The 114,982-nt window shown below is 43.9% G+C and overlaps 3 protein-coding genes across 3 annotated transcripts; 1 reads left to right on the top strand and 2 right to left on the bottom strand.

The window, feature by feature from the left end:
- The first annotated feature begins 2,268 nt into the window (after positions 1-2,268).
- Positions 2,269-21,228, top strand: LAMP1 (lysosomal associated membrane protein 1). Its single transcript, XM_035565563.1, has 9 exons — positions 2,269-2,430; positions 10,646-10,761; positions 12,086-12,299; positions 12,397-12,558; positions 16,160-16,377; positions 18,117-18,239; positions 19,107-19,176; positions 19,347-19,517; positions 20,198-21,228. Exons 1-9 carry the CDS (start codon positions 2,394-2,396, stop codon positions 20,335-20,337), a joined length of 1,251 nt encoding a protein of 416 aa, XP_035421456.1. The 5' UTR covers positions 2,269-2,393; the 3' UTR covers positions 20,338-21,228.
- Positions 21,229-22,713: 1,485 nt separating this feature from the next.
- Positions 22,714-58,866, bottom strand: GRTP1 (growth hormone regulated TBC protein 1). The gene is made up of 8 exons (XM_035565585.2): positions 58,722-58,866; positions 57,171-57,322; positions 51,305-51,463; positions 43,754-43,878; positions 41,330-41,426; positions 25,714-25,886; positions 25,406-25,591; positions 22,714-23,193 (listed from the first exon to the last, which is right to left on the bottom strand). The coding sequence occupies exons 1-8, from the start codon at positions 58,757-58,759 to the stop codon at positions 23,104-23,106; spliced, it is 1,020 nt and encodes a 339-aa protein (XP_035421478.1). The 5' UTR covers positions 58,760-58,866; the 3' UTR covers positions 22,714-23,103.
- A 29,219-nt stretch (positions 58,867-88,085) lies between these two features.
- Positions 88,086-111,164, bottom strand: ADPRHL1 (ADP-ribosylhydrolase like 1). The gene is made up of 7 exons (XM_035565564.1): positions 110,951-111,164; positions 107,758-107,922; positions 100,819-100,944; positions 98,417-98,557; positions 93,889-94,016; positions 90,132-90,264; positions 88,086-88,243 (listed from the first exon to the last, which is right to left on the bottom strand). Exons 1-7 carry the CDS (start codon positions 111,162-111,164, stop codon positions 88,086-88,088), a joined length of 1,065 nt encoding a protein of 354 aa, XP_035421457.1.
- Positions 111,165-114,982: the final 3,818 nt, after the last annotated feature.

Genomic DNA, 114,982 nt, shown 5'->3' with positions numbered 1-114,982 from the left:
TCTGCCTGAACTGTGCAGAGTAGGCTGTACTGTACTCACCAGTCTCCCAGATCCTGTCAGCATTTCCCCATGCTCTTCCCTGTAGGCAGCCACCCCACATCCGTGGCTCGTCAGCGCCCGAAACACACCATGCTTGATGCAGAACTGCACGCACGTTGGTCAGCAGCTCAAACACAACGCGTGACCGCTGTTCCTGCAGTGACAGCGCTAACTGGGATCTCTGGGCTCTGTCTGTATACCGGCTTTCACAGAAGCCCTAATTTTATGTTTGCTTGTACCCTACCCTGCTACCAAGTTTGCCTGATGCTGGCCAACAAGTAATTGAGCAGTGAGGCTGATGGCAGCGTTTGCGTAAGATGCGTTTCATCAGGAAATCTCTCAATTTATCAATGCCTACCATTTTTTCAGTAGAGAGGAAGGCTACTGAATAGCGAGCTTAAGCGTGCCGTTGGGCCTCCCTCTTTGTTGTTTTCTGGCAGGCTTTGAGTAGCCCACAGGCTTTCCTCCACTCCCAGTGCAGGTTCCAAAAGCAGCGATCAAAAAACTGGAACAAGCCATGTCCCACCTCCACTCCTCTGCAAATGACTCACTGAAGCACTTGACCAGAGCTGTTCCTTGCGTCGCTTTTAAAGCTAACTTCTGCTTTTGGTAACGTGTGGTGAGGATAAACGTTGCTCCAAGTGCTGCAGGAAAAAGCAAGTGAAAAATGAAGTGTTTCTGTCTTTAAAAAGGCACAGAGAAAAAATGCGGTATAAAGAAAGGTCTGTTTATAGTAGCATCGTTGAAAGAGAAAGGCAGATCTCTAAGGCACACTTAAGAGCTGATAATCCTCTCTAGGATGTTTTGTGGAAATAGGAAGTGTAAGTGAAACGAGACAAACACTGGGGAAAGGTCATCTGGTTTAGAACAACTGCACTTGACTTCAGCAGCTGGTGGTAGCTACGTTGCATTTCCAGTCGGTCCTAAGTAAAAATGCACAAAGGCATCTTGGGAGCATAAAGTTCCATCTCTGAGCTGACTAACCTGGAGTACATTGTAATGAGGAGAAAGCAGCAGCGCGCAGCTATTGGCACTTTCTAATAGCACAAGAAATAGTAAAATAAATACTTCTAAGGTTTCAGGTGGAGAAACTATATCCTTAACAGCTTAGATAAGAGAGAGCATTGGATTGCATTGAATTACAAAGTGATCGAATGGCTGGGCTCTGTATCTCTATACTACACTAACATCTGACAATATCAATAGAAAAACCACCACCTTTTTTTTCTTTCCAAAAAATAAGGCATGGGATTTCTTAAGATTCCTGTTTATAAAGATATTGGGCAATGTCAGAAGCTATGTGAAACTACAGATAATTTTACCTGCATGACAAGTCATACAGAGACAACTCATTAGTGGTCCCTGTATTGGACTGGAACAGATACTCGGGTTGTCTGTCTACACAGGCATCGATGCATCACTTCAGAGATAACAGATCATTAACTTCCACTGAGTTTGTACAGCTGGGACTGGATTTATTCTATACAAGATGGTTGTACCCACCTTAGATTGCCTTTAAACTCAGTGGCAAGAAACACTCTGGAGGCCACACAGACCTTAGGTGTGTTTTGTTGCAGGCCAAAGGTGTTTCTCACCCAGCTCTACCACTTTCCCTTTAACACAGTGATCCCAGGGCTGCACACCTCATCCGAGAACCACGGTTAACACCTGGAGCTGGCAAGGCTGGTTGGGCCTCATGTAACTCACATTCTGTGAGGGCTGTGAGGAAAGAGATAAGACATATGGCAGCTTGCAAAAAGTCCCCAGATAGGATCACGGAATAGCTGAGGTTGGCAGGACCCCCTGGAGGTCACTTGGTCCAACCCCAAGGCCTGCCCCAGCAGGGCCACCCAGCGCAGGCTGCCCAGGCCCATCTCCAGGCGGCTTTGGAAGGCCTCCAAGGAGGAGACCCCACAGCCTCTCTGGGCAGCCTGTGCCGGGGCTCCTCACCCGCACAACACTGAAGTGCTCCTGGTGCTCAGAGGGAGCCTCCTGGGGGCCAGTTTGTGCCCAGGGCCTCTGACAAGAGCCCGGCTCTGTCCTCTCTGCAGCCTCCCCTCGGGTATTTACAGACATGGATGAGACCCCCCCGAGCCTCCTCTTCTCCAGGCCGGGCAGTCCCAGCTCGCAGCCCCTCCTCGGGGGGGGGGGGGGGGGGAGGTCGGCCGTTGGGGCCGTTACGACCGTTACAGCCCCACCCCCCTCTCGCGAGACCCCCCCCCGTCACGTGAGGCCCCCTGGGCGGGGCGCGTGACGCCGCAGGTCATATGACCCCGCGGGACTAGCGCCGTGCGCAGCTGCCTCCCGCTCCTCCTCCTCCTCCTGCTGCTGCTCCTCGCCCCCCGCTCCCGGCCATGGCGCGGGGGCTGCTGGCGGCGGCCGCCCTGCTGGGTAGGGCTGGGGGGGGGGATCCGGGGCTCGGGGGGATCCGGGGCTCGGGGGAGGGAGCGGCGCCGGGCCTGGGGTGGGGGGGGTGGTGGGTTTCAGGCCGCGGAGTCCGCGTCACGCGACGCTATCGGGTTATTGGCGAGGGCGGCAGGGACGCTTCAGCGGCCAGCACGGGGGGTCCTGGGTTAGGCAGCAGCTGGGGGCCGTGGCTTCGGGGTTGCGGCAGCCCTTAAAGCGCCTGGCAGCTCCTCGGTGGCAAACATCGGCGTCCCCGTTGGCTCCCTCGGTTTCTCTGCTGCACCGAGCCCGAAAGGCGTCGCTGCGAGCTGGTCTGGCGAGCACAGCGGCTGGCGGTGCCGTCGGACTTGTTTTTAGGGTTGGGATCTGCAGCCCGAGTGGCACCGAGCTGGCGTCCCAGTGGGAATCCTTTGTGTGGCTTATGGGGACGGCTTAAATGGAGAATTGCGGCTGTTGGCATCGAAGTCGGTCTGCAGGTTTAAAGTGACACTGCAAATGGCGTTTGCTGGGACTGTGACAGGCTCCCTCTGCTTAAATAGCGCTTATAAATGTGGTTCTGTCCATTTAGCTTTGTCACTTCTCGGTATATGAAACGTATTGTTTCTGCTGTTGAAGAAACAGACAAATTCATTCTACTACAGAGTAACCAACTATGCTTACCAACAGGCCTTTGTGCCAGTGTCTAGTAGTTAGGTCCTTCCACACTGCTTTATCCTAAAATCTCAGGGGAATGCTTTTGTGGTGCAAATAGAGACGCTGTCCTTCGAGTCACAGGTAACCTCCCAGGCTGAGAGGCTTGGGTGGTAGTGATGAGAAGAATGGCCTTACCTGAGCTGGCCTCATTTGCAGCCCTTTAGTCATCTCGGTGAACGCTGATTAGGTTAACGCAAGATCACAGGAGGCTTAAGGATTATTGGGGTGGGTCAAATGTGAAAGCATTGTTCGGCAGTGCTTTGAGTTTGGGACAGTAGACTGATATCTGCCCAATTTTTCTCCCCTCCTTGTGCCTTAGTTACTGCTTCAGTTTCCCTTCATGTTGAGTAGCAAGCGTTGAGCTGAATATTTCTTCATGTGTCAGCATTAAGTATTTCCTGATGAGTTTCCCGGCTAATATAAAACGTGTATATGGAATGAGCAAAAGACTTGAGTAATAGTGATAAATACCGGGAAGGGAGTCTAAAGGAAATGAAGTACTTTCCCTCAAATTAGCTGTTGACTTTTGTAATACGGAGATTGTGCTTGTCTGCTGTTGAGCACGACATGCCAGTTGTGCTGAGTATCATGCCCAACAGAGTCACTTGTGCTCTTCTAGTGCTGGAGCACCAGTAGTTCTCCTCCTCACTGAAACATGAGCACAGCAGAGAAGACATTTCCAAAATTTAAGTGTAGTCAGACATTGCTACATACTCTCTGATTCAGTATCAGCAAGCGGATAACGAAATATCTGAGATCTGGCGGGGGGGGGGGGGGGGGGGGAGTTAAAGGTACCACGATGCCATTTCAGGGTTATTGACGCGTAATCCACGTGTTTCTATTGCACAACTTCAGTCTGAAGGGGAATTTCAAACTTTGCTACCAACATGTTTTGCTGTCTGTACTTGCATTGGATGTACTGATTAGAAGCACCCTGATAACAGGCCAGGATGCTGCTTGGAAACAGCAACTTAAAAGGGTATTTGAGAGAAACTTGACTAATGAATTCCAGCCACTAAATAATGTGGTGTTTTACTGTTTTCCGAAGTCTTAGGATTACTAGCTATGTGGAACTGAGACTATGAAGTAGTTTTCATAAAGTATAACCACTGCTGTGTTGTGCAACTTACGGAATGTTGCTTTATCAAACGATGCACTTACCACTGTGCTTGCTTGATAGCTTCCTTAAGTGTATTGACACAGTCTCAAAGGACCTGAATTCGTGTGCTAGTGCCAATCTGTCATCATGTGACAGGTTACTCAGCCTTGGGTTGTGCAGCTCTTCTGACTGGCAGGGTAAAAACTCCACTGGTTTCCAATCACGCTGCTTGAGATATGCACCTTAGGTCCTTGTCCAGACCGACTTCCAAGTTCCACTTCTTGTGTAACCCCTTTCCAGATTGTTCTGTAGTGAATAGGATGATTGCCAATCAGTAGTAGACGATAACCTGAAGAGTTTACTCTAGGTACGGGGGAGCCCTGCTGAAAGGAGAGGATGGATTTTTCATTGAGAAGCTAACTATTTTTACTTCAGTGTAGCCTTTTCCATGTCTTAGAGAACTTGTTTCTCTCACTAAAAAGACATGCCTTCCTTTGCTTGTTTCAGCTGAACTGCAATGGTTTCTTTTCTCTCAAATGAGGCGTGATTTGGAAATTCTTTGAGAAAGATTAGTGAGATCCTGGATTTCCTGGTATTTATTCTTTTAATCTTGGCAGGAGACCCTTTTGGGTGTGAGCGGCAGTAGTTACAACAGCTATTTGAATGCTTCATTGCATTACCTGAAGTCTAAGTTACATGCCTACTTTTTTAAAATGCATCTTATGCTTTGGTAAATCAGGCCTTCATGTTTCTGGTGCATCTGACATTAAGATAAAGTGGTATCTTGTTCAATCCAAGCGTGACAGTTTCTCAGCCTTCCCTGTCACTTGGCAGCATGCCGTCTGCCAGTACTCTTTTCTCTACATCCAAGGGCGAGAGTGTAAGTAGCACCCTGCCAGTGCAGCATGGACAGTAGTCCTTGCTTTTAATGCAGTTTGTTTTCTTTGATTAACCTTTAGTGGTTTCTCATTTCTTAAATAGGCAGAATTCAGTCTGTGTAATATTACATATGTTAATAAGGCTTTACTTTCCCTGACAAGTGAGATCTATTCCCTTGCCTCAGTAAGAATAGGAGAGTGGTTTACTGAGGCAAGATTGTTCTTTTTTCCAATTTCCTCTCCTCTGAGGGGACTTTTTAAGTGGTGCTTCTTCCTCCAAAAAGCTGTTTGGGGCTGTCAGCTACCTTAAAGGGTGTGTTAGTTGTGTGGTGTGAGACAGCAGTGTTAACCAGAGCAAGTGCAAAATTAACTTGTGCGAATGCTGGGAAGAGTCCAGCCATGGTGTATCAGCCCTCCCGGTGGACTCGTGTAATCAGCTGCCGTAGAGCTATCCCAAGACTTCCTTCCTCTAGATTGTAAACCGTAAAGAAGCTTCATGTGACTAAACTTGATGCAATTGTGCAATTGTCTGGCCAAATGGCAAGTGTACAGCTGCAAAATATCCTTTCCTTTATAATGCTTTGTGCTTTTGTGTTTATAAAGAGAGAGGTCATTCACCTGCACATTTGAATTGAGAAACAAAATGCTTACTGCCCTAATGTAAATCAACAGTACTCAAAATATAACCTAAGATTGTGTGAATTCATCCCTGTAAGTTGGCAAGGATGCATCTTCTGGGGTTGGATCTGGAATTCGATAGCTCATTTTCTCTACCAAGGCACCCACCAACCTTGAATTAAGCTCTGCTCCTGCTTTTTGCCCTTGTGCTTGTATTCAAGCATGTCCCAACAGCAGCTGAGGTGAGCCCAGCCTTATCTCTTCTTGATATGCTTTTGATATCCTGTCCTCAGGCTTCTGAGTCCACTGGTGACAGGTAAATTCTAACTCAGTTTTATGAAGAACATCTTGTCTGAGGCAGAGTGGTTCATGCATCAGATCTGTCAAAGGATTTCTTGCTTTCATTTGTTCCTCGGAAACATAAGGGTTAGTAAGTAGTATGATCTTTAAATATATATATTTAAAGTTTTTGGTTTTTGTACTGTCCCAAGGTAGCGTAGATCCTGGATCCTAAGCAAGTGATCTTGCCTTCTCTTCCAAGGAAGGACTTGTACAAGGTGTCCATCTGGGAGTGGTGCTTAAATTGGAAGCCATGATTAGAGGAGAGAAGCAAAACTCCTCGGGGTTTTTCCCATTCCCCGGCGCAGACATTAGGAGTCTGAAGCACCAGAGTCACTATTTTGCTCACAAAATGGCACTGAGGTGACAGGATCCTTCCGAACCAGCCAAGTGAGTAAATTACTGGGGCACTTCCACTCATGTGTACAGTGAGAAATAAACCTTTAGATAAGACCCAGCATGGCTTTGCTCCTTGGATCACAGCCCTGTGGATAGCGGTGCTCCCTGCTCTGAGGGCCTGGCAATGTGGATACAAAATGGCCGCCTGGTGCTGGCACCTGCTGCCCAGACACCCCTGGCATTGGGGTCTGGCTGCTTGCTGTCCTCTCCTCACGGAGGGAGGCAGACAATATTTATGCAGGAAACATGAATACAGTAACAAAAAATATATAAATAGCTTTCATGCTTGAGATCCTTGTTGTCCAATGGCTTTAGAAAAAAAACTTGGAGATGGTAAATGATTAACTATTGCAACCGAAGTCCTCTTTGCAAGCAGCTAGCGTAAACAATTGCCATTAATACATGCTTGCTTTTTTTAGAGCAAAATAAAGCATTTGTCTTTTTCCCTTGATAGGTTTCCATTATAAGGGAGAGTAGCCTAAGGGTAGCTGTGCTTGACTAACAGGATGTAAATCATAAAAAGCTTGAAACCTGAAAGCATCTTGGTCTGGTCGAGAAAGGGGGAATCCCAGCTTTCCATGAACAATATTCAAAAGGGCTCAGATTTAGATTGTTCAAATGTGCCAAATTGTTTTGCTAGCTTCATAGTTCTCAGTTTAAAACAAACTTAACTTTTTTTGTGGTAGATGAGTTTAAGATAGTTGTTGTATAACCAAGGAAGTTTTTTTTTCTTTGACTTGTTGATTCTTGGAGTGTTAATAAGCTCTGTTTGGTGGTGTTTTGTTTTTTTTTTTTTTTGATGTAGTTGTGTTAGATGAAATGGATGCTAGATTTTAAGCAATGTATCTATCTAGTTGTTTCTTAAACAGTTTTTCCTTCAGTTTTGCATGCATGACAATATAACTTCAGAAATGAGGTATAAAGGGATCAGATACCTTATGATTTTCAGGTGAAAATGTGCAGCTGGAATAAATGTGTAAGGAGCCCTTTTTTTTAGGAACCTGTTGGAATCCAAAGGAAGCATCTGAACAAAGTGAGACTTCTTTGCTGCTGCTACGTTTTCGGTGATTCTTCTGCTAGATATTATAACATACTATTTCCAGCTGAATGAATAATGAATGTTACAAAACTTCTTGCTATTGAAAAGTCTGAGATCTATTCAGCTGTATAAATCTGAAATACTGCCATGGCTCTGGCACAGTAAGATGCTGTAGTTTATTAAGAAGAGCATTTAAAGCTTGAAGACACTGGAGGCTGTATCAGTTTTTGTGGTAAACAGCAAAGAATGGTACCATTATGAGAAGTACAAGCAATGTTCTCAACTTGTAGTTATGCTGTGATAACGTTGACCATTACTTTATGTAACTTAATTAGAAATATTCCCAGGGCAGATTGATTCAACATCAGTTTGCTTTCTGTATTCTTGACATTTTGACTGCAGGCTCTTATTGTTTGTGGGCTGGAGATGATTCACGCGTTAATCACTGGTCGGCACTGAAGCAGCCTTCTCAAACTCAACAGCTGCTTTCCTCCCAAACCCGGCAAGCTGTTCTTCTGCTTTAAACTGGCTGGCTGGAGCGAAGAGTAGGCAGGAACGTCTTCGGTACCTTGCTTTGCTCTGCTATGGTTTTGCTAGTTTTTCAGTGCCCCTCTATTCTTGATGTTTCACGCAGTTTGTTCTGTATGCTTCTCCACCCCCGCCCCCAAGACGATGGCAGTGGATTACACTGCTTGCTCTGATCGCCATCCTCGTGAATGCCAATTTACTTGCAGGGAAACGGCCCTGTTTTGCCACTTCATTGAGGATAGCTTGATGTCTCATGCCTGACGCATGTCTCATCACTGACACTGCAAATCCAGCAGCTGCCTAACATTTCTGGAGGGGGAATGGGGTTTTATAGTGTTTATTCCACGCTAGCCAGACTGGGTTTCGTATCATGGTGTGAACTTAACCTTGCAAAATTCTAGTAGCTGTGTAGGTGGTATTCTTAATATTTGTTCAGACCACTTGTTCTCTATTACTTAAACTTGCCGAGGGTAATTTGTCAGCTGTTCGTTCCCAGACTCTGTGTTCCATTCAGTGATTTCTGTGGTACCTCTGCATTGTCTTTTGTTGTTCTCTGAATCATCTGTAATGGGCAGGACTCTCATATTTTCCTTTAGGACAGCAATTTTTTCTTAATGCTGTTTTTCAGTCTTCTCTTTCCCCTGTAATTCTCTTCTAAACTTTTTTCATTCTGTAGTGCCTATTACTCACTTATTTTTAGTTCTAAAATCACCAAAAATTTTTAGTAGCTATAAAACAACGGAATCAGCATGCATACTGAAGACTTTCATTCTGTCACAGTTTCTATTTGTAGTATTAGCTCAAGCAGCCATGGACTGTTGTTTTCTGCCTCCACAGTGCTTCCTATGCAGTGCTAGAAATCTTCAAGAAAGTGTAAGCCGCTCCGTTCTTGAGAAAGCAAGTGCTCGGGTACAATGTAAATGATTTCCAAACATAAACTTAATGCGAAGGAAACTTGTGTGGAGGAGCATCAATTATTTTATTATTGCAATAAGTAACATTTTCTTTGTGAAGATGTGCCTTCAGGAGCATTATAAGATGGACATAAAGTCAAAGGTAGGGCAGTTTTGGAGTATCAGTTTTCTACATTATCCATTAAGCATTTTCTTTCTTTGATCTGTCTTTGGTTTTCGGTCTGTGCTCTTTGAACAGCTGGGTGAAGTGTGTGAGTTCTGACTGAAGTTTTGGTCGCCTTTGCTGGGGGAGATGTATGTCCCTTGTTGGAGATGAAGGAAATTGTTGCTGAGGGGAAGCAACCAGGGCAAATACTTGCTGGAATTGTTTCCAGTGTGTTCCTACAACTCAAGTGCCTTCTGCCTGACTAAAACTGTGACAAAAGTCCAGTTTTTCCTAATAATTGTCATAATGCAATTGTATACATGATACTTCTGTGGCAAAAACTTCTGAAGTTGGGCTTTGCTTTTTAAAAACCTCTTGAGGGTTGGAAAGCTAGCTAATGGATAATCCCTCAGCTGGATCTTTTTGCTGTGTCAGCAGTCGAGTGGATTAGCATGTTTGACTCTTTAAAGCTTATTTGCTTGTGATAAATGGAGTGGTTTGTGCCTTGTAACTGCTTTTTTTTCAGGTTTTGAGGTGACAAATGTGCTAGCAGGAAAATGGTGCAGGCTTTTTGCGGTGAGGTTTGTTTCAGATGTGTGGGGACAAAATAAGAATCAGAAACAACGCAAATACTCTGCAATAAAGAATGTGAACACCTTGGTGTGAGTACAGATGCAAGAGCACTGTCTGGTTGGCACTCGCTGCAGACAAAGTAGGGATAACCAGTGCTCTGGCTGAATCCAGCCTGCCAGCAGCCATCCCCTAGGTGAAGCTTCATTGCAGGTGGAGGCTGGTGTAAGTCCACGCTGCCATGCTCCTCGATTCACATGGCTTTATCCTGCTCTGTCTGCAGTAACAGGTCAGTTGTGCTGTGCTCTAAGCAGGGAAGAAGCCCCACTTTTGTCAGCGCTTGGTCTGAGATGAGCTTAAACCAGGCAGGAAAACAACCTCTGTCTGAGCCAAGGTCATGGCCCCCGTCCCCCTCTCAAGTGCGGGGAGCGTGAGGACAGTCAAGAGAAGCTCTCCTGGCAAGGGTGGCATGCTCCGTCACGCTATTTTTGGCAGTAACTCCAAAACATCTGCAGTCAGTCCAAGCCTTCTAAATGCTGCATTCAGCGCGTGTGCGGCTGAGTGTCCTGGTACAGCGGGAGTGGAGGCAGCGTGGCGTGCTGCGGGGGGAGGCTGAGCGCCTTAGGCGTGCGGGGTCCGACCTGTTAAGTCAGCTCTGGCTGCAGCTTGCAAAATAGTTGCTGTGTAGGGTGAATGTGGAGCTGCTGCCTTGAGCAGCAGGACTGGTACGGTTGTTAAAAGTTTTTCTTACGCTCTGAGGACCTCTCATGTCAACAGTTTGGGTGGCTTTGTCTTTTTCTAAATGGGCTGTTAAATATATCCTGTGTTAGTGATGTTAAGGCTAGCAAATGTTTCTAAACTCAACTGCTGTTCAGGATATTCTCCCAAAACATACAGTTGTATATATTTGTCTCTTTGCTTGGGTTCAAAAACTAAATTTTATGTGACACCAAGTTAACTCCTTGTCGCTCTCACCAGGCTTTTTACAGGTTTCCTCTTCGTTTGATGTGAGAGATTCATCTGGCAAAGTCTGCATAATTGCTAATCTGACAGCAGCCTTCTCAGTGGAATACAAAAGCAATGGGCAAAAACAGGTAATGGGAGTAGCTCGCTGCTTGTCTCTAACATGCATTTATAAAATGTGGGGTATTTTTGCACGTGTGCGGTACTGAAACAAATGTTGAACAAATAGTCAAGCCTGAAAAACTGCTGCTGTAAACATTCCATCCTTCCAGTCACGTTGCATCAACTTTTCCTTTATTACTGACGCTTCCTGTAATTATACAGCAGGACTGAAGCTGCCTGAAACCACCACAAGTGATACATGTGAAATTTTGTCTGGAATTCTACACGCGTCCTGTTGGTAGCTATAATGGCTTTCATTGTGACCGTAAAGGATAAAACACTGCCCGTCTCTTTTTGGTGAACTTGGTCACTGCAGCTTACTTACACGGGCTACACCTGAACTGAAATGGCCATTGGCATCTAGCTTTGAAGCTTCCATGTGACCTGCTTAGCATCTCTCTGTAGATCTCGGTGTATCTTCAGACCAGTGCAGTGCTTACAGGTTTTTATCAGCAAGTCCATTACTGGAAAGTTAAGGATCTTTATTTACAAATACTCTGCCTTTCAATTTATTGTTTTTCGCATCTTTACTACTAGACAGAACTGCGAATTATTTATAATCTTATTGCAGTTGCATGTTTTAAGGCACCCTTGTTAAAATTACCTTTTTCTAGTTGTCATAGTGTGAGATTAAAACATCCAGTTGCTTTGCCAGTGTTTACACTTGCTGTGTGTGATTTGAGCAGAATTGTATTGTGTAGTTGACTTTTTCAGTGCTGGTGGTCTGAAATCCTGCTGATACTGCTATACAGGTTTGCATTCAGAGGTAACTGCTTTCATCACATGCTTTTGTCAGTTTCTTCTTGTTGAGCAGTCAGCTCACGCTTTCCAGTAAGCGTTCTATTTGTCCTCAGGTACCAAGTTCCTTGTCAATATATAATATATTCAAAAGAATTATAGCCAAACTATGTACACTGTACCATTCACTTTTGTTCTTACTCAATTGTACTGCAAGAAGCAAAGCGTAAATTCTCCTGTCTTTCACATGTCTGGAGTTTACCAGATTGCAGGCGAATCTGTACTCGGCAAATCCAAATTCATAGCCATAGCTTAAAGGGAAAGTCTAAGGTGCTGTGAGGACGTACCGTTTTGTCCTCAAATTTCTGAGGAATATTCTTAGAAATCTGAGTGCCAATAACATGCTACTTGTTATATACAGGTATGTAAATAGACATAGCATATGAGTGTCAGCTGTACGCTTTGTAGCGGGTTCATAGGATATTTAAAAAGCGGTAAGGCGAAGTTATTACATTATCCCGTTTATACGTTATATTATGTATTCGTTTTTTACAGTTTGCACACTTCTTTCTTCCACAAAATGCCACAACAGAGCCACACAGCTCATGTGGTGAAGGTAACACATCTCAGCCAACTCTAGCATTGAGTTTTGGAGCAGGACACTTGTTAAGACTGAATTTCTCGAAAACTGTGGATAAGTACCAAGTTGAAAAGCTAATTTTCACCTACAACTTGTCAGATGCAACTTTATTCCATAATTCAACTGAAGGTAAACTTCCTGCTCTCATTGTGTCACCCTTCCGGATGTAATACTGATTTTTTCTGTAAAAACTGTTAGCTACTGATGCAATATGATCTTTTCACAGGAAAAGTGATGGAAGCGTCCCAAAAATCTGTTATTCAGGCACGTATGGACACAGAATACAGATGCATCAACTCCAAGCACATCCTTATGAAGCATGTGAACATTACTTTTAGCAACGTGACTTTGGAAGCCTTTCCCACAAATGGCACTTTCAGCAGAAACAGTAAGTATCTTGTAGCAGAAAATGTACTTGGGGAACTAATCTTCCTAATAATTTTTTTTGAAGTCCCGATTTATCATATTCAGGCAGCTGTAGACTGGATCTGAAGCTCTGATAGCTCTGTAGCAGAATCTTCTGCAATGAACGGACCTCAGGTTTTCTCTGAGGGTGTCAGCGTCCACGACTGGAAGGTGGTGCATGATGTTCCCATGGATATTGTACAGGCTTTAGGGAACATTCCTTCTGCTCACAATTGCTTAGGGGTGTAAAGACCTGTTGCAGTAGGTCAGCTGGGTGCATGGCCAAAATCTTGCTTTGAGAAGTATCTGATCACTTTATAGTTACTCTACCAAAGTAATTTGAAACAGTTACTGTGCTCTGGGGAAAAGCAGTTATAGAGCAGAGGACAGTAGTGAACTGGTCTGTAGGGAACAGATACATAACTCTTCTTACAGGAGGTTTTATATAAGCTGTAAAAACGATGTTTACTCAGCCTCAATCACAGAATGACTTTTTGGCCTGGTTGCTTGCATTGAAAGGCATTTCAGAGTTTCACTTCTGTAATGATTAGAAGTCAGACTACTTCATGGTGTTTTCGTGGTGCTCTGTTTCTGTGGCAATGTTCTTCGGTTCGTGTTTCTTCATGTTTGTCTGTGGTATTTTAGGAAGCGGTAAGTCTCTTGCTGGGGCAAGTAAGAAGTCTTCTCAGGGTCATGTGAAACTCTTCTTTCTTAGGCTATTAATCCCATTTATACACTCGTTTTGAGATTAATTTCAACTTAACTAGGGTAGTCAGTGGTGGCATATTATGGATTCATTGAAAAGCTGCGTTCTACAGGAGTATCCGTGTCCCCTCTCTTTGAGAAATACTTTGCTTGATACATGATAATGCAGTTCTTTTACGGCTGCCTCACATTAGCCTCACATTACTGCCTCAGGTTTCAGTGTATATCATTGTCTTGATCAGTCTTTTCCCTTCGATGAACTAGTTTGCAGCAAAAAAAAAAAAGACCCATATTTGTAATTTAAGAAATAAGTTTCTATTACTCCAGTCTTCAGAGCAATCTCACTTTTTTTGTCTTGATCCAGTTGTCTGGGTGTACTGGATAAATATGAGAGGTGATCAGTTATGAGCAGGCTTTAGCATGAGCCGTGATATTGGGGAAAAACTGATTTCTTAATCTCTGTGAAACTTCAACAAAATCTTCTTACTGCCTAATACTTTTCAGCACCGCTTATCTGTTCTTACAGTCCTTTGGTTAAGCTGTAAGACAATACTACAGTATTTGGGGCGGATGTTCCTTCTGGAACACAAGTTTATCAACATCTGTTTTACTTTCTATTCCTAATTGATTCCTTTTCCGTTTTTAGATTCTTCTAATGTCTGTTTGCCGGACTCACTTCCTCAAGGTTGCTTTCCTCCATCCTGTGGTATCACTGTCTTGATGAAGCTATCCTTAGAAAAGACACCTGATTCTGTGATCTGGGGATAGACATTTCAGTTTGAGTTCAAGCTGTTTTGTTTTTCTATTTCCACGTTACTGTTACTCATGCTGCCATGCTCGGTTTTTTCTTTTAGTTATATTGTTCCCTTCTTTTTTATTACTTTCTTGAGGCTTTATCCAGATTTTTGTATTTTTTTCAATTCTTACTGCATAATGGGCTATCTCCTCATTTTATTTTTAATTCAGATGGTTAAAGAATCCTTACTTTATCATTTGTTTAAATCTTGGTCCTGAAAATACCTTGTTCTTTCCAGATAAGTTCGTTCTTTCCACCCTTTTGAGCTTAAGGCTTCACCCTATCCTTTTGGCAGCTAGTTATTGATAAACTTTAGATCTGGAATTCTCCCTTAACTTTTTTTTTACCTGCAGCTCTTTCATTAGAGGATATTTCTGCTGGTGATCTGGGCAAGGTTCTCTGAAGGGGAGAAAAGTCAGTATTCAATGCATCTGTGCGTCGCTAGTAATGGTAACTTCTGGCAGTGACTAAGGTTACTGCCATGATTATCTGCAGCTCTGAAGAAAAGAGGAGACTAATTTTATCTGGTAGTACTGTTGTCAGCTGCTTTTTTGTAACGGTCAGAAAAAGACAAGGATATCTTAGCTCCTACTAACAAGACAGATGTGGAGACATGCTGTAAGTGAGTTCAGTAAAAACACTGTATCAAAACTCCACCCAGGGCAAACTTTCACTTGAAGTGAGATAGGTGTGTCCATCTCTGCCAGCTGCAGTAAGAGGTGGTATATGTTGAGGCCTTGCAGATGGAGGGAAATTCTCCATTGAAGTATCAATCAAAGTGGCTGTCTGTTTTTATTTGCTAGGAAATTATCACGTTCTGGGACCTGAGCAGTATCTGTTAAGCCTACAGAAGATAGGGTCACGCCTCCATTCATCCACATTCTCTTTGCACTTCCACCTTCCAGAAATGGAGTTGAAATAGGAAAGTGTGCTGTGCTGGAGTCTGATTTCAGAAGGTGTGATTAGAGTTCCTCTTTCTGAGCTATAATCAAAAGCTAAGCTGCTGTTTAAGTACAGAGGCTATTCACTAGTTATCTGGTATCTGCAAGATATGGATGGTATTTTAGAACTAGGCCTTTTGAGACATTGTTTCAGAATTGAGATGATTTATAGCCCAGTTGCTGTCATCCTTATAAAGTTACAAGTTATCACTGAAATAGGGAGATGACCTTGGCTTGGGACATGGAAGCCTATGCCGCAGCAATGTCTTTGCTGCGACCTTTGGATTTGGCATAGGTCTTCAGCACAGGAGCCTTCTTGGCTCTCACAACGTGTTGAGATCTTGCTGCCAGGTATTTGTGAATACTCTGGCAAACGAGGCCACTGTTCCTTTTGCCTTGGAAGCTGGTGCTGAAACTGGATGAAAAGGCAGGCAGACATCTTCACTCCGCCTCCTACCTCAGGTGGTAGGTAGCTAGTAATGCAGACCTAGAGAGGGTGGACATAAAACCCAGATGGAAAGGGTATACCAGAATGCTTGCCATCAGAAACAGGGTCTTAAGTCATCTTGTTAAGGATAAAAGAGCCACAGCACTGCTATGATGACAGGCCCAGTATTATTTTAATGCTACTGTGGGTATCGCCAAAATAATGAAGTAGGGCCCTCGTGACCTGGTAGTGTACTGGGGGGGAGAGGAGGGAATGAGAACTACGTGTTTCCTGGGAGACTGCTTAATACTGAGCACAAGAACTGTTCCTCTGCTGCTAGCACGAGTGCCCAGAATGTCCAAAAGGGGGAGTCACTTGAGCCTTGCTGTGACTATACAGCAGGAAGGCTGGCTTTGTCGACATACGAATCTTACTTATCCGGAGTTGATTGTGAAGTAAAATGACAAATGAATAAAAGCAGATGCAGGTACCATGAACTTCGACAAATAACAGCAGAGGTGGCATTTTCATATGCGACGTTTTAAGTGTCTTAAACTCCACGCCAATAGTTCCAGTAATGCTTTGCTATTGTTTCTCAGCTTTTATTATCTTCCCTTAGGAAACACTACTTGAAATTGTCTTCCTTTCCCTCGAGGATTAAAAAGGTAGATCATCCAGTGCCTTTGTTTGACTGTCTGTTTTCCTTTCTCTCCAGAGACTGAATGCTCTGAAGATATGGTTTCTACTACTACTGTAGTACCAACAACTCCTAAACAGACTACTAGCCAGGTTCCAACAGCTAGCCCAGCACCAACTGCATCGCCTCCAAATCCTGCAGTTGGTAAATATAATGTGACTGGTACAAATGGAACCTGTGTGCTTGCCTCCATGGGGCTACAGCTTAATATCACCTATCCAAAAAAAGATGAAAAGGTACATTCTTCTTCAAGATCTTAAGATTCCTTCTTTGGCGAAGACTTGCTAAATTATTACAGGCTATTTTCTGTAAAAATCCTGATTCTTCGCAGTGTTCATCCATGATTGTCCTCTATTTGAATTGCTTAGCTTGGTTTAGACTAGTGACTACTCAGTTGTATTCTACTGAAAGTGGCCATTAAAGATTTTTTTTTCTCTTCAGTTAAGAGTACTAAACTTGCCTGTCAAATCCAGTTAGTGTAAATGGCCATGCCACAAAAGCAGTTAAAAATTATAAAAAATGTGATGAGAGGGAGTTCTATACCAAAGATGCCATCTAAACAACACGTGCAAACTGTTAATTACAGGAATCTGGCCTGGGGTACCCAAATGAAAACAGGGAATGACTGTTAGAGTGGGAAATTATTCCTACTGTAAAAATGGACGGAGTTGACAAATTCTTAGGGGACTTGCACACTTGCAAAAGACTTAGTTAACTTCCAGCCAGTATCAAAGAGTACTGGGATTAACTGCAGTGCTTAAGAGCTACTTAAATAATGGTTATTTTCAGTGACAAAAGTGCTGCATGGTTTAGGTAAGATCTAGCCTTGGTATAGGCTCTTTCCCTCTGACGTCGCTACGAAGCCCGGCTTGCCAGCCTCGTGGGCAAACCTCTTACCCACTAGCCAGTAAGGCAAAGCTACGAGCTGTAATCCTAAAGGCACTGCTGAAGGCCCTCAACAGGAAACAATGACCAAGGGTTCAGTAAACCTACCAGCTTAATGCGTGGACCTTCTGGTTGCAAGCTTTTTTCCTATCCTGTGGCTTAATCTGAGGTAACGTGGATGACCGTGGGCAAACAAATTGTGGCTGCTTTTGTGTAGTCTAAGTTGGATCCCAGTGATAAAGGACCTGCTGTGTGGAGGGTGGTGTCTGTATAGGATTTAGGGGCTTAATGCTGTATGTAGCAGTGCAAAAGAATGTATTGCTTTTATTTATGACTGAGGGGTAAAATCATGAGCACTGATTGCTGATGTGCTGCTGCACAGTAAGTAGATGGTTGATGGCAACTGTGTTTAAGCCACCTTAATTGTATGAAATTCCCAAAGCTGCTTCCTGTAGCATGGCATTCCAGCACGGCTGGACTGCCTAACTTCTCATTTGTTGACCAGTGAGGAGGTGCTAAATAAGGTGTCCGAAGTCACGTGAGGCTTAACATCTAAGAGCTGCTGATGGTTTCTATTTGATTGGCAAGCGCATTTAACCCACAGCCCTCTACAGATATAGGACAGTGTAAAATCAGGTACCGGGGGCAATGCCAAAACATTTTGAACCGAAATAGCTTACAAGATGACCATCCTTGCAGACATTTTCCTTGATTGCTTCTACATCTTGTTGAAGCAGTATTTTATAGCTTGTTGCTCCTTCTGTAGTGGTGGTTACTGATGTTTTCCTTGTGCTGCTAGGAGCAAAGAAGGTTAGTGTGGAGAAAGCAGCAGGTTATTGGCAGTCAGGGCTGCAGGGAGCTTCTTTAGGGATGCAAAGATGTGCTTTGCTCTCAGTGCCAGCATGGTAGCTCTGGTGCATCTATACCAGGTCTAGCTTGCATACGTGTCTGCCCTTTTGCCTGTAAAATAGGCAGGCAAATACAGCATTGCATACATGTGAGTACAAGCAAATTAGGATTTGCCTGATCGCGTGCTGGTGTGTTAGTTGCTTGAAGGACAGATGTCGTAATCGATCCTCTTCTCTCCTAGATGGGGTTAGACTTGCTGAATTTCATACCACATAATACAACTGCTTCTGGAAAATGTGACAACGCGTCTGCCTTCCTAAATTTGACTTTTGAGAAAACAAAGATTATCTTCCACTTCGTATTGGTAAGGATCCATAGACAAAGCATTTAAGGTCTGCAGTTTTTTTGATGCGGGAAAATTAATCTGAGCAAGTACTAGAGCAAAAAAAAAATCCATTTGTGGGAAGGGGAATGAGTAATGCCTTTGGTTTTAATCCTTTGGTTTTAATACTAGGATTTAGAGGGTTTAATTCTTGGTAACTGTTGTATGCATTCTTTTCTCACCTGTACACACATCTCGTTTGGAACGGGAATTCCTTCCCAGTGCTCTGCCCACTCTTTTTACACAAGTTCAGAACAATTCTGCTGAAGCACAGGAGGAGCCTGTGACAAATACACATCTCATCTCATGGTGATAGTCTGGAGCTGGATTTAAGTCCTCACTAATATTCTGTGCACAGTCCAAAGGGCACGTGTGGTCTCCCACGATGGCTGGGAACCCTGTTTCCAACAGCCCAGTCCCAATGCTGTATTAGAGCCGTGTGCCCTTGAGAACTGAATCCAGGGCTTGTCAGAGCTTTGGGCTCCATTCGATGATCTCTGGATTGATCAAATTTGATTGCTTTGACCTGTTACTTCCCTGTAGCACAGGTGGGATTACTGCTCTAGCCTGGCTCAGCCAGAGCTGGGACTTTTTTGCCTTTGGGGTGGATGTGAGGTCAGTCTGAGGAGCAACAGCCTGCATTTCTCTGCCTCCCTCCCCACCAGCAGCCTTCCCTAAGGTGCATACCCTCTGTAGCTTCTCTCTCTAGAAGTAAGCCCTTTGGATGCTAGCATCCCACTTGTGGACTGTCATTTGAATGCATGCACAAATGAACCCTAACCATAACAGCTTGTTGTACGTCATTATTTTAAATTAAAACTAATGGTCTCCCTCTTTCTTTTTTTAAAGAATGCAAGTAATGACAAATTCTTCCTGCGAGGTGTGAGTGTCAGCACGACTCTGCCTTCTGAAGCAAAAGGTAGGGACTTTCAACAAGCTTACATTCAGTGACTACTTCTATAAACATTACAGGATGCCAGCATTAGAGAACCCATTAGAATCGTTGGGGTAAATGCCTTGAAGTTTAAGCTCAATGACCTTGCAGCTCCTGCTTTTCGGGGTTCTGTAATAACACTTTCTCTTATGCAGCTCCAATATTTGAAGCGTCAAACAACAGCATGAGCGAACTGAGAGCTACAGTAGGGAACTCCTACAAGTGCAGTGCGGAGGAGAATCTCCAGGTCACAGACAAAGTCCTTGTCAACGTGTTTAATGTTCAGGTCCAGGTTTTCAAGGTCGATGGAGACAAATTTGGGGCAGGTAAGTGGTTTACATTACGGGAGGGCGGATGGAGGGAATGACGCTAAGGTTTGTGAACTGCAATTTGATATAAATTTATTAGTCTGTGGTCAAAAGACAATTTGTAGGTGCTATGCTTAGTCTCTGCATGCCCTATTACAGGTGTTGTAGAGGTTGATAAGATGTCTGAATTGAGGCTAGTGCAAAAAGTGTTGTAAGAAGCAGCCTCGAAATAACTAGGACTTGTTACCTATGGTCTAGAGAAGAGTTAAGGAAGAGCACTACTTCCTAACTGTCTTCAGACAGTTGTGTGAAAGGGGTAAAGGTCTAGTTAATGCTGTCAGGTCTAGTTAATGCTGTCCTTTGTGACTGGCTAAAGCAAAACAGCTAGGGGAGGAGTCTGCCTGGACAGATTTACCATGGCTAAGCTGTGTGCCTAACAGTAACAGCCCTTGAGAGGGAAGCAGCTCTTACAAACCTCTACAGCGTGCATACAACTACTAGAAAGGCTTCATTGTGAATGATCGTAGTTACTGCACTTGGCTTCCTTCTAGCTGTTGCCAAACTAAGCTAGAAGTTAACTCAGGTCAATTTTTATCTGTGTGCTTGAGAGCAGGAGTCGGGGTTCTGGAAATACCTGTCTGTCAGTGGACTAGTGCCTGGTGGACTAGTGCCTAACACTACCCTCTTTTTCTCTTCAGTGGAAGAATGTCAGCTGGATGAAAACAACATGCTGATCCCTATAATAGTTGGTGCAGCCCTTGCTGGTCTTGTTCTAATTGTCTTGATTGCTTATTTGATTGGCAGAAAGAGGAGCCATGCTGGATATCAAACAATTTAATGACTTGCACTAAAATCCAGTGTAGATGAAAAGCAATTGCAAGAAGCTAGATGAAAAAATACCTATCTCCCCTGAGCTAAGATTGATATTGTAAGGGAACACCTTTTCTTGCAAATTGCTTCTTAAAGTCTGCTTTATTAAATGTGAAATCATCTTGCAGCATTTAACTATGCACAGAAATAACTTCTGAAAATTCTGGTGTTTAATTTTGCTAACTAGTTTAAATATTTACCCACTTAGAAACCAGCTAAAAGTTGTTTTGTTTTTTTTAAGGGTGCTTTTTTTGGAATTGGCGTAAGGTAATGTCAGTGTAAAGATTCCAGAGAGGGATGTTGCTAATTTACTTTGACTCAATTGCAGAACTCTTTAACAAAGGGAAAAATGTTCATTTTTGGTACTGCTGCCACCCAGTGATGATGTTAATTATACTGATGATGCATTTAAAGAAATTCAGTAACAACTGACAAAATGGAAACTTACCTAAACTCCACCTTGTCTATTAGGTGTGTATTTTTTATTACTAAGCTTTAAACACGATGCCTGGCATATGCAGGGTGTGAACGCAATACGCAAACCTTACAGGAACTCTTTATGATTGGACAGCTCCCCTGTTTGATATTTTTGATGCTATGCCAGTTTGTTAGGAGCTGGCCCTTTTTTAAAAAAAAAAAAATGGGTGTTATTTTTATTTACATTTTTTTGTAAAGTGATTTCAGTCTCTTCTGTTGGAAGGTCCAGAGAGATCCTGTTACTGCACATGTGTACAATATAGGTCTCAATCTGCTGATTCTCTTGCTTTAAACTTGGCTGGGGGGTTGTACACTTTAAGGATCAGTTCTTATGTATGCATTGCCTGTAACAATGCTAATAAAGACACTTTTTTTCTGTAAATCCTTGTGTTGCTGATCACTTTTAAAAACGTTTGCTTGATAAGTGCTATAGTCTTGGCTTGGCTTTATTTCTGAAGCTCTAAGCTATCCTTAGTGTGGGATTGTTAAAACTTGTTTTTTTTTCCTGCCAGAGGGGGAAAAAAAACCCTCTGGTGCGAGGTTTAACTGTACCCCTCTCTCTTCCAAAGCACTGCTTTTTGTTATTTTGGACTTTGAGCTTGGCAAGAAGGAAAGCTGCTGCATGTCAGTGAGCTGAGACCTGGAGAAGATAATGCTTACATTAAATTGCGGCTTGCTGAGAAATGTCAGTATAAAGTCCTGTCTGCTAAGCATCACTTTCTGAAAGTGGTGATAAGATACTTGGTGTAAGGATATTGTAAATGACTTTTGTCTTTCTGTGAAGTCAGATGCTTACCACAGAATAGGAAGTGCAGGCCTGCTGAGGTCTACGTGTGAGTTTGGAGCTGAACCTTTGTTTTTAAAGCTTCCCAGCCCCCCTCCTGCAGTAATGTTTAAGTATTAACAATAATGGCTACAGAGGGCAGGAGCCAAGCTACAGTGGGACTTTGCACAGAGCAGCTGCCTTCTGATGGTGAAGGCTGGCATGCTCTGGACATCTGCCCAGCTACCCTGAAGGGACTGGAAAATGATGGATTTCACCCATGGTGAAACAAACTAGTACTTCCTGATAGCTGCTGCCATACTGAAGGTATGCTACTGTCCTTATAATTGAGTATTCAAGATTAAAAAGTACTGTCTGGTAGCGCAAAGGATGGGATAGCACAGTATCATATTGTTGGATAAAGCCTTTTATAGTAGTTTTACCTTTTTTTCTGTAGGGAATGAACCAAATCTTATGTAAATTCACAACCCTGCGTACTTTCCTGGGGCTTATCTCTGTATCACTGAATCTTGCCTCCTTCTTGAGCACAATACAGCTGTTTGTCTAGAACCACTTATGTAGTTTTATACCCTTAGGGGGTGCGCTTTCTTACTCTAAAGTAACATGTGAAGATAGCAAATGGCACCTGGGAAGTGCCATTCTTTTCTCCATACAGCTTTCCGTACTCATAAGTTAAGCTGTCTTTACTGGCCTACAAGAATATTCACCTATTTCCTCTGAAAGTTTTTTTCCTTTGTGAGAAACGAAATAAGCTCAATGTGCAGCAAAACAAAACCACACCACTAACTTCGTTATCAAAGACCAATCTTGCAGTAGAATCTGAAAAGGTGGTGTTAAGAAGTGAGGCTTTCCACAGTACCTCTGTAACAGTGAGGAAGGTGAGGGAAACGATGTGGCCACGAGAGGGCTCTGTAAGGACAAGAAAGCAATTAATTCAGCAGGGCGGGAGGTGGCATATTGCCAGCTTTGCTTGTTTCTGTTCCTTTGTTTCTGTCAGGAAAGATCAGTTATATGCTGTATTCAGTCCACTGCTGCTACCACTACTGAGGTATTTTACTCTCTTAACACCAAACAACAGGTTCTGACAAATTAAATTAGATTTATTTTGTACAAATGATAAGAGGTGTCACAGTTAACAGTAAGGAAGGATATGGAATTCTATACACCTGTTTTTAACATTACAAAATGCCCTGAAAAGATAAGGACAGTGATTTTTTTTAAAAGGAGTGTCTTGACTTTGATCACATTCTAATCAGACAACGCTTTAAAAACAAAAAACAACACAACCACCACTTCCAGTAGTTCCAGTTATCAAGTCTGACATACAGTACAAAGTGTTAACAACACTTACTTGAAAGGCAGGAAAAAAATTGGTCAGCTGTCAGTTAACTCATGGAAAGCTTAAAGTGTGCTTTAGTCAGTGCAAGTAGAGGAATGTGTCGATTTCTGGACCCCCTGCTGAGGCCTGGTGAGTTATCCCTGAGAAAGCAACTTCTCTCTGCAAGTCTCTCGGAGTTTGTCGATTGTTGTCATGGACAAGGTTCCGGGTTCTGTGAATATTTTCTGGGGGCAAAATGAGAAAATCCTTAGTTAAAAGGCTGGCTTTAGACAAGATGCCAGGATTTTCTGTGTGATCCCACCTTTTACAGCCATGATGTGAGAACACTTACTGCTGTTCGGCCTCCTTAGAACAGGGAAGCATCTTTACCTACTCCATTTTAAAGACACTGTAAATCTGCAGCTCATAACAAGTGCTCCAAATTATACAAAAGTAACATTACAAAAATGCTATTGAATAGAAGTATCCAGTTAAAATTTTAGAACGCACTTGTGTTGTTGGATTGTGTACATAGTCAGAGAATCACAGAACTGCCAGAGTTGGAAGTGACCCAGCAACGATCCTGGCTCCACAGAGGACCACCCAAAAATTAAACCATACATCATATTCAGAACATACTAAGCCATCCTGGGTAATTCTACAACTATCAATTTATTTTTCCTATGGTGCTAGCATAGGTCATTCAGGCTGGGGCGCACAAAATACAACAGTCTGCTGAAGGAATAAAATCAGCATAGTCCATTGCTCCACTATCTTTGCTCTATTCCATGAGGCTTCCCAGGGTAGTAGCGTACATGGATGCAAGAATTTGAGACATTTCAAATGCTACCAAATGCTTCTGTAATTTTTCTGGCTCTCACTTGTTGCTTTTGCGATCACAAGAACAATACAGTTGTTTTCACTACTGCATTTAGAATTTCTGACAACAAAACTGTGAAGCAAGCTTAAGCACAAACTTGCTTTGTGCCGAAGTCTGCAGCTAAGCTGCGTGGGCCCCTCTGTTCTCTCTACTTGTAGCCGACAGCTCTGGAGATGAGGTTATAAATGAGCCAGCTTTGAAAGCACTCTGATAAAGAAATCCCCACTGCATTAAACTGAAAACTAAGTTTTTGTTCAAGAGGGGAACATAAAACCTTCAGCTGTCATCACCTCCAGTGGTAGCGGTATCGGCATTTCTGCAAAACAAAACTGGAGCAGGCCTTCCACCGTTCCATACAAACCTAACCTAAATTGTTTATGTTACTGCCTTGGAAGCCCCCTCACTACAGTAACCACCCCAGTTAAAATAAACACTTCTGGAAAATAAGTAACCCAGATATTTTTATTGGGGAAAACTGCACGAAAAAGCTAGCGGTCTTTCTAAAAAGTCATAGTAATGTCATTAAAGGGAGGAGCAGAAAAAAAAAAATGTCCTTCAAGGACAAGTATTTGTATCAGTCTCTGAACTGGTATTCTCGTGTCAGTTAACATTTAACAAAACTCTTACTCTAAACTGTTTATGGAAGGGAAAATCCCTGCAAACATCTTCCTTTCAAGCTAAGCTACGCTTGTGATTTATCTTTCCCCTCTCTCTTTTACCTAAAAGACTGACACGCACTAATAAGTTAAACCTCTTTTCCTCATATGAGCAAAAATGAAACACGGAACAACATCCTAACATTACAGACCTATGCGCAGAGCTCTGCCATGAGCACAGAACTTCTGGGGGTAAGAAGTCACCTACAGGGATGTCCTTTTGGGCATGCTCGGTAACAAGGGTAGTGGAGCTGGCTAAGTGATTTGTGACAGACCTGCTCCTGTTATTTTTGCAGCTAATGTATTTCACATTTCCATCAACTGAGTTAAGCTCTGAATCTAGTGTTCTGTATGCATTTAGCATCCGCTCTGTTCATAATTTACAAGAATAATTCTTAGGCTGCAGGTTGTCGTAAAACTTGGGTACTCGACTTAAGGTTTCAGACTGGAGGTTAAAAGCTGGGTACTTTTCGTTCTCTGACTAACCAAGGCTTTACATTGAAGATTTATCAATGCAAGTCGTATCCTATAATAATCTATTACAATTCCTCTGAGAAAGCGCACAGGAACACAATCAATGCACAGTTCACTGAAAGCATTCGGTAAAGTTATTTTCTTGCCAGACTTCCTGCCTTAAAAAAAAAAGTTTAAAAGGGCAGGAGGGATTTTTTCCCCCCGGTAGGATAGAGAATACAAATGGATTGCTATATATGGATTTGGATAATAATTTTAAAATAAATAACAACAGTTTGAGTTTATATATATATATATATGTATATATATACACACACATATGAAAACATTCTTCATCCTTTCAGCAATTCCCACAGACACATTTCTGTGAACTGTCTCCATCTTTTTGATGGAGACAAGTCAGTCTTGTTTTTAATTCCTAACAGCTAAAAGCCGTGAAGAATTTACCTGCATGAAGGTGTGACACTCTGTTACAAATGTTCCTTTGGTGATCTGCTTGAATTTATCACAAATGTCAGGGAAATTCGTGGCTTCCAGAATAAAAGCTTGGTGTTGCTTAATTAACGTTAAGGCCACGCGGAAGATGATCTTTGACCCTTCGTAGAACAGACAGTCCCATATTCGGAGCACGGTCTGCAGGAAAGGAGAGAATTCAGATTACTGCCCGTTTTCCAATAGGAAATTATTGCTAAAGCACCACAAATGAAATAATGATTACGGATGTACGTTAAAAAGAACTGAATGTCACCGCTTACCTCTACTGGAAGAATGTCAATAAACAAGCAGATGAACCAGCGTGACACCACCAGGGTCCACATGACCCCGTGTCTTTCCATCAGCTCTGCCACGGCAGGAACTTTCAGTTTCACCAGCTCTCCCAGGACCTCCTGGTCGGTTTTCAGGCCCATCATTGCCGGGCTGTAATAATCTTGGAGAGAAGAAACCAAAATTCAGTAGTCGGTAGACATGGTTTTCCACAGAACTGAGGGGAACGTCCTGTGTGGCTGAGTATGTAAATGTGTGCTAAGCCCATGAACCCGAAGTTTAATTAAACCGTGCAACAAAGATGCCTGCGTTGTCAGCCCTTCTCTGTCAGCCAAGGCTCATCTCTACAAAATACTACTTCATTCATGCCTACCAAACCATCTTCTCTCTGATATTCTCTGGATATTAATTCTTGGCAATTCATTCTTCCTTCTCAAGCGTGGGTAATCTAGGGAGCGTTCAAAGATACAATTCTAAAAACCTCACTATTATTTAAGGTTCAATAAATTCAGGTTCTTAATAAATAAGGTTCAACCCCCCCTTCCATGCAGGGGGGCGCAAACCTCCCAGACCACACTATACCCAGACAGTTGGAAACAAAGCCTGTAGACTGGGTCCGGTCACAAACTGGAAATATGAATTTCTGCGTGTCAGCTGTCCAGGGGAGCTGGAGACCAGGTAACGCTTCCCTTTGGGTATGACCCAACCACTATGTTAAGTTTTTCACTTATTTCTCCGATCAAAGGAAATTCCCCTTTTTCCAAGGAATAATTTCAAAAGGAAGTGAATGATGTGTCCCCATGGTAACACCTCTTCCCACTTAAAGATTTATCTGAGGGACAGGGATTGAAATTAGACCTACATCACTGCTCACCGCACTGAATTGTTGTAGCAGCCTCCAGTTTTCTTAATTTTGGATATAACTGTTAGTCCAGAGCCTGTCTGACAGGGGAAGCATTTATGTTATCGAGGTGCACGCTGAATAACGAGCACCTCAGTTCCACAAACAAGTAGTTCTGGGCATGCTTAGAGAAGAAAACTATTATTTTAGTATTTAAGAGCTCGTCAGATGTCCCGGCAAAGGACAAGATTTACAGAGATGTTCAAGGAATCCACGTTACGATTAAACATCCACTGAAACATTTAGGGTGGACTTGGTGGCAAACCTTGAGGGTTCACTGGTGCTGCGCTGACAAAATTTGCATTAACTGAAAGAAATAACGGGTACCGCAAGCACCTTCCTGCGTGTTCCCTTCCTTTGCTAATTCTGAAAAGCTGAAGTTCAGGTTCCTCTAACTTAAGCTGGTGTCTGCCAAGGTTTCCAGACATGCACACAGCGTAGACCAACTTTGTTTCCTTTGTTCCCATGAAGAATGACAGGTAAAACTCCTCTACCAGCATAAGAGTTGCTGCTGCTGGATACATTCCTTTAACCAGTTGTCTTTGACTTGCTTGTGGGGAAAGCTTTGAGAGTTAAAGCACACGCAGTGCCAAGAGGAAGTATGCTGAAAACAAACAGAAAACTACACCATGACCTCAAAGCCAAAACAAAAACCGTTCTTTCTGCATGTTTTAGTCCTGTGCACATTTGTGAACTGACAAGCTGGCAAAGTAATGTTAACTGGCCAAGTAAACTTTGCCTAAAGTGCTGCTTTAATACAAGAAAAAAATAACAAGGAATCACATTTCAGGTAAAAGAACAAGTTCTCTTCTCTTTCCTACCCTCCTTCCTCCTCTCATACACCCCCAAACCATTCTTTTTGGTGCTCCTGAGACACACAAGCACAAACTTCAAGTCACCACCAGCGACTGTCCTTGGGAGGAATGAGGACCCACGTGCTCTGTGCAATCACCCGATACGCTGAACCCAACTGCGGCTGCTATTTTTAATTTGCACAACAACGTAAGTGCCAGGGTCCCAGCGAGGGCGCAACCAGACACCTGCCCAGCAGTCTGAGGGCTGGCGAGGAAAAAACGAACAGGCAGACAAGTTGGATACGTCGCTCCTGGAATGAGCGAAGCTGCGAGCAGCCAGGAAGCCTCAGCGTAAACTCAAATTGCATTCAGCTTCTCAGAAGGTGCTGCTGGATGGAAAGGGGAAAGGAAGGATTCCCTTACCTGGGGCATTTACCTCCTGCTGTTCCTTGTGGAGTGGGAACAGCCCCCATGCACCTGATGTGCATTGCAGCAGGAGGAGCGACTGGGACTGTGTGGCCGTGCCGGTAACTGAGCCATGGCGTTCTTCCCTGATGCCAGGTCATAACGGAGAGGAGCTGCATCCGAAGGATCAGCATCTGAGATGCTTTTGTGTGTCGTTATTATACATTCATTATAGCCACCAGGGATATTACAGGTATTTGAGCAACCTGGTCTGGTGGGAGGTGTCCCTGCCCATGGCAGGGGGTTGGAACTGGGTGGGCTTTGAGGTCCCTTCCAACCCAAACCCTTCTGTGGTTCTATTAGTTATTAGCTATAATTTTTAATTATTCAATATATATTATTACTTCGTGATACATATACGTTGTTATATGTTAACGTAAATGCATATCTAAAAATAGCTGCCCAAATTAGGAAGCAGCATTTCCAGTCCTCCAGCTGCATTGCTGCGGGACCCCGTGCAAACCTTACCCTCAGATCTTGGAGCGCAGCTACTGCACAAGGCACACGAGGGAAGGCACGACGGCGCAGCTCTGCCGCTGCGGCTCTGGTTCTGGCCTTCCAGGAGAGGCGACGCACCCAGCGTCATTAGTCAGAACGATTTTGTAACCTGGCTCGGTGCCCAAACGCGTGGTAAGACCAAACCTACTTCGCTCTTCTGCTTTGCTCCTACTTGCGAGCGATGCCCAACCCCTAAAGCCTCTGCAAACATCCCCTCAGCAAAAATTCTGCAGTTCTGCCTCTGCTCCCTGACTGCAAACACTTCACCGCGCGCTTTAGTTTCCTCATCTTTTGTAATTGGCTGCTCTGCCAGAACCTCTCCCCGAAGCCAAGACACCCTTGTTTATAAACAAGTCTACACAAGCTTAACCCCACACACACACCACAGAAACTTTCACAAGATACTGTGCAGCAAATTGGCTTTACTCACCTACCACCAAAATACATCAGCTTTATGATCCTTCCATATCTTATGCCACAAACTATTTGAAGTTTCTAGATATACAACATCTAGATTCAATGAACATACTCATTATTATTCCTTCTCTGGCAAAATATTGAGCAGTTTATGACCTAGAATGGATCTGGCTCAGAATCTGCTCCCAAGCTGCCACTCGCTAATTAAAAATAAACAAATAACTAACAAGTGTAGGCTAATTGTGCATCTATTGCTCTGGGTTGGTTTACAGGAATGTCCTCTGACAAGATGTTATCCCCTGAAAAAAACCACACAGTCAGATTGCTTCCTTTTATTTCTCAATTGTCAGATGGAAGTGACGAAGATTTAGGTGATCACACGCTACATTACTTTACATCCCGTGTTCTGGAAAGCAACAAATGAAATACAGGATTGGAAATTATTACTCTGTACTACAATTAAACCATTATCAAATTCCAGAGGTCTGCCTGGATGAAAACTAAGTTCCCCAGTACCAAACTCCCCGTTCTCCAAGCTCTTTTGCAAGCTGCTCGCAGGCTCCATGTGCAGAGTGTGTGGGCAACCGGGGGGATGCTGGCAGCTCCACACGCGGGCTTCACCCCAGTGGTTCACCTGGTGCTGCTCCTCTCGCACCAAAAGGAAGAGCCAGCTCCGTCCGCTGCCAGGCGATGCATTGCTACTGTGTGAGAAACAGGGCTAGAGGAAGGGACTTTTTTCCTTGTTTGTAGGGTTTCTTTATGACTGCGCTGCCTGTCGCACGCGGACGCTGAGCCTGAAACCTGTGCGAGTGCGGAGCCTGGTGAAGAGATGCTCCTCAATCTGCTTTTCGCTGCCTCCCAACACAGGGAAGCACCTGCCCAAACCTTCCCAGTGGCGTGTCCAGCACCCGGACTGTGCTCCCCAGCGGTAATGAGATTTGCAGGAAATAAGGATCAGGCTTGTAAGGACCGCGTGACCTTGTTCTGTGTTACGGATAGATTAAGCGGCTCCAAAAATAAAAGTTTAAGCAGCAGCACTCTTATAGCCTCGAATTACCTCTGCAAGTCAGAGCTGCAGAAGTTAAAAAAGACTCCTCCGAGTCCGTTGTGCGTATGTCAGGTTAAATATAAATACTCCTACTGGAAGTAGCAGCAGGCTAGGAATTATTCTTAGTATTACAGAAATACCCACGGCAAGACCCAGGCTCTGCTGCACGTCTTCCAGCATTTCTAACCATTATTTCAAAAGCCTGCATAACCCGGCCTGGGACACGCGGTGATTTATCTCGCAGGTCCAATTTATTTAACCAAAGGGAGACATTAAGAATTGGCTATTTTAACTTTTCTCACAGTCATGAGCCACATAAAGTACTTTATCTGTAGCAATGTACTCGTAATGTCCCTGGGAGCCAAGGGAGGGGAAAAAAAAAAACACTCCACCATTTTTGAAGACTAAGTTCTTTCCAAAGTGACCTCTCAGGTGCGAATTGCAGACCCTCAGCCATCTCCATTGACTACAGGTAACAAGTACAGAGGAGAAGAACTACGCATTTGGGATGCATTCACAACTGACAGTGTACCTAGCCACCTAATGTTGCCCCTCCCTCACTTTTAAAGTTGTCCTTCTCCCCCCAAATGTTCATTTTCACACCGTTACACAACACCCAAAATGTCTCCTTGCTGTAGGAGCAGGTTAGTGTTTGCAATGAGACTTCCCTCAACGCACCAAGAGAAAAAGAGACCCTCAGGCAAAAGCAGGCTGCCATAAACAGCAACTGGCCAACTCCACGGAAAGCTTCAGTTCTGCACTTCTAGTCAAAAGAGAGACAGATCCTACCGCATGTTTTTGGGGAAGGGGGCGGAAGGTGAAGGGTGACACCTTTTCAGCAATCCTTCACTTACTGTAAGAACTTGCCGTTTGAATCTTACTGAACGTGGAGGTTATTTTAAATAACCTTACAGAACAAAGCTTTTCTTTCCAAAAAGATACGCTACCACAATCGAATTTATGAACTTCATGCACAATGCACGCAATGAATTTTATCACTTCAGTTGCACAGAAGTCAAACCAGACCACAACAGCAGCCCCACCCCACCTTTGGAGCATCTCAGTGCCACGTACACTACTCCTGCGCAATGACCTACACGTTCTCCCCGTTGGCCACTCTCAGCCTTTTTTGCCCAGGAAGGAAGGGCAATGCTCTGCTCTTTTATTTCTACCAGGGGACAGTTCAAAAAGGTGCAACGGGGCTCGTAAGAATCTGTATCACAAGATTTGCATAAAGAGTTGGACAACACATGTTTGGGAGGAAATAAGAAAAGTCACAACAGGAAAAGGAGGAAAACCACGAGTACTGCCAATTCTTTTTGCAACATCAGGCCACAGTGACCCCCTGCAGATGTCCTGGCCAAAGTGATATCCTGCAGATACGTGGCTCAATGGCAAGCTGAACTCTTAACTATGGCATTTTAAAAACACGTTCCCTGTCCTCCAGGGGGAGGATGAGCAACACCCCAAAATAGGCCCAAGCTGGAGCTTTTACTTCATTGAACCAAAGTGAACCAAAACTTCCGTTCTGAGGTACTGACCTCACACCAGAACCAAGAGCAGCCAGCTCATTCACAATTGAACACTAGCTTTAAATATATATTATATAAATATAAATTATATATTATATATATATACACACATATATATATATATACGTATATATGTAAACCCAATTCATTTTGGATGGCAGAACTACCTTACAAAAGAGAGAACCCAATCCTTATAAGGGTGCTTACGGCTTGTGATATTGAGATTACACAAACTTTTAAATTACAATATTTTGAGAAATTATTTAACATTATCGCCTTTTCAGCAAGCACAAAAAGGCAGTGTTCTACATAATCCTGTGTGGCTGTGTTCACCCATCGCTTCTGATCCTAAACTTGGAAGATGGATGCTGTGGGACAGAAATGGCCTTTTGCTTTCTTATTTGCATTTCCTGCAGCACAATGGAAATCTGAGCAGGTGTAGTAACTACCATTTGGAAACAGAAGAGGGATGCTGGTTAAATATAAAGACAATGGAAATAAATGCAAAAGACAACGGAAATAAAGGCAAAAGACAATATTCTTCCAACATTACAGACGACAAAGATGAAATATGAAGGAGCAAAGACTCCCTATGTAATCTCTTGGACACACAAAGTGAAGTTGGCAGTGTGCTAGAAAGCACAAATACAACTTTCAGACACTCTCGTTATGGGAAAAGAAGCAGGCAAGATTTGTTTTAAATACCAACTCACTGTCTTGCATTCAGTAATGACATGGGCATCATTAGAAATGAGCACAGTTTAAAGTTACAGCTACCAAAGCAAGCTCGTACAGACTGCACACAACACAGAGCAAAACGCTGTTGGCAGTTTTCCTGTCTCCCCTCTGCCCCTCTTTGTTGTGTTCACGGACGCTGGGATTGCTCCTTTCGTAAATAGTGGGTTTTTTCCATAATACCCGTGAGCTGACAGACGCTAACGGACACGGGTTATTCACCACTCAGCTGTTTCCAACCAGCCTGGCCCGACTCCAGCCACCACGCTCAATGAATTTCACCAGTCCGCAGGGCTGCCTGCTTTGGAGAAGCCTCCAGCTCACCGGGTGGGGGTGATGGTCCCAGGAGTCAAGGTTTCGGACAGACTTTTAACTCAATTTCCTCCAATGGAGGGGAATTCGTGAGCGAACACTGCAGGTTGCCACAACTGCTTACCGTGCTTGTAGAGGGGACGAATACTCTGTTATGAGTTTGCAACCCTACCACGAGTCTTACATGACCGGCGACTGCAGCTCAGCGAGGATTCTGGTCTCTGGCTTTTGTGATTCCTGGATGGGATTAGGGAGAGGAACTACTTTATCAGTTCACTGCACCGACAAGATTATTCTTGACACCTCAGCACAAAACACAGCACTTTTATTATCTCACACTCAAAAATAACCCACGCTTTCTTCAGCTCTTTACAACAATGCTACAGTCATGCCACGGGAACTCCCTCACTTAAAAGACTTGGGCAGAAGCAGGAGGCTTAAATAGAAAGCTGAACAGGCACACGTGGCTCTAGCCTGATAATTGGAGAAGGAAACCAATCCAACACTTCAGTCTGAACAGAATGAAATCCACAATCCTCTTACTTCAAGCCTGAAGAAGCTAACGAGTATTAATTTTAATCTTGAAGCAACAGGTTTTAAAGCTGTAAGGGGTACAAATGGGAGAAGAGACATACCTCTCCACCAGCCATAAACTGAAAACTTAGTAAGGCATTCAAGTCTTCTGAACGTAAAACACATGAAAAAAACAAGGCAATATTTCCCAAGCATCTCTGAAACTAAACAGACCATCACTTCTTGAACGTTTAGGTAGACAACAGGTACTGCTGGGCACTGCACATGATTTTCTTCCTATCATTTCTCCTTTACTTCCAAAGCACATACCCCTCCATAAACACATTCTCAATGTAGCTCCCTACACTGCAGACGCATTACACTATGTTTTGAAATAATATCAAAGCTTGCAGTAGCTGAGCAATTGAAAATATTTTTTTTTCCAACATCTTAAGTTACAAATACATAAATCCTGAATAAGCAGGTCTTAGTTCAGGAAAAGCTAAAGTAATCCTTGGATATATTCACTGCTGAAGAAGAGAGTGTGTTATCTCTGTATATGACATTAACCAAAACGAAGTCAGAAAACTGCACCAGCTCTGATATTCCCATTTAAGGCAGGAAGCTGATGGACTGGAAAGGATGTGAAGCAAAGGGTTATAAACACTACTTACAGAAATTGAGCTCTGTAAGGAACTTCTCTGTTTACAGAGTTTATCCAAGGAATATGAAAAGCAAACTTGACTGCTTCACAGAGGAAACACCCCAGACATTATGGGCTTTTCGACAGAGGAAAACGAAGTCTTAAGAAGTAGCAGTAGCTACCGGTTAGAATGAGGCACATTCAAATAAAAAGCACGGCAAGCATTTTTAATAAGAGTGATTTGCCCAGAGAAGCTGTGGCTGCCCCATCCCTGGAGGTGCTCAAGGCCAGGCTGGATGGGGCTTTGGGCAGCCTGGTCTGGTGGGAGGTGTCCCTGCCCAGGGCAGGGGGGTGGAGCTGGGTGGGCTTTAAAGTCCCTTCCAGCCCAAACCTTTCTGTGATTCCGTGATATACAGCTCGAATACACTGCTAGGAGTGGTGGTAGAGTCTCTTCCAACCAAGTCCAGGGCCTTTCACAACAACAAGCTCCAGCCAAATGTGCCTGCAGTAGAGGGAATGGGAAGCAATGCTGCTGTTTGCTCGGCTGGCTTCTTGTCCAGCAAGCCCAGTTACAAATCTCACTCCATGAGCCTCGGTATCTAACACATGGATTAGCTGCAGTAGACAAATACATTTTCTAGGAGTTTACAAGTTCAAATACAAAACTGTATATGAGGATCTACAACAAGCACCTACAACCCCATTTTACATTTGTCAGCAATTATATTATGCTTTTTGCTGTCCAAGTAAGATGTCCAGGAAGGCTGCATTATTGTAAATGAACACGCAGAGCCCCTGCTGACCATTAGAAGGACAAAAATATATGCTATGAGGAATGAAATAAGCTATTTACTTTGGCTTTGCTTCTGCTGCTTTAATTACGGAGTTAAAACAGCACAATCCCTTTAATCAATACGTAGACAGCTCTGGCAAAACAATAGTGTTTCAACACTACACGTGCACATTAATGCTTCCACAACTAAAACCACTAGCTGAAAGCAAGCAAACAAAATGCCCCACCAACACGACTACTTCAATAAAACATAAGGCACCAAATTTAAGTAAGTGCTGTGCGCTAAGACTTGGCTTTTACACATCCGGAAAAAAAAAAAAAAAAAAAAAAAACGGATCTCCTTCCCCCAAACCCATGCTTCTGTATTTCCACTGCTACCTACCTTCCTGCTTTATGAGCAGCCAGGCAGTTCTGCCTTTAATCGGACCTAACCAAATTAAGCGTTCATTTGAAAACTTTATTTTGCTGGTGGCTTTTGAAAGGGATTTGAAACTTTGATCGACTGGGGAGACAAAGAGGCAAACATCACTGCTGGCACAGATAGCCGAAGGCTGCAGTCCCCTCTCAGAGTGGGACCATGGAAGGACTATTAAAGATAACTCAAGGTTTAACATAATTAAATTCTATTAATACAGGGCTTGCCTGCCAGCAGGAAAGAGATGGGCCTGACTTTTTGGATGGAATAAATCTTTTAGGTCCCGCTTCCACAGTGTAAACACAGCCACATCAAGGAATAATACAATACTCTTGAGCATTTTAAAACACTAAGGGTTCTTCTGGTGTGTAGCCAAAATTTAGCACATCCCCACACAAAAGTAAGGCTGAGAACATGTACATGTTGTCATACCCTAGAAACCCGTGGTTTAGACAAAACTGTTGTACTTCTACCCAGCTACCTAAAGCCCATACACTGAATATTGAGCTCACTTTTTACCGATGAGGCTTGTGATTTGCAAGGAATAAGATACATATAGGAAATAAAATTATTCCAAAAGTATAAGCATACTTATCACGTAAAAGCAGAAAAACCTTAGTTACTTGTTTCCTGCTTGCTCAAGTCTCCCAAGTGGCACTGCAGTTCAGATTTGTAAGTAATAAGCATTTCAGGCTTATCAAGGTTTCTAAATATACACACACGATGACCCCTACATTCCACCTTCAGCTTATCAGGACGCTGCATGCTTAATTCCTGGATAAATACAACTGACCTCTAATGTTCAAAGATGAATCCTTTCGTCGTGGCTGCTCACTAACAGTAGAAGGTGTCAGTCTTCAGAGCCCCTATTTATCCAGCCTATCAGTCAAGCGTTCCTCTCTCCTCATGGTGGACGTGATCACAGAATCATTAGGGTTGGAAGAGCCCTCCAGGATCACCTGGTCCAACCATCCCCCTACCACCAATGTCACCCACTAAACCATGTCCCTAAGCACCACGTCCAACCTTTCCTTGAACACCCCCAGGGACGGTGACTCCACCACCTCCCTGGGCAACCCGTCCCAGTGCCTGACTGCTCTTTCTGAGAAGAAATGGCTCCTCATTTCTGACCTGAACCTCCCCTAGTGCAACTTGAGGCCATTCCCTCTCGTCCTACCAATAGTTACCTATGAGAAGAGGCCGACCCCCAGCTCCCCACACCTTCCTTTCAGGTCATTGTAGAGAGCAATAAGGTCTCCCCTGAGCCTCCTCTTCTCCAAACTGAACAACCCCAGTGCCCTCAGCCGCTCAGTTCCTTCAACCAGAGGACGGAAAGAAATACGTGCTTACTTGCAACCAAAAGCAAGCAGTCTGAATAGAAATACTTCATAGGTAGTACAGCATTCTGTATTTCTCAAGTGACTCTTCCCTCAAAACCTGAAGCCTGTATGATGGGACTTGAAAGAATGTCATAACATTGATAACATTGAGCAAGGGAAAGACAAGGATGCACAAGAGTTGGATGAGCAATTAGGTTATTATTCAGTTCAAATATTCATGCCTCTTACTGTGCCTAGTCTCTTCTGCAAAAATACCTGCAAGTCTATGGCTGATACAACTGAGAACCACAGCCAGCTCAAGACAGAAATGTGTTAGACCTTACTTATCTGAACACGCAGACATTTGCCTTAACCAGCAGTTGCTAAGCTACACACCGAGTTAGTATCTTGCACTGCACCTTTTGTTCTTGCAGATAATGCCCGCTAGTTCGCTGCAGTCTACCAGTTTTGTGCCTATTTCATTATTCAAAAATCCTTATTTTTAGTAACTGATAAACAACCATGCAGTACGCAAGTTTAAAGAAAAGAAAAAAAATCCCAAAAAAGTCACCTAAAAAAAATAGCAGGCTGAAGGCACATTGCTAGACTTCCTTGAGGAAGACTTGTAGGCTAATTTAAGATTTCCATTAACAACACTGGAGAAGAAGAGCAAGCTGGTATTTGTTAACAATACTAACCTGGAAGGTGTTGTCCCATGTCAACACACACGGCACAATGGAGTAACGTAGTGAAAGAATTGGATTACGTGAGGATGGAGTCAGGGAGACATGATGATATTTAACAAAATACAGAGACAAGAGCGTGCAAACAGTTCACCAAAAGGTGCTATAAATTCCTATAAGCTGCGGGAAAACACCTGTCAGCAACGAAAGAGGACAGTAGTACATACATCATTACCAAGATCACAGATCAAAATGACCCAGAAAAAAAGGCAAAGGAGATCCTACAGTTTTCCTCTCTCAAATAAAACACTTTCAGCTGTGAAGAGAGAGAAATAATGCCACTGCACAAGGCACTAGCAATATACCCACTAGGGAGGGGGAAAAAGTGTCATTGTGAGCATGTCAAAAAAAAAAAAAAAAAGATCTAACAAACAAGCACATAACATTTTTAGGCTAAGAAGGGAACAGAGACCAAAATACAAGAGAAGAGTTTGACTGAAGCAGCTTAGTAATACAAACCAAGTGAAACAAGTGAAAAAAAAAATGTTCTGATATATATATATACTTATATATATAATGCCTGCCATGCTAAAGTGAGTTCAAACTGTCTTTTCCTCTCTTAAAACTCACCATTTAATCATAAATGTAAAAAAAAAAAAAAAAAGGCAAATATGCTCCTTAAATTACATACCAAAGTACCACAGTCATACGTTACCTCCTACCTGCTACTTTCTAAAGCCACCCCCCCAGAATTTCCTCAACAGAAGGAAAAATTTTCTCAGCAAGAAGTAAAGCTATGAGCAGAACAGAAACAGCAGAGCTATACTGCACAAAAATTGCAAAGCCACATTTTCTCTGAGTTTGAACTGAATCCATACTGGTTCTTCTGGGCAATGCTGTCTGCTCCAGCTCAGTCTATTTTGACTGAACCCGGGAATAAAAGAATCTTGGTAGCACCCAAAACTTCAGTTAAACAAACAGCTGCATTCTCCCATGGCGTGTTTAAATGAGATATGCCCCTAATCCCTCCAAACCCACAGCTGAGCAGCTGACAGCCACAACAGGCATGGGGCTGGCCTTCAGCAGAAGCACAAATCCTTCTGGCTCCGCTCAGCTGCACTGACCAGCGCTGAGCTCAGCCAGATGCGCGGCGTACACACAGCCCTACACACCAGCAAACCTGTTTAACTTCTGCTGGCTCCCTCTTACAGCTGCACCAACTCCATCTGGATGTAGTGGGATGATTCAGACAGAAAAACTTCTACTTACGAGGTCCCATCGCCAGTTGTCCCCTTCTGCCAGCTGGTGGAGGAGTCGCACCTCCATCGTACTCTATGGCACATCTCTCTCCCTGGTATAAAGACCACTAAGACTGGGGAGGAGAGCTGTGGACTGGGGAAGTCCTCCTCTGTCATTTCCCCCAGGAGCTGCCTCTAATCCTTTATCTGTCACACGCCACATTTTTCAATAGATGACACGATCTGTGGCTGGTTTGGTTCACCTGGTGACCAAAACAACCCCTGCCAGTACCCAGGTGTTGAGTGCAATTATATGCTTGCGGGCAGGGGCAAGGAAGCTTTCACAGCAGCACCTCAGAGGGCAGAGGAGGAATTTCCAAACTGTCCTGAATCGCCCCCGATTTAACTGCAGTGACACGGGGATGCTTGGAAAATGAGGACATGACCTGGAGGCATATCTGTCGCAGTGAAAGGGGAAAACGTGTAGCTCATAATGGAAACAGATCAAGAAAAGAGCCACAGTAGTAAAACTGAAGGAAAAAGACTGGCTTAACAAACTGTCAGCACCCAACGAAACTGACTGCTACTTTTCCCTCTGAAGACCTGGAGAGTACACAGTACTTCTCTGCTTTCCCAAGGAGTAATTGAAGGGCTTTAAACTGAAATGTGCTGTACCCTGCACTATTAACACAATGGTAGTACTTATCTGAGACAGTTTCTTTATGGATACAGTCTGTCCGCCTCTCTTTCACACATACATAATGTTTCTGAAATTATGATGATTATCCATCATGCTTTGAATTTCATAAATGTACAATTCAAGCGTGACCTGAGACGGTAGTGGGGATAAAAGGAAAAAATATAAATATATATATGTATGTATAAAAATCACCACCATTATGACAAAGAACTGTCATGCAAATTTTTTGGCAGAAGAATAGCAGCATCAAGTTTTCTGACAATGAAGCCTCGTATTCCTTCAATGCAAATATTTGCACTAGATAGAAGATTCACCCTACTAACTCGGGCTCTTGTTGAGGCACCCGAGCTGGAAGAGGTACCTCAAACTCTCTTAAAGCTGCCTGTGGAGGAGAAAGGGGCACAGGCAGGTTAGCGATTCTGATCAGATATCCCTTTCACCACTACTGCCAGCATGCACGTTTCTAACGTCAGTACCTCAGTTGGATGCCTCTGGACTGGACGTGCTGAACCCAGGCCAAAGCCTGTAGTAAGACTCTCATTACAGGGTAGTAAATATGTATCTATAAACAGGGTAGTAAAAAATATACCTATGGATATAAGTAAATGCACATCTCCTTTATACACAGTAATTGCCTTTCACATTATCAGTTTCTTCTCAACACCAATGCTACCAGCATAACATAAATGCAACAACTAAGAGGGCAAAATAGGAGCAACTTTTGTCATTTAGATATCAGCGATGTGTAGAAGGATATTAAGGGCTTCACGACAAACTAATTGAGGTAAATTCCTTGCCAAAAGCAATGATAAATTTATGAATATATCCTGAGCTGGAAGGGACCCACAAGATGAATAAAAAAAAAATCTGAATCTACTCCTTTGTCCCAAATAAAAACATGCAGGACTATCAAAAAGATTATCAGCAGAAGTTGCCACACATCAGTTTGCCATCAAATGTGCCTTTTACTGAGGGCCCTATGCCCCAAAAAGCGATGCCAATGGAAAGACATCCTCCGATTTCAGCCAGTGACAGGTCACATGGCAGACAGGAGCCTGCTGTCTCCTACCTGTTTGCACAGCTTATAGTTCTCAAGGCTGAACAAACCAACAGACAGTTGGTTTCTTCAGGCTATTGTCATAGCTTGAAAGTAAGCTTCAAGGCTGCAAAATCTCAAATATTTGCAGACTGACTCAACACGTCACAGTGCTCCCAGCCAGTTCCTACTCCTGCAATTTGCAAACTCTGTCCAACCATTCTGCTTAACGTGCAAGGGAAAAACTCAGCTCCTACATGATGTATTCGGTGTAAAAGGTAATTCTTGCAGTTGGTCAAAAGCATTAAAAAAACTCCCTCAGCTCTTTATCTTTCTTAGAGTCTTTCCCGTCTCTTCAAAAGGGAAGAAAAATGTTTTTTTAAAATCTTAAACTAGACCAGAAAGAAACAGAAATACAAGTATCAACCTTGATGCCTTTGACCAGCACTTAGCTGACGCTGTAATATTGTAGTCAGCCTCCAGACATTTGGGATAAACATCTGTTCAAAACCAAAACTTGGCCAACAGCAAATTTCACAGCCTCCTTATAGAAAAATGAGTCTCTTCTGTTCTGAATATGACACACATGGAGCGTGTAGCTGTAAGTCAGTCCCATGCACAATGCTCATGGGAATTCACGATGAAGCCATTCTTCCTCTAGAATTAAATCCCAAGAAAGAACATTCCCAAATATATTTCACAGGATTATAAATCATAGCTGTGCCTGATGTTTGCTTCTGGCTTTGAACTACTCCACATGTGGTGAGATTCAGTTTAACATGAGGCAAAATTCTGTGTGAAAGCTCCTGCTGCAAGCCCAGGCAAGGAAAGTTAGGGAGCTACTGAGCCGACCAGATGTAAATGCTATCTGCACTGTAGGGTGCACTGAATTTCCTTAAAGGCTACTGACCAACCTGGCTAGATCACAATCGATTATAAGAGCTGTGAAGGGAACTTCGCATACAGCCACAGGCAGGAACTTTGACGTTTGCCTGCTCTGCTGCACTATCAGTGTGTGGAAATGCCCAAGGCATGCCCACTCAGAGGGTCCCCACGCCTAGCAGAAGCCCACTCCACCTTGCCAGCTGTCTCTGAAGAAAGCTCATGCTGCCTCTTGCCAAGCCACTGGGAAGTGCTGCTGCAGGCTCAGTGCTCACTCTGTGTGCATCTCCCACCTTTGCTCTGTGATTACTGCTTCATCTGTGCCTCATACCACATTCCTGCAAACAGAAACGCCAAATCCCAGACACCCTCAGTTCTGTTCCCCAGCTTCACACTGGCGCAGGAAGACACCTACCTAACAGGTACAAGTAGGGAGTGAGAAATAAGACTGCAAATTACCATACAAGTAAACCACTCCATCAAGACTAAATTGTAACTACAGAAAAGACAAGTTTTGCCTGTGTGTGGTGTCTTTGTCCTGTGCTTCCAGGACCCTAAAAAGTCTTCAGTCCATGCAAACCCATTTTAACACGTGAACACTCTAAAAATGGACAAAAACACAAAGATAAAATAAAAGCCAAGCTCCAGCATACAAAACAAACTCTTCAAGTTTTTACCATACCGGGCAATATTCTTCCAATAAGAGCATCTAGCAACCAAAAGGACTCCTCTTCATTCTTTGTAATAAGAATCAGGTATCCAGCTATGAAATTCATGCCCTGAAAAAGAAAGAAGAATTTTAAGATGCGTACACTTACCTCAAGAGTTTCTAGTTCATTTATTTTGACTAAAGGCTAAGTTACCGCAGTTTACAAAGGGGACGTATCAAGTAAAGTCCAGTAATAAAGGCCACTGTTTGAGTAAGCTGTTAAACCGCCAAGATGACAGCTAGTGAGAATTATTAACAAAGCTCAAGGAGAGAAAATTAAAAGAAAAAGCTTAGTAGTCTGTAATTTACTTTAAATTTTCCCTTTTTAAAAAATCACAAAGCAACGTCCTAGTGTAACTATTGACTGTTCTGACCAGAACCAAAGCATAGCTGATTTGGATGTGCAATGCAAACAGAACACACCTGCAGGTGGACCACGCAGCTGCAGAAGGAGAAAGCCTGATCCAAACACTCCTTCGTAAAAAGTTGCAGCTTTTATGAGCTGTTGCTGCTTAGCTCATCAAACAACTGTATACAAATCATTTGTTTCCGTTAGTACCTCCAGTACTGCCCCTGGTAGGCAATGACTCTGGCCACAGCAGCTCCTGCCTTTCAATGTAAAAAGGAAGGGGAACAACAGGAAGGAGCGAGGGGGAGCTACCAAAAAATTATGAAAACTAGTCAGCCCATAACTGGCCTATTCTGACTGCATAGAGAACACACAGGTTGTGAACTGGTATTCCCCATAAACATACTGCCTCAGCCTCAGGCACTTTTTTTGTATCCACCATAATATCACTAAGTTATGGCAGTATTACTAATTTACATGCATGGTAGTTCACCTTCTTTGGATTCCTCATCTTGAAAACAAACAAACAAAAAACATTTAAGCGTATCTTTTCTATTGTAAACAAGACGACAACTGCAATATCACAGCAAGCACACCAGCATGACAATTTACAAAAGGTGTCTCTGAAAATGTTCCTAAGCTGACAGGAAATTATCTTTAAATATTTACAGGCTATGAAAGCTGGTGTTGGTTACATTGCCTTCTTCAGTTTCATCCCTTTATTTGGCCTTCTCCCTGTTCTCTCCCCTTCCACGTTTGACTTCTCCAGCACTGTCTATGGGCACAGGCAGCAGCGCTGTCTCTCGGTCTCCTGAGTGCTGCCAGTCACAGCTCTGAAAAGATGACGGCCACCAAGAGGGCCCTTCACAGCCTCTGGAAGCCAGAAGTTCCTATCTCAGCTGAAATCTCATTTCTTGCATTCAGCAGATTTGACTCGCCTGTCCCACCACACAAGGCCTTGCAACGCTCCCATAACACGGAAATATTAGGACATGGCATCTTCCCCAGGGCTTCATTTTCAAGCTTTGAGTCACTCAGCGCTTGTTACTCAGACGGCTTGGACAGACCTTGCGTGGCCTTACACGGCGCTCGCCCTTCTAGCCAGGGAGGCAACGATTTGTTTCGAGGCTGACGGCTCAGTAACTGCTTCTATCTATGGTGACAAGAGACTGCTTGGCATTTAACACGGCATACACAGGAAAATACTCTTAAGCATAAATTCACAGGACTCTTGATTTTAGGTAATGTCATGCCCTTGTCACGGCATGACCATGCAAAGCCCAATACGCTCCCAAATGGGGGGGCTAAATGCCAGCAAATACTACAAATGCAGTAGGATTATGAAAATGCCCCTGAAGAGCCTTCAGATGCTAAAAGGAATTCCGCAAAATAAAGTACTTTTTTTTTTTTTTTTTTTTTTTAAACTCTGAATTTTCTAATGTTTACAGGGTCTCTCCTATTGTGCAGCAGGCACCACAATATCTATCTGGATGAAGTCTGCTGCTTCACTAGTAGAAAACATCCATTCCTGAAACATTCCCTGATTTACAACGTGCCTACCCAATTATCCAAAATCCTAGATGATATATCACATGAGCACTGGTTTTCCTGTATTTTGAAAAACGTTCCAGTGAAAACAAAGACAACTGAGATCTCATGATGACTCCTACACACCAAGGACTATTCCAGGAAAGACGGCAGGAGGGAGGAAGAGGGAAAGACAAGTTCTCTTTTTCCTCCTGTCCAAAGCGGCTAATCTTGATGCAACTATGTGTAATGAAACGCTTGTTTTGCACTTAATGAATCAAACCAAATACAGTCAAAGTAGCTACCAAAAGACCCTGGGGAAACTCACAAGGATACCTGAACTTGCTTGAAGTGATTAATTTTTTTCTCTCCCAGGGCCATTTTAAAAACAGAAATTGTTTGTGGATCTGCTTCTGAAAGCGCACATTCAAATGGACAAAACCAATTACCATTGGTGAAATGCAGCATTGCTTAGAAACAAACAAACGGGGGAAAAAAAACACAACACAATGACTACATACCTGACAATATCCTACTGCTTTATTGTGGTGCCCGTATGCTACCAATACATTGTAGAGCGTGTGCTGCAGGCAGGGATCAGCCGTTTTGCGGAATTTTATGTTATCTGGAAATGTTCTATTCATGTCTAGACAAAAGGGAGAAAAATGATCAAAATTAAGAGCTGTTCCCTCCTTGGCTTTCAAAGCAGACTTTTACAGCTTTCCTGAACCACAACTGAAACCTCATTAAACTGTAGTTTTGGTGGATGAATTTTAACAAGAACCAGCTTTACCTCTGTTTTGGCTAAAAGAGCATCTACACTTGAGGATAATCCATTCCTAGACAGACTAATCCTGTTAGGGTACAGAAAACAATTTAAAGCAGGACTAAAGAAATTCTCCTGCAGAATGGACTCTAGGTCTGACTGCAAAAGCTTAAATGAAAGCAAACCACCCATTTAGACCAACAAAGAGAACTCATACCAAATTTATCTAGCAGAGCGGCCTGAAATGAGCTGCACCTCTAGGAAAACATTCTCATAACAAATCCAATGATCTTTCGGTTGACTTATCATTCAGGGAGCTTCAACCAAACAGTCCCAAACAACTAAAAATATAATCTTGGTCCTGCAACTGAGCACGTCTACCTGAAATCACTGTAATTTTTTTTTCCCTGTGATGGGACCATTGGACAACCTTTTCCTTCCTTTGCGCAAGATCCCCAAGAAGGAGATTGATTTGTCAACAGTGCACATGGCACATCCTTAGCTCAGTGCTAAACCAAGGAAGGACTGTGCAGTTACTGACACTTCAAAACTTTCATTTCTTCTGGACCAAATGCGAATAACAGGCCTCATCTCTCTCTACAAAGGCCTAAAAACTAGGCATGCAGGTTTGAGCTAGTCACCCAAAACTCCCTTTGGTTGTTGGAAAGAAAGAGGCAGAGTTAATTTTTAGCTTGCTTCACTCTATAAAGAAGGAAGCCAAGGTTACTAGTCCACTTGCATGTCTGACTTTCAGAAGTCCAAGTCAGGGAAAAAAAAATGTTTTAAAAGTAACATTACTTTGAAGATTTTCAAACCTTGAGACATTAATAAAACAACAGTTATTTTGGTTGGCTTTAACAAAAACAAAGAAAAAATGAATTACAGTAAACAAAACAAAAAAAAATCAGTAACAGTATTACTGTACAGATATTTATGTCCTAGAGTTATCAGATCCTATCAGCTTTTCCTGCATACTGGAAGAAGTCTACTACAGCTTTGACACAAACTTGAGTTGTAAGCAACCAAAGGAAGAAAGTCGCCCAAAATCATGATTAGTTTCATGGAAATCACAAGCATTAAAAAAACTTTACACTAATCAGTATTTCTTCCTTTTAAAGTCAATAAATCATTTACAGAAACAGGAGGGTTGGAAAATATTTCACCTCACCACTCATGTGACTTAAAAGAAAAGCTCAAGGAAAAAGATAATTTTTAAAAGGACTTGAATAACAGCCAGGCTAACTAAGGATACAGTTGCAGGAACAAGGGGATAACTAAGTGCTGTCTTTCCTCTTGGTACGAAGAGCAGCATTGTATTTGCATAATCGGAATAATTTCTTGTTTATTGAAGTATAGGCTGGGCTTCACAAAAAAAAAAAAAAAAAAAAAGAGGAATGCTGACATTTCAGCAGTGGCTCTTCCCCCCAAGCTGTGCAGAATAAGGGCAAGAGGGGAAGAGGAAAAGTCCCCTACACACAGAGCAGAAGCAGACCAAACTGAACTGACCTTTAATTTCACAAGCTGGGGAAGGCCTAAGGCTAGAGCATCAGCTCCTACTTGCTTTCTCATTACAGACCATGATTTTCCATTAAGGTTGGGAGAAACCACGAGCCGTCTTTTGTCAGATCATTACCGTGAGCACAGAGCAGCAAGAGCAGGCAGTCCTCCTTCCTCCCCTCTCCACTCTCCCCTTCTGCTCCCACCTGCATGTTTTTCCCCCTCCTACAGCTCTGAGGCTCCTCCAAGCACAAGCCGAGCAGCGCCAGCCCACTCGCCAAGCTTGCACAAGCCAATGTGTTTTGCTGTTTTATCGGACTTGTGCCAGAGATGCCTGAAGGCAAATGGCAGAGGCAGATGAAGAGAGTTGTACCTGACTTGAGCACTGACCCCACTTTACTACAGCGGTCCCAACAGGGATGGCTGAATACCTCCTTCTCCCCATGCACACTTCAGAGCTGACCTGCTCTCCACTCACCTACGTCCTTCTGTTAGGACAGATGTTAGCGGCCAAAGGAACACAACCACAAGCTACTCCAGTTTGGGGGAAAGAAAATCACCAGAATGGACTGAGCAGGGAAATCAAAGTGAGTGCTTTTTACTGCTAGATAAACCCCAAAACCACGACAATCTTGTGTGCAGACCTGCTGACTAGATCCAAGCTATGCACAGGAGCACGGGGCCAGGAGGAAGGCCACAGAGAAAAGACTAGCTATTTCTTTGCAGTACACTCAGATTAAATCCCAAAAGCTTTTTATTTCAGATGATCCTTCAGTACTGGGAGGTGGCGGTGTTATGCTGCTGCGAAACAAAACCAACAGCTTTCCTCTCCTGTTGATTTATCTCTGTGCAGCAAGCATGAGAAGACCGTTGGCTTGCTTCTTTCCTTCCAGAGGACTGCAGCATTTTCACCTCTCATTCAGCAACACGAACATAGGCAGAAAACCACATTAGACTCAGTTGTAGAAAGAGATATCTATTTTAAAACCCTAAATTAGAAATGTAGATGCTATTTCTGGAGCAAAGAGATTTAAATGTGCGCTCCATTAATGTTTTTTGCATCAGTCTTGTGCTTTTCACATTTAGGTTCCTTCAAAAGCCAGGCATGCCTACAAGCCAGACTTCTTCAACTTGCTACCCCACCCTTTCTGTACTTATCTTCGTATCGATGTGCTTCCCACTCCCAGACAAAACGGCCGATAAATTACACAAGCATTTATTTATTTATTTGTTTATTAACATCCTATACTCCATGTGGGTAATGGCCACAAAATGGAGCACAGGAAGTTCGGCACCAACATGCGAAAGAACTTCTTCACGGTGAGGGTGACGGAGCACAGGAACAGGCTGCCCAGGGAGGTTGTGGAGTCTCCTTCTCTGGAGATATTCAAGGCCCGTCTGGACGCCTACCTGGGCAGCCTGCTCTAAGGAACCTGCTTTGGCAGGGGGGTTGGACCCAATGACCTCTCTGAGGTCCCTTCCAACCCCTACACTTCTGTGATTTTGATCACACTTCTTCACTACTGTTAGCCTGTAACTTGCTTCTGTTCTGAATACATTCCAGGCAAGTAATTTTTTTATTTTATTATTTTTTTTGCCAAGTACAAGCATTCAAAAACTCCAGTGAAAACCTAATCTCATTATTCTGGAGGTCATCAATTACAATTTGAAAAAATAAAATACGTAAAGGGTATTTTAAATTTGTTATAATTGGATATTCAGGACTTATCTTCAAGCTTTACTTCGTAACAATGAGAACTAGAAATTGTTCTGGATATTTGGTTTTTTGGTTTGTTTTAAAAAGTTATGTTGAAGTTTGCTATCAACTAAGACTAGAGAAATCAAGCCTGAATCACCCGGCTTCAAGTAATAGTTCAATAGCTTAAAGCAATCAAGAAAGCAAACTGGGATAGGATTTTCTACAAAAGGAGATGATAATACCACTGCATGGAATTGAGAAGCATCCTGTATCTTGGTTATTGCATAAACCCCAGTCCCTTTCACATCCAAAAGGTGATACCAGAATTGGAGAGAACACGGAAGAGAACGACAACAATCACAGGAATGAAATGGCTACCATACACAGAAAGGCAAAAAGGATTAAAGCTCTTTAGTCTGGAGGGATATGCTTATGAGTGAGGCAGCACAATGATCTGCAAAATCATGAGCAAGTTGAAGCAGATGAAAAAGGAGCAACACCATGTTTTTGGTGATTTTTTTTCCCCCTATCCAGTGCTATTAACTACAAACATGACATGACTCAGGAAGTCCCCCAATTCACAGATAACTGGACACTAGGTAAAATATTCTGAGGAAGTATCACCATGCACTCTCCTTCTCCAGTTCTTCCTTTAACTGTTTCGGCAGACAGACAAGGAGACGAGGTAGCAGTTGGGCACCACCTGATTTAACTTCTCTAACACAGAGCCCAAAGAGCTGATACTGCTCTTCCGCATGGCTAAATGCCATGAAAAACTCATGAGAACGTTCCCAACCTCCACGAATAGTTCAACGCCCCTTCAGAGAAACTTATTCGTGCTTTGCGAGTAAAATATTCACTGTCTGAAGCGTAGAGTCGATTTTATAGTTGGCTATTGTCTGAATTACAGTTCTGAACCTATTACGAATGATCCCACAGCCGCTACCCGACCCACACAGCTAGGTCCTCAAGGCAGCAGTCATGAGGTGCTGTACAGGCCGTGGGGACTCTCAGATATCAGACCCCAAGTTTGTCACCAATACAGCTCCCCCTCATGAAATGCTGTAGTGGGTTTATATGGCAAGGTTTTGGTAGCAGGGGGCCATAGGGGTGGCTTCTGTGAGAAGGATCTAGAAGCTGCCCCATGTTAGGTAAGGGCCCCGCTGCTGACCAGAGCCGAGCCAATAAGCGATGTTGTTTGCGCCTCTGTGAGAGCAGATTTAAAAAAGGGAAAAAAATAAAAAAGTGAAAACATGGATATTAGCTGCATGTGTACATGGGAAGACTTGCACACACTACATACTTACCTGAAAATGGCCTGGTTGAAGGGGGACTTACTGCAAAGAAGCTACATTAACTTAACGCCCAGGCCTTTTTGTAGCCTGCAGGTAGACTGTGTCAGGAGGACACAAAGGACAACACCACTTGTCCAACTGAACTTTACTACATCAGTGCATGAACAACAAAGCTCAGTAGAAACATATTCCCTTCTAAATATGTACGTAAACTAAACTATGAAAATTGCCATCAACTTTCAGAGACCTGCATTCCTTAAGTTCTTATTTTTACGTTTAAAGAAGTCTTCTCTCCCACATTTCTCTTCAAAAATAAAACCCAAAAGTGTTCCAAAAGCAGGCGTCATAAAACAAAATCATCAATAAAGCCCATCAGTTAAGAAACAAGATGAAGAAGAAATCGTTCAAAGGATAGTTCAGATTTATTGTTATTACTAATCAGATTCTTCTTTAAAATTAGACCATTTCTCTGTACAGTCCACCTGCACTTTTTAATTTAGTTACATCCCATTTAAGACATTTCCATATTGAAAATAAGTTCTAAATGGAAATGAAAATTGTTTGGAGCTTCTGGGCGTGTAAAAGAAACAGGTAACTGGCTCTTAAATATTTTACAAGGGATTTTGAAGTCTTAAGTTGGCCTTGCCCTCCTGTCCCTCCCACTGAAAAAAAAAAAAGCACAGTTGCTATTCTCTTGTTTTTAAGTGCAGCATTGTGTTGGGCTATTACTCTACAGCCGGGATATATGACTAAATACAGCACAATTGTCTGAAAATGTTGGAAACTGCAGACCTGAGAAGTGCATGGCAGCAAGATTCCACATCCTAATTTAGTTTACTGTTAAAAACAACTGCTGTGATGGGAAAACAACACAAGCAGAAATGAACTCAGACAACAATTTACACTGAAACAGTCCTCAGCTGAAGCTCATGATAAAGTTTGTACAGTCAAGAGGGGCATTAAGTTCATTAACATAAAATTTCCATTCACCTTAAATACTTTTCTCCTAACTCTCATATGTTTACATCATTGCTTCCTTTCTGAAGGGAAATCTATCACTCTGAAAGTCTGAGGTCCTTTTCGTATTTTTTTCCCATCCAACTTATTTTTCTTGCATCCCTTTCCCTCACTTGCTCCTTTTTAGTTTCCTCTTCTGCAGTTTACCTATCGATGCAGTCGCTCTTCCAAAAGTTTAGATCCTCAGTAATTCAAAAGTAGATCTTTAGCTTCTGACATTATTCTTCCTCCCCCGCGGAAATATTTTAATTCATTGTATAACCAGTGTGAAAAGCTTCCTGCTGTCACGCTATGACCACTTGTGCTATGGTCTAGTTTCAGAAAAGAAATTGCTTGCATCTCCCACTTGCAGCAACTATACACTTTGCTCTGAATTTTGCACTGAATATGCTTTGCTCCTTCTCCAGGCCCTTAGCAAGGCTGGCTACAAAAACTCAACTTAGTTCCCTCCGTATAGATAAAGTTAGAGCTCTGCTGTGTCTATCCCTAGGCAGGATATGAACCTGGAGATTTCTGGTTAGTCTTCATTTGCAGGAACATGAGAGATTATGTTCCAAAATGCCTTACTAAGGCGTGTAGTCTCAAAAGCCCACGGTGCTGCTGTGGAGGGGGAACTTGGCATAAAACAAAAGGAGTTCTAATGATTATCCAACTTCAACTAAAATCAGTAAAATCCCAGCTTTAACTACCTGGCTTTTTTAAGATGGAAAAAGAAAACAGCAACCACACCTGCCATTCTTACATAACAGCCTCGGCATCGTGCTTGTCCAAAGCACAGTCCTACCTCTCAACTCAGCAGGCGGGCAATCCGGGCAGTAACAGCTTCTCTGCAAAAACTCCGCTGCAGCAGGTTGAAAAATGTGGGGACAAATACCAGTTACAAACTTTTACTTACTTGTCCTGTCCCTCCCATCCCTGCCTCCTTCAGACACGCCGAGGGCCAGTGCAAGGTCAGGGTGGTCTAACACCTGGTCACTCATTTTTGGCCACTAGTCTATGTACAAAGAGTATAAGAAACTGGACTAGTAGGGGAGTGGTATTTATGCTCTTACTCTTCCCTTCTTTCAAGGATTTACATTTAGTGATTTCATGCATCAGGGGGTACCTCCATACTGCTGTAACAGTCCTGAGTAGATTTCCCCACCCCTCAGTTTGCCAAATTCCTTTTTAAACCAGTTCGTGGTTTTGACCTCAGCAGCACCCTCCAGCAACAAGCACCACAATTCAGTGATGTGCTCTTCTAAATCCACAGCATGGCAAAGTTCATTCAGTGCCCTTAGCTCTTGTTAGACAAATTGCTTCAGTTAACAACTGTTCCCCATTCACCCTCTCTACACCCTTTATAATTCATTTAGGTCTATCAGCAACTTTTTCCTCGAGCTGAGATGCAAGCGTAATTCATCTGCCTTACACAGACACTGTTCCACAACTTCAACCATCTCTGCTGCTCTTCCAGGTCCTTTTGGGACTGAAATAAAGAGAAACAGATGCAAAGGCAGGTCTCACACTACAAAGTTAGAACTCATCATTCACCTAGGAGATGACATAATAACGCCTTCTAGTTTGTTCTCTGTTCCTTTCCAAAAAAATTCTAATCTTCCTTAATGTTTTTGACCACACGAAGAAGCTGGAAAGATCTGTGCTGTTAAAGAGCTTATGGCTAATCTAATTTACATGCTAATTCAGCACTTAAACCACTACTACAGAAACCCAAGTTTTCCATGACATAACTTGACCTCTAACAATTTAAGGACATAGGACAGTAGATAAACACAGTTTTAATTATCAGGACAATAACCTGTTTTGATTGCTTCGACCAGCTTGTCATTTTTCTCTCCTTCGAGCAGCCTGTGGTAGTATCCAGGGTTTTGCTCCATGTTGGTTTGGGCTCCACTAACAATCATCCAGATCAACGCACGGTGTTCATTGGGGATGCCTTTCCTGATATATCTCTTCACTGCAAAACAAGAAGTTTTTGTTTGTTAGATTGCTTTGAAAACATCTCCAGCTACATTTTTCTTTTGGAATGAGCAACAGAAAGCTGATAAGTCACAGGACAACTCTTGACTAGAGATTATTAGGCTTTCTCCCCTATACCACCACTTAGGATAAGCATTTTCTTCTCAGCTACACAGTTTATTTTTGATTCTTGCCGAAATACTTGCCACTCAAACTCCCCAGGCTGATCTCCAGACCCATGCTTTTCTCAGTCCTCTGTTGCCTCATTAGGATTTTGAATCCTTCCCACTTTCTGACTGGAGATACGAACACCAAAAAGCTTCTCCTTGATCTTTGTCCTTTATCATTCAGACGAGCACTAACTTTTTTCTTTCCCTAACAGCCTCTGACACGTTACCACTGTTTGCTTGATTATGCTCTAGCATAAATGGCTCTGTTAACCTAACACTGGGAATTCAGCTTAGCACCTAACCACTGAAACCATAGCAGGCACAGAAGTATGAAATACGTGGCTACTGTCTAAACTCATTTAGAAGGGATGGAAATGTGAGAGAGCAGCAGATGATTTGTCCCAGAATAACTGGGAAAATCTTTTCAGATCTAAAATAGCTGTTATCTCCTGCATCCTCGTCTTATTTTTTTTTTTTTTTTAAGCAGATGATTCAGTGTGAATAACTAGGATGCAAGATTGCAGGAAGAAGCATCAGGCTAATAACAGCCAAAGCAGCTTCCTCCTGGGAATGGAATGAAAGATGTTAATAAGGGAACCAATGCTGCTCATCGGTACATAATCCTACATTAGCATTACCCCCTTCTGACCCCAAAAAGACAGCCGAACATTTGAGATCCTTCTGCTTTTTTCCAGAGTGAAGAAACTGACAAAGGAATCAGGCATTTACTACTGAATGAATGACACTTAATTAAAGCACCAGCTTCTCTTCTCCGAATTCAATGGGACTCGAATGAGAGTGGGGAATTCTTGGTTGCTGCACAAAATATCATTACCTAACCTGGTTTTATCCAGTTATATAGGTCTGCAACTCATGATAAATGGTGTCTGAATTAAAGGTCTTAAAAACAGCAGAGCAAAATGAGTTTACAGCAACTCAGCCAGCGACCTTCTACATGCCTTGTTTCCTCCTCTTTTTAGCTGCCTATCCTTTAGGAGCCAAAACTGCTTTCCCAATGTCAACGGAGAGATCTGTGCATCTCTAATGGGCATTCCACCCACCTAAAATCTGGCACTTTCTCTCAAAAAAAAAAATGTTCCTACCCTTCACATTTGCAATAAGCACCTGGCCTTCAGGGTACAGTTCTTATTTAGCGTTCCCCTGAGGATTTATACTATGGGTAACAGCCTCTCTTGTTCCAGCTGTAAAGTAACTTTAACTGCAACCTTATTCTAGACAGACTGGAAATAATTCACTCGTTTCTGTTTGATAATCCCCACTTCATCTTTTTTTTTTTTTTTTTTTTTTTTTTTTTTACAAGATTTTGAACTCTGATGCTCAGTAAATCCTATAGATGGGCACAGCAAGCGCAGGAATGCAGCTGAGGAAGCAGCCCCATTTCAGCCAGCGCGAAGACATGTTCAGGTGAGCCTGCAAATGCTCCTAGAAGCACACACACTGGGTAAAAATCACTGGATTATCATATTTTAACACACAAATCGGGATGATATTTTTTATTTCCTGGAACAACTATCAATTCTGAAAGCACAGCCAGCAACCACATCCAACAACAATACGCATTAAATTCAGAGAAGTGGGGACAGGCCTTTGACATTGGCACAAGGGGAAAGCAGCCCTGCAGCGCCCAGTACACTCATTATTCCTCGGTGTCATCATTCACATGACAATGGACAGCCAGAGGCTCGTATTGCCCCGAGTGCTTCCACATTACCTTCAGGAAATAAAAAGCCCACAACAACAGCCCACACAGCAGAATATCCTCCCACTGTCATATTTAAGAAGCTTTCACAGATGAAGCCGGATTGTGCACGTGTCTTCGATCACGCATCCGACTCTGACTGTAAACCACTGGCTTGATCTCAAAAGCAGCACTGCTCAAAACCACCGAGCCCTCAGCACCTGCACCCAGATGCTCTCCCATAGCATGCAGCAGTCTAAGTTTTGGAGCGCGTGATAAAGAAATATCTTTACGTCAAAATTTTGCCTCTGTTCATACATGAAACACGAAACATCAGTTTTTAAGCAAGTTGTTTAACACAGGATATGGTAATTCTTGAGGTTTTTACCTCAAGTTGAAGTTGTATTCACCTTTTCCCCTTCCCCTTAATGTTGTTTCACTCTACACCACGGACAGACCAAGTTATGCAGGAAAACACCATGTAAAAACAAAAATTATCATGCCTAAAATATTAGAAGAGGGTGGTTTTGAAAAACATCTGCACATAACAATTACGATTAAATGCTGAGGAAAGTAACTCGGACCCTGGAAAAAACTCTACGGCAGAGCTGAAAACAGCACACCAGCAAAGAACTGAAGGTTTTGTTTTATGCGTACATCACAGAAGAAACAAAACGGACCTGTGCTGTAAACATTCAAGTTACTGTCAAACGTACAAACTGACTTTCCAAGATGCTCCTTCCTTCCTCCAACATCTGGGCAGGAACAGATGTGCTCCTGCTACAACCACTTTCACCTTTCACTGGATTTTACCAGCCTCAAAGACCAGAAAGCGCCTTCTGCTGCCCGTCATTTTGACTAATCTACTTGCAGCCCAATTCTCTCGCACAGCGCACTTTTGGTCAGAGTTAAGCTCCTTTGGGTAATTATGTCAGTTTGTTGCCTGCCTGTGGTTGTCTGCCTGCCTATGGTCCCAATAAAGACAGCAGCCAAATGGATGAAAGCGATAATTCTATCTTCTTTGTTGCTGAGATCCTGTGAAAGAGAGGAGGTAAGCGACCAAACGCCAACTGGAATTTCTCATGTGCAGAGCAGACAGCATTGATAACAACGGCAGAAAGGGAAACAGAACACCACAAAATAGCACAAAGGAAGAGACGGGAGAACGAGCAAAAGGAACTATCAGCCAAAACTCCCATGACTTGCCCTGCCGGAAGGCTCTGATCCAGAACAACAGGATACACTGCTTAATTACCCTTGTTAAAATGTAGCCTAATTAGTTTTCTTTACAGTAGAACAGAATTACATACGTCCATACCGCACATAGGCATGAGGCTAACGTGAGCAGCACGTGAACACGCCACATTTCCAAACTGGAAAATTAGCACAAGTCATCACTTCTTCCTGGCCAGCTGGGCAGGAACGCTGAGCTCCTCTACGTGTGGAGACAAATGGGCGTGGAGCCGCAGAGATGTCACACGTACAGCACCTCTCCCCCAGCTAGACACAGCAGGGCACCTTTTAAAAAGGCCCCAGCAGAACTCAAAAGGGTAGGGGTTTGCAGATACACCTATTGTGTTTAGGGGAAAAAGCAGCAAATCAAGCATTCCTCAGTTCTAGCTTGTGGTTGACCTGCAGCCGAGGGAAAGTCGATCAGAACCAGAGGTTTGAGCCCCAGAGCAAGGAAGCCAGGTGCTGGAGTGCCTTACCAGGCAGCGAGCACCCCACAAAGCAGACCTTCTGCTCCCCAAGGGCCTGCAGGGTCATCTTGTAGGATAAAGCACACACCGAAGCAACTGCTTAGGTAATTAATTCTGTGCTGCACGGAACTGACAGGCTTCAATCTGAATACTGGTATCAGAGGGGAAGTATTTCAATCAGTAGTTGTACAGGTTAATCTGCTGCTCTCCTCCGCTGAGGTATCAGCTGATGACGATGAGGGCGGCTTATTGTAACAACTCCAAATTTACACTCAGACTGCACTTCCTCAATGCTACTTACTCCAGTCGCTCTCCTTATAATTACACATTATATATTACACATATACACGAGAATGCAGATTTGAGTACCTTTAGCAAAAATTAGCATCAAAGATGATACACCAGCCTGCAAGGGCTTGCTACAGCCAAAGCTGTTGCCTGCACCCACTCAGTGGATCTACTTTATCCCATTTCTCACAAACTGCAGCAGGCTTTTTAAAAATACAACACATTAGCCGGTTAGGGAAGATAAACACGACATTAATGGTTGTTATCATTATGTGTCTAGAGGGACAGCACCACTATTGGTACTGAAGCTTAGTGGACAAGCTGAGAGAATTAGTCAAAGTTTCGCCTCTGAAATAAGACCAAAGGCATTCACACTGCTCTGTCACAGGAACGTTCTGCGTCTGTGAGGCTGGAACAGGCTACGCAAGAGCAGAGAGATGTGAGCAGCTTGCACAAATTACTAAAGGTTTCGCCTGTCACAGTTCACCCATTTTAAGAAAATAAGGAGATGAATTAAAACCCAAGATTACTTTTTTCCACAACTGGAACACTAAATTCGGCAGAAACTCAAAATCCTCAGAATACTGCAAATAACTCAGAATCCTTAGAATACTACAAAATAACTCAGAATACTGGAGATTACTCCTATATTAAAAATGAACACCCTAAAAAAATCTTCTTTATCTTTGGAAGAACAATAAGAGAGTATCAGTAGTTACTTTCTAGATAGCAGCATATGATCTAGCAACTATAGCTCAAACCTACATTTTCTGGTGTTCCTCGGCCTCAAAACTGACATCCTTCCACTAAATACACGGTTCCACTTAAAATGTCTCACTTGTTATCATTCCATTCCTGGTGCCAGGGATGAAGAGGAAAAAAAAAAACAGCCAGAATTAGCACTCAAAGTCTGCACCTGAAGCAGAGCTTTGAACATTCAGCTATGTTACAGCCAGTGCATTAACTTTTGGTTTGTTTTACTCACTTTTTCTTTAACATAGAGAACTCCAAAAAGGTTTCCTAAAAGAAAGCAACCTGAATAACGTAATTGAGAGCAAAGGGAAAAAATTGATGCCTATATGGAAAAATAACCAATCCAAAGAAGGGGGGGGGAGGGGGGGGGGGCACGACACCTCAGTCTCACAACACCCCGTCCCCTTCTGATTCCCTCCATGTATTTATTTCTCCCTATCATCTCTCTTGTAAGATGAAACATAACTAGAGATTTTCTTCCTTTCTGAACTGGCCATAAACTGTTCCATCAGCATGTTCTCCAGTGCTGCGTTAGCTCTCTCATTAATTTTTGCTTTGTTCAATTTGTAAGGCGCTTAGTTTTAGCTCTCCATACACACCCTTCTAGCAGCGAGGTGAACATCGTTTTACAAAAGGAGGATAAAATGAACTAGAAAACGTCAGCAATCTAAAAACCGCCAAGGAGTCAGTAACCACTCTGTTGGTAGAGACCTAACGTCCCAATCCCGGGGCTTCCAGACAATGCCTTCTGCATCATCACACCTCTTTTCAGAGAGAGCACAGAGCAGAATGCAATGTAACAAACAGCTGTACACCAGCATCTGGAAGTACCAGTGGCCATAATCTCTGGGTTACAGATGTAATAAGATATTATAGTGTATGCCAAAGAAGGATTACTCCTTTGTAAGCTTAAAATCAAATCAATGATCCCCCTAACAACAAGGCATTCGTTTACATATTGTTACTGTTTATAATAATATTTTTCATTTGAAGGAGAAAATAGTATTCAACATTCAAAAACCCAAACCAACTGAACATAATGTATACCAGTTCAAACATAATGCTCTTTTACTTGTAAGCAAACATACAGCTCACCTTTTAAACTCTTCTGTATACTGTTTTTGCCCTTTAGGAGCTTGGACCATTTTATCGCTCTTCTAGTGAGTACCACTAGGTATCTGGAAAAGAAAGCTTCATAGGATGCGTAATCAAAGTCATCTGGCCTTTCAAATCCATATGGATCAACCCTATAAAATAAAAAAAAAGAATTCTTGTACAACTGCTTCTACATACCTTCAAGTGAGGAAAAAAAAGTCAATTATACTTTAAATAACTTCCAGATGCTATTTCTAAATGCAGCTCAAAACTCTCTCCTCCCAACAAACACTTTACGCAGACTGTTACACTCTGCATAGCATATCAAAGCTGCTTAAGTAAATGAATTTAAATATGCACCGTTCAGTCAGTTTTACAGATTTCACTCGTTTTAGAAGTAAGGAATTTTTAGAGCAAAGGATCTGGTGTGTGCAAAATTGACCCAAATTATGACTGCACAGAAGTCCAGGGTGCATTTTTCTCCATAACACTGATAAACAATTAAAAAGAGAGAACCGACACTGTAAAAGCATAGCACAGAAGCTCAAATATGGACCAAACTCACTTTTCCACACAGTTCTGCACAGAAAAATGACAACAAAAAGAGGTAGTAACATGGTACAAAGATTATTTTTTTAAAGGGGTTGTTTCTGAAATACGGTCAAAAGCTGGAAATTTGGGAAAAAAGTCATTGTGGCCAGCTACCTTCTGCATATGTAGGATCAGAAATGCTTATCTTAACATCTTCACCAGTTTTTCAGTAGTAGGTCATGTTATCTCGGGCAACGTGGAGCTGGTGGAATCACAGAATCATTAGGGTTGGAAGAGCCCTCCAAGATCACCTGGTCCAACCATCCCCCTACCACCAATGTCACCCACTGAACCATGTCCCTAAGCACCACGTCCAACCTCTCCTTGAACACCCCCAGGGACGGAGTTTCAGAACCGCCAGCCCGACTCCATTTCGTCTCGATACACCCAGCCACTTTTGGAAACCAGATTTGGGGCAGCTCCCCTGACCGCTTTACACCTGCTGCCGATCCGGGGATCAAACAGGCAGAAAAGTTGGCAAGAGCCCCATGGGGAAGGCTCGCATCACGCCTTCCCTTCATTCAGAGGCGGAATTTGCCCCCGGACAGGCAGTGGCACAGCCTTAGGTAAACTCAGGCTGAGGGGATCTTCCTGGAGGCGAGGCACGGGGCAGAAAGGGAAGATTTATTTACGAGGCAGGCAGGGGAAGAGGCCGCAGGACGGTGCCGGCGCCTCGCCCAGCGCACACCTGCGCCGCCGCCGGGGGTGGCCAGGTCCAAAAATTAAAAAAAAATAGGAAAAAATAAGAAACAAAAAACCCACAAAGCACACCACCAAAAGTGGCCGTACTGCCACTGCACACGGGCAGGCGGGGAAGTTGTAAAAGCGGCGTTCCCGAGGGCTGCCCCCCGGGGAGCCGGCAGCAGGGGGCTCACCGGCCCGGGCCAGTCCGGGGGGAGCGAGCAGCCGGTCCCGGCGCCCACCGCCGAGCCGAACCGGCCGCGGTCCCTCCAGCCCTACCTGTACGCCCAGTCCCGGCCGTCCTCTCGCCCGGCCATCGGCCGTCCGCGCTCGGCCCCCTCCGGCCGGGAGCCGCCGGCGGGCTCTCCTCAGGCCGAGCAGCTCCGCCTCGGCCGCCCCATTCGGAGCTCCGGCTGCCCGGCCCGGCTCCGCCGGCTGAGGGGCGGGGGCGGCCGCCCGGACCCGCCTCCCTCTCGTGCAGGGGGCCGGGCCCTGCCCCGGCCGCCCCCATGCCAGGACGGGCGGTGCTGGGGGTCCCCGGCTCCATGGGGACCACCAGAGGGCGAGCGGGGCGCCGCCTGGGCAGCCCCTGTCCTGCGGAGGCCGGAGGGTCCGCGGCGGCCCGCCGCCATTTCGGGGTCCCCCGGCGGCGCCCGGTGGCTGGTTGTGGGGGAAGGTCCCTGCATGAGCCCCCCTTCCTTTGGAGTATGTGCGCTTAAGTGTCTGCAGGCATTAGTGCTTCTAATCAGGACTCGGTGCTGGAGTAGATATACCTCAGTTAAAGTCAGTCTTCCTGTCTTCGCTGCACTTTATCCCACTACAACAAACAGATGTTGATCTGGTGCTGTTTGGATGGGTGTATTTCACATTTCTGTGACTTCTCGAGAAATTGTCCAAGATCTCGGTGCAAGGGAAATGTCTCAGAGGCGGTTGTGTTAGTTTTCGAATTCACTTGGTTGGTTTGAGCTATTTTTTCCCTAACTCCTCAGGCTCTGATACAGTCTTCCATTTAACTTTATTTCCCCAAATAACTCATTGGAAGTACAGTCAGTGCTTTGTTACATTGAAATACAATTAACTTTAGCTTCTGCTGACTTAGTTTCCACCTCAAACTAACAATCTACGGGGGCAGATCGTCAAAGACGTGCGGAGTAATAATACCACAAATATTAATACCCAGAAAGGCTTCCCTATTTCCTGAACCTGCCTCTAACATTAGCATACCGCTCCTCGCCTTCTGAGGCATGGAACAAACCCCAAAACTCACACAGACTCTGCACTGTCTGGCTGCTGGCAGCATAACTCGTACCGCGCTGCAGAACAGACGGGAGAGAGGGAAATTATATTCCTGCTTGTCCTTTTTTAATCAAGTTCTGACTTTGCACCAAGCAAGCACTTGGAAAATTACAGCTCCTGCCAGAGAAACATTATCTAGTCCAGCCAGCAAGTCATAGTTGCTGAAGACAACAGATGGGATTTCGGGAGGGAGATCAACAGTTGTTCCTTCCCAGCACACTCCTCAAGAAAGCTACCTCCTCTGTATGGGATCAAAGGCAGTCACCCACACAGCAACGTGGATGCAGTTGGGCTCTGACAACAGGGAAAAAACACAGAGCCTTGTACTCGTGTCATCTGCCATCACAGGGGTGTAAAAGTTCCCCCTTGTTCAGCAAAACGCAATACTTTTCGTGAAATCCGATGGAAAATTCTGGGCAAAAGCAGGAGCGCGACCTTTCTGGCAGGGGGGTGGTCCCCTGAAAATGGCTGTGCGGTGTCACGAGCCCGCCGGAGCACTGGCAGGGCTGGAACCTGATTACAGAGCAGCGAAGGCAGAGCCGCCGGCGCCTCTGCCAAGCCCGCGCGTTGACACCCTGCCAGCGTTGCCTTGGCTGAGGGTGGGCAGGGGTGTGCTCCACAGACTGCTCTGCCCAGACACTCGGCCACAGCTGCTCAAAAAATGCTTGGAGGAGGGAAAAGGGACCCTCGCCTTCCTCCCCCAAATCCCAAAGCTGCAGTACTCAGTTGTAGTTCATCTGAAAAGGGCTGTCTGTGTTGCGCATGTTCCTTCTAAAGTGGTTCCGTCAAAAATTCCCCATGAACAACAGGTTACGTCTCTGATTAATTAAGGGCACACCTGCAGCACATCAAGGACAGCCTTTGTGTATGCCACGGTGCATTTTTACCGTCAGCAAGCCTTAAATGTTTTAGACAGTTCCTGTTGCTTTGATGCAAGTCTAACAGCTTTGTGGTATGCTCTGATGTATGCTGGTTTCACAAAAAGGCTCCCATTAAACTTCAGGTAGCTCCTGTTAAGAATCTTTCATCTCAGTATCATGGCTGATAATGTGAACCAGTCTTCTGTCTGGCAAGAGAATACCTTGGTTGTCCTCCACAGGGTGTCAATGCTGCTCTCTTCTGGGCAGATCATATCACACGTATTTTTTTAAAGGCATCCAAAGAAAGAAATGCATAAAATCTCAAATCTGAAAACTGCATGTGCTTGGGTTTTGTTCGGCAGAGAAGGATACCAGTGACTTTTGATCCCTGCTTTAAGGGAGCTGCTGACAGGGGCAGTGACAGTGCAGGAGGGGAGTTTTGGGACATTCAGCCCAGAGAAGCACCTTCCTGACTAGTGCCTGGCACATGGGGAATGAACCTGATGTACCTCCCCCTGCCCCCTTGCATCCAGACCCTTATCCCTGAAATTTTTACATTATGGTGAATGCGTTCGGTAGAAATTCTCATCTCGCTGCTCGCCAGAGTAAGCCCTTAAAATAGGGACTTCCCTTTAAGGCTAGGCATTTAGCTCTGCTCACTGCAGGGCAGATAAACACAGCCGAGTAGTATTTCACACGCTGCGGCATTCACAGCTTCACTTGCCTGTATTGCCCTTGCCCCGTATTTTAGCAAGGAACACTTCCATATTTGTGTTTGTAGAGCAGTTGCTATTAAATAGCAACACCAGCAAAATTTTCAGCCTTATCAGGAATAGTCGTAGGTAGCGTTATGCTACCCAGTCCCAGGGGCTCAAACAGCCACAGCGGTGCAGGACCAGACCTGGGAAATGGACCACATGCGGTTGGCATATCGGCAGCACTGAAACACAGTCCTGCTTCTCACATGCTACTGCCAAACCCCTTGCTGCTTTTAGGCCAGAACTGGGGGGGTCATCAACAGAAAGCCTTCAGTAACATTTGTGGAAGGAAATCCTGGAAGGAGCCACAAGGATTCTTTATCTGTCAGAGAATGGAAGAAATATCTTTATTATTTTCTGTATCATAAATGTGTCGTTTTTCTGTCCCAAGGCTCTTCTCACTGGCTGCAGGAGGTCAATGATAACAAACTGTCAGGGGGAAGCAGTGTGCAATAGGACCAAGGACATGGTGCACCTACTGTTTTTGACAGCACTGGTGAGTCTGTTTATTGAGAAGCACCTGTGAGAAACACCATTCCCAGCAAGGCCAGCAGGTCTGCTTTTCCGAATCCAGGTGAGAAGTTTAAAAAAAACCCAGCTATTCACAAAACAGTTAAAAACCCCTGTTCAGAAATAGCACATGCGGAAGCATTGGAGGGGACATGTGAGGTTTGCCAATGCTTTGAGAGGAGATGCAAGCTCCTCTTGAGATTCATGCAGTTCAGCACAGTATTATCATAAAATACTTCAAACTTAGGGGGAGTTTGGGCCTGTAGCAAATGCTGTCATGTATGTTCACATTAAACACAGTTTACAGATCTATTTGGAAGGAGCTATTTTGAGTTGTCTGCTCCTTCAGCTGCTCCTGAGAGGGGTCTTGGAGAAAGAAGTTTTGCAAGTGTCAGTTACAGCTGGATTGTGGCTGGGATCAGGAAGGTTGCTGCTATGTATTCCAGTCTTTAAGAAACAAAACTAGAGGTTTTCTCCTGAAGACATGAGTGAGACCTGCTATGCAGGGGGTGTGCAAGGTAGGGCCTCTTCAGCTGGCAGGGTGGAGGGAGTGGGGAGTGGGATAGGAAGGTGATCCAGCCTGGAGGGACCCTTGGGGAGGGTCTCGTCCCTTGGAAAGAGTGCTGAGGGGAGATCATGAGTTCACCTCGAGCAGAGCAGGGAAACCCCATGTGGTAAAGAGTATTTAAAAGAGTATTAAGAGTATTAAAAGAGTAGTGATTCCTGCATAGCAAGTGGTTAGCAAGTCATGTCTGAGTATTAAAGCAGAGTTTGAAGTATTTTATAATGATACTGTGCTGAACTACATGAATCTCTTTAGCATCTAAAGAGTGATGACCGAAATGGCTTATGTCAATTCATTGTGAGATGCTGTGAACTCAGGTAATAGAACAGACCTGTCCAGACTGTTTAAGGAAGTAACAAGATAAATAGGTAAAATTGCCCCTCAGCTAAGACTAACACACGTCTCAGAGAACGGGATTTTTACAATACTTATGTATCTGAAAACAGGAACTTGGAATTAAAATACATTTCTGAAATAAAATTTTAAATTGCTGCTACTCAGAGAATATATTGCTCGTACAAGTTTGTGGCCATTAATGCTGGATTCTCTAATACAAAAGCTGGCAGAACATATAAGAGGAATGCAATCTGCACGCACCAAAGAGTGCAATAGCTCTTGGCAAAGCATCCAGAAAATGTTGCTACTTCTTTGCCATGAGCAAACACACACACAGGCACAAAAAGATAATTCTTACTGGTAACTGGATGTTCCAGTATCCTAAGTAAGCGATGAAACTCATAGCATACATTTCCCTTGTCTGTGTGGTTTATCGTATAGACCTTCATCTTTGTGTCTGTATTTAGTAAACCACTCCATGCAAGCATACCCTGCCTTGCTGGAGCTCTACTCTGCACTCATTTAGCTTGAGCTACTTTCATATGACGGGAAAAAACTGCTATTCGCTGCTCGGGGAAAACGGTTTAGATTAAGCAAATTTGGCAATATAGAAACATCCACTAAGAAGTGAAGATATATATATATATATATATGTATATATATTAATCACTGGAGGAGTATCTTCTCGCCTAGGCACAACGTGCTGCAGGACTAGACAGCTCGTCCATCTGGCCAGGTTAAGGAAAGCCACCATCACATCCTGACGCCTTTGGTTTGTGTTACCACCACCTACCTACCGGGTTTAGTCAACCTCCAGCCTACGTACGGACTGAGTCTCTGGACGGGTAATGAAATGCTGAACTTGCTCCATATTTTTGTCCCAGCAAATTGCGTCATGCTTACATAACTAGTCTGTGGGCCTGATTAAACCTGCTCGTGTGAATTGTTCCAGCAGCAATCGCTGAACTTCAGAACAGGCTGTATAGCAAGGACAGAAACATATAAATAATAATAATAATAATAATAATACTTTCCTCTCTTCCCTGAAGGCTTCACAGCTTCACACTGATGCAGGTTGCTAGCTGGCAGGACAAGCTACAAACCCACGTGTAGTCTTGAACACGCCAGTGTTTTGATTACTCTCAGTATGACTGTGGCCCCAGGAGTCAAAGCATACTGATATGAGCAGCTATAAAAAGGAGCTCTGAAGCTTGCTGCCTACCACCACAGCTGCCTGGAGAATCAACATTACCCGTGGAAAACTCTGCAGAGGGGTTTTTGCACTCAGCTGCCATCCTCCAGCTGCGTCAGGCGAGAAGGCTCAAGGCTGTAAGTGACAGTGCTGGGAACAGCAGGGAAGAAAAATGATGTGGCAGTGCCCTCGATGTGAAGAACACTGCAAAAGTAGATGTCAGAGGTGATATGAAAACAATACTTGAACATTAGGAAGCGTTCCTAAGACAGAGACAGGAATGTCCTTGCGAAAAGTGAGCAACTCACAGAGCAGTGACCCTATGGAGTGGAATTGAATGAAACAAATGAGAAGTTCATACTGGCTAATTGCTTGATGAATCTTAGGTCAGGCTGCAACTTCAGAAAATGTGTTTGTGATTCGAACTGACAAAGTATTTTCTAAATGGCTTTGTTTTTTTTTTCTTTTTTTTTTCCTTATCTACTTGAATGGTCATAGGCAGTGTGCTGAAAGCAATTTAAGTTCATGCTGGTGTTGTTTAATTTCCTCTGGCTGTGTGAGTGCCATGCTTCTAACTGAACCTTGAAATTCCTCAGGGAACAGTAACTCCCTCTTCCTTCTCCCCACCCTCCCCCCCTTTTTTTCCCCATCCCTATTGAGCTTGTGAAGATACCTAGCTGACTAGGGATGGGCTTTCGGGCTTATATCTGAATGCCCTCTCACTGCATACCATAATTTTACATTCCTACCTGGCTCTGACAAGTGAAAGCAAGCCTTCTACGGGCCTTCTGCTGTGCTGGGACTCATGCAAGGACTCTCATTACAATTGTCTCACGCACTATCCTGTTCCACCATCAGCAGGCAGAGTTATCATTACAGGCATTTAAATACAATAATTTCTTGTGAATGCGTAGTGTAAGCTGTGAAGGACATTGTCTATTTTATTTAATTATCTCTTTGCTGTTAAAGGTTTCTCAAAAATCACACATTAGGGGAAAAAAAAAAAAGAAAATGTTGACATAATTTGGTGTAAAAAGGAGAAGGATTAGGAAAAGGATTATAGCTGCCCATGCAATGGGAGATATCCCTTCCTTACATGGAATAAGGCAGGAGTTTTCTGGGAACACAGATGGTCCTAAGTTTCTGTAATTAAATACTATTTCAAAATGCAGATGTGCCAGGACACTGAGTCTAGGTCGGATCAGCAAATTCCCTTTCTGTAAGTTCCCAAATTTGGAGTGCTGAAGTCCATGCTGTGCTCCCAAGGACACTGCTGTCCACTGCAGCCTTCTGCATCCTTATTCCCCATACGCTTTGCAGACCCATGAGCTCAAAGAAAACTTAGAAGTTTTGTGAAAAAACAAGCTTGGGTTTGACAGCAGGAGTGGCTGAAGGTCCTTTCGACTGTAGGGTACAGCAATAACCGTCTGTGCAGATAAGCCTCAGTATTTGCATGTAATCAAGGTATCGGCTGAAATAGCTCATGTTATTTTTAAATTCCTTTGGAAGGTAAGAAACTTTGATTGCAACAGCCAAGATCAAATAATGACTTCTCTCTGGCATACTTTGCAGGTCACAGATTAAATCAAACGGCTAATACTGGGGGAAATACTCAATTCTCACTTGGTGTTAATTTGCAGATAAATGTCCCCTCAAGTTAACAGGAATAATTTCACTGATACATTGTCAACATTTAAATGATTTAATTTAAATTTCATTTTTATATTTTGAGTATTTCTGATACTGGTCTTTCCCATCACAAAGCAATCAAACTGAGAAGGGATGCGTAGCATTGAAAACTATCAGCAACTTTTTGGTATTTCCATGGTTTGCTGCGTAAGTAGTTATAAAAATGATACGTTCTCATCCAGATGTTTGATTTTTTTCTCCATTGAAAGTCTAGCTCGATGTCCACAATACAAAAGATGTTTCTTCAACTGTGAAATTTTATTTTAGCTACGTGTGAACTTAGGAAAAGTATGCAACTTATTTTGCTGTTATTATCCAGTAAGCCATAGCAATCATTGTGTGGACAATGCTGCACATTTCTACTGTGTCTGCAACAAGCATCTTGTTTTGCTGTATTTTCATATTTCTCAGCAACATTTTTTCAATAATTTTATTCTCAGAAACTATGATAGCATTATCTTTATAATCATTTCCTTCTACATGACATCTCATTACCAGCAGCTTCATGAGCAACTGAGAAACACCTGGACGCAGTCAAGTAGGCCTTAGGATAGTTATCTTTCCTGATCTATGATTATTTTTTTATTTGCAAAAATGCAAGGATCTTCTTATTGGATGTTGATGGAAAATTGACCATCACTCTCATAGCTGTAATCCATATGCAGTTGTAAATCAACCCACCAAAATACTTAAATAATACTTAGAGTCAACGTTAGACCATTATAATTTTGTCTGCTGTGGACCTCCCTAATAGGGGCTGGTAGACCCCTGATGCTCTGCCCCACTCAGTCACTAGTTATCCAATAATATCTACGTGTGGTAAAACCATTTTACATGTCAAAGAATAAGTCTATAAGTAATTCCAGCTGTGATCCTCTTAGCTAATGCTGCTCTGGAAATATCCCTCATACAATAGCTTTTTGCATTTCAGTGGCAGCATAGATGTCCTGCACAAAATTTGCTGAGAAATGCAGACTTCTGAGTATCTAATGGCTTTTTATGTGTGTGTAAATGAAGCAACTTTCAGCAAAGAAAGGTTGGATTCAACCCCACAGAAGTTACAGGGGTGGGGAGGAAGGGGCTGAGTATTCATCGTACCTCTCTTGATTATTTTCAGCTTTTTGTTGCAGTTTGACCCAGTCCCAGGGGTTCAAACAGCCACAGCAGTGCAGGACCAGAAGGTGTGCAAGCCACTCAAGGAAAGATGTCTGTCCTCCAGCACGAAAAACTCTCTTTCGGGCCTTCACCTAAGCTCAGAAGGTGATTTCTCTCTCTGGCTCCAGTGCCCAGCTCTGAAGACAACCAATCATTTCTGCAGCAGCTCGGAGCCCCCCAGGCTATATGCTAAAGCAAGCCAGCTCCTAAATGTGAAGGTACAGACACAATTTTATTTTGTATTTGAGTACTCAGGGAAAGAACATAGGAGCTGCAAGTAGAGACAAAGCAAGTTCAGTCTGCCAACCGGTAGAGAAGTGGCCGGTGCATTGGTTATTGCTCTGCAGAACACTGCAGAGTTGGGTTTTTGTTTGTTTCTTTCGTTCATTTATTATTACTATTTTTTTCCTGCGCATCACAGGACCAAATGTAGCGAACAGCAAGTTTGCAGGTCACACACCTATATGCAAGCTGAGAACTGAGCGGTCAGATACCAGGAAGATGGACAACATCCTGAGAACTTCCCCAGACCAGCTGAATGCTTCAGAAAAGAAAAAAATAAAAAAGAGTTTCCACAAAGAAGGTGGTTGGGAGTCTTCTTCTAAGGAGAATTCAGCCTCTCAAAGTGCACCATCAGTATTCCTCAGGGTGCCTGGGGCTTCCTCTGTATGGAAAAACACTGGTAGCTCTTCAGGTTGCAGTGGCTGCCTTTTAGAGTACCGATGTGTGGTTACTGCAAGTGGTGATTAGTATTCACAGGGAATTTCCTATTATGAAACGAATACCAGATTAGCAAGGTGTTGTATCTCCCACAGCAGTGACAGCGTGTCTCTGGCTGTACCATCCATATTCCCACTGGAGAAATCTGTCACTGATCCTTGCAGTCGAGCTTTTGTGGTGATAATAAACAACACTTACAAATCTCACAGCTGCTGTAAAGAGTCCTCATCAAGAGGACACTTGTAATGAGGCAAGAGACGGCCCTGATGTGCCGTCTTCTAGGAAGAAATAACGATTAGGTAACACTTACATAAGCAGCAATGGCTGTTTTTAGCTTTCCAATGGTCTATTTTTCCTTTCGAGCACCCTTCAGCATCTTTTGTAAGTACTTCTTCCTGTGCGTAATTGGCTTTGGCGACTTGTGCTTTGGATACTCTGGTCCAGAGTGCATCCAGCATTTCTTGCTGGATGCCTTTGAAAACCAGTGGAGTAACATCAAATAACGTTTGAGAAATTTGCAGCAGATGATTGCAAAGAGCAAAACTGCGAGTGCTGAAATGTTGTTAAGGTGCATGTCTTGCTGTTTATATTTGTGCACTTACCTTTAATTAAACTAAAAGCCTGTGTTGGCCAAAGGCATCTGGGGTCCCCTCCCTGAACATACACACTTCGAGGCAGTAATTGAGCTAATGCCCTGTACTATTAAAGACAGGCAAAAATAGTTCAGAGGCAGAGAGGCAAAGTCCCTCTGTGATGAGCGTGAGAACTGAAGAGGCAGGACACCACAGGAAACAATCATATCGGGGTTTTGCGTCTCTGAGGGGGATTGCTGGGTTGCCACCCTCCACCCAGGCCTCTCACCACATCGTGTAAGTGACAGCAGACTCTGGGTTTATTTCTGTGAGCAGTAAGCTTGGGCGGCAGTCAAATGATGGTGACAGGGCTCTAAGCCCCTGGTGCTCCTGTGCTCTGAGAACCCCATAAGAGCATCTTCAACCTCAGCTGAGCCAGGAAGCCTTGTGCATTTTAGGAAGGTTGGAGGTAAGGGCACAGAAAGTGTTGCAGCAATGCAGCTGGGTTTGGTCAGGCAAATTTTTTGTTTTGTTTTGTTTTGTTTTCAGCCAAAAATCCTATGCATGCAAAAGAATTTCCCAGAGGTATTGCCTCTGCTTCCCTTAGCTCTTCCCCCCTGCTCCCCACAGAACTCACAGACCACTGTGGGGTCAAAGACAAGTTTTGAACACCTAGAAATGAAGCAGAGCCTGTGGGTAGTGGGAAGGATGAGGATGCTCTTTGCAAAGAACATTCTGAGCAGAAATCAAGAAGTTTTTTCTCTGTATTATTGCTCTGCACTTGTGCAATTCTCCTTTCCTGGTGCTGTAGGAAAACCCAGCCCATCCGCAACGGGGTTGGTACCACACTGGAGAACAGGAGGGATGGAAACAAAACCTTCCCCTCCCCTCCCCAGAATGTTATACTCACGTGGGCATTGAATTGTCACCACATTTGAGGTTTGCAGCCAGAATGCAGTATGTGTGCTTATTTGGGTAGCTGATCAAAATAGCACATTTAAAATGTTTTTTGCATGTCTGAAAGTGTTTTTTGTTTGTTTCCTTTTTTTTTTTTTTTTGATCAAATAACAGTGAAGCTTCAATATGGAAAGACTACTGTATTACTGAAAGTTTTGTGTTAGGGGTTCTCCCAGGAATTAATGAGCAGCTGCATGCTGGAAAGACATCCCTACACATGTGGCTCTTGGGAGGGCTCAGAAATCGTTTTTGAAAAATAAATGGAAAAATTGACCCATGGAGCAAGTTCTCTATGCTTCTTGGAAATATATGATTCACATTTCAGCCCCATTTTGTAGCCCTTGGACAGGACAGAAATACAAGGGGAAAAGGTGGGAAAGTAGAAAGGGCAAGAGGGAAGCCAGGAATGGGAAATGCATGCGTCACAGGATGAGCTTAGGGTAAGTGGAGTTTCCATTTGGGCAGTCAGGGGAAAACATGTCTTTCTGTGTGTATTAAAAACATGCTTTCCAACTTCATATTTTTACTAGCTGTTTGGTGAAGGAGTCCAGATGAGATTACAATACAGATGTGCATTATGAAAACCAGATATAGAAAACATGACTTCCTAAAAGTATGTGATGATTCAGTGGGGGCCAGATTCAACATTTTTGACCTCCTGGGGGAATTTCATACATGATGGCCCAGGGACCAATAACACTGCAAGTCACTCCTCAAATCTTAGTCATGGACCGAGCAGTGTGAGCTTTGAGGTCAGTCAGTCAACACGGGTACCTCTTCGTGTTGGTGTATTAATAAAGGCCATAGGGGGAACGAGAAAATGAATGACAGCATGATCATTGCATACCCTTACTTCACTATCCTATCCTATCCTATCCTATCCTATCCTATCCTATCCTATCCTATCCTATCCTAATCCATGCCCAGCAAACAGTTGCTCATGCACACAAAACTAAGCATTATGGGACAGGCACTAGGGAGGCTGAGGAGTTCAATCTTCATTACCATCTTCACACGGTATTTGTATGTCAGATTCCCTTAAGGATGCCAGGCTTCTCCTCACCTTGTCAGCGAGCAGCCAGTCTCCAAATGGAAAACTCGCCATCTGCAGGCCAACGAGACCACTCGCAAGGACCCGTGAACAAAGCCAGATAAGCTCAGGGGGATTTCCTCTTAGGATTTCCTCTTCTTTTCTGCTCTGGCTGGCAAAATGATACTGCCCTTTGGGCGTTATCCCAAGGAAGTTTGGAGGGTCTGCTTCTGGAGCTTCATCTGACCTCATAAAAATGCAAGAACAGAGTTGATGATCTTCTACAGAAGGTTTCTCCTACTCTTGCTCACAGTCTCCCCATGCGTGGTCGGTGTCTCAGCTGTTGGGTTCCTGCCCCTCGGGCTTCCCAGCACAGGCCCTAGCACCCTCTCCCTGCTACTAGAAATCATCATTGTTTTCCCCACGAAACATATTTTTGGTGAGAGCATACTGTTTGTTAACCATTTTATTTTTTTCCATGGAAACATGTTTTATTTTGGAAAGATACCAAAACACAGTGTTTTGGGAAGTCTGAGCTTCCTTTGTCAGGCTGGAGGAACGTTGCTAGAATGCGTTTTTCTATTTGAAATAAATTTCAAGGAGAAAAGTTGCTGTATTTCTGTGCCTGCCTTACTGTAGTGATCAGGATCACCAGTAAAAGGTCAAGACCAGAATAAAATGTTTCATTTTTATAAACTTTATCCTTTTACCCCTTAAAAACAAGAGGCCGGCGAGGCAGTCTTGGTTTCACCCCATTTTGAATAGAAGCTATCCCACAGCCGCTGAAAGGAAAACATGTAAATACTGCTGAGGAAAGAGAGGATCTGCAGGCCTGCCTTCACCACCCTTGTAAACCGTGTCCTGAACGCCATCACGCAGCGCGCTAATGAGAAACAGCCGAGCCTTAGCATGCCTCCTGCCCATAACTCACCACACATTTGGCTCGGCCGGGCCTAGTGACTGTGAGCGGGGCCCAGCCCTGTTTATGGCTTCTTCTGGCTCTTATCAGAGGTTTGGTGGTGGCCTTGTCCCACCAGTAGCTTTGGCCGTGGGGTGACACTGAGAGCAGCCACCAGGCACGGTGCAGCCCAGAGAGATGCCAAAGCTTTGGGTGGTTGCTCCTGGTTGACTTCATACGCACTTACAATCCATTGGTCACAGGGCACGCAAAGAAGGATGTTAACAACATTCGTAGTGATCTCACTGCCTTCAGAAGTGAAGCCGAAGCTGTTTTTCAGCCCTGAGGAAGTGGAAGCATGTCTTGTTGTAGTTTGGGCTGTGGGATTTGACAACAGCTATATTTTTTTGCTTTAAACTTGGATTTCTAAAGGAGAAGGCATAAAGAAAGACCCAGGGAGGTTGTGGAGTCTCCTTCTCTGGAGATATTCAAGGCCCGTCTGGACGCCTACCTGGGCAGCCTGCTCTAAGGAACCTGCTTTGGCAGGGGGGTTGGACCCGATGGTATCTTGAGGTCCCTTCCAACCCCTACACTTCTGTGAAGACTGGATTTCATGTTTCTGTTTGCCTAGAGCTGGACACTGGTGTTTTGCATTAAAAAGCAGTGGTCACTTATTTTTAAAAGATATTTAAAAAATCAGTGAGCTGGTCTGCTGCTTCCAGATGAATCCTGAGGCACATCCACATACTCACACATGTTGCAGGCTGCCATGACCTGAAGAACTTATGCCTCAAGTACACAAAGACAGGCGCAGGAGAGGATGTAGTGTGTCCTGCTCTCTTCAAAGCCACGGCATTTGCACAAGTGATGCTCTGCGCTTTATAGCTGCTCGCAGCTGCCCTGCAAAGCTCAGCCTGTGCCAGCTCTCTCGGGTGAAAGGAGAGCGGTTTGCATACCAATGAGGTACGCACAGGCTCCCTCCTTGATAATGACAGAACACCAACGAGCTCCTTAGTTGGCACGATTTTATTGTCTTCATCTTCCTGACACACGAGACTCGGTGGTACAAGTAAGTAACCCACATACAAAGGGAAACAGTTGTATTAAGAAATCTGCATGGCATGACAATGGTACAAGCTTTCTTGTTGTGTGATGGGTGTCATTTGAGTGAGTTAATAAAGAAGATGTCTTTGGGGGATTTCTGGTCTTCTGTGATAATTTCCTTCAGTCTGAAAGTACTTAGAGCTGAGGTACATTTGCTGGGACCCCGTTTGGATGCTTGGATCAGCGCCGCCCGCACTGTTCCCATTCTTTAGGGGAATGAAAGATCTCAGTAACCGGGGCTAGCAATCCAGAGCTGTGTTCAGACAGCCCACTGCATTTGTACAAGTCCCAAGGGACACAATTATTTAACACTGGTGATGTAGCTCAACTAGACATGGCTGTTCCTTGGTAAGGATACACTGGCTCTGCAGCATCCAAGAGTTTTATTTCTCTGAAACTTTTCAGAAGCCCTGGGGAGCACAGCGATGGGAAGCATCTCAGCCATGTAAAAACTTTCTCAGTGCCCTGCAAGGGCCAGAGGGACAGGCGCTGCATCTGCTGTGGGGCAGGCCAGAAAGTTGTGCGGTCTGTGGGTTGTGGTCACAGTTTCTTGCAGTCAAAGCAACCTGTGCTGGCTGCATTCACCGGTTCCTGCACACGAAGCCTTTTGTTCACAGCCTTTTTTTGGTAGGTACAGGGCAAGTAGGTGCCTGTGAAGCTCCCCTGTGCTTCAGAAAACTGGCTCAAGTTTTTAGAAGGGGCTTTGGCTGCCTAACATGAGACACATTATGGAAGAAGCGTGATTTTAAGAGAGCAAGTGCTGAGCACTTCCCAAAAAATCAGATCCTTTGGTAAGGTGTCCCGTGTTGGACATCTGAAGTCACTTGCCACTGTTGAAAATATAGTCCCTAACAGCTAACTGGGGGTTTTCTGAGAATAACCAGTTTGGTGCACTATAGATTATTATGGCTTTGTCTTCTCAGCAGTATGCTTTTGCTACTGTTTTGCACACACCCCGGAAAGCCTGCTGTAGTGCTGGCTGGCCAAGTGAGAATCACACCACGCCACCAAGTTGTTCTTGCACCTGCAGCTGTGCACAATACAAGCAATGAACAGGGACAAGTCAAGCACAGTGACAGGAGATATGAAACAATTTCCAAAACTGCCTCAGGTCCTTCAGGCTGTAAGAGGTTAAATACAGGCCTGCCAACTCTTTTGCTATTTGGTATTAAAAAAAAAAAAGTCATTTGGTAGGCAGGAAAGCAGATGCCCATAAATATTTTTTTCTTTCCATATTGAAAGTTCTCATCAAAAACTGAAAAATGCTTTGTTCTATAAAAAGAGATGCTAGTGGAAATGAAAAACAGAAATAAAACTTAGCGGACGTTACACATTTTGGAAAATGCATAGGGAGCGAAGTAGTTAAAATTGGTTCTGCTAAGAGCTGATTATACTTCTGTGCTCATTTCTAAGGTAACAGAAATCTCCTTTAGCAAAATGCTAAGTGGAAATGCTATGAGGATTCGCAGTTATTATTTGTGAGGTTTCTCTGTTCACACAGAAGAGCTCCTTTTGGATGGTGTGCGGTCCTTACCAGAATGGGAGTAAGAGAAGAACTTGTTCTCTACATTTCCCTGCTATTTCCACCACAGAGTGATTTTTACTCCGTGTTCATCGGTGCTTGCTCGTAACCTGCTGTACAAATCCAACCATTAGGTGGAGCTTTTCTACAGCTGAGAGATGTGATCTGTGGCAGCTCTGCCTGGGAGGGATGCTGCACCGCAGGACTGAGTAATGCCCGTGTGTTGTTATCTGCTGGCTGCAGGTGGGCACGAGAAAAGCTAAAATGGGGGGTGTGCTGTATTTTAATATGAAATCTTTGATTATTATTTTTTTTTAATTTCTTTTAGTATTTCTATTGCTGTCCTTTCAGTTGAAAAAGGCGAGAGATGGTAGGAAAGTGAGATGCATCTAGAGAACAGTTGACGTGGTGCTGCTGAAGTGAGGTACATCCAGAGTGCAGTTGACCCGGTGCTGTTTTTGGGGACCAAAGACGGAGTTGCTTGCCATTCAGTCAGAAATGCAGGCGTGGGACTGCTGGAGATGGCCATGCATTCAGCAACAGGAAGGGGACAGACTGTCCACTTCAGTGTGAAGTTTCTTTGGATAGCCAGACTTGGCTATCCACATTACCCAAACCAATCCTTCTGTGATCTCCATATTACTGAGCCCATCCAAGAGGTTTCTTGCTGATTTGGAGAGTTTGGGAAGCTTTTCACTGTGGTCTAATTGGATAGGACATAATCATCTGAAATACTTTACTAACGGCTGCTGCTGGGAGCCTGCCTGGTTCCTCTGCCTGCCCCACTGCTAGCCACGAACCCTCCCCTTGGAGGAACACTGACAGGCATGGGACATCAACCACCTCAATAGGAAGCCTGTACCAGGGTTTGACCACCCTCACGGTAGAGAATTTTCCCTAATGCTCAGTCTGAACCTCCCTTGACACAGCTTTGAGCCATTCCCACATGTCCTGACATCGGTGCCCAGGGAGCAGAGACTGGCACCTTCCTCTGTGCTTCCCCTCCTCAGGACTTGCAGAGAGCAATGGGGTCACTCCTCAGCCTCCTCTTCCCCAGACTGGACAGCCCGGGTGTCCTCAGCCTCTCCTCATGGGAGACTTGTTTGATCGACTGCATCTATAGTGAAACCAGGGCTTTAAGGAATTGTAACTAAAACTGACAAAAATAGTAATGATAGTAATATCTTGCTACATTTAGTGAGGACTATGGACCTGGTGCCTTTAGAGACTTTGAGAGGTGCTGGCTGCCACTGTACTTTAGTGAAGCAGAAGGCTGTCGCATGGCATAGGAGCAGGACTGTACAGCATTACGCCCGTCACACAAAATGGCAAAAGCGAAGAGATGTGTCAGCAAAGGCAGCGACAATATCTGGTACTGGGTCAGACGCAGTGAAATGGCAGCCTGAGAGGGCTCCCTCGCTGCTTCTCCTGGGGTGAAGGAGGCTGGGAAAAGCTCTGAGGGACTGGAGCCAGGAATGGGAAATGAAATTTTTTATGTCTGTTGTGTATGTCTCCTGGGCAAGGATCTCACCAGAGTTGGTGCCTGGTGATTTGCACAGTTTGTGCCACAGATGATGTAGATGTACATCCTCCTCCCCATGCTCCTCTTCTTTCTTAAATACTCACTTCTGGAGTCTCTTTGCTTATCAGCAATGCCAAATTCCCCATCAGTGTGGTCAGGAGCGGCTTGTTTTGAGCTGCTAACTGCAAGACACTCCAAATAGTTGCCTGTGCTCTTCTGGTGCTTGCCGCTAAGATTTGCATGGCCTCACTCCCTCCTCTCTTGAGGAATTGATTGTGCTAACCCCTGAAGCTCAGGGATGTTCATTACACCTAAGGATGCATTCAGTGCAAATCTCCATCATTCCTGAAGTACACTTCAGGGAGGAACCCTCAGTTGGCTCAAATGGATGTTTTACCTCTTACCATCAGAGATGAAGGCACGCTGTGATCTAAAAGTTAACCCTCAGGAGATGACTCTGCCCAAACAGAGGGTGTTGCACCTTATTCTCCTTGTGCTGTGTCCATCAAGAAAACCAGGCATTGCAGGTGTGAAATGGAAGAGCCGAGGCCCCCCCTGGTACCCACCGATTCACTCTCCTGGGGGGCACCTGCTGCACACGTGGGTAATTTTCTGCTAGACAGAATCCTTTAATTCGTCACAAGGCAGTGATCTTTCAGATGTGAATAAGAGGGGAAAAAAAAAGCTTTTAAGTTTCTTTTGAAAGATTAGAAAAAGAATAATAAAAGCGGCTTCTCCTATGCCAGCAAGATCTGCCTGCTGTTTTAAAATGCCAGCTAGCAGAGAATTTACTATTCAAGTCTGGTGCAGACGCTTTATGTTGTAAGGGCTTTTCTCCAATGGGAAATGAAATCATGGACAATAAAAAGTAAATTACAGCTTAGGTTTAGTACAAAGTGGCCTTTATGGTTGCCAGCCCATAAAAGCTGCAAGGGTGACATACACCTCCGTGCAGAAAGGCAGCGTTGTACAACCGATAAATTCCCTTCAGCGTCTTTTTTTTGAGGACCAGTGTGGTATACAAATGCACTTCTCATTTTGTGAGCCTGCAGATGCCAGGAAGCCTAACTCGTGGCATGTTGTGGACAAGAAATCAAAGCCCAAGCCTCTTCAGCAGCCAGGGGATGTTGCTGCGTGCATGTCCCCTCTTCCTCCCAGCAGTGTCCCTGACCAGGCCGGCCCAGTTGTCACGTATATGACTCGTGTGCGTTATTCGGGCAAAGGGATTTGCTCCCAGCGTGCTGCCAGCCCGCTCTCGTCCTCGCTCCTTGCTGGCCGCGGGTCGGGGCGGCCTGCCAGCTGGGCTGGAGCAGCAGCCAGGCCGCACCCAGCAGGCCGCACGCTGCGGGAGGAGGACATCCGAAACACTTGAGGGGAGCCAGGGCCACAGGGAGCAACCAGCGCTTGCCCTCTCTCTTCCTGGGCAGCTCTGAAGCTCGGTGCCACTGAAAAGATTGGGCTTTTAATTGTTTTTTTGAGCAGCCCCACCTTTGCTGTCACGGAGCCAAGATCTGCATGGGGGTGGCTGTGGAAAAAATGAATCGACTCTTTAGGCCATGCCTTTAAATACCTGAACTTGTCATTATGGCACTGAGCTGAAGGGGTGCACAGGAGATTTTTGCTGTAACATCTCTCTGCCTGTCTGCTGTTCACCAGGGGCAGAGGAGCCTTTGGAGCAGCCCCGTCCTCATTTCTCCAAAACAAAGTTTGTCCCGTGCACGCTTTACGCAGAAGCCGCTGTTGTGGTACACACACAAAGCCACGGCCCATTAGCAGTGTTCGGCAGTGCTGGCTGCCTCGTATTGCTCCTTTGCACATCAGGCTGTAAAATCATCACTTCCTAAGACTTTTGGTGCTAGCTGCAGTGCCTGGCTGTGCCCGCATGCCCAAGGACCCAGGCTGAGACAGAAATCCCAAGAAGAGCTGAGCTCCCCCGGCAAGGTTTTCAGCCTCTCCTGCTGACATTATCCCCCAGAGAGGTTCTCAGAGCCTTTCAGCATTGAGCTGCTCCGTACTCCTATACTTGTTGCACATTTGTCTGCACATTTGTTAAGAATAACTTGAAATGGCATGTCCCTCCCAACAATAATGCATGCAGTATGTGGCCAAAGTACCAATAGCTTCACAGGAGGTTAAATCACTATTTTTCCAATATTAATAAGGCTGAAAATTTGCATTCACAGTAAGAGCTTTTGTAAAACCAATGTCCTTTGAGGATTTTTCTGCAGATAAATGAAGCGTTCCCTTCCTGCCCTCACTACTTCTGCTAGCAGTGCCACTCAATGCAGCCATAGACCAACAGTTCCCATTAACTGGTGAAAAGGCAGAGCCTGGAACGAGCGCTTTTTGACATAATTAAAGCTGACACTGCCTACCACCATTCCTGGAAAAAGTGTTAGCAGAGTTTCATTAGAATAAGTAAATACAAATAGAGTTCACCCTGAACAGTCGTCTTTGTTACAAACAACACCCATTAGTTAGCAAGGGGAGTCTGGAGCAGGACTGAATTCACACTGATCTCAAAGCCCTTCTCATATTTAATTTATAAACTGATGATTAATTCAGTGATTAGCTAATTCACTAGCAGTGATTAATTTAATTCATGTCTTCAGGCTAATCTTAAGGAAAAAAAAGCCCAGCTTGGATAGATGCACATCAATGTCCTTGTGATTAAAAAATGACAATGTAATGCCCTGGAGAGTAAAGAAAAAAAGAAAGATTGAGTGACTCGGTGGCATGATCAGCTGTAAGTTCTTACTTAAGCTGTAGCAGTATTTTTCAGCTGTGATGTTTAAATGTGTCAGTTACTCTAATGATCAGTGGTTTAAAAGATGAATCTAAGGGTCCTTCACCGTAGCTTTCCACTGTGTACTTGGAGAATGATGCTGTTTTGGAGCAGTCTTCCAGCTCTGCCTCTCTGTCACTTGTTACAGCAGCTGCCTGCCAGCTAGCCTCCCTTTCAGCAATGTCTTTTTCATGCTTCACCAAATTATTTGATGAGAGTGCTTGGTACTTCTTAAATCCAGGACGTTTTTTTCTATTTTCAACAGGACTTCCATCATATTTAGATGCATCATGCAATGGGGATGACTGGGGGGACTTCTCTTTATTAGACAAACAGGTCTCTTTTGGGACAGTGTCTTTTGGGACAGTGTTGCTTTTACGTTTTATGCCGTCACGTGGCAACGGAGTTTGAGAGCTCTTGAGGTCACCTGCAGAGCCTCCTTTTCCTGAATCATGATTGTCCTTCTTCCCTTTCTTATCCGAAGACTGCAGCTGGTATTTCTCTGTTCTTAGGGGTACACTCCTCTTTTCTGGACTACCAGCTTTATACTTCATTTTTTCATCAGACGGAGGTGTCGATTGCTTCTTTTTGGCTGTGACGCTCTTTTCTTGAGGTTTCACCTGCAGATTTGAAGATGGAGACTGGGACATCCCAGAACCTAGATCTTTGCTTCTATCTTTTACATCATTTGCATCAGGCTTTTTAAAACTTTCAGTTGCAGTTTCTTGTTTTTCTCCTCCTGGACTATTTTTCCCAGGCTTTGCTGATTTACTTGGAAGGGGTAACTGATGGTTCCCAGCACACTGGTGTTTATCATCCTCTTTTACAGCCTTTGTTTCAGGTGGCCTGATGTCCTCTGCTGATGGTGTCTTTTGCTTCCTCTTCCCTGAAGTAGTTTTTTCTTGGGATTTCATCCCTTTTTTTGAAGAGGGTGACTGGGGCTCCTCAGAATTTGGATCTTCATCTTTTTCTTTTACAGCATTAGTACCAGGCTTCTTAAAACCTGTAGCAGCTGATGTTTGTTGCTTTTGATCTTGAGCATCCTTTTCTTGAGGCTTAGCCAGTATTTCTGAAGATACTGATCGGTACTTCTTGAGATTTGGAAACTTGTTCTTCTCTTTTGCAGTATTTGTACCAGGCATTGTAAAATCTTCAGACCTAGTTTGCTGTTTTTCTCCTCCTGGAGTTTCTTTCTCATGCTTTGCTGATTTACTTGACAGTGGTAACCGGTACTTTCCTGGGTGCTGGTGTTCATTGTCCCCTTTTACAGCCTTTGTTTTGGGTGACGGGATGTCCTCTGCTGCTGGTGTCTTCTGCTTCCTCTCTGCTGAAGAACTTCTTTCTTGAGGCTTCTCCAGTTTGTTTGAAGAAGGTGACTGGGGCTTCTCAGAGGTATGTTTAGTCTTTTTTTCAGCTGACCTAGTTTCAGGCTTTACAAAGTCAGCAGGTGATGTTTGTTGCTGAGGGGAAGATTTCTTGTCTTGCTTCACCAGAGGATTTGATGATGGTATTTGATTTTTAGGATCACATGAAGTATTCCTCTCTCCTTCATGACTCTTTTTATGCTGCACTGGATCGTTTTTCAAACCATGAAAAGTATTCTCCTCATCAGTGGTGTTATTGTCATTGCTTGCCGTATTTCTTGGCGGCACTGAATAATTCTTGAAGCTCAACTTTATGTTTCTTTTCCCTGCAGTGTCATTTGCACGTTTCATTGGTTCATTTGATGAGGACAGTTGGTGTTTCTCTTTATTGCAGCAGATGTTTTCATCGACTGTCATATCATGTTTGTGTTTTACAATATCTCTTGCAGGTGTTGGGCACTTCAAGCCCTGCCCAGTATTTTTCACTCCTTGAATGTTAGTATCACGTTCTGACGAAGATAGCTGAGGTGCCTGAGGACTATGAGCACTCCTCTCATTTGAAGAGTTATTATCATGATCCATCGTATCGCTTGGTGTTGATACTTGTTCCTCCTGAAATTTATGTAAGACACTTCTCTCTTCTCTCTCCTCTGTCTCCATGCTCTCATTGCCATGCTTCATGTCATCATCTGAAGGCAAAGGCTTATGTTTTTTATATTTGGAGACATTATCAGTAGCTTTTGCATGCTTCTTTTGGCCTGACACCAATTCAGTTGATGAAGGAAACAGGTTCTCTTCCTGCATATCACTTCCTTGCTTCAAGGTATCATCTGGAATTTGTGTTTGGTTCTTCTCCAAGAGTAACAGGGGCTTTCTTGCTAACACGGTTTTATTTTCATGTTTTCCTGTTTTCGTGGTCGAAAGTGAAATATAATTATCAAAGGTCTGGAGTGTAATTGTCTCTTCAGATGTAGCATTTTCATTTTCTGTTTCATGATTTGGGGACAGCAGTTGGTTCTTAAAATCACATTCATTTTTCTTCTCCACTGTAGTATTGTTCTCATGCATTGTCAACTCATCTGAAGAGGGTAATGGATGCTTCTCATAGCCGTGACTGCCATGCTCATCTTCCACACCACCAGCTCCTGGTCTTACCATATCAGTAGGTGGAAGGTCCGGGGGATTTACAAGAGTGTGGTGGATTCTTTGTCCTGCAACCCCACTCACTGGTCTTGTTAAAAGGTTTGATGAGGATGACAGCCCTGTTTCAGAGTCAGGCCATGGCATCTCGTCTGCAGTGGTCTCCTCACGCTGAATGAAATACTTGGACAGCTTGTGACAGGTCTCCAGGTCAGTCAAGGTACTCCTGCCCAGGACTGGATTGTCTCCATCATTCATTATTTTGTTTGATGAAGATAATTGGCCCTTCCCCAAATCCTCTTCTGCGAAGTGCAATCTGTGTTTCACAAACTCACCTGGCAAAGGGCCTTGTTTCTTTTCCCAGTCAGAAGAGGTGTGCTCTTCTGCAGCACCAGGCTCCTGCTCCTGGCTCTCCTTTAAGGAGAGCGTAGGTTTGGTCTGATTCGCGTCTGGATTTGACATGTCAGCACCGGAATTACCAAAGTCATTTTGTGGGCTGGGCATTTGAGGTGGCTGCAGCTGCTTGATTTTGGGTTCATTTTGCTTCTGACACTGGGGTGTTTCATTCTCCTGTTCCTTTTTATCTGGGACATCACTAAAATTTTTGCTAGAAGTAGAGTGTATTTTGTCTTCACTGTGATACTTCTCTCCTTCTTTGGCTTCCTCAGAACATCTGCCTCTTAAACCTGGTGTCTGTTTTTGAGCTACGGGTGGTCTTTTACCAGCAGCTGGTGTTAAAAGAGTTAGCTGTTGGTCCTGTGTCACAGGCTCAGCTTCAAAAGATGCTTGAACTCTCAGAGAGTAAAATGGCAGGGTGTTTTCCAGGGCTTTCTGCTCCGGGATATATTTTTGGCCTGCAAAAAAAGGAGCCTTTTCTGGCTGTGTGAGCTCTGGGTCAGCTTCCTCAGAACAATACACGTACATTATTATTTCAGGAATCTCATCTGTTTTAGTGTCCTGAGGACTTGGTTCAGGGGATCCTTCAGCTTTGCTAGAGTAAGGTGAGCTAGAGGGTGGACCATCATCCTTAACACGTTGCACAGCATTGGTAGTCCCCAGTAGTGAAGATGTATCAGGCCCAGCTGATAAGTTATTCCTGTTGAAGTCTAGACTATGTTCAGATGCAGGAGGAATGCAATCTGCAAGTGCTTTATTTTTACAGATGGTAGAAGAGCCATCTAGATGAGGATTAAAGTCAGGTCCTTGCTTTGTGGAATCTATTTTCATCTCAGCACTGTCCTTTGCATCAGGCATCTCCTTGGGTGCCATCAGTATCTGTTCTTTGTCCTCCCTGTCCTGGACTGCATGTGCTGGTGTTTTCTTCTCACCAGGCTTTCTCTCAGACTCTCCCTTTTCCTTCAGTGGTGTGTTGCGATTGAAAGGCTGTATCGCAGCGTTATTTTTTGACCAGCTCCAAGGATGGTTAATTTCAGTAGCCATGCTGAGTCTGGGCATTGGAACCATGGAGCACACTAAATACTGGGACTCAGGACTATTTATATCTGTGGCTGCCAGTGCTGCCGTGCGCAGTACTCTGACCTCGGGTTTACGAATAGCTTTTCTGCTGGGGAAGTTTTTAGTCTTCTTCTCACCTTTGCGCAAGAGTGACGCTTTCACCTCCGCGGCTGAACAGAGGGAGCTTTGTTCAAACTGCTCCTTCAGCTTGGAGAGGACTGAACTCTTGTTGACTATTTTTGGCAAGCCACTGTTTGGCCCCTTCTTTTTCCAGACGGGAGACTTCTCCTTGGCTTCTTTTTCTTCGGCAGCCAGAAATTTCTTCAAAATGTCCTTCACTGTGTTTTTCCCACTCTGGCCACTCCACCTGACCCTCTCGCTGGGCACTGTGTCTTCACCCTCTTCTGCCGCTTTTCCATCTCCTCTTCTCTCCTTGCCTCTGTCTAACTTGTTTCCAGCCCTGTTCACCCACAGCCTCTCCTTAATGACCAGTCTGCCGACTTCTCTTCTTTTCTTGATGTAAGGCTCGCGATTGTTGTTTAGAAACCTGGACCGCAGGAGCTGAAATCGGGTAGGGTACTGCCCCCTGTTTGGGTCTGGAGATGGTTGTTTAAAACTCACCTGGTTTTCTTTACCTTCTGCCCATTTTGTCCTCTTGCTGTTGAGCTGCGGGTCGCAGGCTGCGAGCTCAGTGACGTACAGCAGCAGGCTGCTGAGAACAGCAAAGGCCCCTTGCTCTGTTGCCATCCTATTGAGCTTCTTCTTCAGCACCAAAGGGTCTATCAGCATCTTATCTCCACATGAGTTTGTGCTTTTGGTGCTGCACAAGAAAAAACACGCATGTTCTTTTCAAGTCATCAACATTGCTGCTACCTCCTTATTTTGCTTTAGTGGCATGCTACTGTGCATAAAATGGAAAAAAATACTTTGACTTTGAACTTTTCTAGAGAGTTGGTGTTAGTGGCCTGTTAAAAAGCATGCAAAGTGCTTTACAAGCTTCGTGAGGCATCGTGTAGCGGAGCGCACAGGCTTTACACAGTTCCTGTGGCACCGTCGGCTGTTTCTTCTGTGCTTTGTGGCAAGTGGAAGCACTCAGGGGAACAACAAATCTAGTCAGGGTGACCTCATCTCCCCCGTGCCACTCCTCACTCTAATTTGGTGTTACAGTGTCCTAATGCAAGGACAACATCGAAGCTCTTTTCCCCTCCTGCTAGGTAAAGCATAGGTAAAGGTAAATACGATGAGAACACAGCAGGAGAACATGGTTCTGCCCATGGGTTACCAAAACAGACTCTCAAACGATCCAAATGAAACAACATATCAAGGCTGGTGAGCACAAATGTACTACTGATGGTTTTTGCTAATGGTACTGTTTAGAAGTCAGGAGGTATGCTTCCAAAATAAAGAGAAAAAAAAAACAACAACACGTGATTTGCATTATTTGCATTTTGATAGAATTCAAATCCTAATTCAAATTTATGCTCTTAAATCTTCTTTCTGAAAGAGTACCACCACACAGCTCAGCACTACCTGACAAACCAACAACCGTGGCAATGTCACTTGGCTGCAAGACCCTTTAATCTGGGGCAAGAAGGCTGGTATGTTGGATCTACACTTGAGGTACTGAAGAATCAGGCCCTTGGACAGCTGGGGATTTAGGCAATGCTTTAATTGGTGTGGATCAGTTACTAAATAAAATACTGAACTCAGCACAAGAGCTGCAGTGTGAAGTCAATAACAATAGATGGGGCTGGAAGGGAAAAAGAAAAAAACAAGAGGTGTCAGCTTTCTAACACCACAAAAGTCTGGAAGGCTACTTCACCGTGCAGAGAAATAGCTTCATGCACAGAATTGCAGCCTGCATACCAGGAGGGTATTAATTTTTATGAGCAGAAGCCGAATAAGAAATTCTTCAAATTAAACCCACACGTAGAAAACGAGGAGAAGCTGCAGAGGCTCATCCTTTGGGGAGTGTCAGGCTTGAAAAGCTGTGGAAGGCCCTTCTGTGCCCCAGCAGCTGTTACCCCATGGACTCGGAAAGAAACTGGAACTGTTCCCCCCAGTTTTATTACAGGGGCTATTTGGAAAGTGAGGGGCTGCTCCTCATCCGTTTGGGTGGTGACATTTGGATTCCACTTGGCTGCGTTTCAAGTGCATGCACATATTGAAAATTACAACCCTCGGCAGTGGGATGAAGTTGCCATCTTGAATGGAAGAAGGTCTATTTATAATGACTTTGTAGCTATATTTAGAGGCCAATAAAAGAAAAAAAAAAACCAACAACGTGACAACTGGCACATGTCTAATGTAACAAACAATACTTTGTTGGTTTTTATTGGGAATAAGCACATTTCAACATGGCACAGGTGCTCTCTCCCATGTGCACAACGTAGTAACATCTACCCTTTCTGTTACTGAACGCACCTCAGCTGAGGAAGCAAGGATTGTGAAGGGAAGAAGATCAGGTCCTCTTTATTACAATTACTAAAAGTAAATTATGACTTATGAGCTATAAAACCCAAACAGCTTCGTTAAAATATATTACTAGTGAGCTCCATTCAGGCTTTTCCTTTGACTCTGTGTTGGTAACATATAAATTAGCGTGTTCTTATATGATGCCTTCTGAAATGTAGAACTAATGGGAAAAGTGCATTGCCTTAAGTACCAAGCAAGACATGTTGCCTGGGTTGAGTGTTTGATCTGTATTCACCAGCAAGAAACAGAAGATGAGCAAACGGCTATGGCACCTATTTAGAGCATCTGTAGTTCTTCCAAGGTGATCTCACCTACATATCAGCATTATGATCATATACATCTCAAAAGCATTCTGTGCAAGGGCTGTGGCACAAGGAAAGTATGCTGAGACCACCACAGAAAATGTGGAGTAATGATGAGACTGTGTTGTCTCAGTGTTTGGAGAACAGCGTGCTTTCCCCTCTGGGAAGGAGGTAAAAGACTAAGGGTTTCTCAGGTACTTTAATTCGGGAGTGTGACCACCATTTTCAATGGGCCAAGACATCATCCCTAATATTTCTTCACCACCTTTTCCCAATTTGCATCCTGCTGTTCTTGGACGGTGTGACCTATCAATGAAATATATTCACCTCTATATCACCTACACATAGTCTGCTCTAGTCCCACCTATGGCTGGGAGGAACCAGGCAGGTACCCACTGTGAGCAGGGGGAACCCCAAACCAGCAGCGACCTCTCTGGAGAAGTCACTACACATTGTTCTTAGTGCACATGATGCTGCTTTGATGTGCTGCCCGCTTCTGGAAGCGCTGCTGTAAAGATGTGTTTTTCGGTGTCCGGAGGACAGATCTCTTGGGCCTCCACAGGAGGCAAGGCCATCTTCAAAAGTTTCCTGCCTCCTTGTCCCTTGAATAATTTAGATGCGTAAGACAGGCAGTTTACTTATTTGTTTGTAGGTTCTTTGGAGACACTTATCACAGCAGTATCTGTGTGGCAACAGCCTGATACGCTAAGGGGCTGCAGTGCAACCCTATCCAGAGGCCGTCCTGTCCTGGGGAAACCTCTGCAGCAGGTCTGCTGCCCTGTGGTGGATGGAGCCAGCACTCTCCTCCATCCCTGCCCGCACCCAAGTGCACCAACCCACCCTTCGCTTCTCACTGCGTTAGGGCTCTGGGGGATGCAGAAGAAGCGGTGGTGGCATCTCACAGTGCTTGCTAAAAGCATCCAACTGAAGGAGTTTCTGGTTCGCTGCCTCTGACAATAAGGTGTAGGCCTTTTTAGTGTTTTTGATGAAATGATGGCCAACACGCCGCTCACCTCAACAAGTGCAGAGGTAGTGCTTTGTAAATCCAGCCCTTGTGAACCACCTTCTAAATTACATTCTCTTACTTGTCTCTGAAACTAAACTTGGTCCTCAGCAGTCTGGACATACAATGAAGTGTGGAGGAAATGGTTATGAGTGTGCTTCATCCTTTTGTGATTCGTTTTTTTTTAAAAGAAACGTCAAAGTACTGGAGAAGATCCTACCTGATGCAGGATATGTTTTTCTCTCTTCTCTACTGCTGAATTTATTACAGGTATGCTAGAGTCATCATAAACTAGAAGGAATGCTTTTAGAAAATCTTGGTATTCTCTTAAATCAAAAGCTACTGACACAAACGATCCTTTTTGTTTAACGTATCTCCAAAGCAAATAAGAAAGCACCTTGCAAAGCTGCGAAGACAAAACATGCTAAAACAACAGTGTTTGAAGTAGCCCATAGTACAGAAACCTTTTTCACATGGGTATTGTCATGCAGGCTTCTATTCATAACAACATGGATCACCTGCTCCTCTTTCTGCCACATAACATCCCAGTGACAATCCCAGCAATTGCTTACATGGAAAAAGGAGTAGGAAAGCACTTATGTATTTTTAGCTATCTTTTTAAAACACGCTTCAGCAGCTGGAGAAAGATAGGAGAAACCAACACGATGTAGTCAATCACTCTCTGTGGAGATTAGAAAGTGCTACACAGACCTCAGTTTTTGAACTTCTGAATTAAAACATGAGGTTAAACACCAGGGACAAATTCCATGCTTAATTCTTCTGTGTCATTTCATTAAGGATTCGAGATCTGTGCCCATGTTGCTGGTATATCAGAATCTCCTTCACCCAGTGCTACTGTTTACTTTAGATGCAGATGTATGCAGCTTTTAATTGAATCATAGTTCACTGGTTTTCTTAAGACAGAAAGAGAAAGAGAAAAATAGGAGGAAGAGGAGGAGGAGGAGAAGGAGGAGGAGGAGGAGGAGGAGGAGGAGGAGGAGGAGGAGAAGAAGAAGAAGAAGAAGAAGAAGAAGAGGAAGAAAAGTGAGGAGAAAAGTGAGAAGGAGAAGGAGAAGGAGAAGGAGAAGAAGGAGAGGAGAGGAGAGGAGAGGAGAGGAGAGGAGAGGAGAGGAGAGGAGAGGAGAGGAGAGGAGAGGAGAGGAGAGGAGAGGAGAGGAGAGGAGAGGAGAGGAGAGGAGAGGAGAGGAGAGGAGAGGAGAGGAGAGGAGAGGAGAGGAGAGGAGAGGAGGAGAGGAGGGGAGGGGAGGGGAGGGGAGAGGAGAGGAGAGGAGAGGAGAGGAGAGGAGAGGAGAGGAGAGGAGAGGAGAGGAGAGGAGAGGAGAGGAGAGGAGAGGAGAGGAGAGGAGAGGAGAGGAGAGGAGAGGAGAGGAGAGGAGAGAAGAGAAGAGAAGAGAAGAGAAGAGAAGAGAAGAGAAGAGAAGAGAAGAGAAGAGAAGAGAAGAGAAGAGAAGAGAAGAGAAGAGAAGAGAAGAGAAGAGAAGAGAAGAGAAGAGAAGAGAAGAGAAGAAAGCAGTTGTAACTGTTTTCTTTCCAGGGTTTCTGTTTCTCAGACTTGTGAAATGTATCACAGCCGTACTGTTGACCTATTACAACTGCTTGAAGACCTCAGCCAAAAATTATGATACTGATACAGCAACATATAATCTGTTCAGTCTAAAAATAAATAATGATGCTTAGGAAATAGTGTAAGCACTAATTTATTTACAAATATTTCAGCCAGTTATATTTTTAAAAAAGTTTGTTCTGAAGACTGAAGAACAACAAAAGTGTAAATCAGAAAGTTTGGACATGCTGATGCTTTGCTGAGCCTTGGGGGTATTTTTAGTGTTGGCTTTTCCTTTTCTGGAAGCTTGTAATGTAACAATACCTTGCACAACAGCGCTGATGCAGGGATCAGCGGTTCATTAAAGGATAATCCGTGAGATATTAGGTTTACAAGTGTCACAGACACATTAGATTTGAGAACAAGGCAGAACAGCAGTGGTGAAAGGATTGTCAAATACACAGAGAATATCCCCATAAGTGGGCACTGCCATTAGTTTTGCAGGAAAGCATTAGTTCTGCAAATTAATTTTGTATGTGTAATTACTGGTCACAGCTGTTTAGAATGTGGTATTTTAGCAAGTTAGACTGAAATCAATCAAAAGAGGTTTTATTTATTTTTTTCCATTTGAGATTATCTCATGGGTTTAAGTAGCAATCATCATACTCAGAAATCCCTACATCTGTAAAAAAAGAAGAACACTATAAAAACCTAGTTGCTCTTGAATTATTCAGCTATCTTCACTTGCACACAGTCTACATACAGCCTTTCAGACTGACTCTCAGCTAATTCCTTCATCGTTAAAGTCAGTCAATTATCTACAGGGTCTGATATAGTCTTTATAGAAAGAGAAAATGGCAGAAACTGCTTTACTTTTCCTGCGTGGACAGTCGGTAAAGGTTCTCGCCCAAGTACTCTAGCCTCTCCCTTTGCTCAAGGTCCTGGTACAAGCCCTTGGGAACCTTGCTCAGGCCGTACACCAGCCCGTACAGGCAGCCCGCGATAGATCCAGTCGCTGCGCTTTCTCCTGCGGGTTCAAGCACAGATGCAAAGTTCTCTTAGGGTCGCCTTTAAGTACAAAACCACAGCCCGCACGGCACAGGGGAGGAAGTATGAAGCCACTGATGGAGCGTGGAAAGGACATAATGGCCATGCTGGGTCAGCCCCAAAGGTTTGCACGACCCCGTGTCTTGTCTAGGGAAGAGAGTAACACCAAGGCCAGCGTACAGCAATGCCTCTGTGGTGTATGCTCCTGAGCTAGAGTGGTCTCTCTATCTCCTGGCCTTCATCAAACCTTTTCCCATGGGTCTGTCAAGTGCTTGATCACTTTTTGAATGCAGGTGAACTTTTAGCATTTACAACATCCTTTCTCACTGTCTGAAAGGAGCATCTCCTTTGGTCTGTTTCAAAGATTTCACCTGCTCTTCGTATTTGATACTCTGTAGATCTTGTAGTGGAAGAGACAGCATAGGATTGATCACTCTGTTTACTTTTTCTGTGACGTTTGATTACACAGATTTCTATTACATTTGCTCTATGTCGTCTCTTTTCCATGCAGTGTGTGTGTGTGTGTGCATTGAGGTGGGGAGTGGGGAAGAAGCAGGACAGGACAGTTTGGTTTTGGCCTGGTTTTCCTGGAGGAACAAGGGACAGACTGTCACTCCGATGTGACAGTCATGCAATTCTGTCTGTCATGTGCTCACACACGTGGTTTATGAACCTGTTGATTGGTTTTGGAAAATGTGATTGAGGGCTAACACTAGTAGGGGATAAGCAACAGGGAGATGCATGACAGATGAGCTCTGGCTCACTCTTTGTCTAACATAATTTCAATCACCTTTCCAGCATTAGGAAAGGGAAGGACATGTCTGGTCAAATGAGAGACTGGGTGGCCAGAGGCAGAGGCAGGGGCATGGCCAGCAGAGTGGACAAGGTCATTGCTGACAGCACAGACTCATTACTAATTTAGCTTGGGGAAAACCCACTGCAACCCAACAGCTCTTGCAAGCAGCTAGCTATTGGCAGGAACACAGGAGGGAACAGTAACTGCAGGAGTCCCTGCTACACGGCAAATATCCTGGTTTGGAGACTGTGTCTCCCATCCTAACATCACTGCATGGCACTGCGTGTGATTTAAAACATCTAACCCCATGATAAGTAGCAACAATGCTCATTGTGGTCCTTGTATGTTCATGTTGGCCAGACTCTGCAGTGAGGGGCCACCACCTCCCACCACCATGGCGCAGGTGTTTTCAGTGCTGGGATCATCTTCCACGGCTGCCCTGGCCCAGGGCGTGTGGGTGCCAGTGAGAGAGTTATCTCTTGCAAAAGTATAGAAATAACTTATTGTGTGCCTCTAAGATTTATCTGGCAGGAACTTGATTGGGCACTGGTTTATTTGTCTGCCTTACTTGCCTTCACTATATACAGTTAAAAGGTGGCTTTGCCAAAGGTGCTAGTATTTTGGTGTAGAAAGATGCCAACGCCAAGTTATATTGGACTTACTTCTCATGCACCTCTGGCAAAACCGTGGGACTCAGATGAAGTAACATTTGACAAGGACCATAAATAGCTTGCACAGCAGCTGCTGCTAAAAGAATGTGATTGATGGCCCAGACAGGTTGTGGAGTCTCCCTTCTGGGAGATCTTCAAAAGCCTCCTGGACGTGGTCCTGGGCAGCCTGCTCTGGGTGTCCCTGCCGGAGCAGGGGTTGGAGCAGGTGATCTCCAGAGGTCCCTGCCCACCTCGGCCATGCTGTGATTCTGTGATGGTGTAAAACCAGGAGACACAGAAATAACCGGTGACATGGCAGGTTGGTCAACAGCGGCCATTCACAGGCAGGTCTCACCCCCACCTCCTGTGAGGACCCTGTGGCAGGAAGGAGCAGGGGATGGGAGCCGCGGCCGCGCCCTCACCTCCGTGGAACATGGAGCGGTTGCAGAGCTCCGTCCAGTCCCCGCCACACCCCAGCAGGGCATCGTAGGCGATCATGGGGGCGTCATGACCCCGTCTCCCGCCCCGGCCTTCGGAGCTCCACCTCCGGTATGTCTGAAGGAAAGATAGAGTCATCAGGGTGGGACAACAGAAAGGGGGATACGTGCCACAGCTTACCACCCTATATCTCACTTGCCTACCCTGTCCCTGTGCCATGGGAGTCACAAGGAGGTATTTGGTACTCTTGAGCTTTGATCTTTTCTGCTCTGGGACTGTTTCACATTGAGAAGATTGATGGGTACCTCAACCGGGGCAAGTGTCCTGCTGCCAACTGCTGACATTTTGTATGGGTGTAAACAGCATATGGGTGCCTGAGCTTTCTGCTGATGACTGAGTGCAAAACAACTTCCTGCATATTTAGCTTTCTGAGAGCAGGCTCTGCTACACTCCCTCTCTCTCTGCTGGTTGGTCTCTTCTGGAAGCAGCACATCTCTCAGAGACAGAGGCCACCATGTCCACAGTAGAGGCGCTCCACTAGTAAGGACATGAAGAAACTTGGCAGGTCAAGCACTTGGCTTGATATAAGCAAGCCAAGAATGCCAAAAAGGATCAAGAAAGATTCTAATTTCACACCCTAGAAGTCCCTATTCTTTCAAAAATTAGGGTTGGAAAGGACTTACATTATCGTTCTTCTTTCTGCCTCTGGGAAATGTTCTCAGCTTCCCTTGTCACATGTTTGCAAAAGTTTAATTAGCCAAGTTTTATGTGGGCATTGAAAAAGGTTTGATTCGGTAATTTCTTTAGGGACTCAGTTTCAGGCTGTGTTAACTCAGGTCACTTTCTCTGACTTTTTCTTGCCAAGCCCATTCTTTCCCCTTCCATTGAACAACCTTGCAAATATAAGAAACACTTCTTTCCCAGGAGAAGAAAGAAGGAAAAAACAACCAAACCAAACCAAACCAAAACACAGCAAGGTTTGCAAAAGACAGCTGGATTTCCTCTAGAGGAAGTACCTCCATAACTCACTTCTACCTGCCCAAAATCCCCAAATGAACTCAAGACTCTGATAAATTTATCATTAAAAATAACTTCATTTAAAGGAAATTGGCAGCCTTCATTCTTGGAGTTTAAGTTGCGTTATGGTAAGTTAGTTGCAGCTGTTTAGCTGGCCTGTGGTTTCTGTGATGTATATGAAGATTTGCACTTATATCTACTCACTTCAACCTCAACCAGTATATACTTCGTTGTGGTTTATCTGCATTTACATCAAACAGGGCGGAGTTGGATTACCTTCAGTCTGTTGCCTTTTTTTTTTCTTTGCAAACTAAAGAGAGTATGTATTTATTCTGTCCTCTAACACAAGCAAAATTTAAAGCCTTATTTCTGCAGTTTTACTCTGGTGGAGCAGCACTGACGCAGGTGCAACACTACCAAAGGCAAGCACAAACCGTGGAAGTGCTATTCTGGGTGAGCATGCCGGCGTCTCAAGTTTCGCTCCATTTAGCCCTCACGACTGCTGATGTTCTGCACACATCTGATGTTACCTCGCTTTGCTGGGAATTTTTTATTTGAGGAAGAGTGCTCCTGGGGATCAATCTGCACCAAGGCAGCATTTCTCAAACTTTTCAAAAGTGCATCCTTGCACTGTGATTGGCGACAGCCCAGCTTCCCTCGGCAAGGACAAGTGAAGACCACAGGGTGGATGGATGCGGGTGTGACTATGCGCTCCCTTCTGCTGCCCAGCCCTAGAGGCAATGCACACATCCCCTCCTCGCTGCAAACCCCTGCAGTCAGTAATTACAGCTGCCTCTGCCTTCCTCACCCTGGAGCAGATGACCTGCAGCTGGCTAGCACTCCCTTTTCTACCATTTTCTATCCCTTTCCGAGCACCTTTTGTGGTGCTGGTTTAAACAACTTCATCTTAAGGGGACAAAGTCCCTCTCACATTTTGTTTGTCATGCAATGTGTCCAGCATTGGGAAAGTGAGCAGGGCAAGGGTGTGTTTGCAGAAGCAAGGCTGAACCTGAGTGCAGTGCAATTTCTGCCTATTTACTCTATATCTAACACGTACAAAACATATATTGTTGAAAAATGATTTATCCTACTATGAGCTGCTTGCCCACCTTGTGTTTACACATTAAAGAAGGGGTAATCTGTTTTTCTTCCCCCGCATTTCCAGTTATCTCCAAGTTTAAGCTGTATACCTTTTTATACAGAATGCAACCTTTGCTGCTTAACGTTTGAAGTGCATTTCTTTTTTATAGAGGGAAATTGCCTTTGCAACGTACTCAGATCAGCCATGTTTGAGAGCTTAACTTTCACAGCTCCTGCAGCTGCTGTGTGCCTACAGAAAGGTGCCTCTGGTCTAGCAGGAACCTGCCCAAAACAACCTGCTGGTGAGAAGGGGTGACAGATATTTGTGGTTTATTAATTGCCTGCAGAAAGGCAATCAGACACAAAATGGTTTGGAGAGAGTGCAAAGGCAAACAGTCCTGGGAAACAGATAGGCAGGATGGTTGCCTTCTCTGTGATTATTCTTTCCATGGCTATAAACATGCTCAATTTGTAAGCAAAATGAGAGACTTCTGCCAGGTTGTGGTCTTTGCATGGCAGTGGAGTTCAAGCAACATTTTCCTTTCTTGTGCATGAAAATAAATAGTTTAGCAGATCAAGCTAGTTGGGTTAGGTTATACAAAGATAAATTTTGTTTCTGCATTAGGAATAAAATCAGTTCTCTCTTGAATACGACTGTGGGGATTCTATTCAGTTTAATCTCTCATTACGCTCTTCTAAGACTCCAGTAGAACTGGAAGAAACAAAAAACTAGCAACAAATTCATGGCACAGAACTGACAAAATAAAGCTGGAAGGAGATCTAATCTAGTCTTTGTATTTAGAGCAATTTTTTTATTATCCAGTGTCAATCTATCTTCCATTGGCACCTTTCTCTGCATAGGTGAACACCTAAAAATATACAAAGTGGCTTCTCAGAATAGAGCTGTGCTGGAAAACGGGATTGATTTATGGGAAAAGGTGACAAGAACCACATATTTTTTGCTTAGCTGCTAAGTGAAGAAACTTGAGAGGTGCCAGCACGTATCAGAAAGCTGTAAACACCAGTGAAGAACGGCATTATTTCTCCTGAGTTAAGAAGTTTTAACCAGAAGTCATAAGTCAAAAGAAAGATCACATATGCTATAAAATAGTATCCCATGAGATGTGGTGAAATACCATCTCTTGAGACACCTAAAACTAGTTGGGACACTGCCTGTGTTTGCAAATAACTGCTTAGGAGGGCTGTCTTCTGTTCAAAAGACCATAGCTACACCCAGCTCCTAATAGATTTCTTTGGGACTTGGGCCACAGCTTTGCTAGGCTCTCATGAGAGCCTCCAGCTGGATGTTTGCCTTTTCCAGCCTCAAACAGCCCTGGCTGATGGGAGTTTATTTACAAGTTTTGTACTTGCGCTGAGTATCACCACATTTGACATTAGGACTTCCTCTCCCACTGCAGGAACCTTTAGCACCTCAGGACTGATTGCAGCTGCTTTTTTACAACAATATTTAACCTGCACCAAGGATGGGAGTTTTTTAACTCCCTTGAAAATTTAGGAAAAAAGAAAACACAAAGACTTTCTCTCTGCTCTGGCACTGGAAAAAGTTGTAAAATATTGGTGTGTCCCTTTGAAAATACCTCTTAGTTCAGAGCCTTTCTGGGCATTTTCTGAAGTTGCAGTTACCTTTTCTCTCTCCTCTGCATCATAGTTGTCCGGAAAGACAGGTTTGTTCTGGTTTTCCTCATTGATTTCTCTCTCCTCCAAATAAAACTGCCACTTGGCTTCAAAGTAAAACCAGTGTTCCTGATATTCTGAATGCAAAAGAAATTAATCATGCAGTATTTCATCTCAGCAACATTTTCAGTTCTACTTAAATAGCTTTTAAAGAAAATGATCACATTGACTCATCTGAAAAACTGGTTATTTTCCAGTAACATACATTAAACAGGCATATATAGTAAGTATGCATTTTAATATGAAGTGGGACATCTAACTGGAAAAAGAAGATGTGAAAGAGAAGAAAGTATTTTCAGAATCTTGTGCTATTTTTATGATATATTAAAATTAGATTAAGATACATCAAGATAAGATTTGGAGAACTTACTGAGGAACACTCTAAGAAAAAAGACAAGAGTCAACAAAAAATAGAGAGAAAAAATCAAATCTATGCCATTTTTTAAATTCCTTTACTATGCCTAAAGAATATCTAAAAATGCTTACATGTCCTAAATACAAATTACCTCCTACCTCAGTTATCAGTTTTTATTCATGCAATTTCTCTAATATTTCTGTTCATTACTGTGATCTTTCAGGAAACGGCTGATAGAAAGACCAAAATTTCCATTTTTTGTATATTATAATACTTATTGAACATAGTAAAAGGGATAAATAACACATATATCTACTATTTGTGCCCATACAAATAAGCCTTTTTTTAGTAACCACAGGTCTTTCTCCTTTTTTATGTCACTTTGAGAAGAGTATCTCTAATAATGTTTAACTTTGTGCATGCGAATAATCTTATTAAATTCAGCTTGTTTTTAAAACAATGCTCAACCCTTTATAAAGGCTTGAAAAGTTGCAGAAGTCACACTGAACATAGACACACACCTCTGCAGAATTTATGCCTGAATGAAATGCTGTCTGGAAAGCAGATGGGGGTCAGGAATTAGAAATCAGTGAGATGGACAAGACCTCTACGTATGCCCAGGCAAAGCAGTGAATCAGTATGGGACTACTTGTGTACAGTTTAAAATATAATTAAATGTTGCTGCTTTTTCCCTGGTTCTGTCTTTTCTGGTCACTCAGTTCTGTGCTGCAAGTGACTGAGGAATGTGCACACAACCAAACCATTTTTCTGAAGGATGTAACCAATGAAGAAAGACTGAGAGATCTGGGGTTGTTTAGTCTGAAGAAGAGAAGGCTCCAGGGAGACCTTATTGCAGCATTTCAGGACTTTAAGGGGGCCTATAGGAAAGACGAAGAGAGATCTTTTACAAGGGCATTTAGTGATAGGACAAGGGGTAATGGTTTTACACTGAATTTAAACTTTTTTTAAGTTAGATATTACGAAGAAATTCTTTACTGTGAGGATGGTGAGGCGCTGGCACAGGCTGCCCAGAGAAGCTGTGGATGCCCCATCCCTGGAGGTGTTCAAGGCCAGGTTGGATGGGACTTTGGGCAACCTGGTCTGGTGGGAGGTGTCCCTGCCCATGGCAGGGGGGTCGGAACTGGGTGATCTTTAAGGTCTTTCCAGCCCAAACCATGCTGTGATTCTGTGGTTTTGCTTCTTTTCCTAAAAGGCCATAAAGGTGTCCTTCTTTGCTGATTAAGATCTTTAAAGCAGTTCAGTGCCAAGTAAACTCATCCAGGCTGACTTGCATGACCTGATACCTTCACAAAATTGTGCCTCCCCAGCCCCACACTGAGACTAATCTCCAATTATGTGGCCCTGATGACCTGGAAGCTAATTCTCAGAACTCTAAAGAGGGGGGTGTTTAGAAAAACAGAGTGAAAATGCACTAACAGCCATCAGACCATAGAGAGCATTTTAAGAGGAAAAATATAAAATCACAGAATCATAGAATATCCTGAGTTGGAAGGGACCCACAAGAACCATCGAGTCCAACTCCTGGCTCCACACAGGACCACCCAAAAATCAGACCCTATGTCTGAGAGTGTTGTCCAAACACTTCTGGAACTCTGGCAGACTCAGGGCCTTGACCACTGCCCTGGGGAGCCTGTGCCAGTGCCCGACCACCCTCTGGGTGCAGAACCTTTCCCTAACACCCAGCCTGAGCCTCCCCTGTCCCAGCTCCATGCCGTTCCCTCGGGTCCTGTCGCTGTCCCCAGAGAGCAGAGCTCAGCACCTGCCCCTCCGCTCCCCTCGTGAGGGAGCTGCAGGCCGCCATGAGGCCTCCCCTCAGCCTGCTCTGCTCTGCGCTGAACAAACCAAGGGACCTCAGCTGCTCCTCATACGTCTTCCCCTCCAGACCCTTCACCGTCTTAGTTGTCCTCCTTTGGACACTCTTGAATGGTTTTATGTCCTTCTTATACTGTGGTGCCCAGTACTGCACCCAGTACTTAAGGTGAGGCCTCCCCAGCACAGAGCAGAGCAGGCTAATCACCTCCTTTGACCGTGCACCCATGGGTACAGTTGGCCCTTCTGGCTGTCAGGGCACACTGCTGGCTCATGTTCAGCTTGCCATTGACCAGAACCCCCAGATCCCTTTTTGTGGGGCTGTTCTCCAGCCTCTCGTCCCCTAATAGGTACATATACCCAGGGTTTCCCTGTCCCAGGTGCAGAATCCAGCACTCGCTCATGTTAATATCATACCATTAGTGACTGTCCAGCCCTCTAATTTGTCAAGATCTCTCTGCAATGCCCCCCTACCCCTGAGGGATTCCTCCCAGTTTGGTGTCATCCTCAAACCTTCAAGTCCTGCATCCAAGTCATTTATGAAAACATTAAAGAGAACTGGCCCTAAAGTGGAGCCTTGTGGAACCCCATAGTGACTGGGGTCTTCACTATCCAGTGAAGAAAAAATTTATTGGTTGAAGAAAATTACCAAAAAACACCCCATCAGTTAGTTCCAAAACTGCTTTTGAAAATGCAGATGACCTGACAGGTTGCTTTGTATTTTAAAGCAGGCATTTTCCACTTTCCTCTTTTCCACATGACCATAAAATGTGAACACCTCAGAAATGACTATTCTCTATATAGCACCTTGATAAGCAGGGGTGTGTGACTGTTGCAATGCACAGGCTCAGTAACAAAGGGGAAAAGCATATGCAGGAGATGTTGGTTGTGTGGACGACCTGTGACATGGTATGAAATCCTAGCCATCAGACCTACTGAGGCTCTGCCCCACCCAGTCTCATCCAGCCTGAGACTACAGTCACATTGAGATCCATGGGATATCTGTCAAGTAAATGCAACTGAATAGCAGGGAGGGGTGCTGAATCAAGCCCTCTGTGACTGAACATGGTGTTTGTTATCCAAGGGGGATAAAGAAGCCAAGAAAGAGTTTCCTAATCAGGAGGACCCTGTTTGGCAGGACTTCTTTGCAGTGCATCTCACCAGCCAAGGAGCTTAACTTTAATGCAGAAGACTTCTCTTGCTACCAAAATAGGACTAAGCTCAACAATACGGGCACTACCCGGACAGCGTGCCTCAGGAGTCCAACACACATACCTCCATGCAGAGGGGTCCTGCTATAGTGGAGTGACAGGGACCTGCTGTAAAGTCGTTCAAAGAGGAGTTCACTCACACTAATCCTGCACCTGCTCCTCATAGGTCTCATCTAAAAAAAAATCTTAGTGTGCAATGAGACGTGATTGAAAATGCATTTTCTTTCAGGAAGGTTCCCTGCTTCTTTCAGGTTTTAAAGCAGCAGCTTTCCTTCCCATGTAAATCTTCATTTCTGGGTGCTTTTGATTATAGATTTCCACAGAATTCAGTCTTTCTCAACAGTCATCCCTTGAGATTAACAGGAAAATTTTCCTCAATGTTTTAATGTAACTGTTCTCATCTGTCCACAGCAGGTCTCACTGTTACAAATGCATCACTCCCAGACAAGAGGGAACTAAAACACCTTTGTCCTGAAGATCGCACCCATTAGTGAAGTAGCAATATCAAGTTGAACAGTTGTGGTCCACTCAGTTGTTTTAAAAAAGGATACAACAGGTTGTATCTTAAATATTTGTTCAGAATATCAACAAGTCAAATCTGCATCTGTGGTCAAAAGCTAACTCTTTGTCAAGAGGCATCTACAGGTGAACTTTTCCTGGCAAAATGAGGAAAATAGTGGATTTTTTTATGGAAGATATTGGCCCATGCTAACGGATGGAAGGAGTGAATAATTCATATCTCAGCAGTCAGTTTGCTTAATAACCTGCTAACTAACAGTTCTTCCTTCCCCACCACCCCATAGCAATCTTTGAAGATTTATTAAAGATCAAACTGTGCAGTACGGAATTATCATTTCTCTTTGTATTTTTGCCACCAATATTTCAGACATCTAACAGATGGTATGAGAAGAAGACACCACCTGCAAAGAGCTTACAGTCTAACCAGATGATGCAGGAGGACAGCCTGTGGAGTCATGAGCTGGGGGAAAATGGCAAAAATGGGGAGAGTTAGCAGTGATGTTTCTTTAGTCTTTCTAGCTGAACATGTTTTTGAGAAAATAACTCTTGGTTCAGACATTACCTGCCATGTGGCGAATGGTCTTCTTACAGTATTCCTCAGCCATTGGAACGACCTTCATCATCTCTCTTCCCCACTGCACCAGAGGCTTCCCTTGTATTGCATAAGCCACAAAGAGAGCTGTACATAGGGACCCTAGAAAGCCTGGAATTAATAGATAAATATGATTACCACCATGTGAACTGAGCTTGTGCCATCCTTGTCATGTCCCTAGTAAAATCATTAGTAGGATGCCTCATGACTGTTGGGTAGATTAACAAACACACGTAACCTACCCCTGTCTGTTTACTGTCTGGCTCTTGGCATGTCAAGATTCTTGGCTAATACATGGTGTCCAGTGGTTTACAACTTATTTTGTATAGAAGAGTGCTTCTGTTCTCACTGGTGTAACATGACAGAAACTGAGGTAGGGGTCAAAAATAAACATAATCCACTAATGTGATACTGAAAGACTTCTAATTGAGGTCACATGGAATAACTGACTTGCACAAAATGATTCAGTTGCAAGTTATATCACCTTGCTTATGGATTCGTCCAGCTTAGTGGCTGTGGTTGTTGGATATAACACTTTCTGGTGCATTTTACTCTAGGGGGACAAATCTGTTCCATCTAGTTGGATCCACTTTCTTTGGTCTGTACTTGTCTTGAAGAAGCAGTTGTCTAAGTAATACATGTTGTCTGCATGCCTAGGTAGGTCTTCCTCTTCAGATACAAATATATTTAAAATTAACTTTTTATTAATGGGCAATCAACTCTTCAATCATGTCAGAAACAGAGAAGCATGTTTCTCATGTTTCTTGTGATCCTGGCATTTTGTCAAATGCAACAAAACCAACCTAGAGCAACATGCAAAAGAAGGCTAAGAAAACAACTCTATCATTGAAATAAGCCCCAGGTGAGGAGAATATTGTCATGTGTGCTTCTCTGGATGCACGGTTCAAAAAGCATTCTCTCGTGCATAGAGATAAGCATGAACTTGATGTGTTTTGCTGAAGGTAAACCCGAATTATTTTAGGAGGTTATAGCTCAAGAGGAGACAATTACTACTTCTTTCTGCCATAAGACTTGCAGTTCTAGGTCAAGCCAAAGGCATGTCTAATAGGTGCTTTCAGAATTATTAAAAAAAAAAAAAAAAAAGAGGCAGAGACAGCAAAAAGGGCCTCTCTTGGACAGACAGCATCTAACCCAATTGCCACAAAGATCCTGAAGAGTGTCATATTCAGTGCGAGGGTGGCAGAAAAGGGTATCAAGGGCGAAGCCAAGGACTAGGAGGGAGCATCAGGACAAGCCAATCCTGTATCAGTCCTGACTAACATTTCAGTTGGGTTTTCCCAGTCTCTGGCTTATGAGACTCACAGGTAAGCTTTCCCTGGTACCTCTCAGGATGTTAGTGATGTCCCTCATGCCCCTTCCACCACTCTCCTTACTGCACCCCGCTGCGCCACTTGTCTCCTTTCCAAGCAGAAAAGTCTTTCTGGACTTAATTTATCCTCTTATGGAAGGCATTTGATGACTTTGATACTCCTTGATGCCACTTCCTGGCTCTAGTAAGTTCTTTAAGAGGTGGGATACCCAGAACTACAAGCAGGCTTGCTGCTGCTAACACACCATGGATTTTGTATATTGGTTCAACAGTATTTTCTGCTTTGCTCTAAATTCTTTTCCTCTAATTTTGTGCCATCCTGCTGGATGTTCTGACTACTTCAGAGCAGTGAGCATGTTGAACATGTCACCCTTCATTATGGTTTTATTTAATGCTGTCTAAAGCAGACAGAATGAATACATGCTTACATAGCATAAAACTATCAGAATGACAGACTTGAATATTCAGAGCAACATTAAATGTAATTACTTTTGTTTTGTTTAGATAATAAATCATACTGTGTGCTAAAATGTGTGGAGTTAGAATTTTTTGGCTTTCTACCTTTACCTGCGGTGATTGGATGTGACAAGACCTGTCAACAGAAAAATATTATTATCCCCTGAACCATAAACTCGCATGATAACAGTAAGTCATATGGTTGTACATGAATCCTAAAATTTGATCAGAGCAAGTGACATGAATATGCTTTGGATGAGACAGGTTGTGTTTAGTTATTGGGATTTTAGGAAGGAATACTCCTATGCTGTGGTTGCTGTTTGTATAATATACAATCACATACATAAGCTTGTATGTAGGACTTGGAGTTGGACTCAAGGAATCTCTTCCAGCTCGGGATATTCTATGATTCTATGATTGTACAAGTGGTATATACATACATATACTGTCCAAGCAAATTCAAATGAAAGCCTTGGAGCCTGCAAAGCAGAAGCTACAAGTGGATTTACAGGAGCTGTGTTAGTACTCATGGAAGAGAAAAGCAACCATAGGCACTTCACAGAAATGATATGCCCATCGACATTACCTGTAGGGTGGTTATGAGTCATTCGTCCACACTCAATGCTCACTTCAATAAGTGACTCGAGCCTTTCTGGTTTCCAGTATCTCATCCCTAAGCACATGGCTTTTGTAGATGCTCCAAATCCAGACCCTATAGTAAAACAACAATGGTAAACATTTAAAAGGAGATGGATGATACATAAATATGTTGATAAAATCTGAAGCAAGTATATATTATTACTTCAACACTTGTGTGGGAGCTCCCTAAGAAGTGGGAAAACAGCATGCAAAGCAAGTTACATGTTTTGAAAGTTTCATGCAAGGAATTTTGCCTACACACAACCATTCTGATATTACAAATTTATTCCAATACTACTACATTCCAATGTATTTTACCAGTATATTCCAGTATTCTCAAGTTCTATGAAGAGCATAGCAGGTACCAAAGAGCAGCATGCTAGCCTATTACCAGTACGTTTTTTATTCAAACTCTCATGTCATCTTTACTCATCCTCAACTGACACCTCTTTTTCTCTCGTTCCAGATGCCAGGACTGGAAGCAGCAGTCTGTAAAACAGGTACACTTTTACTATGCCCTTATTTTAGTAGTCTTCCTGTTGAAAGCACATTACTAAAACCCTTTCTATGGGTATCACAGCTGATCTTACAGTTTTGTTGCATGTTTCATCCTAGAGAGCCCCACAGGTATTTCAAAAAATTTTCTATTAATTACAAAAATAATGTGTCAGTAAAAGAAATTAAAGAGTCCAAAGAGTAATCCTCCAAAGTTAGAAGGCAGAACTGAGGTTTCCTGTTCAACCTGAAGTCTGTGCTTTTGTGCACACTCATTATGGTACAGCCTGCACTTGTTGGAAATTTCTGCCTCATGCAGTACAGACATTATTTATTGAGTAGATAATTCAGTATTTCTTTAAATCCTCAGCACAGAGTGCATGATTCCAGGTGTTCGTATTTTAAACACCTCATTGAATGGAGAGTTAAACTTACTAACGAGTTTCTCTGCAGTACTTATCACAGTAATATCAGGATCCCACAGAAGTTTTAATGAGCTTATCTTCTCTAGGCAGGAGTGAGGTGATTATCTCCTCTTCACAGCTGGTAAGCCAATGCCCAAAAAAAGCATATACTCATTGCAGGGACTCATTCTGAGATGGATAGGGTACGATTTTTCAAAGTACTTAGGATTTTTTCAGCACTGCCTTTGCTCAGTCACACTTCCCAGTGACCTTGGGTAGAGCTGAGAGCAATCAGTGTTTCTCTGCTTGGCCCCTGCAAGATAAGGGGGAATATTTATGCCACCTAATTTTAGCATCTGTGGAACTTACATTAGGAGCACACTCTTCCTGTCTTTCCCAGACAGGCAGCAGGGAGAAAGGTTGCCTCTGTTAGCCAGTATGATGGCAGAGGAGGAGGAATTCACAGGCCAGAGTGAAGCAGCAGATGCCAAGGAGCTAGGGTCAGTGCTTTGGACACCTACCTCCAGAGGAGCCCTCGGCTGCTCCCCAGGCTCTGCTTGCTGTGGCTGTGGAGCTCCAGGGGCTCTTCTAGAGCACTGTGCTCCCTTTAGTTTCATCCCAAGTGACTCCAGCTCGGGTGCTCCAAGATCATGAGCGTGATCAAAGTGCGATAGCGGGGGTTGCAGAAAGATCTGATGCAAAAGTACTTGCCTGATACAAACTGAAACATTAACACAAGCCACCCATTGGCATCTCCAAATGAAATACACACTAACTAGTATCTCACTTACTCTCTAGAGAGGGCTTGTTTTCTTCCCAGAGAGGACCTATCCTGAGTGGACACCCTGGTTAAGTGATCTAACTAGGTTAGATGAAGACATTTCTTCCTATCCTCCTGAGAGTTCAATGTGAAAATTTTTGAGTGCAGTAACTCTGCCACCTTTTTAACCTTAACAGTCTAAAACGGTCAAATATCAAATAAATACTACATGAAAGGAGTTTCCCAAATACTATTTTATTCTCTGCAGTCTCAGACCTTTCTTCCTCATCTCTTATGAGCCATCATGATTATAGTGAAAGAGATCCTCTCCAGCACACTTTCGGCCATTGCTCCTGGTGGACACCTGTGCTGCAAATGGCATTCTTTCCCTTGAGGGTGAAGAGGAATTGCAGAGAGATCTTGACAAATTAGAGGGCTGGACAACCACTAATGGTATGACATTTAACAAGAGCAAGTGCTGGATTCTGCACCTGGGCAAGGCAACCCTGGGTGTATTTACAAACCGTGGAACAAGAGGCTGGAGAGCAGCCTCACAAAAAGGGATCTGGGAGTTCTGGTCAATGGCAAGCTGAACATGAGTCTGCAGTGTGCCCTGACAGCCAGAAGGGCAAACCATACCCATAGGTGCATCAGGCACGGCACTGCTAGCTGGTCAAAGGAGGTGATTAGCCTGCTCTGCTCTGTGCTGGGGAGGCCTCACCTTAAGTACTGGGTGCAGTACTGGGCACCACAGTATAAGGAGGAAATAAAACCATTCAAGAGTGTCCAAAGGAAGACAACTAAGATGGTGAAGGGTCTAGAGGGGAAGACGTATGAGGAGCAGCTGAGGTCCCTTGGTTTGTTCAGCGCAGAGCAGAGCAGGCTGAGGGGAGGCCTCATGGCGGCCTGCAGCTCCCTCACGAGGGGAGCGGAGGGGCAGGCGCTGAGCTCTGCTCTCTGGGGACAGCGACAGGACCCGAGGGAACGGCATGGAGCTGGGACAGGGGAGGCTCAGGCTGGGTGTTAGGGAAAGGTTCTGCACCCAGAGGGTGGTTGAGCAGTGGGACAGGCTCCCCAGGGCAGTGGTCATGGCACTGAGCCTGCTGGAGTTCAAAGAGCATTTGGACAACACTCTCAGACACAGGGTTTTGGTTTTTGGGTGGTCCTGTGTGGAGCCAGGAGTTGGACTCGATGATCCTTGTGGGTCCCTTTCGACACAAGATATTCTATAATTCTATGATTTTTGTTTGAAAGCTGTCTTGTCCACTACTCAGTTCCAGTTCCTCCAAGGGACATAATCCATGCTGGTTATCTAAAAGGTACGGATGTTGTGCTACACCAGAGCTACAAATTAAAGAAAATTGCAGTGTATTCAAAGAGAAGGATGCACTACAGACTGGGGGTCTGAAGGTGGTTGCCTTTGCAACTTTGTTGTGTTCCTCTCTGTTAGAAAGCTGTATTGAAACATTTTGCAGAATTAAACAAGCAAACTTGTCAACAAAAAAAATCCATCACATGGAATAACCTTAAGCCTAGGAAGGGTTTCCTGTGATTAGTAGCTATTAAGTCCAGTGTATCGATACCATGTGAATCAATGAAGCAAGGGACAGCAAGATTAGTGCCTACCAGGGATGAGATATACCTGTGAGAACATAAGTACTGTCCTCCACAGTCAGACAAAGGTCAGCCTAACTCTGACAGTGGCCAATGGAGAGGATATTTAAGAAGGAGTAAAAGGAAGGTATAATGACACTGCCCCTTTGTCCTAACTATAGTGTTGACAATTTCCTTTCGTGATCCAGCAGGCAGCTGTTTCTTCATCTTTCTGCTTAGTAACCCTGGAAGGATTTTCCTTGGGTGAATTTGCGCAGCTGTTTTTTGAACCCACTGGAACTGTATCACCTGCATATTCCCATAGAAAAGAGTTGTGCAGCTTAATTAGGTGCTGCATGAAGTCCCTCCTTTTACTTGCTTTGAACTCATGACTTGTTTTCATCTGAGGTACCTAGTTCCTGTACTGGAAGAGACACGTGAGTTTTCTCTACCTGTATTAACGTTCTCCAACCTGTCTATGATTTTGCAGATCTACTTCAGACATTAGTGTCTTTGGAAACTGTTTTTGACTAACCCAGTCATCCTTCCTCATGTCCTTTCTGGTTCTCTTACATCCCTTTGTGGGGAGGGAGGGACCAGATTACATATAGTAATCAAGAAACAGGAGCTATGGATTTATATAGTGGTGCCAGCGTGTTTAGTGCTTTGTTCTCTGTTCCCTTCCTAGTCATTTCTAATAGTATATTAGTTTTTTGGCTCTTATTGAGCACTGAAGTGATGTTCTTATAGAACTATTATAGCTCCATGATCCCTTTCCTGACTGGTAATAGTTAGCTCAGCAACTGCAACCGTGTATATAAAATTAGTATATTTTTTTTTTCCCATGCATATTACTTTTCATTTACCTACACTGCATTTAGTTCTGCTATTGCATCACAGTTATTCATCGCTGTGAGGATCTTCTACAGCTCTGCACTTTATTATTTTTGACAGCAGACTTTGCTGACCAACTATGTACTTGTTTTTTTCAGATAGTTTGTGGACATGTTGAACAGCATGGGGCCAACACAGCTGCCTCTTTCTCTCGGGAGAAGACAGACTGCAATCTCCTGCTCTTTGTTTACTGTCTTTTAACCAGTTATCTATGCTTATGAGAGCCTTTCCATCATTCTTAGCAACTTATTGCCTTGTCACTTGGTGACTTGGTCACTTTGGTGGGGGATCTTGTCGAATGTCTTTTGGAAATTCAAACAGACTGTCTTTACAATGTCTCCTTTGTTCTCCAGTTTCTTGGCTATTTCATGAACTTTCTCACAAATTTCTGAGGTGTGACTTCTCTCTACAAAAGCTGTGTCATGTTTCTATGAAAACACTATATCATCTTCATTCATGCACTACATTATTTTCTATTATTACGGAATTCCTTTACTTTTTTTTTCCCCGCTCTGTATAACAATGCAGATCAGCTTAATGGCTACTGAGCTCTGAAGAGGATGCCTCTTTTGTGACTACAGGCTGTTCTGCATGAAAACTTAGAGCCTGACTCCTTTTACTTCCTGTCCCTCTACAGCTTATCCTTCTCTTCATTTTTGCTCCCCACCATCCTGCATTTAACTTGCACTTACCACCATTGCATACCACCATCAAAAGACACTGTTCATAAGCACCACTAGAGCAGCTGGCTTCAGTAGCTGCACATAAAGTCATGCTTGGATGCTGCATGCTCAACCTGAAATACATTTGATACAGGTAGAGTCAAGCTTCTTTAAATTGACTTTTGCAGTGGCTCCAAAGGCACATTTCTGGCCTTATTCAGATTTCTGGTTTTGCTCTCAACCATCAGAGATTCTCTTCTGAACAATTCAAGTTTTTAGTAATGAAACAAAGCATTTTGACCACCTCTCAGAAAGAGCAGACTCATCTGTATCAAAAATTTAAACAAATACTAACAATAAGAAGCAAACACTCCTTTCGGCCTAGAGTTTATCAATGACATAATTTGGATATGAGCTCTTAAAATGGAAGGTGTTGGACAGCCTTGGACAATTCTTCTGGTAGTCACAGGAACCCCATCGGCCTTTAACATCGTTTGGGTACCGCTGCATGATTGTGTTAATGAACCTGAGAGCAGGTGGCAAAGAGACACACAGGGCAATTTAACTTAGGAGCTCAATGTGCTGGCTATACCCACATAAATTTGAGCAGAGGAGCTTCATATAAGCAATTTGAAATTACTTAAGGTACAGTTTCACTGTTCCATGAAGGCTAGCACATGAATTTTTGCTAGAAGTGAGATGGCTAGAATGATCATAATAAAGCAGCATGTGGGTTCCAGCCCGTCCGAAATACCACCTCACTGTTAGACATTGAACATGATTTTTTTTTTCCTTAAGAGGAAGTTTGTGGAAAGTCATTTTAAAAGTTGTGTCCATAGCAGTGTCAGGCCCCATGGTAGGCTGAGCATCTCCAACCCAGGTGACCGGTACTTTTGTTCTCAGAGTGAAAAAAAAAAAGCTACTTAAGATGTTCAGGATGGCATTTTTTGGACCAGATGTAGATAGTGCATTTTAGCTGCCAGGTCTGAAGGAATTTATTTCACGCACTTCTAGCCCAGAGTATCCGTCAGCCATAAAAGGCTGGGGAGAAGGAAGGCTAAAAGAGGAGCTGTGGCTCCAGTACTGCAACAGGCTGGGGAGCAGCCGTGCTCCACTCCTGACAGTGCTGAGAGCTGCTCAGGGCCAGCAGCAGCTCCCACAGTTATTTTGACTGAATTTTACTCACGGTCAGTCAGAGAACACATGGCGACTGCCAACAGGGCCCTTTCTCAGATCTGCCTGGCGAATGATGGGGTGGGCAGGGTACACGTGGAGAGGAGCCTTCCCCTCCCAGCAGCTGTTGTAGGGGCGGGGGCTGAGTGGGTGATGGTTTTTGTATCAAAGAAAACTGACTGCAGAGACCCAGAAATAGCCATGGCATGGTGCCACCTTGTTTTTGTCACGGCGTTGCATCAACGTGCAATGCCGTTGAGTGGTGCCGATACATACCACAGTGATACCACACCACGCTGACACGGTGCAACGTCTATATTATATGAGCTGCCATCGTCGAGTGGCAGTCTTTCATGATTAATTGCACTGCTTAGGTGTAGCTGCATGCATGTTATCTAGCTTGAAGTAGAAATTCCATTTATCATAAAATGAAATAATCACAAAAAGAAAGGAAGGGTCATGGGGAGGGAGACAGTGCTAGGACTATTAGGAGTTGTCAGCAAAACAGCTATAGTTCCTAGCATTGCATCCTCCTGGAGAAAAGTAATGTATGACTGGAAAGATCTGCAACTACAAACATTTAAATAAAAAAAAAAGGCAGAAAATATTTCTTAAAATAACCATTAAACTCAAGGCCAAAGACCTGGACCCCAAGGCAGTGAGCCAAGAACAGAGTCTCTTTAAATAGATGTTAAACAGGGAAAGGCTCGTTTACGAGAGGACATAGTGCCCTAGAGCAGGAATTCCTGGCAGACCTCTTGCCATCCCCAGGCAAACATGGAAATGTTTCAGGGGTAGCAGCCTTTGATGCCGGGGAGAGAAAGGAAACAATTTCCCCATAGCCCCAAATCTTGAGAGTGTGCGCTGTTCAAGCCAGCATCTCTGAATGGGAAGCGGTACCGTACCCTTTTCGTTGAACGGTGTGTGCCAAGCGAGAAGGTAGTTGTCTGGTTTCAGTTCCCTGCAGCCTTCGATGGTAGCGGGGTCTGGCCGCCTCCCCGAGAGCTTGTCAACAGCGTCCACGTAGCGTTTCACCAGCTCGCGGTACAGGTCTTCCAGACACCAGTAGTCTGGGCAGAAGGGGAATAAAAGGTTGTCATACAAAGACAAAAGAGAGAGAGAGTGCTGAAAACAACCGCAAAAAGCTAGTTATGGTTTTAATAAATGTTCCTACTCCCACTTCCAGTATATTGGGTCACATTTCTGGTGCCACACTATAAACACTCTTCCACCCGTGAGAGCAGGCTGGAGAGAAAGTATTCTTGTCTCTCCGTTTTTACATTTTCCTGCTTTCCTTTTCATTTTTAATTCCTTTAATTGAAAAGATGGGAGTGTTCTGCTCCTCGACAGGAGCTTCTCAGGGGTTGTACCTCGCCTTGGGGTGTGTGGTGCTTGCCGAGGTGTCTCACCCCCAGGGATGTGCCACCTTGGTGGCTCTGCCCGCGCCTCTGCGCTCATTTGCAGGCGTGAATCCACATTAAAAACAAAGCTCCCCCCCTCCCTTTTTAAAATTGCAACAAAATATTTTAATGAGATATGCATAATAAAACACAAAAGCAAATCAGTGATCCCATTTGTAAGTTTTTCATGTGTTGGGCTTTTCAGGTGTTGGGCCTGAAGAGTCCTGCCCCTGGTTCTTACTGAGGAAAAGCCTCCACCGACTTCTCCTACAGCTTTGTACGCAGCAGGAGCTGAGGAGGCTGTCACGATTTGACCATCTATATGTTTCCAGCATACTCGAAGAAACCCCTCCTAACACTTGGGTTGCCCACGGATCAAATGACATGGTAAGGGAAGTTCTAAAAATACCTTCTAGCGTTTTGTCAAAGATTGGTGATTTCCTGAAATCCACAGAAGAGGTTTAATTTAAGACTATGTTTGGAGACCCATAGCCAGAGACACTCTAAAGTGTCATCTATGCAGAGAGATGAGGAGAAAAGACACAGGGTAAAACCCAGATTCCCCTCCTTTCACAAGAAAAATGCCCTATCGATTACAGTGGCCATCCTACTTACAGTCCTGGAGGAACAGGATAGTTTCAAGCTGCTGACTCTTTCCAGATTTAGGAATCAGGTGTCAGTTTATCCGGATATGAGCCAAGAGCAGGATTTACCGCTCGGCAGCACCCACAGAAGCGCTGTCCCCAAAACCAGGGTCCCTTGGTCCAGCACTGCCAGCTGCCTGAGCCCACCACGGGTCCCTCATGTGGGGCCAAGCTGGTGCCTCAGCCATCAGCTAAATGGGGCAGGCTTCTTTAGACATGAGTGCTCATTTCTTAAAATCTGTATTTAATCAGAGAGGAAAAGGCTTTCCTTGTGGTGGGGGTAGGTCCCCTGCCTTTGGTGGTGCTGGTTTTGTTCCTCCCTCACGGGACAAATGACTCCCGCAGGTACATATTTCATTTGTCCTTCGCTCTCAGATCAAACTTTCCGTCTGTGCACAGGGTGGATTTGGGGCCAGTGCCAGCTGGCTTCAGCCTCATGGAGCCACCTTTGCCTTCATGGGCATCACTCTGTTGGCTTTGGGGCTCTCGTGGGTGGGTCCTGCCTCCCTTTTGGGAAGCAAAGGAAAGGACTTGATTTCCCACACTCATGAGCATTGCTCTGAAATGAAGGTTTCTCACTAAAATTTCCCTCTCCTTCTTTTTGCTTTACCACCAGCCCACACCAGCATCTTTTTTAAAGCCCGTCTGATCAGAACAAAGAAACGAGAGCGCAGGATCAGCACTGCTGATGTGAATTATAGCGAGACCTTATTTTTTTCTTTAAAGAAGGGCAGCGCTCCTGTTGTGTTTAAGATTTATTACTGTACAGATAGCCCGACTGACTTGACTACCCGTAAGTTATGGTCTTGGAGAGTTCAATAAGCAAGAAACATATGATACGGATTTAATCATAGCCTATATTCAGAAATATGTTAGTCATCTTTTTTCCTTCATAGGCTGACATCTTGCCCTTATCTTTAGTGTATTAGCTACCCCTTAAACCATTGGCTAGCTAATAGCCAAGCATGAAGTGCCCGACACACTCTTCAACTGATCTCTACACGCTAAATTTAGAGCACACTAGAAGCAGGCAGAGATAAAGCAGTGAAACAGAGGCACAAGTGAAATTTCATTGACTTCAACAATACTTAGCTACATTGCATTACTTTTGCTAGCTATCCAGTGCTGCTTGTGTTAGGAGAAGTCACGAATATTTCTAGAGATCAAAAAAGTTGATTCATTTTGAGGAGATAAAAAATAGCTGCTGTCTTCTGATGTAGTTTTGATGACAATCATGATGGTCTCAGTTTTAGCTCAGTGGGTACGGTGTTGATACAAATATCGTGACATCTTACAAAAGACTGCTACTACCTTAAGAAAAAACAAATGTTCTCTCTCAAACTGTTGTGATTTTAGAAGACTTATATTAATAATTTTCTCTATTCTGATATACTTTATTATAAACATCTTATTTTAGAAAATGTTTTTGGATTAAAGATACAGAGCTCTCCCTACAAAGCAGCTTGCTCCTTTTCTGGCTTTGCAGGCACAACCCTGTGCCTGCAGGGCATCAAAGAGGAGATAGCTCTAAAGATTTTAGCCTGGATGAGATACTGAGGGGACGCCACTCCAGCCTGGAGCAGTGAGCACACGGACATTCAAAGTGCACTTGGAAAAGCTCTAATCTTTTATAGAAGAATTTATAAGGTTATATCTTCTAGGAGATCTTTTATAGAAGAATTTCAGACAGGTTTATTTCTGGTGGCTATTCCGTTCCCTGACATATGCAGTGTACACACAAACTATTTAATATTTTTGCTATTATGCTGGACATGCAGTATTTTAAGTCTTTAAGCTTTAACCAACTTCATAAACCTAGACAAAGTCCAGGGAGAGCCCGTCCACATTTAAGAAATCAAAATTCCTGTTTGTGTGGTGGCCACAAGTTTATGCTCGTGGAGGAGATGAGCTAATACACGTTATCATTCACATCACCAGCATTTCTGACACATTTTCTCCCGACTTCCACAGCACTCAGGCTTGTTTTAAGGAAAGCAGCAGCTCTACAGCTTTGTTCCTTGCCAGACTGCAGCTGTGAGTCCCGTCTTACCTACCTGTGATGACAGCCTCTGCTGTAGCCATGTGCATGAGAGTGTTGTCACTTACTGGCCATTTGTCTGGAGAGAGCACCAGGTTCTCAAGCCCTCCGATTTCCTTCAGCTCCTGCTGGATTTTTGCGCCTAAAGCATTGTCTTGTCGGGAGAAATTTCGGTAACCAAGAGCATCCCCTACCCCGGCCAGTACAAGCGCAGCCTTAAATTTATCCATCCCCGAGACACTTTTTGCTTCCCTTTTTCCTGAAGCAGCCACTGAATCTGGATCTTCCTTTGTTCCTTTGCCTTCGGCTCAGCTCCCCTGACACTTTATATCAGCCATTGTGTCACCCCGGGAGCTCTCTCTATAAGGCAAGAGCTTCCTTTTCTGGCTCTGCAGATGTCATCTCTTGTCTGGGACCCAATGGAGAGGAAATATTTCATAAGCCAGGGATTTTGCAGGGGCTTTGTTCAATGAAACCACGAGAGCATGCCCACAAAGCGAAGTGCAAAAACATCGTTTCTCCAGCCCAGCACAAAGCAAGCCAGGAAATACTTAGCCCTACCCCGTGTAAGTAACTCTACACCCAGAAAAACAGATGGCTTCACAAGGGTGTTTATTTATTTAATAACTTGCAAATTAATATATTTTCCTCCACTTTTCTGATACTCTCAAGTCAGTCTCCCTTTCAGGGACTGGTCAAGAAGCTGAAAGCCTGGGATAAAAGAGGTTTCTGAACTCAGGAAACACAGGAACGATGGCTTAGGTGGCAAGAAACCCAGTAAAATGCAGTAGACCTCTCACATTTCTAATGCACATCTCCAATGGCAATATTTCATCAACAACCTTCTTGCTCTGTTCCACATATACCAATTTGTTTAGCCAATTCACTGCACCCTGATGAGCACTCAGCAGGATGCCAGCTTCAGTCCCACATCTCTTTCTGCCTGGCAAAGAATGACTTTTTCCTAGGACAGAGCTTAGGTGCAGCCCACATTTGGACTCTGAAAGGAAACTATTTGGAAAGATATATTTAAATGGCATCCTGTAAATCTAGGAAAGCTCACATATGAAGAAATCATGCTTAGTAAGAACTTAGTTATATTAATATCGTCCTTCCAAACCTGATACTTGGGAAATTATCTGCTTCATTCTGTTACTGCAGTTTTTCCTGTACTTCTGCCATGCAGTGTAAGAAAAGGCTTTGCAATCTGGCAGCCTTCTGAACATGTTTTGCCCACAAATAGGTCTCTGCGTAGGCTCAGGGTCTTCCTTTAAGGGGTCTATGGAAACTGCCTCACATTGTGGTCCTGAGTTGCTACTCATGCTGCCCTAAGGATTCACAAATTACTAAACTTTAGAGGTAGAAATACAAATGTAAATATAAACACGTAGATATACAGAAAGCTTTGACTTAACTTCAGCTGGCTTGACTGCGATTTTGATAAAGGATACCTGGGGAAAGATCTTTGTTTTATCTTTTTTCAGAAAGCAGTACTGACTGCTGTTCAGATGGACAAGGCCAGCAGCGTAGAGGATGCACTCTGCTATCTCCCAGAATGATAAGCAGTTAATCACAGTCTGGGTATTGGACATGAGTAAGAATACCACTGTACTTCTCAAGGGACTTTAATGCAGTTTTTGACCACTTGGATGGAAGATAAGCCTTGCCATCCCTGTTCTACGTTATAAGAAATAAGATGCAGAAGTGGAGGAAGTAGCCTTGGTTAGTACACTCTTGTTTTACAGATTAGGACTTGGGTAACAGAGGCTCCGAGTTTTAAGAAGAGGACACTGAGAGTGTTCAGGGAGGTTGTAGAGTCTCCTTCTCTGGAGATATTCAAGGCCCATCTGGACACCTACCTGGGCAGCCTGCTCTAAGGAACCTGCTTTGGCAGGGGGGTTGGACCCGATGATCTCTTGAGGTCCCTTCCAACCCCTACACTTCTGTGATTCTGTGTCTTCTTTGCTAGGAAGGAACAGCTCTGAACTGAAAAAGCACAAAATAAATAGCAATTATGCCTTTGGGACAGGGACACTACATAGGGATGAGAGGCGATGCAGGGCCACGAGCTCTACAGCATGGCTGTGGGCAGCTTGCTCTAGAAATGGCTTGCCATGAGCATCGTGGGTCTGAAAGAGAACATTCAGATGGAAAACTACGGCCAAAAAAAAACACACATCAGAAGTGTGGTAGCTTCCAATCTGACGTCTCATTTACAGGTCTGTGCATCCTGGTGTGGCCCCCCTTTGGTACTCCCACAGAATATTGTGATTTCTGGGAAGCTGAACTTGCAAACCAAGGATAGGAGAAACCACCTGCTGAGGCACTGCAAAGAGCTACAGGGGCCTTATCAGATGAAAGGTTCCTTTCTGGAAATGGGCAAAGCTATTTTTAGTTTTCCATTTATCTCTTCCTCTTATATGTAGCTGGCAGTTGTACTGCCCCTTTGCCTCCCATGGACTTTACCCTCTTGCATGCACACTCAACTGCTTCTAACACAGCCCAAATTAGGAATAAGGTCTTTGGCTATTAGAAATAAGGCTAGAATCAAAACACAGAGAAAAATTCAGAGACGTTCTAGCTTTCCAACACCACTAAACAGAACACGCAACAAAGAATTAAGCATTTGTTTAATTTGTAAATTGCATATTATCTCCTTTTCATGTGTTAACTTCCAAACACTGTGAACTTTCTCAACAGAGGTAAGTTAGGCACACTGATATCTACTCCCCCTGCCAAAAACAAACAAACAAAAATAAATAATACAATTATTTGTAAAATATTATACTTGCATGTAAGCAGCCAAAATACAAAAACACCATTAAGATGGATAAGTATTCACTTATCCTACAGACTCACTGTAGGGGAAAAAAATAGTACAGCTGGCAAAAAATGTTTGGTATGTTTTAAATTAGATAAAAATGCAGCTTTGGTGTCCTCTCACCAATATGCATAGGACTGCTTTCAGATGGGGAGAGTACAGAAAAAAAGGCACGGGAAGGCAGTGCAGAGCAAAGCCTTCACGTTGGTGGCAACGTGCGGTTGTTTCAGCTCAACTGCGCTGGAAATCATATGTGAAACAGACACAGACACAGATTTCTAGGTTGGAAGAGACCTCAAGATCATCGAGTCCAACCTCCGACCTAACACTAAGTACTCCACTAAACCATATCGCTAAGCTCTACATCTAAACGTCTTTTAAAGACCTCCAGGGATGGTGACTCCACCACCTCCCTGGGCAGCCCGTTCCAATGCTTAATAACCCTTTCGGTAAAGAAGTACTTCCTAACATCCAACCTAAAACTCCCCTGTCGCAACTTTCGCCCATTCCCCCTCGTCCTGTCACCAGGCACGTGGGAGAACAGACCAACCCCCACCTCACTACAGCCTCCTTTAAGGTAACTGTAGAGAGCGATAAGGTCGCCCCTGAGCCTCCTCTTCTCCAGGCTGAACAAGCCCAGCTCCCTCAGCCGCTCCTCATAAGACTTGTTCTCCAGACCCCTCACCAGCTTGGTCGCCCTTCTCTGGACTCGCTCGAGCACGTCCATGTCCTTCCTGTAGCGAGGGGCCCAAAACTGAACACAGTACTCAAGGTGCGGCCTCACCAGAGCCGAGTACAGGGGCACAAACATTAAAGCCTGCATTCAGCTTATGGGGAACTTGGCTCCAGCGGACACCTCCTCTACCCGCTGGGATGTGAATCAGTTCTTTCTACCTCTCAGGAGAGGGTTCTCGACCTACGCAGGCACCGCTGTCTTTTACGAAGCATTGGGCCGGTCAATGGAGCATGAGCTGAGGCGGCTGTCACCACAAGCCCTTCATCGTTTTAAGGCAAAGACTACACCACAAGTACTTGTCCCATGAGTCTGCCAGCCAAACACACACAGCAGGGAAAAGCTCTGGATTCCAAGTTCACCCATCCCAGGGAAGCAGACCTGTGCCCAAAGTATGGCTGATACCAGACAAGGCTTCTCAGCAGTTCTGCCTCCTGCTCCTGCTCCTCGTTAGCCTCGAACCCATTCGCTAGCCCTTGTCAGACTTCCGTCAG

This window comes from Cygnus atratus, chromosome 1 (genome assembly GCF_013377495.2).
Source record: "Cygnus atratus isolate AKBS03 ecotype Queensland, Australia chromosome 1, CAtr_DNAZoo_HiC_assembly, whole genome shotgun sequence".
NCBI lineage: Eukaryota > Metazoa > Chordata > Aves > Anseriformes > Anatidae > Cygnus > Cygnus atratus.
This window is presented reverse-complemented; position numbering and strand designations above follow the sequence as displayed.

Bases quoted from the DNA above. Each gene is read 5' to 3' on its own strand.
- GRTP1 (XM_035565585.2), bottom strand. From the start codon at position 58,759: ATGGCCGGGCGAGAGGACGGCCGGGACTGGGCGTACAG. The intron at 57,323-58,721 runs GTAGGGCTGGAG...TTTATTTTATAG, and splicing joins GGCCGGGACTGGGCGTACAG to GGTTGATCCATATGGATTTG. The intron at 23,194-25,405 runs GTAAATTCTTCA...TTTTGCCCCCAG, and splicing joins AGTGTCACACCTTCATGCAG to AAAATATTCACAGAACCCGG.
- LAMP1 (XM_035565563.1), top strand. From the start codon at position 2,394: ATGGCGCGGGGGCTGCTGGCGGCGGCCGCCCTGCTGG. The intron at 10,762-12,085 runs GTAATGGGAGTA...CGTTTTTTACAG, and splicing joins AAAGCAATGGGCAAAAACAG to TTTGCACACTTCTTTCTTCC. The intron at 16,378-18,116 runs GTACATTCTTCT...CTTCTCTCCTAG, and splicing joins ATCCAAAAAAAGATGAAAAG to ATGGGGTTAGACTTGCTGAA.
- ADPRHL1 (XM_035565564.1), bottom strand. From the start codon at position 111,164: ATGGATAAATTTAAGGCTGCGCTTGTACTGGCCGGGGTAGGGGATGCT. The intron at 98,558-100,818 runs GTAATGTCGATG...TATTAATTCCAG, and splicing joins GACTCATAACCACCCTACAG to GCTTTCTAGGGTCCCTATGT. The intron at 88,244-90,131 runs GTGAGGGCGCGG...TTGAACCCGCAG, and splicing joins CCGCTCCATGTTCCACGGAG to GAGAAAGCGCAGCGACTGGA.